The sequence below is a fragment of the Microcebus murinus genome, chromosome 17, assembly GCF_040939455.1.
Source record: "Microcebus murinus isolate Inina chromosome 17, M.murinus_Inina_mat1.0, whole genome shotgun sequence".
Taxonomy (NCBI): domain Eukaryota; kingdom Metazoa; phylum Chordata; class Mammalia; order Primates; family Cheirogaleidae; genus Microcebus; species Microcebus murinus.
In genome coordinates this window covers 37,513,917-37,658,095 of record NC_134120.1, presented here as the reverse complement: position 1 = coordinate 37,658,095, position 144,179 = coordinate 37,513,917, and the positions used below count along the sequence as shown (strand labels likewise).

General features: G+C 37.3%; 1 protein-coding gene and 1 pseudogene across 3 annotated transcripts; both read right to left on the bottom strand.

Annotated features, from left to right (window-relative positions):
- Window positions 1-33,537: 33,537 nt before the first annotated feature.
- TRAPPC8 (trafficking protein particle complex subunit 8) lies at window positions 33,538-123,501 on the bottom strand. Of its 3 annotated transcripts, none has more exons than XM_012782563.2 (30): window positions 122,918-123,501; window positions 115,473-115,667; window positions 106,277-106,366; window positions 105,293-105,467; window positions 102,517-102,670; window positions 98,929-99,022; window positions 97,855-98,114; window positions 97,367-97,482; window positions 96,515-96,665; window positions 93,581-93,681; window positions 88,504-88,609; window positions 82,530-82,550; window positions 81,544-81,675; window positions 72,637-72,861; window positions 71,478-71,586; window positions 69,873-70,067; window positions 69,319-69,449; window positions 67,108-67,182; window positions 66,249-66,375; window positions 64,061-64,215; window positions 52,604-53,046; window positions 50,840-50,987; window positions 48,078-48,174; window positions 45,784-45,852; window positions 45,635-45,693; window positions 43,367-43,540; window positions 41,871-41,972; window positions 39,097-39,242; window positions 35,383-35,472; window positions 33,538-34,570 (listed from the first exon to the last, which is right to left on the bottom strand). In XM_012782563.2, exons 1-30 carry the CDS (start codon window positions 123,072-123,074, stop codon window positions 34,336-34,338), a joined length of 4,332 nt encoding a protein of 1,443 aa, XP_012638017.1. In that variant the 5' UTR covers window positions 123,075-123,501; the 3' UTR covers window positions 33,538-34,335. The 3 variants fall into 3 exon arrangements, with proteins under 3 accessions (XP_012638017.1, XP_012638018.1, XP_012638019.1); XM_012782564.2 differs by having other exon boundaries at window positions 82,530-82,547; XM_012782565.2 differs by lacking the exon at window positions 82,530-82,550 and having other exon boundaries at window positions 122,918-123,500.
- A 12,291-nt stretch (window positions 123,502-135,792) lies between these two features.
- LOC105881096 (ADP-ribosylation factor-like protein 6-interacting protein 1 pseudogene) lies at window positions 135,793-137,959 on the bottom strand (annotated as a pseudogene).
- Between the last annotated feature and the right edge of the window lie 6,220 nt (window positions 137,960-144,179).

Below are 144,179 nucleotides of genomic sequence, written 5' to 3'. Positions count from 1 at the left end.
GGCTAGCCAGGGTCCAAGCCCCAGAGCACCAACGCAGTGGCCACTCGCAGGCAAGGACCCCGACCGGAACAACGGCATGCCTTTTATCCCCATGGTGCACAAGCTGCGCACAAGCCGACTACGCATGGATCATGCGTTGACCTTTAAAATGATTGGTTGCCCACTATTGCCTTTTGAAATAATTGGCGGGTTGGTTGCCCTCTATTGCCTGATGGGCCAGTTGCCCGTGCTTTAATGACCTCATCCCATAATTCCCCTTACAGCGGTACAGCAAGCAAGCAATGACCAGAAGCAAAGGTTTGCGGTTAGCTCATTGCCCCACCCAAGTAAATTCCCGACAATTGGAAGAATTCCTCTGCCCTTCCTCTGTCCTACAAATTCCTCTGCCCTACAACAAAGCCATCAGCAGAGAACCCAGTTACGCTGCGCCTGGACTTCTGACCCACAGAAACTGTGAGATAATAAAATGAGTGTTGTTTTAAGCCACTAAATGTGTGCGAATTTATTGCACAAGAATTCTATGCAGCAACAGAAACCTAAAATATTTCTTAACTTTTTTTCTACCAACTGTAATCTGCTATTAAGCCTAATGAGTGACTTTTTTCATTTCTGTTGTGCTTTTCCATTCTGTAATTTTTATTTGCTTCTTTATTGTTGTTTCCATTTCTCTGTTTATTGATTAAGGCCATATTTTCCTTAAGTTCTTGAAGATATTTATAACACCTTTTTTAAAGTGAGTATTTGTTAAATCCAATGTCTAAGCTGCCTTAGAGTCTTTTTCTATACCTACTTTTTCTATTTCTTTGTGTGTCTGGTAATTTTTATTGTATAGTAGACATTGTTGGTGATACATTTTATAGATTCTGAATTTCAATCTCTCACCCTCTAAGTAATGTTAAGTTGTGCTCTATTAGGATGTTAACTGTTGTTTTCACTAAAGTTGCATGGGCTTCATTAGGACAAATCTGTGGCAAGCCCAAGATATTGACCAAACCCATGGGATTCAAATTCCAACCTCCGTCTACCCCATAGGTTTTGACAAGGCTTTGTTTTAAGATTTTGTAGAATGGTCTGGAAGAGGCCTTGCCCTGTGACATGGATCCTCACTGCTAAGGCATGGCCTTCAGGAATGCACGGGATGTGAATGAGGCCACTCGACTCCGGCTGGAACTGAATTGCGGCGTCTTTCAAGCACTGTTCGATTTCTGGTATCTTTGTTCCAAACTCACTGTGTAGCAGCAGCTCACTGGTCGGACTCTCATACTCACAGTCTGCGTATGCACAGCCCAGTCCTCAGACAGAGATTCCCAAAGACCCCACAAGCACATCCCTGCCCCCCTTTTGCACGGCTTCCTCCTTCCCAGCTTCCTGCCCTGCCAATCCCAGCCGCACCGCAGCCCAAACTCTGATCTCTGTCTCTGAGCTCTGCAAGACCACAGGGCTCTGCTAAGCCTCCGCCTCCCTATGCCACAGACTGGAAATTGTCCCCACACAGAGATTTCAGATGAATAGGGAGCTCACTTCGTGAGTTTTTCTTATTGCAGATACCTCAATGACCCGTTACCCAATTTCTAATACTATTGCCTCATACAGTTTTACAGTTTTTTTCTCCAGCAGGAGGGCTAATCTGGTACCAGTTACTCAGATATGGCTAAAAGCAGAAAATCTTTTTTCATCCCCTTTTTTAAAAATTGTGGTAAGGACACTTAACATGAGATCTACCCTCTTGACAAACTTTTTAAGTGTATAATACAGTATTGTTAACTAGAGGCATAATATTGCATAGTAGCCCTCTAGAATGTATTCATTTTGCATAATGGAGACTTTATGCCAATTGATTGGCAACTCCCCATTCCCTTCCTCCCAGCCCCTGGCAACCACTATTCTACTTTCTGCTTCTATGAGTTTGACTCTTTTTGATACCTCATATATGTAGAATCATGCAGAATTTGTCCTTCTGCGACAGGCTTATTCCACTTATTAAAACATCTTTAAGGTTTATCCATATTGTGGCATATTACAGGATTTCCTTTCCTTCTTCAGGGCTGAATAATATTCCATTGTATGTATATATCATGTTTTCTTTATCCATTCATCTGCCAATGAACACTCAGTTTGTTTCCACATCTTGGCTATTATGAATAATGCTGCAGTGAGGATGGGAGTGCTGATATCTCTTCAAGATATGATTTTTTAAGTTAAATACTGAGAAGAGGGATTCCTGAATCATATAGTAGTTCTACTTTTAATTGTTTGAGAAAAATGACTTCATAGCTATGACACCAAAATCATAGGTAACAAAAGCAAAAATGGACCAGTGGAACAACATCAAACTAAAAAGCTTTTGCATAGCAAAGAACAGAATGAAAAGACAACACATGGAATGAGAGAAAATATGTGCAAACCATATATCAGATAAGGAGTTAATTTCCAAAATGGATAAGAAACTCTGATAACTCATTAGCAAAAAAAACTAAGAAACTGATTTTTTAAATGGGCTGAAGACTTGAATAGATATCTCTTTCACCGGTTTTTTTTTTTTTTTTTTTTTTTTTTTTTTTGAGAGAATCTCAGGCAGTCTCCAGGGATAGAGTGCAGTTAACATCATCATAGCTCACTGCAACTTCAAGTTCCTGGGCTCAAGTGGTCCTCCTGCCTCAGCCTCCCGAGTAGCTGGGACTAAAGGTACTAACCACCACGTCCAGCTAATTTTTTTCTGTTTTTAGTAGAGACGGGGTCTCGCTGTTGCTCAAGCTGGCCTCGAACTCTGACCTCAAGGGATCCTCCCACCTCAGCTTCCCAGAGTGCTAGGATTACAGGCATGAGGCACCACACCCAGACTTCATCCTTTTTTAATGACATTTTTTCTTTATTATTGATCTTAGTTTTGAGAAGGCTTTTGCTTATTTCCCAACTGTCCATAGTCCATGATTCAAAAGTTCGAGTGTTTTATATTTGGAATAGTTTTCTCTATAAAATCAGACTGTTATATATGCAATAAAAAAAACTAGAAACCCCTATTGCTGGTTTGTTGTTTCTTTAAAATATCATATGATATATGTCATCATTGTAAAGTATTTCTGGGACTAATACACATAGCACACAGACAACTTGTCTTTTGATATAGCCCAAGTGACCAGATCAAAGTCACTTTAGCTTATTCTTATTCCTTAATTCTCCAATGATCAATGAGCAGTAAGAAAGGAAGGGGAACAAGTTAGATAGTCAATGTGCTGGTCCTCGGATTGAAGGCCAAGGAATATAGAAGTGTGGGGTGAGGGGGGTCAGCTCAGTGGCTGCTAGCCTGCCAGCCATAGGCCAGTGACAGCCAAAGTGGACAAACAGAAGCTTAGGGCCTCTGATGCTCTGGGAGGGGAAGAGGAAAATAAATGGATTTTCTTCCCTGATGCCAGGCAAAATGTGACTCCCACGCCGAGGATATCCTTGCTAGTTCAGGAGTCTATGTAAATCAGGGATATTAAATCACGGACTGACTAATGATTATTACTGTTGCAGCAGCTCTTACAAAAGTCAAAATATGTATGTCTTCACTAACATGCGTCTTAACATTGTCTTCTAAAATACTCATTACATTAAAAATTGGCACCAACATAATTCAGTGATGGCACAACAATCCTAAAATCCAGATGTCAGCAAATGTCACTCTGTCTTTGAAGATTTAAACAAAACGAGCTGAAACCTCCTTGCCCACAACAGGTAGGAGGTCTAATGCTCTTTAAAGGTATCTGCAACTTTCTCAGGGTTTTCCTTCTCATGAGCAATTCTGGTTTATGGTTTCTGCTCCAGCAGGACTCATGAATCTCGGTGAGATGTCACCATTTGTGTACCAGCCTAGATGTCAAATCTAGCTCCCTGTCCTTGGTTTACACACACATACACATGCAAGGCATTAGTGTGTATAGCAAAGTTTATTGACATTTGGGGTTGACAGAGGCATTCATAAGGCAGCATTTCTGAAAATATAAAAATTAGATGAGGTCTGCTCTTAAATTTCCTTTGGCAACTCGACATGTTCAGCCGCCCTCATTCCTCCCACACCATTCTCTGGCCGGAGGGACCCTTCCTCCGACAATCCACCGGAAATTCAACTCCTTCTGGTTATTATGTAAAACAAACTCTCCCATGCTGGTTAGTGGTACCAAGGGAAGCAAACAGTCCTCAAGCTAAGAAATGGAGGAACTGTGTGCTCTGAGTCTTTGGAGCTTGAATAAAATAATCTCAGGCAATAGCCTGTTTAAAACTCCACTGCAGGCCAGGAGTGGTGGCTCACACCTGTAATCCTAGCTCTATGGGAGGCCGAGGCAGGCGGATCGCTCAAGGTCAGGAGTTCTAGACTAGCCTGAGCAACAGCAAGACCCCGTCTCTCCTAAAAATAGAAAGAAATTAATTAGCCAACTAAAAATATATAGAAAAAATCAGCTGGGCATGGTGTGCATGCCTGTAGTCCCAGCTACTTGGGAGGCTGAGGCAGGAGGATTGCTTGAGCCCAGGAGTTTGAGGTTGCTGTGAGCCAGGCTGACTATAGGCACTCTAGCCCGGGGAACAGAGTGAGACTCTGTCTCCAAAAAAAAAAAAAAACCAAAAACAAAACTCCACTGCATCCCTTGGTACTCGGCTTCTGCCCCCGGCTAGACCTCATTTCACCTTTTCATGCTGATTGGCCTAATCAGCACATAAGTTAGGGGAGAAACTTTGTTATTCCAATAACTAGCACTGCAAATGTATCTCCAGCATTTGCTTGTAGATGATCTTATCTTTCTTGACTGGTGAGCAGCATGCCCAGAATCTCAGACCACAGGATGTGGAAAAAAAAACTGTAAACTTTTCTTATTTAAAAAAAAACATTAGCTACATATGTAATTATTCTCATTCCTAACTATTTAATCTTTTTATTTCCATTGTCTCCCTCTCTTTCTCTCCCTCCCTCTTTCTCTCTCTCTCCTTTTCACTATACTGGTTCTCTTGCCTCTCACAAATTAATGAATTTTGACACAAACTCAATATCTAATTTGTCTAACAACAATGAACTCATCTAAGTAAATGACCAAAAAGCAAATGGAAAGATACTCAACATCATTATTCGTGTAGGAAATATAAATTAAATCCACTATAAATTACTACTCCATACCTATTGGAATAGCTAAAATTATGAAGACTAACCATACCAAGCATATGGAGTAACTAGAATTCTCATACACTGCTGGTGGCAATATAAAATGGTACAGCCACTTTGGAAAACACTTTGGCAACTTCTTAAAGGGTTAAATTTACACCTACTATATCCTGTAGCAACTCCACTCCCAGATATTTCTCCAAGAAAAATGAAAGCCTATGTCCTTACAAAGACATGTACACAAAAGTTCACAGCTACTAGCTATGTACATTGTGATAGCTAAAATCTGGAAATGACCTAAATGCCCACCTACAGGTGAATGGATAAAAAGATTGTAGTGTATCCAAAAAGTGGACTACCATACAATAAGTATGAACTATTGATACAGACAACAATATGGATGCATTGCAATAGAATTATCCTGAACGAAAGAAGCCAGACAAAGGGTACCTACTTACAATTCCATTTAGATAAAGTTATAGGAAATGCAAACTAATGCATAATGACAGAAAGCAGATCAGTGGTTTCCTTGGGGATGAGGGGTTGAGGAGGAAATGGGAAGGAGAAACTGGCACACAGAAATCTGGTGAAGGGGAGGGGTAAAGGATATTTTCATTATCTTGATTCTGATGGTAGCTTCACAGGTGTCAAAACTTATCAAACGGTATACTATAAATATGTGCAGTTTATTATATGCCAATTATACATAAATAAAGCTGTTAAAGATCTAAAAAGGCTATCTTCCGTAACACTTTATTTTTTAGAAACAGGGTCTCACTCTGCTGTGGCATGAGCATAACTCACAGCAACCTCAAACTCCTGGGCTCAAGCCATACTCCTGCCTCAACCCCTGGAGTAGCTGGAACTAGGGGTGCGAGCCACCAGGCCCAGCTAATTTTTCTATTTTTTGTAGAGACAGGGTCTTGCTATGTTGCTCAGGCTGGTCTCGAACTCCTGGCCTCAAGTGATCCTCCCACCTCGGCCTCCCAAAATGCTAGGATTACAGGCATGAGCCACCACGCCCAGCCATAACCATTCTTTAAATAATGTTCTATGAAAACAGAATGATCTATGTTTTAATCTTTATTTTATATTTTGAATGTTTGATCTTGTGATAAAATGCCAATTATGGGTGACTTTTATTGTTTTTAAATGAGTAAGCTTTAAAAATGATTTATGAAATGTTATAATCTATATGTATATTATTTGGTATGAGGAGGTATTGGGCTCTGTAAGACTTGTCAGGAAGTTTAGAAAATGACTTGTTATGGGTTGGGCTCATATGTCAAAATCCTAACCTCAGTACCTCCGAATGTGACCTTATTTGGAAACAGGGTCTTTATAGAGGTATATCAAGTTAAAATGAAGTCATTAGGTTGGGCCCTACTCTAATCTGACTGATGACCTTATAAAAAGGGAAAATTTGGAGACAGACACATATACAAAGAGAAGCCACGTGAACATGAAGTCTAGGTAAGAGGCAGGAAACAGATTCTTTGTTACAGTCCTCAGAATAAACCAACTTTGCCGATACCCTGATCTCCAGGTTCCAGCCTCCAGAACTGTGAGACAATATATTTTGGTTATTTAAGCCACCCAGTTTGTGACACTTTGTTACGGCAGCCCTAACAAACTAGTGCAAAGCTATTATGTAGTAGAGAGACAGCATTCTCACCTGGAGCTTAGGACCACTTCTGGCATTTCTGAAAGAATATGTGAGGAAAATATCACTTGGACCACTCAGGGTAAGAAGCTAATTGTGGCTAAAATGAATACATTTGGCTTAAAGATATTAATAATTCCTTAACTAAGTTATAAGGAAAAGAAATAATAGTGATCCTCTGGCTTCTGTTAGAAGTTTCTTAAGAGGTTATTGAGGCCGGGCGCGGTGGCTCATGCCTGTAATCCTAGCACTCTGGGAGGCTGAGGTGGGTGGATCACTCAAGGTCAGGAGTTCGAAACTAGCCTGAGCAAGAGGGAGACTCCGTCTCTACTGTAAATGGAAAGAAATTAATTGGCCAACTAATATATAGAGAAAAAAAAAATGAGCCGGGCATGGTGGCACATGCCTGTAGTCCCAGCTACTCGGGAGGCTGAGGCAGGAGGATCACTTGAGCCCAGGAGTTGGAGGTTGCTGTGAGCTAGGCTGATGCCATGGCACTCACTCTAGCTTGGGCAATGAAGCGAGACTCTGTCTCAAAAAAAAAAAAAAAGGGTTTATTGAGAAGAGTCACTGGAAAGAAAATGGGGGCTGCCAGGCACCTGCTAACAGAATTTTGACTTATGAAGGCTATTTTTAAGGAAGTCACTTTTTAACAATGGGAATATAAATAGTACATAACACATAATACTAGATAATAGTTTTAATATGATTTGTTCCCTAATGTATTTCAGATGCCATTATGTTGTGCGTTTATAAATAAATGGTTTAACTTACAGTGATCAAAAAAACCCTGTAATTGAAAACTACTGATTGTTAGGGTGGGGACTCACGAGGAGCTCACAGTGTGGGTTGGAAAAGATTTCTCACACAAAGATTAGGATAGAAAGCAGTAAAAAGTTTATTTTCTTTCCCTAGAAAGAGAGAGAGAGAAATAAAGAAAGGGAGGGAGGGAGAGTAAAAAGAGCAAAAGAGAGAGAAAAAGAGAAAAGAAGGGAAATGAGAGAAAATAGTGGGAAATGCTGGCAGCTGAGGAAAAGTGGCTTGGTGTTTTTAAAGAGTAAAAATGTTTTTTTCTTCTCCTTGCTGTAGACTGATAACAGAAGCAGCTGTGGATCAGCTGTGTTTGCTTTTTCCTTTTTTTTTTTTCTTGTGTCCCTGAGGCTGGCTTTATCAGAGCCCTTGGGACATGGTCTGGTGAGAGCTGGAGCAGGGAGTTCTCACACCTACTGCCTGCTTAGGGCTCTTCAAGGTTGTGAAAACAAACTCTTAGAGATAATGAGTTAGGCTTGAAGTCAATGAGTTGAGTCCCAGATGTTCAATCAAACAAAACAAAGGGCAGTTGTGCTGTGAGTTTTCTGTTCAAAGGGGCAGTTATGTGCTATGAGTTTATTCCTCTTACTTTCTGTTTAATAGTTTATTTTCCTTTGTTAGATAGGTTATCAGTAAGGCCACCTTTCACTGATTATCAAAAATCAGATCAGGGGCCAGGCTCGGTGGCTCATGCCTGTAATCCGAGCACTCTGTGAGGCCAAGGAGGGAGGATCGCTCAAGGTCAGGAGTTTGAAACCAGCCTGAACAATAGTGAAACCCGTCTCTACTATAAATAGAAAGAAATTAATTGGCCAACTAATATATATATAAAAAATTAGCCGGGCATGGTGGCGCACGCCTGTAGTCCCAGCTACTTGGGAGGCTGAGGCAGCAGGATTGCTTGAGCCCAGGAGTTTGAGGTTGCTGTGAGCTACGCTGACACCACGGCACTCACTCTAGCCTGGGCAACAGAGGGAGACTCTGTCTCAAAAAAAAAAAAAAAAAATCAGATCAAGATCAGGGTATATTTATAACAGGAGAAAAGTCAGAGAAATAACAAAAATAAAATCAGGAGTTATAAACATGGCATTTACACCCATGATTTTATTAATTTTGCTCATTAATGTTTAAAGTAATTAGTTAAAATAGTTAAATAAAACAGCCAAAAATGGTTAAAATAATAAAAACTAAACATGAGTGAGGCTAGTAATCACATCGTAAATGGAGAACTTCATAGCAACTGATATTTAAGACCAGTGTTCTCCTCTGTTTTTAATCTCACTTTCAGAAGTGCCTGGGAGCCATCTGAATGCTAATCATGACTCTCTTTGAAACAAGCAATTCAGCCTCATGGCAATTCTCTATATCAGAAAATCTATCAGGTAGTTCAAAACAATAGCCATTAAATGTATGAGACACTTAATATAACTTTTCTCCCATACCTTTCTATGAATCTCATTTTCTCTGTATCATAGTCAATGACTTTTGTTTGAAAAATGCAGCAGAACATTTCAAAGTACGTGCCATTTCTACCCAACCCCCAGCCAGCTTCTATCTGTTCTTAGAACACTGCTCTGAAAGCGAATATATGAAACTGGGAGACATCCAACCCTTCTCTTAATCAAGTGGCCACTTCAGTTACTCCCCACACTCGTAAGGATATTAAAAAAGAAGAGAGAAGCAAGCAAAAGCTTCTAATCTCTGGTCATCCCTAGAGGCCAATGTAGTTTTGGCCCAACCTGTGTTTTTCAAGTCTGAGTGCAATAAAATGTGATGCATCCCAGGAACGACCCATACCCAAATCTCCTCCTACGTGGACCTGCTACTGATTGAATTTTCCACCATTACAGAAAAATAGTTTTGGTTAAAATATTGTTCTTTTCTTTAAATGTAAAAAATCCTCAGAAGACTAAAACTCAGCAAAGATTCCTATTTAATGCCTTACTCGATTAATGATAGCTGACAGAAGATTATGATCGAATGGAAAGATAACAAATAATATTTTACATCTGGCTAGGGTTTCTCAATCTCACTACTATTGACATTCAGAGCTGGATAATTCTTTGTAATAAAGTGTGTTGGGGGGCTGTCCTGTGCATTGTAGAATGTTCAGCAGTAGCCTGGGCAGCATAGTGAGAGTCCATCTACAAAAAATAAAGTCCACCAGGCGTGATGGTGTGCTCCTGTAGTCCCAGCTACTCAGGAGGCTGAGGCAGGAGGATTGCTTGAGGTTGAGGTTAGGAGTTTGAGGTTACAGTGAGCTATGATTTTGCCAACTGCATTCTGGGCGTCGCAGGGGAGAGACCTACCTTCCCCCAAAAAAGAAAAAGAATGTTTAGAAGCATCCCTGGCCTCTAACCACTAGATGTCAGTAGCAACCCCTCAGCTGTGACAACCCAAAATGTCTCCAATGTTAAATGTGCCCTGGGGCAAAGTTGCCCTTGACCGAGAATCACTGGACTAGAGGTTTGTATGGCATAAAGCTACTAATACATGCAACAAATACGTGGAGGAATCTCAGAATCTCAGAACCATAATGATGAGTGAAAGAAGTCTTACCCAAAGCAAAGCAAAGCCTCCAGGAGAACCGGAACGCACACCGTCGCTACCGGTGCATTCTCTTCCCTGTTGGCAAATGTTTAGGAAGCTAAATTATTATTTAAAGTTCACTTGGTGAGCCTGGGTTTAGACAGGGGTCCTCAAACTTTTTAAACAGGGGGCCAGTTCACTGTCCCTCAGACCATTGAAGGGCCGGACTATAGTTTAAAAAAAAACTATGAACAAATTCCTATGCACACTGCACATACCTTATTTTGAAGTAAAAAAAAACAAACGGGCAAAAACACCCGCATGTGGCCCACGGGCCGTAGTTTGAGGACGCTTGGTTTAGAAGAAAAAGAAGTAGAGAGTATTGAAAGACATTGCTATAACTCAATGCTGCCAGTGACATGGGCCTGTGGCTACAAAATAGGCTTATATCCTCTTTGTTCACTCAACTCATCATGACTCTAACACCTACTGGCCTGCATCATTTGAAGTGCCAGGCAGTTATCTGTGGAAGTGTCCCCAGGTCCTGCCTTGAGGGACCTGTCCCACCAGCCCCTAGCTTCTTCTTAACCCACAACCCTGATGGTCTTTGTGAAATAGCCCCCTGGTGGGGACAGCTGTCCCTTGTGGTGACCACTCCGATGCTTCTACTTTGCCCTCAGTTTGGGGATTCTATTGCTAATAATTCCCCAGACGACAGTTGAGCCCAGGCAGTTTTTATTAATTTATAGTAAAGTAGGAACACAGCAAATGATGAGGGACTGTCTCATAGCTGCTGCTAAACCTAACCTTGAGAGTTCCCGGCCAGCTAGCAACGCACCTCCACGTGTCCAGGGCAGGCTTGACTCTCCCCGCATCTCTAGGTCTCTAGGCGTCCCCACGCATTGAGTCCAGGCCCCACTGTACCCCATAGCATGTCTCCCCACCCCATCCTGCCTCAGGATGACTGACAGTGGAAGCATGCACTCCCCTCAGGGGGGGACCCTCACTCTCACAATGTGTTGTGACTCTGCAGCTCAGGTGGGACAACAGCAAGAGTCAACAGAAACCTAAGTCTTTTTGTTGTTGTTGTTGTTGAGACAGAGTCTCGCTTTGTTGCCCAGGCTAGAGTGAGTGCTGTGGTGTCAGCCTAGGTCACAGCAACCTCAAACTCCTAGGCTCAAGTGAGCCACCGCGCCCGGCCATAACCTAAGTCGTAAAATCCCTCCCAGCTGGGCACGTTGACTCACTCCTGTAATCCCAGCACTCTGGAAGGCCAAGGCAGGAGAATCACTTGAGGCCTGGAGTTCGAGACCAGCCTGAGCAACAACGAGACCTCGGCACTACTAAAAATAGAAAGAAATTAACTGGACAACTAAAAATAGAAAAAAATTAGTCAGGCATGTGGTGGCACACCTCTGTAGTCCCAGCTACTCAGAAAGCTGAGGCAGGATGATCACTTGAGCCTAGGAGTTTGAGGTTGCTGTGAGCTAGACTGACGCCATGACACTCTAACCCCGGGCGACAGAGTGAGTCTCTGTCTCAAAAAAAAAAAAAAAAGAAAAGAAAAACTCAAAAAACACAACACCTTCCTTTCTTAATAGTTCTATCTTCTAAAGATGCCAGGTATATGGATGTGACCGTGAAATGTCCCCAAATAAATTTTAAGAAGGAGATGCAATATTGTCCCTTGTGTGTTAAACCAATAAATAGCAACACAACAGATGCAATTTGTGATTCACCGTATTCAAAGATTCCCTTAGAGGTTAGACTTTCTCCCAGGCCGTAAATGGGAAGAAAGCAGAAGATGCTTGATTGGATGCAAGAGCAAACTAACTTCATCATTGCTAGGAACGTGTCTGGAGGCGCAGCCGGTGAGCAGAGGATGTTGTCCACACGAAGGTGATATGTGGGTTTTGGATGATGAGAAGAGATTCACTGGGGCCCAGGAAGAAGAAGCATTGAATCTGAGAAAGTCGCCAGAGAGTACTTTTCTGCGAAGCCGCAGCTTATGGAAAAGCAGGGATGCAGACTAGAAAGCCGAGGAAAGCCGCTTCCTAATTCCACAGGGAGCTCCCGCCTCGGCGCTGAGACCTCGTATTTATTTGGCTTCCGCTTTTATAGTTTGTAAAGGGTTCCAGCTGCCTCTCATTTGCTCCAGCCACCTGTGAGGAAGCAAAGACGTTGTTGCACTCATGTTGCTGAGAGGAAACTGAGGCAAGATCCCAGTGCTAGCAAGTGGCAGGACTGAGGCCCGGCGTGGTGGCTCACGCCTGTAATCCTAGCACTCTGGGAGGCCGAGGCGGGAGGATGGCTCAAGGTCAGGAGTTCAAAACCAGCCTGAGACCCCATCTCTACTAAAAAATAGAAAGACATTAATTGGCCAACTAATATATATAGAAAAAATTAGCCGGGCACGGTGGCGCATGCCTGTAGTCCCAGCTACTCGGGAGGCTGAGGCAGAAGGATCGCCTGAGCCCAGGAGTTTGGAGTTGCTGTGAGCTAGGTTGATGCCACGGCACTCTAGCTGGGGCAACAGAGTGAGACTCTGTCTCAAAAAGAAAAAAAAAGTGGCAAGACTGATCCAGCACCCAGACAGATCTCCAGGTTATAAGTCAAAGATGTTTTCCTTCTAGGATTGTGGATCCAAACAAGATGTTTGTCTCACCCGATCTGCCCTTTCTCATCAAGCTTCATCTTGTCATTTCTCTTTCCAGCTTTCTTCGAAAGCCATCCCTCTGCATTCCTCCTCATCTGGGGCTGCTCTGCATGGCGTGTGCTTGGATTGTTATAGGAACATACATAGATGGCCGGGCGCTGTGGCTCACGCCTGTAATCCTAGCTCTTGGGAGGCCGAGGCGGGCGGATTGCTCAAGGTCAGGAGTTCAAAACCAGCCTGAGCAAGAGCGAGACCCTGTCTCTACTATAAATAGAAAGAAATTAATTGGCCAACTGATATATATATAAAAAAATTAGCCGGGCATAGCGGCGCATGCCTGTAGTCCCAGCTACTCGGGAGGCTGAGGCAGAAGGATCACTCGAGCCCAGGAGTTTGAGGTTGCTGTGAGCTAGGCTGACGCCACGGCACTCACTCTAGCCTGGACAACAAAGCGAGACTCTGTCTCAAAAAAAAAAAAAAAAAAAAAAGGAACATACATAGAAACTTCACAACAGCATTGTTCAGTCCTTTCGCCCTTTGTGATGTGAGCGCTCTATTTACCTTGGGATTTTTCATTTAGGTAACAACTAGACCAAAGCATTACATTACCTCCTTCTTCCCTCTTTCAGCAAGGAGACCTCAGGCAAGGTAACAACAACCTGGACGGGTTCTGGGAAGAGAAGATTGCGAGGAGAAGGAGGAATAACAGCCATTTATCACAATTTGTGTTGCTAGCTGGTGAAGCCAAATGAATACACTTTGTCTCTACAAACACACATTACGGCTAATGAGACGTAAAATAGGTGGGAAATGGACTACATTTTTCCAATGCTGTTTTTCTTGCTTATTTTCTTGAGTCTCCTGGACCCTGAAAACTTAGGAAAAAACCCTTTTGAGTTAAGAAGGGAGATGCTGAAAGGAAAGCAGACCAGAATAAATGGTCATCATTTACATCACAAATCATCTGCTGGTCTTGGTTGTTAAGAAAAATCCGTTAGCCTGGTTTAATGGGGACAGCTCAGTCAGAATAGATGAAATGTGTTGAAAGAAAATGTGTTGAAATGTGTTGAAAGACCCCTCCTTTCCTTGGGTCTAAAGCAGGTTCTGACATTCTCTACGCTAGGAAGACTGGCATTTAAGGGCCCTGTATTTGCATAATGACTTTCCTTTTGCAGCATTTGCTGTCTCAGCTAACCACTTCAGAATACTTCCCCTACATCTGTTGGGTTTTACCACTTTCTAATCAAATCAAAATCCTCACTCCCGGCCAAGCCCCACATCCCTTCTGTGAAATTTTGGAACGTGAGATTATAGGAACCAGAATTCGTATGATTCACCTGCTGAGATATGGGACGTGCTGTCAGCAAGAAGGAAATATCCAGAAAGAACACACAGTCATCAGCAACAATCCTGGTTCTGAGTCCTCTGTAGGTCACAGGGATGAACTCTGAACAAAGCTGTCCCTCTTGACTGCTAGAGGCAATGAGTGAGATGGTTCTCAATCCCCACATGTGCCCTGAGAGCTGTCCCAGACTGGTAGGAGGAGAGGGTCCTGGTACCCACTTGGGAAGGCCAAGGCAGGAGGATTGCTTGGGGTCAGGAGTTCGAGACCAGCCTGGGCAACATAGCAAGGTCCTGTCTCTACAAAAATTTTACAAATTAGCTGGGCACAGTGGCTCATGCCTGTAGTTCCAGCTACTGAGGCAGGAGGCTGAGGCAGGAAGATCGCTTGAGCCTAGGAGTTCAAGGTTGCTGTGAGTTATGATTGTGCCACTGCACTCCAGCCTGGTGTGAGACCCTGTCTCTAAAAAATAAAAGAAAGAAAGAATCATATAGATATATAGAATCTATAGAAACTACAAAGTGCAAGGGGTTTGGAGCTGTTGGTAGCCATGTTTCCAATTCCCTGATTAGACTAGATTTGGTTTTTCAGTTGCAACCAAAAGGATTGCAACAAATACACTCCTCATGCCAGCCCCTAAACACAGTGTCAATATATACCACCCAGATCATGTTTTCCTTGAAGGATTCATTTGCCAATAAATATAAAGCAGACTAAAATTTCCCACTTCCTGACACATGGCCATTTTCCTTTCAACAGGCCTGTGCTAACTAACATGTTTGGTCACTGAACACATGTTCCAAATAGAACCTTCTACATGGAGATAATAGATATTTCACTTCATTTCACTCTCTAATCTACATAAATCATACAGGATAGAAAATGCCACCTAAAAGTGAATATAATCATTGTGTCTTCCAAGAGAATATTACCAATTTGGTCACTATTTTATTTTCAAGATTTTTAAAACAACACGGTTAATTTTGTTAACCCCCATGCCTTCATTTCCCATGAGCATGCATTATAGGTCTTATTTCTATGACATACAATGGACCTTGCCCTGCACTTAAAAGTCATAGACGTGCAGGCTACCAGACAGAAGCTGCAACAAATAGGCGACGAGTTCCAGAGAATATGGCTCATTCATCAAAGCATCAGTAGACAATTAAAGTAAAATTTCATGCAACAAAAGTCAACTTGAAATTCAACTCCCGCAATGGGCCTTTACTCTGCTTCTGACGTACCACATACCTCTTTCTGACGTGGCGCTCAACAAGGCGAGGCCCCAACGGGCTGCCAGTCACGCTGCCTTCTTCTTGGAACAGCAGCTAAATAAGCTTCCCTTATTCTGTGGGGAGTTGTCCCTGCAGTCCTGAACATAACCAATTAAAGCCAAAATGTGTGCCTAACACAGAGACAGCCATCTAAAGCAGTATTTCAGGCCAGGCGCAGTGGCTCACGCCTGTAATCCTAGCACTCTGGGAGGCTGAGGCGGGTGGGTCGCTCAAGGTCAGGAGTTCAAAACCAGCCTGAGCAAGAGCGACACCCCTTCTCTACTAAAAATAGAAAGAAATTAATCAACCAACTAAAAATATATAGAAAAACACTAGCCAGGCATGGTGGCTCATGCCTGTAGTCCCAGCTACTCAGGAGGCTGAGGCAGGAGGATTGCTTGAGCCCAGGAGTTTGAGGTTGCTGTGAGCTAGGCTGACGCCACGGCACTCTAGCCCAGGCAACACAGTGAGACTCTGTCTCCAAAAATATTTTAAAAATAAGATAAAAAATAAAACAGTATTTCATAAGCATCTAGAGAATTTCTTATAAACAAGTCTGTGGGAACCGGCCCAGATCCACTAAATCAAATTCCCCGAGGAGAGGACATAGCGCCTGTGTTGTTAAATACCCACCAGGGGATTCTGATGATTGACAAAGTTTGGAAATTACTGACCCATAATCAGAAGATAAAGGAACCCACACAGGAGGCGGCCTCGACTGAAACTTCTTCCTAAGAAGGGCTGTGAGGAAGACGCCTAATGGAATTTTCCCCTTGGGGTGTTCGAAGGTGACACACACGGAGAGAACAGGGAGTCCTTGGCAGCAAAAGCTGAGACTCTCAGAGAGACAGATGTAAACTCATGGGTGGAGACCACAGGAGGGACAGAAAGGAGCTTAAGTGAAGGCAGAAGCAGCTAGAGCCTTTGGAAGTATTGGAAGCGGAGACTGAGCACTAAAATGGAAGCATCATCAGACCCGGAAGCAATGCTGGGGCTCCCAGGGGACGAGCTGCTGCGGCCACACCACGACACGAAGCCAGGCCAGGCCCAGGGTGCCGGGTGCTCAGGAGCTGAGAAGGTTTCTTCCCCCTCTCGACATTCCTGTGTTTCCTGCAATAAACTCCCATCACCTGAGATACCCTGACAGACCTACTTCACTCACTGGTTTGATTTCTTTGAAAAGAGGAAGAAAAAAGGATTCTTAGAGGTGTGTGTCCTTTCAAAGACGGTAGCTAAGGCTTCTGAACATGAGTTCCATCAACCCAAACTGAGGTGAATGTATAATGTACACCTGTTTATGAAGCACAAAAAGCAATGTCGCTAATAAATGTGTGTGTGCACGCGCACAACTCTCAGTCTATATGCGAGTAATAAATCTCTTCCTCATTTTCTGTCAAAGCCAGATTTCTGAGAATTCAGGCCTTTAGAACAATCCCCAAAGCAGTGAACCAGCCAAGGTAAATACCACTTTATGAAGACTCTTGGGATTGGTAGCCAGGTGTGGTCTGGCAACACTAGGCTGAAATCTTAACATTCCAAATGGCAACAGTATAAAACCATATACTTTTTTTTTTTTTTTTTTTTTTTTTTTTGAGACAGAGTCTCCCTCTGTTGCCCAGGCTAGAGTGAGTGCAGTGGCATCAGCCTGGCTCACAGCAACCTCAAACTCCTGGGCTCAACCAATCTTCCTGCCTCAGCCTCCTGAGTAGCTGTGACTATAGGCGTGCACCACCATGCCCGGCTAATTTTTTCTATATATTTTTAGTTGGCCAATTAATTTTTTTCTATTTTTTGTAGAGATGGGGTGTTGCTCTTGCTCAGCCTGGTTTTGAACTCTTGACCTTGAGTGATCCGCCCATCTCGGCCTTCCAGAGAGCTAGGATTACAGGCGAGAGCCACCGTGCCTGGCCCTAAAATCATGTACTTTAAGAAAATTTAACAGGTGAAAATTTGAATTTAAATCAACAAATTAGAGAGCTCTCTTTTGTACAAAACTTTATCACTAGTTCCATCCAAATAGATATATTGTTTTAATCATTGTGAATAATTTTAATTTTCAAAATAGCTATTTCTCTGAATCACTAAATATACACATACGTATATATATTTTTTTTTTTTGAGACAGAGTCTCACTTTGTTGTCCAGGCTAGAGTGAGTGCCGTGGCGTCAGCCTGGCTCACAGCAACCTCAAACTCCTGGGCTCGAGCAATCCTCCTGCCTCAGCCTCCCGAGTAGCTGGGACTACAGGCATGAGCCACCATGCCCGGCTAATTTTTTTTATATATATATCAGTTGGCCAATTAATTTCTTTCTATTTTTAATAGAGATGGGGTCTCGCTCTTGCTCAGGCTGGTTTTGAACTCCTGACCTTGAGCAATCCGCCCGCCTCGGCCTCCCAAGAGCTAGGATTACAGGCGTGAGCCACCACGCCCGGCCGCACATACGTATATTTTAATGCTACCAACTAGAAAGTATACATCACACACATTTTCTAATTCACAAATGGAGGAAATATAATTTTAATTCCTAATACTACTGAAGGAAATATAGAAATATTTTGCTCGGCCAGGAACAGGCTCATGCCTGTAATCCCAGCACTTTGGGAGGTTGACAGGAAGATCACTGGAGGCCAGGAGTTCAATACCAGCCTGGGCAACATAGTGAGACTCCCATCTCTCTCTATAAAAAGAATTCTGGGCCGGGCGCTGTGGCTCACGCCTGTAATCCTAGCTCTTGGGAGGCCGAGGCGGGCGGATTGCTCAAGGTCAGGAGTTCAAAACCAGCCTGAGCAAGAGTGAGACCCCGTCTCTACTATAAATACAAAGAAATTAATTGGCCAACTGATATATATATAAAAAATTAGCCGGGCATGGTGGCGCATGCCTGTAGTCCCAGCTACTTGGGAGGCTGAGGCAGCAGGATTGCTTGAGCCCAGGAGTTTGAGGTTGCTGTGAGCTAGGCTGATGCCACGGCACTCACTCTAGCCTGGGCAACAAAGTGAGACTCTGTCTCAAAAAAAAAAAAAAAAAAAAAAAAAAAGAATTCTGGCCGGGCGCAGTGGCTCTCGCCTGTAATCCTAGCTCTCTGGGAGGCCGAGGCGGGCGGATTGCTTGAGGTCAGGAGTTCAAAACCAGCCTGAGCAAGAGCGAGACCCCATCTCTACTATAAAATAGAAATTAATTAATTGGCCAAATAATATATATAGAAAAAATTAGCTGGGCATGGTGGCACATGCCTGTAGTCCCAGCTACTTGGGAGGCTGAGGTAGAAGGATCGCTTAAGCCCAGGAGTTTGAGGTTGCTGTGAGCTAGGCTGACGCCATGGCACTCACTCTAGCCTGGGCAACAAAGCGAGACTTTGTCTCAAAGAAAAAAAAAAAAAAAGAATTCTAAATATTACCTAAGGGTGGTGGCAAGCACTATAGTCCCAGCTACTGAGGAAGCTAAGGCAGGAGAATCCCCTAAGCCAGGAGTTCCAGACTGCAATGAGCTATGATGGCCCCACTGCACTCCAACCTGGGTGACAGAGCGAGACCCTATCTCAAAAAAGAAAAAAAAAAGTTCACATAAAATTCAGAGTTTAATGTTTTCAATTAAGGTAAACTTCTCTTTTTAAAATCATACCTTTCCTGTCTTATGTCGTTCTATCCCAGAAAAAAAGTGAAAGAATTAAAAATAATACAAAATATGAGAGTTGTGATATTTCTGTCATAAATAAGAGACCAAAAGTAAAGCTATCTTCTCTGGCAAGAGTTAAAAATCCTCTATAATATCTCACTAATGTATATGGGGAAAGAGTTACACTAAATTTAGAACATTTTGAATGCATGTAAACCCAAAATGGTGAATAAAAAAACGAAGTAACAAGCTGTGAACCAGGTGTCAGCTTCCCCAGACAGAAAAGTCTGTGCAACTATTGGAACCCTGGAATTGGTTTATCAGTCATCTGAGGACATACACAATGCAAAATAATCGTCTTTATCGCCAAAGAATTTCTGCTTAGCCTCAGACAATCGTGGCATAAAATCAAGAAAGAAATGTCTAGCATAGACTTTCTGTATATGATGTTACACTAGAGGGTGTAAATATGGTTTCTAAGGCTATTCATAGTCCTTGGTTCTTGGTTAGAATCCTAACAATTTCGTGATGTAACACTTCCTTTTCCTTTAAGATTACACTCTAAGGATAATTTTCCAAGTTACTTGCATTCTAAAAGTGTTTTGCTACTCTTGACATGACTCAAGAAAGCTTCTCAAATGTCCAAAGGTATCCTCAAGGGACATATGGTTGCTTTCTCCCAGAAGAAGATTCTCGAAGAGTCTCTTGCATTTCTGCATGTATTGTGAGCTGCAGCATTGACTTCCCTTTTGTTTTAAACTATGATTTTCTGGATGTTTGTATAGTAAACAGCCTTGGGAGATAGAGATCTATTTCCTTCTGAGCCAAGAGCTAGTTACTTCCCACCTAGTATAACAAAGCTAATGTTTCCCTCTGCAGTGAAGGTGGAGCAGGTTTGCTTGCAGCCCATTATAAAAGATATTTTATAAATATTTTATAAATCACAGTTTGAATCTGTGTCGCTGCACAATCAACCAGTGAAAGCCCATTGAGACAAATGGATCAATGAAAACTGAAATTTAAACTCCTATTAAATTTCTCTTTATTTTGAAAACAGACTCTCATTGGTGTTCTGGTTAAGGCCAAGCCTTCTCTTAACTGCTGTTCCACGCTGCAGCTGGTAGTGTCAGCTGTGTTTTGGGGCCTCAAGGAAGGGCCCCGGTTGGCCCACAGGTGGAGCAAAGCAACATGGGAGAAGCTGCGGCCACAGAGAAGCCTGTTCCCTGCCAATGGTGAGAGATAGCTCTGAAAGTCAAGAACAACCAGGGTGGACTTAAAGCATGGCAAGTATCCTGGGGGAAAGCCTGGTTAGAGACTAGACTTTTTAAAACATGACTCTGGGCTGGGCACAGTGACTCACACCTGTAATCCTAGCACTCTGGGAGGCTGAGGCGAGAGGATCGCTTGAGGTCAGGAGTTCAAGACCAGCCTGAGCAAGAGCAAAACCCATCTCTACAAAAAATAGAAAACGTAGCCAAGCATGGTGGCAGACGCCTGTAGTCCCAGCTACTAGGGAGACTGAGACAGGAGGATTGCTGCAATTCAGGAGTTTGAGATTGCTGTGAGCTATGATGATGCCAGTGCACTCCAGTCTAGGCGACAGAGAAAGTATCTGTCTCAAAAAAATTAAAATAAAATAAAATAAGCCTGAAAATGAAGAGCTTGGCTATCAGGAGTTTGGATTTTCTTTTAAGGAAAAAAGGGTCAAACAAGGGAATAACTTGACCATATTTGTACTGTAAAATAATGCTCTGGCTGTCATTTGGAAACTAAATTGGAGGTGGAGTAGCTTGAGGGTTAGACCCTTTAGGTAACTTTTGCAGTAAACCAAACTAATAACCCCAGACGCCTGAACTCTGGTAGTAGCAATGGAAAAGGAGAAAAGGAAACACATTCATGCGACAGGAGATAGTAGCGACAGAATATGTAGTTAGCTAGCTGTGGAGAATGAACAGGGAAAGGCATTAAGGACACGTCTCAGTGTCCTGGCTTTGGGGCTTGGCTGAATGATAGTGCCACGTCTTGAGATAAGAAAGTCAGTAGGAATATCAGAGTTGGGGAGGATGGGGCAGCAAAGAACACATCCAGGTCAAATGTCTGGAGAACATGTAGGTGATGTCTGGGGCTAAAGCTCAGAGAGAAATCGTGGTTGGAATTATCAATTTGTGATGGATCATCACGTTCAAAATGGTAGATCTGGCCGGGCGCGGTGGCTCACACCTGTAATCCTAGCACTCTGGGAGGCCGAGGCGGGCGGATTGCTCGAGGTCAGGAGTTCGAAACCAGCCTGAGCAAGAGCGAGACCCCATCTCTACTATAAATAGAAAGAAATTAATTGGCCAACTAATATATATAAAATTAGCCGGGCATGGTGGCGCATGCCTGTAGTCCCAGCTACTCAGGAGGCTGAGGCAGAAGGATTACTTGAGCCCAGGAGTTTGAGGTTGCTGTGAGCTAGGCTGACTCCACAGCACTCACTAAGCCTGGGCAAAAAGTGAGACTCTGTCTCAAAAAAAAAAAAAAAAAAAAAAAAATTGTAGATCTAAGCTTGCATTTAACATATTGACTGCTATGCCAGGGAAAAAAATTTTTTTCTTTGGGTCCATGGTGTTCTATTATGAAAATAGAATAAGAACTTCAAAAACAAAACGGTCCTTTCCAAATTTAATAAAAATTTGTTATTTTTTTCTTGCATTCTGTGCGTGAGTTATATGCAACTTGAAATAGTTTATGTAGCTCCAAAGGTGGAGAAACATGTGAGTTACATATGCTTCCCCTAGCTCAAAATTAGCATGAGTTAAATACAACTCACATGGCAATTCATGTGTTTAAAAGAATTATAATTGGTAAATGTGTGTTTGCGAAAAGTATCCAATTGCAAGTACCTATATGGTACATCTAAACTTAACTTTTAAAAATAATTATAATAGATGAGTGTTTGCATAAAGTACTCACTTCCAAGTTCCTGTGTACAAGAGCATAGCCATTATTACATTACATTATTGATTATAATGGTAATGATAGTAATTTATTTTACAAATTGTACCTGAGTTGTAGTTATCCATTTTATGGTTGCCTCAGTACATTAATATGAAATATGCAGCATAAAAATTTAACTGCCAGGCAGATAGTCCCAATTTTTAAAACATTATACTTAATGAAGAGTTTTGAATCTCTCCAAGCTTCAATTCATTTTAGACTAAGAGACATTTCTTAGATTTTAATTAACTTTCCTTGAGTCTGCAATTTTTTCATAATAGAAGAATAGCTTTCTAAAGAATAGCATTAGGCTTAGCTTGCATTTATTATACAAGAATATTTTAAAAATTCCTTTTATCTTGTTATGCCAGAATCTCTTTTCTATTATACTGCTATATTTTTGCTGTCTTCTATATTAATTTATCTAATCCTTGAGCACAGTTCATTTTTAAATGCTTAATTATACACCTCAAAAATTCAGAAGAAAAGGCACTTTATGATTTTCCATGCTTATTATCCCAAGATTCCATGAAATCAAAAAGGAATAGGAGTAGAAACTAGCACTCTTTTTAGTGGAAATCTCATGCTGTGCCAAAACCAGCCCACCCTTTAACAAACAACTATGCCTAACTGCTGAGGACTGAATAAAGAAAAGTGAGTTTAAAAGGAAATTGGAAAGAATGTCAGGGATGTTAGAAGAAAATCAGAAGTGTGTCATGACAGCCAAGATGAGAGTCTCCCCTGTTTGAGTTTGAATCTGAAGGAAAATCTTACAATGAGGCAGGGAGGCACCAACTTCTATACCTGTCAATCTTGGTTGGCTGAAAAATAGCAAAGGCTAAAACTGCTCCTATATATAACCCTTGATCATAAGAAAAATTACTGAAACACAGTATTACCAAATATACACAACAGCCCTCTTGTAAACGGTTGATCAAGGAACTCACTTCCTTTAAAAATCAGTTTAGAAATCAGATTAAGATATATATAGAAAACAACACAAGAAAAAAAGGAAAAATAAGAAAAATTGTCTGAATGATGTTGCTATGGAGCAGACAGAATATGTAATTAAAGGTATACCCATAAAAATTTGAAAACAGGCCGGACGCAGTGGCTCATACCTATAATTAGCACTTTGGAAGGCCAAGGTGGAAATATCACTTAAGGTCAGGAATTTGAGACCAGCCTGAGTAAGAGAAATACCCTGTCTCTACAAAAAATAGAAAAATTAGCTGGGCACGCCGGTGCTACACACCTGTAGTCCCAACTACTTGAGAAGCTGAGGCAGGAAGATTGGTGGAGCCCAGGAGTTTGAGGTTGCTGTGAGCTATAATGACATCAATGCATACTAGTCTGGGAGACAGAGCAAGATCCTGTCTCAAAAAAATCAATTAATTAATTTAAAAACAAATGCTTAAGGAAGCAATGCCCTCTATATAAAAAGAGCACAAAGCAGAGATATAAGATCATATAGACAAGATGATGAGAATGACATGAAAAAAGTGGAAAATAAAATATAACCAGCATACAAATGAAATATCTATTGGAAATAGCACAAACAAGATACTGCTGAAAAGGCAGGAATACTAAGAAAAAGATTGAGAAAAAAGAAAAAAATGAAATGGAAATGAGTAGAGTAGAATACCTCAAGAAAAGAACAACAAAAACCTTGATAAATCAGTTTGGATGTATTACCTTTTGGAAATGAGCAATATGCAATAATAATGATACAAAGAGACCTAAATTGTTCTGTATAATAAGCAAAATGAGTTGTTAAAATGGGACTCTTTCTATCCTGATTTTTTCTGATGTCCCAAAAGTCCAAGAATAAAACAAAAGGTGCAAAGTATGTCCATATTTTGAAGTGATGTAGTAAACAGCCAACGAAAGATTCACAAGGAAGATTGTCAATACCCAGATGGCATCCATCCCAAAGGCATAAAAAAAGTGATGTTCAGAGGCCTAGAGACGGCATCCATGGAACGTTGGTGACTGTTTGACCTTGGTCCCATAAAGACTGTAGGGAACCACAGTGAGTGCCAGGCCTGTGGCTGAAAAAGCCTAAAGTCAAGAAATTGTGGCCGGGCGTGGTGGCTCACGCCTGTAATCCTAGCACTTTGGGAGGCCGAGGCGGGCGGATTGCTCAAGGTCAGGAGTTCGAAACCAGCCTGAGCGAGACCCCGTCTCTACCAAAAATAGAAATAAATTAATTGACCAACTAAAAATATATATACAAAAAATTAGCCGAGCATGGTGGCACATGCCTGTAGTCTCAGCTACTCGGGAGGCTGAGGCAGTAGGATCGCTGAGCCCCGGAGATTGAGGTTGCTGTGAGCCAGGCTGACGCCACGGCACTCACTCTAGCCTGGGCAACAAAGTGAGACTCTGTCTCAAAAAAAAAATAAATAAAAAAAAAAAAAGAAATTGTGTATGAGCTGCGTGTGGTGGCTCATGCCTGTAATCCCAGAACTTTAAGAAGCTGAGGTGGGAAGATCACTTGAGGCCAGCAGTTCAAGGCCAGACTGGGCAACATAGTGAGACCCCATCTCTAAAAATAAAAAAATAAAAGAAAGAAACTGTGTATGGCTAGTTCCTCTGATGGAAGAGCAGGGAAATGTGGCTACACTGGAAACAGTCTGTGTTCACAGTTTGTTGGGACTAATACCAGATGTGGGCCATGCACAAGAGAAAGCCATCCTGCAGCTGGACTTAAAAGGTGTTCAACTAGAGGGAACTGGGAGACAGGGGGAGAGAGAGAACCATAAACAGCCACCCAAGGAGGCATTGCCCACATTTGGAGAACTTCAAATGAAAGATCCCCAGTGATGGGAGATCTCTCAAGAACCCACAAAACATTCCCTGGTAGAGTCAGCTTGAAATGACTGCCAAGACCAGAATGCCCAGAGACCATCAATGCAGGATTATCACAGAACAAGTGGGTAACACCTTCCTACACTCTTGCTTTTCCTACTTAGTACTCTTACCAAATTCTGGAAGATTCAGAGGCAGCCAGGCATATTGAGACAGGAAGAAAAAAAAAAAGCACATCATCGATTCTTCCAGTAAACAATTGAGCGCCAGTTTTTTGGCTTTTCTTGATTATTAAAATCAATTGCTATAAGGGAGAAAATGAGGTATGAGACTTAGTAACCCTTAATTTTAAGCATAATTTGTCTATGAAATCATTCAGTTTTTCCAAACTATGGGAATGAAATGAAATTTGTTTGCATAAATGCAATTCCACCAAAGGCTTCTAAACTGTGAACTAATTGCATGAAATCGAATTCTGTATCTAATTACATTAATAATAGAAAAAGGGAGAATTTGGCCACCTTCCTCCCCAATCGAAGGCTTCCTAGTAGAGAAGTAAACTTTATGAAATTTCAGAATGCTGGTTATTAAACTGCTTGAAAAATTTAGTTACTGAATTTGAGGCTGTTCTTGAGATTCAAAGTGATTGGAGGACATTAATCAACTTAAGAGTTAAAGTACCCAACATTTCATTGAATTGGGCCTATGGTGGTTTGGGGCGTGTGTATTGGAAAGGGGGAGGGGAAAATAGAATTTTTTCCCCCTGCATTATCCTATGGAAGCCCTACTTTTTCCAAATAACAGCTACATTAAGACACAAATTTTGCATTTCAGGAGGCAATCCAAAAGGGAGAGGGTGAGGTGCCGGAGTCAGATGATGAGACAGAGTCTAGAGAAAGCAGGTCAGTGGGAAATGATGTTCAATGATAGGGTAGAGGACTTGGAAACCTGATGTCTGGTATGCAGTCTCCAGTTACTGTCGTGCTGTGCTTCACTGTTGCAAACCCCCATCGCCACAAATCTTCAAGCTTCTGTTAAACGGTGTGGTTGGTACCAACTTAGTGTTTAAAAAAAAACAGAGTTTGGGTTTTGGGTGCCTCAGGAAGTGAAACCCTTGGGCACTATATGAAGCTATGTTTTGCCCATGAGTTTTTTTCGAGACAGAGTCTCACTCTGTTGCCCGGGCTAGAGTGCTGTGGTATCAGCCTAGCTCACAGCAACCTCAAACTCCTGGGCTCAAGCAATCCTCCTGCCTCAGTCTCCCAAGTAGCTGGGACTACAGGCATGCGCCACCATGCCTGGCTAATACATACACATATATATATATATATTTTTTTTTTTTAGTTGGCCAATTAATTTCTTTCTATTTTTAGTAGAGATGGGGTCTCTTGCTCAGGCTGGTTTTGAACTGACCTTGAGCGATCCTCCCACCTTGGCCTCCCAGAGTGCTAGGATTACAGGCGTGAGCCACTGTGCCCAGCTGCCCATGAGTTTTATGTGAGTAATAGAACTACAGAGAACTGTGAGACTATTCCAGCTCCTCGTTATTATGGGGCATTGATCTGAAAGTGTCTTTTAGAGGCAAAAACTAGATTATTGTTAATCTAGTTAATGTGAAAGTTACAGTAATTGCCAACAACAGATAAATATTGAATTATTTATTTTTACAAGAGAGAACTGATATGGGCTTATGTTACATACAGCCATTTGTTTTTTGAGACAGAGTCTCACTTTGTTGCTCAGGCTAGAGTGAGTGCCGTGGCATCAGCCTAACTCACAGCAACCTCAATCTCCTGGGCTCAAGCAATCCTCCTGCCTCAGCCTCCCGAGTAGCTGGGACTACAGGCATGCGCCACCATGCTCGGCTAATTTTTTTATATGTATATTTAGTTGGTCAATTAATTTCTTTCTATTTTTGGTAGAGACAGGGTCTCACTCAGGCTGGTTTCGAACTCCTGACCTCGAGCGATCTGCCCGCCTTGGCCTCCCATACATACAACCATTTGAAAACGAATTAGAGGGATTTACAAAGGGAATGCTCAAATGGACTTTAAGTAAATCATATATAATTCCAGCACTTTGGGAAGCCATGGTGGTGTCCCTGGAGGCCAGGTGTTCAAGACCAACCTGAGCAACATAGCAAGACCCCATCTCTACTAAAAGAAAAAATATATAGCAAAATTAGCTGGGCATGGTGGTGTTCTCCTGTATTCCCAGCTACTCCAGAGGCTGAGGCAAAGCTCACTTGTGCCCAGGAGTTTGACATTGTAGTGAGCTATGATGAATGTCACTGCACTCCAGCCTGCGCAACAGAGCAAGATCCTGGCTCAAAAAAAAAAAAAAAAAAAAAAAGTTAAAAAAATGATAGATTTATTGAGTACTTACTACATAGCACTGAGCAAAGGAATTTATGGAATTAAGTCATTTGATCCTTACAAAGACCCAGTGAGATGAGAACTATTGCTGCCACACTACAGATGAAAAAATTCAGGTGGCTGGTTAAGATGCTGTCCCAACGGCTTATATTTGGAAAGAAGTAAAGCCATGGATTCAAGCACAGATAATGTGATTTAGGAGCCATTCATACTCCATACTCTTCCAAGGCAGTCTTTGCAGAGATGATGGCCTATTATTTACAAGTAAACTCTTATATCCCAAAACATATACTCCCTTATTTTATTGCTTAGAAAATATTACAACCTGCCTTTAAATAAATAATTAAGCACTTAAATACACTTGATACATTAATCCTGGAATTGATTTTGAAATTTAAAGGTACCAGAATGTGCCACCCCAAAATAAAGGCAATTGAGAACTAGCAGATGCAAGAAAAGCTCTTTACCTTTCCCTAACTACCTAAAAGTATAAAATTTCCCTTTTGTAAAGGATATTTATATTTATTTTTTTTTTATTTTTTTTTTTACAAAGCTACTTTTAATACTTTGGGGTGAGCCCCACAGGAATAAAAAACACTGGGAAGGGGTAACCCTCTCACCCCCAGGAGTGGCCCAGGGGGAGAGAGGCTACCTGAGGGGAAGGAAGCACAAAAGGGACCCGCTGCAGACTCAGGGCAAAGGGAATGCCATCGGTGCTGGGACCTGTGAGCACTACAGGAGGAAACGCGAGCGTGGTGGGACTGGGTCCAGGCACAGGATATTTATATTTAATACAGGACATTTCTATTGTAAAGGTGTCTCCATACCAGGAAGAGAGCTTACTCCTGGAGACAACTCTTACCACCTTAGAGACTCTTACCTACATTAACAGGACAACCCTATTTGTCATTCATTTCCTCCACTCTTTCCCAGAACTACCCCCACTCCTAGTCCAAATCTCTTTTTATTTTGTTTAGCCTACGATGATATATAAGCCACCTTCCTGAGCCACACTTTTGTGAACTCCCCCCACCTCCACCAAATGTTACCTCACATGATGCTTATTTCAACATTTTAAAGGCCAATGGTACAGACAGCACTGATGCAAAAGTACACTCCCACTGCCCTCTAGTGGATATAGTTGGTTTCAGGACTTTCTTGCCAGGTTTTAGCAAAACTTTCCCTAGAAAGCAATGCTCTGTCACTATAGTCTGTCTTCTCTCCTTTCACCTATTTTATGGTCTTGTCCATGTTCCCAAGACACACTGACAATGTCACTCAGTGTTAATGCTAATACAACTCTATGTACAAAAACAGGTATTTATTGAGAAAAACAGCCACTCTATCATTTACATATTGTGGTTAAGTTTTGTGCTGCAACAAGAGTTGAATAGTTGCAACAGAGACTCTATGACCCACAAGGCCTAAACTATTTATTATGTGACATTTTACAGAAAATGTTTGCCAACCTCTAGTCTAGGAACATATTTTAGAATCCAAAGAAAATCTCAAAACAATCTTATTTGTTATATTCAAACTATTGTTATAGCCCAACCAGGTTCATTGCCCACTGCTCGAGAGGAAGCCAATATAGTGAGACAGCCGGTGTTACAGCAGAGAGTTTGATATCACAGGCACAATGTGAGATGGGACGAAAGTCTCAAATCATCTCCCTGAGAATTTGGTAGAAAGAATTTAGTATTTTTAAAGATAGTTTGGTGTATGAATGGCTAGGCAGTTGGATCGGCTAATTGGCTGGGAACAAACTCATAGGGTCAGGAAGTAGAAATTGTCTTCTTGTGCTGAGTTAGTTCCTGGGTGGTGACAGGCAAGCTGGGATTGAATGTCAACCCCAGCCTTAAGTGTTTACCTTAACTAACTGAGCAAACGAGCTACTAGAAACTGAATTTTTATTTCAAAATCCCTTAAGTAGAAAATCTTTTAATCTTTGAACAGACTGTGGCATCTTACGGGGTTGTGCTTAAGGCATTGGCCTAGCTACTCAGAACTTTTAAAGAGTAACATTTCCATGATGTGCCTGACAAGTCAATACAAAGAAACCTTACAAAAATCTGCAGCTAGCTAGACACAAGTGTTTCTCAGCTTTCTGGAACAATGTTTCTCAAAAGTGTGATGTGCAGCTCCTCCCTTTAGAAATGGGGCTTATTAAAATCCCAAGATTTAAAAACAACTCACAAAAACAAGAAATTAACAACAAAATCAAGATTTCACTCCCACACCACACTGACAAAATTGTGTTTTTTAAGGAGGTAGAACCTCTGGAATCACATTTTTAGTAACTACCCTAATGATTATGCTCATACCTTTTAAGAATCACTGTCCTACAAGGTTCTAAAAGATTCCATAAGACACCTTAGCTCTTGGCTAACTGCAATTTAGATGTCAGAACACTTTTTCATGTTCTATGCTCAGAGGTGTGCTGATGAATGTTAAATAATTCTCCAGGAAAAAAAAAAAAAAGCTTTAAACTGATAGTCTGTATAGCACAGAATTTATAAGTCTTCTTTATTATAAATTACATGTAACCAATTCTCAGAGTGCTTTCTTTGATTTTTTTGCTGAGCTCTTATATAGATGACCAACCTATGTTGCAACTGAAGTGAGAATAACTCCAGTATAAATGTTGGTTGACATTTTTGTTTACACTAAGGAGAAAAGTGAAAAGACACATGTCGGATCTTCACTAAGTTCACCAATGACATGGGCAGCTTTCTTGCTGACTTGGATAGCAGTTTTCAGCTACCAGAGGAATATTTTCTCAACTGTTTTGTGCAAATCACAATGTAACAGCTATTAATACAAACAACAAACATGCAACTTTTTTTTTTTTTTGGGAGACAGGGTCTTGTGCTGTTACCTGGGCTAGAGTGCAGTGGTGTCATCATAGCTCATTGCAACCTCAAACTCCTATAGGCATGTGCCCCCATGCCTGGCTAATTTTTCTATGTTTTGTAGTGACAGGGTCTTGCTATGTTGCTCAGGCTGGTTTTGAACTCCTGGCCTCAAGGGATCCTCCTGCCTTGGCCTCCCAAAGTGCTAGGATTACAGGCATGAGCCACCACCACACTGGCTTAATATGCATTATTAACATTTTCTCCATCACTTTCTTAGAAATATACAACAAAAAATCAATAAAGCCCTGGTGTATAGCATTTACTTATTTCCCTGAGGTAAATATTCCCTCTATAGTCAATTCAAGAGCTACCAGCAAGATGTCATTGAATGCAGAGTCAGGAAGAGATAAGCAATACCACACCATTATGTAGCATTTCCACCATACAGAAACAACAGACCTAAATAACCACAAGAGTACACATAGATAATAGTAAAATATTTATGAAGTGATGAATTTTGAGTATTTATTACCTTTGCTTATATGTTCAGTTGTAAATTTATACAGTTTAATTTTTTATTAGTGTATGTGTTTAGCAATTGGCTCAAAGAATTCCTGAAAATTTAATAATAAGCTGAGTGATGTAAATAAACATGCTCCAGGATACCACTGTGATTATAATTTCTCCTAATATCTCCAGACTTTTTTATAAACCCATGGTCGTAAACTTTCAAGAAGGAATACTTTGTCCCACACACCCTGAGATGCAGGGCAGAAGGAGTTGAGAAGCCCCAGATCCACGTAAGATCCAGACCCACAAGGAGCAGTTGCAGAGCAGCACAGACTGGCAACCCCTCTCTCAAGAATTGTTTTGTGTACAAGTTTGGAACCTTCAGTCTTCTTGAACCTGGAAAACAAGGCCTTTTGATCTCTCCTTACTTTGGTGCAGTCTCCCCTCATCCCAGGTTGGTGGAATTCAGACTGGAACCATGTGAGCAAATGGCACAGGGGCTGCACGTGCTCCAGACTCGGCCAGCCCCTGCCACCCACTATCCTCCAATTTCTAAGAGGCTTGCCTTTGAAACACCCTCATTCCCATTCCTCTATCTGCAGTAGGGCTGAGTTAAAATTCCATACAGTTCTTTCTCAAAGCCAAGTGGCCACTCTCTAGGTAAAAAGTAATTTTTTTGAAACCAGACTATCTAATCAATCAACAGATACTAACATTCTTCAAAGGATTTCAGATTTTTAAATATACTATATCCTGGTGGAATGTTTATTGAATTGACATACCACTGACACGCAAAAAAAAAAAAAAAAAACTCACTCATTTTTCACTCTGTCATGAATACCCAATTCTCAGATATGTCCCTTCCTGCTACCCAAGTATTAATTAATTGTATACTTATACTCTAGCATAATTAATTGAAGTAGTCAAGGAACTGAGGAAAACTGTTTAAGTTGGTAAAGCTGGTATCTATCACAACTTAAAAGACAAAACAGAAACATATGGGAGGGAGAGGGGCTGACATGCAAACCTTTCCCGAGGTGAAAATCTATAGCCCAGTAATCCTGGGAATAAGTGATAAAAATTATCAAATAGTGTTGCCCTTAAGTAAAACTATGATATGGGCCAAGTTTTTCTTTAGCATCCTGTCACTTCCTCCTGCAGATCCCTGTCCCACTCCTGCTCCTCCCACCAGCACTACTCACTGCCCTTGTAAACAATGTTTTTGTGTTGTACTCATTTAAAGACTTCTTACAAGCATCCTGGTAAATCTTACATTTAAAAGATTGATCAGGGTGCACTATTAGGATACTATAGGTATTTGCATTTTAATGGAGTCTTCTGAAAATCAGGCCCAAGGGTATGAATCTTAAATGGAAAAATTCCAGGTCCAGATGGAAAGTTCTTTGGGCTGCCAAGACTTCAAATATTCAATACTCCTCTACACAGCCGATTTACTAGGTAATTTCTGTTCAGAAATATTTTCTTAGCTGCAGGAGGAATGGACCCTGTTCATTGCTACTCCCACAAGGCCCCCTGCAAAGCCTCAAATGCCTTGCCTGCCACTAGTGCTCAGATCTACCAGATCCCTTAAGCACTTTTATATTTACAGTAGACATTCTCTTTCTCCAGAGGGTATTTCAGCTCACCCTTCAGCCTTCTGTTTTCGTATCTCTTTTCCACAGTCTTTTTGGATTTGTCTTTTCTGCTGCCACTCTCTACAAAGACTTGCAGTGGTGAAGGCTTGAGACAGCCTGTCATAATTGAGTGAATTTTCCATTTACAGAAAATTTGTAGTTAGTAGTGTTCTCTTTCTAGTTATGCTAAAAGTATGAGTTAGGTGTGGTTTCATTTGCTCTTTTTATTGATTTGTATACTTTTCTGGAGAATGAATGGAAAGATTTATATTTAGATAGCTGCCATTATCCTAGGAGGACCTAGAAGTGAACTCTCTAAGTTTTATTTGAAAATATCTTTGTTTTGCTTCCATTCCTGAAGGGTACTCTCATTGAATTTGAAACTCTGACTCAGCTGTTTTCTTACAAGCTTTTGAAGATATTCACTATCTTCTGGCTTCCATTATTTTTGTGCAGAAGTCAGCTATAAGTTACTTATTGCTACTGTAAAAGTTGTCTTCTGGATTCAAGATTGTTTCCCGCTTCACCTCAATTTTCAGCAGTTTCATTATGATGCATCTGGATATGTTTCTTTTTATTTAAATTCCTTGGAATTTACTGAACTTATTGAATCTGTAACTTGATGTCCATCTGCTCTTTTTCTAGGACTCAAACATAAGACTTTCTTATTGAATCCAGTAGTTCCCTTACCTTATGTCTATTTTCCACCATTTTTCTCTCTTTACTTCAGTTTAGATTGTTTCTCCTGACCTGTACTTCTTGTCTTGAAAGTATGTCAAATGTTAGGCTCTGCCACTCAGCTGCTTCTTCCTAAATGAGCAAATGAAACACTCCCCAGGCAAAGTAGTCCCAAACAATGCTGGCCTCACCTCTCTGGATTCTCTTCTCCTGCATTTTGGTCCACTAATAACTGACTATATTGGTAACCACTTGGTTTTTAGTAAAATATTTTCTTATATTTTGTTCAGACTTTTTACTTTTCTTCAGCAAACAGGCTAAATTGCCTAATCTGCCATAAGCAGCAACGGAATCTGCAACATGGTTACTTACAACAGATTCAATAAGCTTTCATCTTCCCTTCTACTAGGATATAAATGGATTATTCTGTTTTGTGGCCAGGCATCAAACATGACATATTTAAAGACAAAATTCATTTGCTCGTGTATAACAAGGCCAACAAAAAACTTCAAGAATAAAGACTGTACCTCACTTTTGGAAAGAATGACAATAAACCTTTCTCTGGCAATTGGGCTGGTATTCACTATAATAATATGTTGGCAATCACTTTAAAGAAAATATGAAGTCCTCACAAAACTAGGTTGTAAAAAAGGCATCTAATAAATCTATACAGTGAATAGCATGTCTTTATTCTATTTACAGTACATTTGTTATAAATATAATACATTTTTTAAAAGCTTATTTTTAATTAACTTGAGATTTATATTTTAAACAGGTCAACTCAATTGTTAAAGTTACATAATAAAGAATATGATAATTTTAATGACAAAAATCTTATTGTGAAATAGTGCACTCTATACTGAGATGAATGAGGAAAAAAAAGTCAAACTCCTTTCAAAACTATATTCAAAGCATCAGAAAAATTTTTTTCTTTTTACAAAGTTATGTATAAGCCATAGGGGCCACCAGATACTGAAATATGAAGCCTCTATAACCAAAGTTCAAAACTGATTTTAGAGAACTGTGTGAAACAGGACAGGAGAATTTGTATTTAACACTCTATAGAACTTCACAGTAAAGCTGGAATTTATAGACTAATGGCTTAACAGGAGTATCGCCAAAAAGGCCTTTCCTTCCTCAAAATCATCTCCTAATATTCATCATTGACAAATTGTAACAGCAGACTTAGACATTGTTTTTTAAGATAGGGCTTAATAAGGTGCATGGGTATGTTGAAATTCTGTATTATGAGCATGTAAATTATTACCAGGTTTTAAAGAAATAAAAAAAAAATGTAAGTATTCCCAGTCCAACGTGCTTTGCATCATCAACAAAACAACAAGTCAAAGTATTTTGCAGTGATCAGATACCAACCTCCATTAACAAGTTAGGTATTTCAAATACTGCTGTAAAACCCATTCAGCAAAATTAAACCGATTCTTATGATTTCAGTACAACTTGCAAGTTGTCAGACGTTATTGATGATGATCAGGGCAGGCATGGAGTTCTGCTGACTTGTTTCAAACACTGTAACTTGGTCTGATAACTTGGCAAATACCCTAGGAGTTCCAAGGTTATAAACACCTGTATGAACAAAGCATGCTTTCAATTGCAAACTCTGAATCTCCTGGCTTTTCAGCTGAAGTTTATATTGTGTTTGTCCAAGCCATGTGAATGATCCATGGATTTCCAATGCTTCTGGACTAAGGGAAGAGGAAAATGGTAAGTTGTAGAATATTTTTCTTTATAAATTTTTTTTACAAAGTCCCATTAACATTCCCTTTTCATCCAGCAATTCTATTTCTAAGAATTATTTTATGAAACCAACTGTTTAATACACAACATTATTACCATTCCTATAACAGCTAACATTTATTAACAGCTACTATTTCCCAGGCACAATGCTAAGAATGGATTATCTCATTTAATGCCCACTAACAATAGTTAGTAAATGATGGAACCTGATTTCAAACCTGAGCTTTTAACCCCTTGGTTATCCATATATAAAAATAAATGTGTGTACAAAAATGCTTATAATATTGAAACTGTTTATAATATTGAAAAATGGAAAACAACCTAATATATACCCTCTAATAAGGTATTAATTAGTTTATGATACACATAATGATATATATAATGTGTTTGAATTTCAGAGAGCTGTCCCCTATCCTGTTTGGGCTGTTATACAATAATACTCACTAGATGTTTTATACTGTTTTTCTAAAAATTTTGAAATTTCTGAATTCCAAAAAGCATCTGACTATTAGATGTGGGAGTACAAACCTGGATTTCTTCTTTTGTTAAGTATTATTCTATAATCTGGAAAAAAAACTTTTAATATTTAATACTTCTATTAAGATTTTTTAAACACCAAACAAAAAAAATCAGGGCATGCTTGAGTAAACTTTCTTACCCATGTTAGGTAATTATTTGCATAATTTAAAAACATTAAATTGCTCTCAAATCACTTTAAACCTTAAACTACAAAATTACCTTGCACTCAATAAATCTTTACCTTGTTGTTTTATGCCGAAGATCAACTATTACATCTACGTCAGCCTTAGAACAATTGGAAAGTAAAAGGGTGACTGGTACTAAACAAAGGCTATGGAAGAAAAATAAAAACAGTTAACTGTTATATTTTTCTCCTTAAAAACAATTTTCTTGAAAATAACACTTAAGACTAACGGAGGGCATAAGCTCCTTAAAAGCAATCAAATTCAAGAAGGAAAAAGAATTAAGCTCCAAAATCATGCAAGACAAATTATTTTGTAATAAAAAATAAAATATATTAATACAATAACTCAGTACTAAATAATTATACAATATACAAATCAATTTTATTTCCATTTATTATGATAAATCTTAAAAAAAAAACTAAAGTGTTGCTAGATACTTATTTCCCAAAATAAAAAACAAAATAATCTCAACTTAGGTCAATGAAGAAAAAGTAAATCATGAAAATGCTAATTTATCAGATTGTCTTTATGTTTATAAAAATTACTGAATTTTGAGAACTTGGCCAAGATTGGCATTTGTTTTTCTATTAAATTTGCATAAAGTCAGCCAGGCGGTGGCTCCAGCCTGTAATCCTAGCACTCTGGGAGGCCAAGGCTCGCAAATTGCTCAAGGTCAGGAGTTCGAAACCAGCCTGAGCAAGAGCAAGACCCGTCTCTAATATAAATAGAAAGAAGGCCGGGCGCGGTGGCTCACGCCTGTAATCCTAGCTCTCTGGGAGGCCGAGGCGGGCGGATCGCTCGAGGTCGGGAGTTCGAAACCAGCCTGAGCAAGAGCGAGACCCCGTCTCTACTATAAATAGAAAGAAACTAATTGGCCAACTAATATATATATAGAAAAAATTAGCCGGGCATGGTGGCTCATGCCTGTAGTCCCAGCTACTTGGGAGGCTGAGGCAAGAGGATTGCTTGAGCCCAGGAGTTTGAGGTTGCTGTGAGCTAGGCTGACGCCACGGCACTCACTCTAGCCTAGGCAACAAAGCAAGACTCTGTCTCAAAAAAAAAAAATAAATAAAAAAAATAATAAATAGAAAGAAATTAATTGGCCAACTAATATATACAGAAAAAATTAGCCGGGCATGGTGGCACATGCCTGTAGTCCCAGCTTCTCGGGAGGCTGAGGCAGCAGGATTGCTTGAGCCCAGGAGTTTGAGGTTGCTGTGAGCTAGGCTGACGCCATGGCACTCACTCTAGCCTGGGCAACAAAGCAAGACTGTCTCAAAAAAAGAAAAAAAAAAAAATTTGCATAAAGTCATGTTTGGGAGAACATGGGGATTATTTCTGTACACCAAGTTATGAGGAAACCCCTTTCAAATAGACACATGCTCGAGTACCCTAGATTCTGATATCACTTTATGTATAGGAAAAAGGACAGGCAATGAGAGAACATGTGAAAAAGGTGGCACAGATTTCAAATCAAGAATACAAGAAATGAACATAACCCATGTACAAATGAAGCCTGGTTACATGCTATTATTTATATTTTACTCTATAAACAAAAAGAAAAAAACATAGTAAAAACCAAAAACTATAATTTTATAAGCTCACACAAAATAAATTTTAAATTCTGCTCAAATAATATATTTTTATGCTTTCAGAAAGTTTATATTCTCTTACTGAGAAATACTTTCTAAACAATGCTGCCTATAACACAGATTTCACTAAACAAAAACCGAGTTGAATTCAAAAACATATTTTTAGGTTGTGGTACTGCTATGCCCTAACCTACTCCCACAAACTTCTCACATGGCAAGAAGGGCAAAAAAGACTACTGGGTAGGTTTCCTGTTTGAAGTATCTCATTAAGTTAAATTCCAATAGCATAACTTGTAGTTTAAAGTTAAAACTCTGGAACTTAAGCTATTCTGTTTCCATTTGATGCTGAAATGTCAAATTCCCCATGCCTATCTAAATGCTTCTAGTAGAGGAATAATTATGAATATCTCGGTGTCTCCTGGTCCAAAATGAATCTTCAGTCCAATGAAGAGCACTATGATCTTAAGTCTCTGTTAAGATTTTTTTTTTTTTTTTGAGACACAATTTCTGTTGCTGGGGCTAGAGTGCCATGGCTTCAGCCTAGCTCCCAGCAACCTCAAACTCTGGGCTCAAGTAATCCTCCTACCTCAGCCTCCCGAGTAGCTGGGACTACAGGCGTACACCACCACACCCAGCTATTTTTTTTTTTTAGTTGCCTGGCTAATTTCTTTCTATTTATAGTAGAGACAGGGTCTCACTCTTGCCAAGGCTGGTCTCCAACTCCTGACTTCAAGCGATCCTCTCGCCCCATCCTCCCAGAGTGCTAAGATTATAGGTGTGAGCCACCACGCCCAGCCTCTGTTAAGGTCTTAATTTTGTCCAGCACTCTTGTGCAACCTCAGACAGCATCTTCTCACTCTTCTCAGTAGTTATCTTAAAATTTAACTTTTTTCAAATTCTCTACCCTTCACTACCATACTTTCTAGATTAACTTTGAGTAGTTAACCTTGCTTCTATAAACACCTCCTAAAATAGAGGCACTTTAACAAGTATAAACTTGCTAAAATTTCTCCTTACTTTCTTCTTTCCCTGTTTCAATAGTAAGAAAGTACCTTCTTTAGCTCAAACCTAATAGTGTCATTCTTTAGTGTGTGTATCTTCCCATCTATTATGGATTCAGTTACTCTCCCATCATTTCCCTAAAGACCACAAACATAGCTAAGTAAAAAAACAATAATGAACAGATACTCCCTGATCCCTGTTCTTAGCCCAGCTTCTTGAAAGGGTGGTCAACACAGTATCTTTACCTCCTCATCTACCATTCTCCCCTCAACCTATGTCATGATTCTACCACCCACATTGGGACATTCTTCTAAAAATCATGAATGGCCTCCCTGTTGTCAGGTCTGATAAACTTTTGGTCCATTTACTATTTGAACTTTCTGCAGCATTTTAAACTGTTAACCACTTTTCTTTAACTGTTCTCACTCAACTTTTGAGATATTACTTTCTTCTCATTGGTCTTTTCACACTAATTCTTTAATTGCTCCTTTTCCATCAGTATTCTTCATGGGCTCCTTTTTCCTCTCAGAGATCACTGTTCTGCAAGTCACCATTCTCCTTTTGTTCTATTCCATCCCATCGTCACCCCTACCCAGGGTGATTGCACCAAAATGCATACCTTCTAGTATCATTTACAGAATGGTTCTAATAGGCTTTTCACTATCTTTTCTTATATGGAGACTGCAAACTGGCAACCTTTTGAAGTATCACCTGATTTAGAACTTATTTTTAGAACTTTTTATATTCAAGTTATTTACCAAACTTACAAATACATCATTTCCCATGAAGTTTAGCACATAGTAAAGCTCAAATAAATGATGCAGTCCAAACTTGAACTATTAAATGAATCTATATTGTAGTCATATCTTAAGTTTAATTTCTGTATCTAAAACAAAACCAAAATTATATGTTTTTTTCCTTGTTTTTGACTTAACAATAAATCTGCTCATCAAAAGGAAACTTTTAGCTTCTCAGAGGTGGCTTAAGGAAATATCCATTTTTAACAGCTGCAAAATATACAGTAATCATAATAAAGGTTCAGTTACTTAGAGTAATTTCTATAGACTCAATATAATCTAAATTTCTCCTTCAATATTTGGATTAACGCCACTGCCTACATAAATAGTAAATGTATGTATGTTATGTAAAAATTTTTTTTAAAAATGAAGCTCAAACCTTTTTTGATGAAATGGATGATTAAATGATTCTGGGTAGTGAAGACTCGTTTTAATGAGATTAGAAAGCTGCTCTACTGATGGTCTTGAGGAAACTGTAGTGTTTTCTGGCCTGAAAAATTTTAATAGTTCCATTTCTGGTGGCTCCTGAGAAAAGAAAAGGAAAAAATATGTGGCAATGAAATCATCACCTTATTTAAAAAGTATAGTGTACACAAACAAAAGTTAAAACCAGTAAAGATAATATAAGGCATGAACAGTACTTTTTCTGCTGTTATTTAAACTAATAGTTGCTATCATTTGCAATATAATATAGGATAAAGAAATCAGGATCTAGAATTATTTATTCATTCCCCACTTACTATGTGTTGCAGTTAGACTTGATTTCCAGCAACTTAACACATTAGCTCTGTGATCTCAAATAAGTCACTTAATACTTTAAGACTTCATTTCCTTTTACGTAAAAGGGGGTTTGTAACAGCAATAATTTCAAAGGCTGTTGTGATTCTCATCTGGTAATACTGCTTAGAACTGCAGACATTCAATTATATAGCATGTTTTAATAGTTAAACATCTAAAACTGCCTTAAGGTTTTATTTTAAAAATATAGGACTGGGTTTTATAGATTACAGTGCCTCGGCTATATTAGCTAAAGATTACTATGCATGTAAAAAGTCTTAATATATAGCTAGTATCGGGCATATTGTAAATATTCCAATAAACACTAATCTTATCCTCTCTAAATGAAAATGGAGAAACATCCCATTTCTACTATTATTTTCTTTCTTAGATATTTTTTCTCCATTTTCCTTCACTACCTAGAAGTCTGATTTTGATCTATACCAGGAATTGGCAAACTACAGCTCCTGGGCCAAATCCAGCCTGCCTCCTGTTTTTGTAAAGAAAGTTTCATTGGGCTCCAAATCTATTACTAACAGTATGATGAAACTGCCTTATTTCCCAAACTTAGCTAATCATATAAAGAGAATATATTTCAAAAGTGACATACAGTGAAATACAAGGAATGTGCCATATATAGTAAGTATATAAAATGGGAATATAACAAGAGTAAATTTGATAGAAAAATCCTCTGTTTCTTCTTCCTTCCTCCCCCGCCCCCGCTTTTTTTTTGAGACAGAGTCTCACTGTGTTGCTCTGAATAGACTGCAGTGGCGTCTTCATAGCTCACTCATTGCGATCTCATACTCCTGGGCTCAAGTGATCCTCTTGCCTCAGCCTCCCGAGTAGCTGGTACTATAGGTGCATGCCACCACACCAAGCCAATTTTTCTTTTTGTAGACATAGGGTCTTGCTCTTGCTCAGGCTGGTCTTGAATTCCCAACCTCAAGCAATCTTCCTGCCTTGGCCTCCCAGAGCACTAGGATTACAGGCATGAGCCACTGTGCCTAGCTGTTTCATTTTCTAAATGCTGTCTTGCCATTGTTTGAGACGTTCCAAATTATCAAAAGCTTATGGTATTTATGACTAAAACTCAGGATTTAGTCATGAGGATTTTTATATTAATTAAAAGAAGACAAATAATTTTCTTAAAATTAAGCACAGATTTTGGGTTAAGTTTGATATTTTCATTAAACCTAATGAAAAATGATCATTATGTAAGCATCAAATTAAAAACTGATTCAAGTTACAGAATTACCAATGGATGCTAAAACTATTATACTTAAGTTTGATAAGAAACCAGACATTCACATAGTATAAAATTATCTCCCCCCAAATTACTTATTATTATGAAAGGAAAAACTGTAACTTTACTGTGGAGAAACATGGTACCCCCTTAGTCAAATGATCCATCACGGACAATGGGACAAATTAATACCATGTGCCTTCTGATAACACAATGAGGATATAATACCATCTATGTAGTATCACTGCCAAAATGCATAACCTTAATCTAATCATGAGGAGATACGAGAAAAGCCCAGACTTATTATTCTACAAAATAACTGGCCCATGCTCTTCAAAGTGTCAATATCATAACTGATAAGAAAAGGCTTAAGAAATTGTTTCAGAGGAACAGAGACTAAAGAGACATGACAAATAATCAGAGGAACAGAGACTAAAGAGACATGACAAATAAATGCAGTACATGACTCTGAACTGGATTCTGGACAGAAAATAAAAAAGTTATAAGGATATAATTTAAACCTTTGATGGCATCTGAATATGGACTGTATATAAGAGTACTGCATCAATGTTAAACTTCCTGAAAGTGATAACTTTTATAAACACAATACAAGGTTACTGTTTAAATTATTGGACTATATTTTGCTTAAATTTTGTTCATATATGCTACTCTAATTTTTTGATAAGATTAAATAGTATTTTAGAAAAAATAAGAAAGCATATTACATGCTATTAGCAGCTGCTACATAACTTCAGAGGCCATCTTTTGCATTCTACAATATGCCTCCTGGAGTTCTGCAATGATGTCCTAATAAATAGGAAAGTACAGTGACATGGATTCCTTGCTCTCAATCAAATCAAGTCTTTTCACAACTATGAATTCTAAATTACAAAATATATCTTAGGAAACCCCAAGATCAAAAATGCATCTTAATACTCTTCTAAAGTGCTAATGAATTTTAAAATCAATTTATGTCTATTTCTAATTTTAGTCGGTCTTCTGTCACCAAACCCTGACACAAAACACCAACATAAAAAGCATGAACAAACCAGCCCCCTTCAAAAACAAATCAAACAAAAAACTGCTTTTTAAAGTTCACAGGAAAACTCCAAAGCAAACTATGTTATTACCTGTTTCTGAGGATATGAAAAGGCTTCTTTTCCTATAGTGCGAAGAATAACATGCTGCTGACCTTCCAAAATAAGCTGTTTACTGTCTTCTACAACATATGCCTAAAAAATACAAAACACAAAAATGTCACTCTCTTTGGCAGTAACCTCAAAAAGCAACCAGACTAATATTTGATGGAAGATAGAACTATTATGGCAAATATCTAATTAATTATCAACACTCCTGGCCATGTCAGCATTAATTAATTCTATTATTTATTTTTTATTAATTCACACAATCAATAATGTATTTGTCAAAAAAAAAAAGGGGGGGTTGCCCCATATAGTTGGCCTGTATATTTGAGACACACCTCGAAATCTTTTACAGTTTTCTCTAGAATTCTTAAGAAAACTACTTCAAAAGAACTGTGCCATAATAAATTGTGCCATAAACAAGCTTTTCTCTTTACTGAACTAGCCATACACAAACAAAATTTTTGCTTCTGAAATTCCCTAGGGTTTGTGACATAGCAGAGCAAAATCAATGAGTACAATCATAATCCTGTAAGTGGAAATGTTATGTCCTTGGAAACCTTAAATATAAATACATATGCTTTTAAAAAGGCTTTTTCTTCCAATATAGTAAGCTGATTTCATATATATTGAAACACTGGTTTCAGTTTACAATAACTCTTCTTTCTCTTGAATTGCTTCTGTTCCAGAGAAAATATAAATTATTAATGGCTCTGATTTACTGTTATTGTAACATTATGCAAATACAAGGACTTAATTTTTTTTGACATGCTCAATATTTTTATTATTAGATTCAAAAGACATAAAATTACTCAGTTAAATAAAATGCTATAAAAGTTTCTAAATGCTTACTTTCAATTTCTATACTTATCATGGACCAGTGACCATTTTGTCACCCATGGATCACACTTTGAGCAGTGTTGCAATAAGGCACACGACAGTTCAGGACCTACTCAGCATCCATATTTGCAGAACCCAGAAAGGGAGGATGAGTTAAACACCTGATGGGTTGATCTTTAATCAAGAGGGGATAAGAGGCCGGGCATGGTGGCTCACGCCTGTAATCCTAGCACTCTGAGAGGCCGAGGCAGGCGGATTGCTCGAGGTCAGGAGTTCGAAACCAGCCTGAGCAGGAGCAAGACCCTGTCTCTACTATAAATAGAAAGAAATTAATTGGCCAACTAATATATATAGAAAAAATTAGCCGGGCATGGTGGCGCATGCCTGTAGCCCCAGCTACTCGGGAGGCTGAGGCAGGAGGATCGCTTGAGCCCAGGAATTGGAGGTTGCTGTGAGCTAGGTTGACGCCACGGCACTCTAGCCCAGGCAACACAGTGAGTGAGGCTGTCTCAAAAAACAACAACAACAAAAAAAAAAAACTGGAAAAGTTAAGCAAAATAAACGTAAACAGTAATATACATTTGCTCTTCAATTTAAGAATCGAATATCTGTGACACTAACTGAAATAATTTAGTAATACATACCTTCCATAATATGATGACATTCAAATCTACCTCACTGCACTTTTGAATCAATCTCACAGCATCTTCTATTGACTGTTTTTCTGCATGTGTAGACAACTGAGCTTGTGGTTTTTTCAACTCAGAAGATAAACTTCGATAAAAGAAGTCTGCACATGGGCTTGCTGAACTTACTATCTGTTAAAAGAAAAATCACTTGTCTACATAAATGTTTTTAATTACATTCTGTTAAAACTTATTCTGTATCACTCATTTAGTTCCAATTAAATATATCCTGCCAAAATTTATGTTTCTGTAACTTATGTATACCCAAAAGGCTTATTCAATAATTTCTTGTAAATGCAGTTATATACAAGGAGGCCACTTGAACATCTGAAAGATTTCATATAAATTAGCCCAATTCTTAAAGCTGTCACCCCAAAATAATTAATCTTTACTCCTATGACATTACTCTTGACCTTCCAAGTACCTAGGGAGGATGAATACGTATCTCAAAGAAAACAAATAAAAAATAAAATGTTGAAATATTTTACTGTTAAAATAACAGAGGCATTTCTCAAATATTTAGAATACTAGGCAATATTCAATTAGACAATGCAAATTGAATTACTGGCATTATTAACTTGGCTTTTATACATGAGGGAGGGAGCATAACAAAAAAAATTGGACTAAGAACTATAAAATTTCCCTTAATGGAATATCATGCTTTATAGTAAAAGCTCTCTACATTTATGGTTTCCTGCTCTAAAGGCTATATACTATTATATAAATGGTAAGCTTCAAGTTAATTATTAATATTAAATATTAATAAATACATATATTTTCTCATTATGAGCAAACTTTTTCTAGTAAAACATTATCCCCATAGTTTTTTTCATTAATCTGTAGTGCTCGGTAAGTTCTATTTACTCAACCAGATTCACAAAAATGGAAAATGTCCTTGTTTCTCCCTTCTTCAGTGCTTTTATACAAAATTACTGAACAATAAAATACAATAAAAATTACAACATTAATGTAATTTAGGGGTCCTGCTGCTGTTTCAAAGATTTTAAATTTTTTAAAAGAAATGAAAAAAACCCTGAATCTTGAAAACTAAATTCATCCATTCAGGAAGCATAGTATCTCTAAAAGTAATACATGTTTTGGAATTATTGGGCTTTTGGAGCCCTGATATAGTCCTAAATAACTGCTTACTCGAATGGTAAAAAGATAGTCATAAAGAATGAGTCAGGTGAAAGCAAATGATAAGAGAAGTACGAAAATATAAGCATGTTTGGAATTATCAAGGAGAAGAGCATAAAGAAGAAATCATCCAGCCAGGCAAGTAGTGCACGCCTGTAACCTCAGCCACTCAGGAGGCTGAGGCAGGAGGATTGCTTAAGCCCAGGAGTTTGAATCCAGCCCAGGCAACACAGCGAGACTCAGTCTTAAAAAAAGAAAAAGAAAAGAAAAAAGAAATCATCTCACTAAAGCACACAATTATAAAAATTTTAACCCTATGTCCAGTGTTTTTCAAAGCAGGTCCCCAGATCACCTCTTCAGATTCAGATTATCTGCAGAACTAGTTTGAAGTGCATATTCCCAAACTCCACCCAGAGCTTTAGGAGTGGGGAGGTAAAGTCTGTATTTTTATAAAATCCTCTAGTTCCTTGATACTCAAAATCACGGTCTGCAGACTAACAATCTCAGCCTCACCTAGGAGCTTATAACAATTTAGCACCTCCCGTTCCACCCTAGTTCTATTCAATCAGAATTTGCATTTTAACAAGATCTACAGTGACATGTATGTACATTTTTTGAAAGTTTAGAAATCACTGTTCTAGATGATCCTTATTAAGACTAGGTTATCACTGCCCTAGACAATACCTTTAAAATTAAAATTATGTATCCAGCTTATTATTTGGGTCTCAGAACCACAATATGATATGCCAAAATCCAGGAGATCATCATAGGTATGTTCCACTGTGACGACTTTCCCTAACAGAAAGTTTCCCTCAGAGAATCATGCTTTTTTTTTATAATCCCTAGGACTATATTTCATATGATATTCTTAAAAGGAAGGTAACTTTAAATTACTAATTAAAATGGCACAGTCCATAAGCATTTTTGGTTTGTTTTTGGGATTGAAGACAGGTGGCAAAACTTAACAAACTTGAGATGTTCATCCTCCAAGGAGCTTGGGGATTACTGAAGTATGAGTTTTGCCTAAACAGCCACATATTCAAGAACTATGACTTTTAAAATCAAACACTACTGTATTTATTTGCATACCTGTTCGTTTCCAAAGATGATATCTGCAAAGGTATATTTTTCTGAGGACTGTGTAGCAGCTAAAAAACAGGGGAAAACAAACTAATCATATCACTGACATAAAATATAAAATGACCATTTAATCAAGTATGAAAGTAAAATGAAATTACCTTCTTTTTCTTTACATCTTATTGCTTTGAAGCAAAACTTTCCCTTCTCCCTACTAGCAAGTTTGGCATCTAGGAAGAAAAGGGGAAATTTCAAAAATGTTTCTCAGTCATTATTTAGATCTCCTTAGTCAAACTGGAAAACAATTCAGAATTATAAATAATGTTTAATTAAAAACATCTTTGCATTCATCTTAAAGAGTGACTCTTCAACTAAGCTCTTAAAAACAAAAAAATTTCAAATTTCTCAAAATATATATCCATATGGTGCATATGTATATATTCATATATATGACATTTCAGATAAACAGAAAAATCAGAACTTGAAGACTGGGGAGCCCACAATCCCAACACTCTATCATTTCTTCATTTCCTTCCAGGAATTTTTTCTTCTGTATGATTTATAACATTATTATTACATGTATTATTATATTACATTATTATTCTGCCATGGTACATTTTCCCAATATCGGAGGCACTTTTATTTATTTATTTATTTTTTGAGATAGAGTCTCACTTTGTTGCCCAGGCTAGAGTGAGTGCCATGGCGTCAGCCTGGCTCACAGCAACCTCAATCTCCGGGGCTCAGCGATCCTCCTGCCTCAGCCTCCCAAGTAGCTGGGACTACAGGCATGCGCCACCATGCTCGGCTAATTTTTTGTATATATATTTTTAGTTGGTCAATTAATTTATTTCTATTTTTGGTAGAGACGGGGTCAGGCTCAGGCTGGTTTCGAACTCCTGACCTTGAGCAATCCGCCCGCCTGGCCTCCCAGTGCTAGGATTACAGGCGTGAGCCACCACGCCCGGCCGGAGGCACTTTTAAAATGCTACTTTAAGTATATTTTCTGGACTAAAAAAAGTCTACCTGAGTTGTGGCATAATTTACATTAAAGCTACACTGAATTTTTCCTTACTAAACATAAGCTTATAAAAAGCTTCTCTGAATATGTGGATTTTCCCATATTTCAAATTATGAGAAAATCCCATAATTTGGGATAATTTAATTTTGCATAAATTCCCAAAATAAGGATTAATGTGAAGGTAAGAGTTTAAACTTTTTTTTTTTTTTTTGAGAAAAGGTCTCACTCTGTCACCCAGGATAGAGTACAGTGGTGTCATCATAGCTCACAGCAACCTCAAACTCCCGGGCTCGAGCTATCCTCTTGCCTCAGCCTCCCAAATCGCTATGACTACAGGCCTGTGCTAGCATGCCCAGCTAATTTTTCTACTTTTTGTAAACATGGGGTCTTGCTCTCGATCAGGCTATAAACATTTTTATGTCTTTTGAAATATACTGCACAATTATTTTCCAGAAAGAGTATCATTTTGCTGGCTTCATCCCAGTATTACAACCACTAGGCACTGTCACATTACTGGCAGCATAATAAATTTTTTTTTTTATCTTAAGCATCTCTTATTTTATTCAAATAATAGTTGCAGATGAGATAAATAATCCATTTCAGGTGTAATCAACTAACATTTTTCTCTAACTAGCAGTGTATCATTATCGCATTTACTTTTGTTCACATCAGGATTGAATATGGCCTAATTGCCATCTACTAAACTAAAGCATTCCCATAGAAAGCTGATTTCTACTATGCTAGTTAAGGATTCAAAAGCTCTGGATCCAGTTTTCTGTGAGTCTTTAAAGAAAGTGTAAGAGTCTCCAATGTAGAAATTACTGGCTGAATTGTCTTTATGGAGAACATATTAAATCCACAAAAATCCTTCCATATCATTCCAAGTAGAAGGTACCTGTGCCCATACCAGCAGTATAAAATTGATTTTGGCAGCATAATAAATTGATAGAAATATTCAGGAAAATAATTTCTCAATATGTATCACAAGTGCACATATTCTTTTATTTGAATGTTATATAAACATGAAAATTCACAAAAAAGCCAATTGGCATATAGGTACGGATATACATAGAAAATTCACCAACCAGTGGTGAAGAAAACAAACAGAAATTTCTATATTCTAGTCTGTATATTTCTGTACTGTTTGAATTTGACAGTAATCATGTAACTCAGGCACTGATTTTACAAAGGAAAAAGAAAAAAGAAAAAAAAATATAAGTAGAAAAGATGTGGAAGGAATAAAAAGATCCAAAAATCAATTGGATCATGACAGATAATTTGATATATAGTCATATAAACTAATGAAAGCACAATGTAATGCTTAAAAAGTTAATTCTAAGAAAGGAAATAATAATTTTATATTTTGGCACTATCCTTAAGAAAATCAAGCAATGAAGACATCAGAATTTATAATGAAGGGAAAAAGGCACGAACCTTTGTTTTCAGAGAGATTTACAGATTTCTGTAACTTCCAGTGTTTGCTACTACTTGATACTTGTACTATATGGAATTCCTTAACACCTGCTTCACTCTGTCAAAAAAAGATGACAGTCTTTCAGGAATTAGAAACAGTAAATTAGAATATTTCAATGAGAACAAAATTGAGATACTGCTATGAAAGTCAATATAAATTAACCTAAGACACATTTTTATTTTGATATAAAGTAACAATATACATTTCAATAAGTTTAAGTTACTTAAACCCCTTTCTAAACATTCTTAAAACAGAGAAGTCAACATTTTTCCCAAGAAGTATTTTTCACTAGAATGCCCAGCCAGCAGTAAATTTTAAAATACTAAAAGGCATTCAGTTATTAAATTCTATCATAATGAGTTACTGGTAGTATTTAATAGATCAAAAATTATTTATTATCAATTTTCAATCAAAACTATAGCATTTTTTTCACCTCTCACAAAAACCAACTCACGCTGGATAACAGACTTAAACCTAAGATATGAAACTATTAGAACTCTAGAGGAAAAAGTTGGAAACACTCTCCTAGACATCGGCCTGGGCAAAGAGTTTATGAAGAAGTCCCCAAAGGCAATCACAGCAGCAACAAAAATAAATAAATGGGACATGATCAAACTACAAAGCTTCTGCACAGCCAAAGAAATAGTCATGAAAGTAAACAGACAACCTACAGAATGGGAGAAAATTTTTGCATCCTATGCATCTGATAAGGGACTGATAACTAGAATATACTTAGAACTCACGAAAATTAGGAAGAAAAAATCAAATAACCCCATTAAAAAGTGGGCAAAGGACTTGAACAGAAATTTTTCTAAAGAAGACAGAAGAATGGCCAACAAACATATGAAGAAATGCTCAACATCTCTAATCATCAGGGAAATGCAAATCAAAACCACAATGAGATATCACTTAACCCCAGTGAGAATGGCCTTTATCAAAAAATCTCCAAACTATAAATGCTGGCGTGGTTGCGGAGAGAGAGGAACACTCCTACACTGCTGGTGGGACTGCAAACTAGTTCAACCTCTGTGGAAAGCAATATGGAGATACCTTAAAGCGATACAAGTGAATCTACCATTTGATCTAGCAATCCCATTGCTGGGCATCTATCCAAATGATCCAGTGACACTCTACAAAAAAGACACCTGCACTCGAATGTTTATAGCAGCACAATTCATAATTGCAAGGCTGTGGAAACAGCCCAAGTGCCCATCAATCCAAGAATGGATTAATAAAATGTGGTATATGTATACCATGGAGTACTATTCAGCTCTAAGAAACAATGGTGATATAGCACATCTTATATTTTCCTGGTTAGAGCTGGAACCCATACTACTAAGTGAAGTATCCCAAGAATGGAAAAACAAGCACCAGATATATTCTCCAGCAAACTGGTATTAACTGAGTAGCACCTAAGTGGACACATAGATGCTACAGTAATAGGGTATTGGGGAGGTGGGAGGGGGGCGGGTATATACATACATAATGAGTGAGATGTGCACCATCTGGGGGATGGTCATGATGGAGATTCAGACTTTTGGGGGGAGGGAGGTAAAATGGGCATTTATTGAAACCTTAAAATCTGTACCCCCATAATATGCCAAAATAAAAAAAAATTAAAAAATAAAATAAAAATAAAAGACAATGCATGTAAAAAAAAAAAAAAACTATAGCATTTTAATTTTATTTCTTCTCGTCTTTCTGAGATATCTCATTCCCATTGAGGCAAAATACAAGCAACAAAAAAAATCTCACAAACCAGAATCCCAATATATGGTCAATGCCCATGAAGTTATTTGAATAGCATATAACTTTTTTATTCTCCTGAATAAGTACCAATTTAAAATTTGAAATTATGGGAGCTAATCTATGAACATACACAGGCACAAGAGATGTAAATACAGGACACTGGAAATCAAGAAAAGGGAAGGAGGGAAGGAATGGAGGGATAAAAACCTACCTATCAGGCACAATGAACACTATTTGGGTGATGGGCACACGAAAAGCCTCAATTTAAGCATTATAAAAGGTATCCATGTAACAAAAACATTTGTACCCCCTTAATATTTTGAAATAAAAAAACTTAAAATCATTAAAATTTTCTTAGTCCTACTAATTATTGATTTTTTTTAAAGATCACCAAAGTATTTGCATATTAACCCTAAATATCCTACAAGTTAAAAGTGAATGAATAAGTAACATTTCAATTAAGTATCTGAGTCAATCTGAGACTAAGGTCCTATTTTAATCATGAGATCACATTACCTTCTTCAAGAACATTCATTTTTATTTTGGAGTAAAAAACAGAAAGGGCAATATTTTGGAAATTCCTTATATAAAGAAAATGATACTATAAGATATGTTTAAGTGAGGGGTTACCAAGTTAATATTGAATGTGAAATCCTAACAGAACCTCTTAACTTACATCAATAAATTATTCTCAATGGTAAGACTTCTAGAAAGCATTTTATGAGATCTATTTTAGATTGAGTTACTGCTATATGGGACTATATATCACACGAATGTTTAATATATTAGTATCAGCAGATCTTTTTATTTGGAGAGACTGAGGGATAAAATTACAAAGCTAAATGAGGATTAAGAACAGTCCTAAAATTCCTAGTTTATGCTGTTTTGTGGAGGGAAAAACAACCCATTACTACAAACAAAAGACACGCTTCAAATATAATTAAAAACAAAATTCAATTTTAAACCAACTTACAGTATTGGTATTTTCCACATCCACAAAGACTAGCATATTGCCTCCTCTGCCTTCTTCATCTTCAAGAGAATTACTTCTGCAAACAGTGGCTCGTACATTCAAAGACCGGCTGGTACAAATAACTGCAGTATGTCTTAATATTCTGTGACTGAAGAAGCAAGAAAAAAAAAAAAAGCAAATTTAATCTAAGAGCTTCTCCCTATGTTATGATTCTCTATTTCCAAATAAAGATTTTAAAAACTGATCACTCTCAGGACTAAAAACCAAAGAATATATTAAGCAAAATTAATGTAGTCAGCCTAAGTTCAATTCAATTCTTTCTCAATTTAGAAGGAAATTATTAGTCTCCCTGACTAAACTTTTTCTCTACTCATTAAATTCATCTGTATAACACATAAAAATAATTTTCATATAATAAAGTTCCGATTACACCTCTTTTCTGATAGCGGTTCTGAAGTTTCTGAATGACTACCAAATAAAATCCAAACTTTATCCCAAAACTGAGCCCCCCCCAATTGAAACTTTAACCTGGCATTCAAAGCTCTTCACCATATAGCTTTATATTTCAAAGATATCTTTGTCTTTACTTCCTTTTCTTCCTTTTTTTTTTTTTTTTTTTTTGAGACAGGGTCTTGCTCTGTCTCCTGTGCTAGAGTGGTACAGTGGCATCATCATAGCTCACTGCAACCTCAAATTCCTGGGCTCAAACGATCGTCCTGCTTCAGCCTTCCGAGTACCTGGGACTACAAGCAGGCATGTACCACCAAGCCTGGCAAATTTACCTATTTTTTATAGAGACAGGATCTTGCTCTTATTCAGGCTAGTCTGAAACTACTGGCCTCAAGCCTCAGCCTCCGAAAGTGGCAGGATTACAGGCGTGAGCCACTGTGCTTGGCCTCCCTTTAGAATTCTAATGAGCCATGAGCCCAAGAGGCAGACATTAGCTCCAAATCCTGAAATCTTTACTCTCTTGGAAATTCATTTTACCACTACTACACTCCACAAAACCTTCCCTGATTGCCTTGGATTCCCTATATCATCTTTTTAAGGAGAATTAGCATTTACTGAAGACCTAAAGGTACCCATACTAACAAAACATCTCATTTTGTCCTCATGGTTTTACAAGGTATTTTAAATATTCCATTAAGTAAAATAAATTTGGCACAATTATTCCTAGTTAATTTTGGAAAAATGACAATGGGGCTACTATAAATAAAATGTTCTGCTGTGCAATATATAGGTCACAGATCCTGGTATGAGCCAGACAGGTTTGATTTCTTCAGTGTTCACCTATTATAACACCAACCTAATCATCTATTCTGCAAATACATAAATTTTTTGCATACATTCTTGGGGGCAGGGAGAGATGCCAGGGAAAAGAGAAGGTAAAAAAGAGAAAAAATTTTCTTAAAAAAGGATGACTGGGATGACTGTAGGCAGGCTGACTTCATGTACAAATGATACTGTGTTTTAATAAGTGGTACCTGTTAATTTCAATTTGTTATAATTTTGGCCACAGTACTTAGTTGTATCAAAGAATCATGATGTTTATATATAGAAGCAACTAAAAAAATGTGTAGCTAAATTTTTTCCACTTTTGGCTACCTAGAACTTAAAGTTCTATTCAGGACAACCTGAGATATAAATATCATGTATAATCTGGAAGGGGGTAATTTCTTAATAATGATATATGCTAGCAGATGTCAAAATGTTTATCTGAATATGTACACATATATTAAACAGAGTTTAAATCAAAATACCCACCGTATTTTAGGCTGCTTTTTGACACTTTCATAGTAAAACAAAAAGTTAATTTCATGGACACCTTCTTCGTCTGGCCCACGTAACCACATTGGTAGCTGCACTGAAGCTCCAGGGAGAAGAACAGTGTCAGGAAGGGGAACAGGAATCACCTCTGGTTGACTTCCTATGCCAATGCCAAAGTCTACAGAAGAAGCTGATGATATGAGTGCTGTACACACAGAGGTAGAATCTGTCACAACAGTCTTGTAAGCACTACAGTTCTCAGAAGCTGAGGGACTTAGTGGTGTTAGAACAGCAGTATTACCACCAAAAGTAAAGAACTCTGGACGTTTAGAAACAACCTTCAATCCAGTAAGAGGACATTTGCTGACATTGACAAATTCTACATATGCTTTTCGGATTTCTCCACAGAGGAGCCCTGTAGGAAAATGTATAAAGAACACCTGCATTGGAGGGAAAAAATATTATTATATTATCTGTTAAAAATTCTGAACCTTTAATGAATAACAGTTTAAGATGCTGTATTTCTTGACTAAAGATTTATAAATATTTCATTAATTCTCTTTGCTAGCTCCTTGAATATATCACAATTAACAACTCCATTTTAGAAAATACGACAAGACAAAGTGACGAGTGTTACTCTGCCACTCAGTAGTAGATTCTGGAGTTAAAAATTAAAGGTACAAGGGTGGGGCTCTAAGACCAAAAAAAAAAAAAAATTAAAGGTAAACTATCAATAACAAGAGGAATAACATGTCAAAACTTTTATAACTTTGTAGATTGTGACCAAGAAAAGTTACATGTAACTTAACATGGCTACATGAATTAATTACCAGTCTTATAACCATTATCATTGTTAACTTACATAATTTTAAAATCTAAAAAGCTCCAAACAACCTCAGGATTTTAGAAACTCATGTGAGGGCAAAACCTTACATGAATAATGGAGGCATTTTATAGCCTTTCCCATGTAGCGTGCTATATTCATATAATTCATTCAAAAGATATCAACGTGTTTGATTACCAAGTGCTGACATAAACCAACAGGAGTTACATGATACTTTATACACATTCCTAAAAAAAATTTGTTTAAAACTGACTGCCAACACACATCTGGCCTCAGATTTCAGGTACCGGATATGGACCTGTCATCCTACACATAGTGGTTATCACTGGTCTTTTCATTTTTTTGTTTCTTTTTTTTTTTTTAGATAGGTTCTCCCTTTGTATCTTTAAAATACAGGTTTTATTAAATATACCATGTTGACTCTTTGAGAAGAACAAGTACACCTGGCCTTTATTTCAAATGCAGTTGCTGAGAGTAATTTTAAACAGCTGATATTTGTGACGGCTTCAAATTTAAATGTAAAACAAGACTAAGAACCTAGCAAACTCACTTCTAGTTTATCCTAAAGATATACATGTGTGAGTACAAAATGACATGCTATTCATTGTGGCATTATCTGTAACAGAAAATGAACACAAATCAAATGGTCTGGCTGAATAAATTATGGCACATATATACAACATAATGCCTGTGCAGGGGATATTGAAGGGATTTGCTCTTCTCTCTGCTTCTCTCTCTGTTAAAATTTTCCTAATGAAAAGTAACAAATGAAGAAAAAGTTTTAGGGTAACATCATTTTCTCCAATAGAACTTAAGAATAAAATATTTCTAATCCACAATTTCTAATAAATATGTACAGCTTATTAGCTTACTGTCTGCTTTCAGTATGCTGTATACACAGTAGTATTCATATGAATCATGTTATCTTCTCTCAATGAGTTTCAGTAACTTTCACCCTCACCTTTGTTTTGCTAACTACATATCATAAATTATTTCAGCAGACATTGTAGATGGGTAACTTCTTTCACTATTACTTTAAACATCTCAAATTCCATACAGTATTTATGACATAAGATATAAGGAATGAGAATATTTTATTAATACAAATTTTTAACCAATATTAATGTCTACCATTGTTTGTTCAAATATATTATAATACAAGGTCTTTTATCTGACTTCCATCATACCACCTTGTTGAACTAACCAACTTCTATTTATTCTCTTATTAGAAAATACTGGCCGGGCGCGGTGGCTCACGCCTGTAATCCTAGCACTTTGGGAGGCCGAGGCGGGTAGATTGCTCGAGGTCAGGAGTTGGAAACCAGCCTGAGCAAGAGCGAGACCCCGCCTCTACTATAAATAGAAAGAAATTAATTGGCTAACTAATATATATAGAAAAAATTAGCCAGGCATGGTGGTGCATGCCTGTAGTCCCAGCTACTTGGGAGGCTGAGGCAGAAGGATTGTTTGAGCCCAGGAGTTTGAGGTTGCTGTGAGCTAGGCTGATGCCATGGCACTCTAGCCTGGGCAACAAAGCAAGACTCTGTCTCAAAAAAAGAAAAGAAAAGAAAAGAAAAAACTGACTGATGTTTATGGAAATGAATATTAGTGGCTTTAGGTTTTCTAAAATGCCTACCATATTCTCCTTTTTAAGAGTCACTATTTGTTGCCAAACTTGTTTATACAAATTAAGTATTATCTAAACCACTTATAGCTATACCTGAAAGTATAGCTTTTATATATAGATAAAAATCTACACATATAATTATGTAGATATGGTTTAATGCATGAAAAAACGAAATGAAACTTATATTAAGAATCCTATATCAACACTCATAGAAAAGGTCTCTGCTCTAAATCTACCCCTGCCCCTCAATTGTGAATCAATGTATATCTGTAGGCATTTTTTTTTTTTGAGACAGAGTCTCACTTTGTTGCCCCGGGTAGAGTGCAGTGCATCATACCTCACTGTAACCTCGAACTCCTGGGCTCACAAGTGATCCCCCTGCCTGAGCCTCCTGAGTATTTGGGATACAAGGATGCACTACCATGCCTGGCCTTGAACTCCTGAGCTCAAGAGATGCTCCTGCTTCAGCTACCAAAAGTACTAAGATTAAAGGTGTGAGCTACCAGGCCCGGCGCCCTATAAGTTTTAAATTAAAGTAAAATATTTAGGGTGTGGACCTACTGATTTCTTTGTAACTTTAGAAGCTTTTTTTGTTTAATCAACCAAACACCAGTTGTTACTATTTAGAAAAGAGGTTCTCTGCTCGAAAATACCCTCTTGACACAGAACTGCATTTATAACAATAAAAGTTTTCTAAAAATATGATATGCAAGAAATAAAATTAAATAACAGAATTAGCAATATAAAAAACAAGATGAATGTAAATTTAACAGACTATTGAGTTCAGTACATTTAAAAATCAAAGATATCATCTGGTTCAACTTTCCTCATTTTATAAGTGAAAAAACATTCTAAGGCCAGATAATTAGGTATGAGGTTTAGATAGCCTAAAAGTAAAGCTCTGTCCTTAACAATGTTATCTGAGAGTAATACCTTTAAAAACCATTTGTACAATTACTTATCTTAATGATGAAGAATATTTAAATGACATAGTTTTTTTTTTTTTTTTTTTTTTTTTTTGAGACAGAGTCTCGCTTGTTGCCCAGGCTAGAGTGAGTGCCGTGGCGTCAGCCTAGCTCACAGCAACCTCAAGCTCCTGGGCTCAAGCAATCCTGCTGCCTCAGCCTCCCAAGTAGCTGGGACTACAGGCATGCACCACCATGCCCGGCTAATTTTATATATATATACATTAGTTGGCCAATTAATTTCTTTCTATTTATAGTAGAGACGGGGTCTCGCTCTTGCTCAGGCTGGTTTCGAACTCCTGACCTCGAGCAATCCGCCCGCCTCAGCCTCCCAGAGTGCTAGGATTACAGGCGTGAGCCACCGCGCCCGGCTTAAATGACATAGTTTAATAAAAATTATAAGCTGGCAGAATCATTAAAAACACCATATTTTGGTATCCTCCACTAATTTATTTTGACAACTTTAACCACATGGATCAGAATCTTCCCTTTTGAATGTAGGCGCTAGCAAATTCTTACATATATAATTCCAAACAAAATGTTCATTAGTTAGTAACTTCTAAAAGATAATGGTGAATTCAAAATAACATCTGAATCCTTACTCATTTAACTTCATCTTCAGCTTTTTAATCCCTAGCTACAGCAATGCAATTTTAATCATAATTATTATTGTGGGAATTTGACAAGCTTGGACAAAAATGGCACGAGTATAAGAAAAAAGAAAAACATTAAAGATTATGAAAGAAACTTGGCTTGACAGATTTAAAAAACGTGATAAAGCAATAGTATAAAATTGATAAAGAAAGAAATGAGGAAGTATTATCAAAGAGAGTAGGTAACATCCAAAAAAGCAGGCATGGATACTTTCAAGAAATTAGTATAACAGAAAGATGACATAGTGAGTTGCCCATATTCTATTAATGATATTGGGACTAGAAACAAAGTTTCTAGGTGCTGCTGGCATCGTGATCCCAGGAGAACGTGGCAGATCCTGAGGCCGAGAGACATAGACCCAGTTTGGGCTCCCCATGGGTGAATTGGGACTGGCACTCCTCTCCCTGGTGGGGATATAATTTGAACTCTGGGGCCCAGAGGTCAGACCTGCAGACCAGATCTGGTGTACCCAGGACTCACATTGCCCGGGGCACAGGAGGGATATACCCGAACAGCCTACTGAAATGTGTGTGCCTTCAGGGGCAGATCAGTGTCTTAGAGGGCAACCCTCCTCCCAAAGGGAGGCCATGCGCCCAGCCCAGGTGGCGTTCCTGTGCAAGGAACCTCCCGGCCAGCATCACAGCTAGGGGAGGCCGGACAGCGTGAGGTCTAGCCTGCTGGCAGAGGCCCAGGAGTAGCCGCGGAGTTGGGGAGGGTGGAAAGAAGCGAGGCCTGCTCCAGACTGCAGGTCTCAGACAGCCCCTCCCTGACAGCTTTCCTAGAAGCAGAGAACAGAACTTTGACCCCTGCTAACGGCATTGGCAGTGTCTGAGGTCAGGCTTACCCAACCCAGGTCCGCCCAGAGTCTCTCCTAGACCAGCCCTCAGTGAGGGGGAGAAACGGACACACCTGGAAGTCCCCGGGCCCCACCAACCACCTGAGGGACTAGAGTGCCTCTCCAGAGGAACAAGAGCTGGTTACAGGACACAAAAACAAGAGCGTAGCCTGTTCCTCCAAGCAAGCGCCACCTACTGACAGGGAGGACATTCTGCACACCCATTTCACGGCACCTACTGACTCACCATACAGGGAGTGGCCGAATCTCACCCACAGACACCACCTACCGGCTAAGAAACTAAACAAAGCGTGTGAACACCCAAATGAAAACCTAAAGGAAAGAAGCAACAACTGATCAACATGAGAAGAAATCAGCGAAGGAACTCTGGAAATATGAAGGACCAAACGGAAACCGCATCCCCAAAGAGGAGCATCAGCCCCTTAGAAACGGATGCCAACCAAAATCAGGAAACCAAAATGACAGAAGAGGAATTTCAAATGTGGATCATAAGAAAATTCAACGACCTGCAATAACAACTCGATAACCAACACAAAGAAACCACAACAAGCCTCCAGAACCTGGAACAAAAATTCACTAAAGAAATCGATATAATGAAGAAGAGTTTAACCGAACTCCTGGAAATGAAGAATCAATTCAGGGAACTACAAAATATAGTGGAAAGCCTCAAGAACAGGGTAGATCAAACAGAAGAAAGAATCTCAGAGATTGAAGATAACACCTTCCAATTAAATAAATCAGTCACAGAGATAGAGCAGAGAAACAAGAGAAAAGAGAAAAGCCTACAGGAGATGTGGGATTATGTGAAGAAACCTAATGTGAGGGTCATAGGGTTACCAGAAGGGGAAGAAGACAACACTCAAGGGTTGGACAAGCTATTTGAAGATATAATAGAGGAAAATTTCCCAGGCCTTGCTCAAAATCTCGATATATAAGTTCAAGAAGCTCAGAGGACCCCTGGGAGATTAAATGCAAACAGGAAGATGTCACGACATGCAGTCATTAGACTGACCAAAATATCAACTAAACAGGCCCTTCTAAGAGCTGTAAGACGAAAGAAGCAAGTAACATAAAAGGGAAAGCCAATTCGAATAACACCAGACTTCTCTAATAAGACTTTACAAGCAAGGAGAGACTGGGGCCCCATTCTCACTCTTCTGAAACAGAACAATCCCCAGCCTAGAATATTATTCCCTGCAAAACTAAGTTGTTTTTTTTTTTATTTTGGCATATTATGGGGGTACAGATTTTAAGGTTTCAATGAATGCCCATTTCCCCCCTCCCTCTCACAAGTCTGAGTCTCCAGCATGACCATCCCCCAGATGGTGCACATCTCACTCATTATATATGTATATACCCACCCACCTCCCCCCTCCCACCTGCCCAATACCCTATTACTATAGTACCTATGTGACCACTTAGGTGCTGTTCAGTTAATACCAATTTGCTGGTGAGTATATGTGGTGCTTGTTTTTCCATTCTTGGGAAACTTCACTTAATAGTATGGGTTCCAGCTCTAACCAGGAAAATATAAGTTTTGTATATGGAGGAGAAATCAAGACATTCTCAGATAAGCAAAGACTGAGGCAATTCATCAAGACAAGACCAGCCCTTCAAGAAGCACTCAAAACAGTGTTACCCACAGATCAGCACAATAAACACCCATGAATATAAATCTTCTCAATGCTAAAGATCAAAGCCCAGATACCACAATGGCTTAAGAGAGAAAACAAAGGAACAAAGTTCAACCCAACATAATGAACAGAAATCTGCCCCACCAATCAGTTATCTCAATAAATGTGAATGGCTTGAACTCCCCACTCAAGAGACATAGGCCAGCCGAATGAATAAAAAAACACAAGCCAAATATCTGCTGCCTTCAGGAAACACATCTAACCTGCAAGGATGCAATTAGACTAAAGGTAAAGGGATGGAGAACGATATTTCAAGCAAACAGAACCCAAAAGAAAGCTGGTGTGGCGGTGCTGATTACAGATAACTTAGTTTTTAAATCAACAAAAGTAATAAAAGACAAAGAAGGTCACTATATAATGGTGAAGGGTATAGTTCAACAAGAAGACATAACAATTCTAAATATATATGCACCCAACCTTGGTGCACCCAGATTCATAAATCAAACTCTACTGGATCTAAACAAATGGATAAACAACAACACCATAATAGTTGGAGACTTTAACACACCACTGACAGCACAGGACAGATCCTTCAAACAGAAAATCAACAAAGAAATAATGGACTTAAACAGAACCCTAGAACAAATGGGCCTGATTGACATTCTACCCGAAAACCACTGAATATATATACATTCTTCTCATCAGCTCATGGGTCATTCTTTAAGATTGACCATATCCTAGGACACAAAGCACATCTCAAACAATTAAAAAAATAGAAATTATACCATGTATCATTTCAGACCACAATGGAATAAATGTAGAAATCAATCCTAATAGGAGTCCTCATTTCTACACGAAGTCATGGAAACTAAACAACCTTCTGCTGAATGATCACTTCATAAACGAGGAAATCAAGATGGAAATCAAAAGATTCTTTGAACTAAATGACAAAGGTGACACAGGTAACCAAAACCTGTGGGATACAGCTAAAGCAGTCCTGAGAGAAAAGTTTATTTCCATAAATGCCTATATCCAAAAGATGAAAAGACACAAATAGACAACCTAATGAATCATCTCAAAGAGCTGGAAATAGACCAACCCCAAACCCAGCAGAAGAAGTGAAATCATTAAGATCAAATCAGAACTAAACAAAATTGACAACAGGGAAAGTATATGGAAGATTAATAAAACAAAAAGTTAGTTCTTTGAAAAAATAAACAAAATGGACACACTATTGGCTAGACTAACAAAAAGCAGAAAAGAAAAATCTCTAATAAACTCCATCAGGAACAATAAAGGAGAAATCACGACTGATGCCACAGAGATACAAGATATAATTTCTGAATACTACAAAAACATCTATGCACACAAACTAGAAAATGTGGAGGAAATGGACAATTTCTTAGAAACACACAGCCTCCCTAGGCTCAACCAGGAAGAAATAGAATTCCTGAACAGACCAATATCAAGTACTGAAATTGAAACTGCAATAAAAACCTTCCTAAAAAGAAAAGTCCTGGACCAGATGGTTTCACACTCAAATTTTACCACACCTATAAAGAAGAACTGGTGCCTATCTTGCAGAAATTATTCCACATCGAGAAGGATGGAATTCTTCCCAACACATTTTATGAAGTGAACATAACCCTGATACCAAAACCAGGAAAGGATGCAACAAAAAAAGAAAACTACAGACCAATATCCCTTATGAATATAGATGCAAAAATTCTCAACAAAATTCTAGCCAATCGAATCCAGGTGCTTATCAAGAAAATAATTCATCACAACCAAGTGGGCTGCATCCAGGGATGCAGGGATGGTTCAACATACGAAAATCTATAAATGTAATTCACCATATAAACAGAAGCAAAAACAAAGACCATATGATCTTCTCAATAGACACAGAGAAAGCATTTGACAAAACTCAACACCCTTTCATGATAAGAACGCTCAACAAAATAGGCATAGACAGGGCTTACCTAAAAATGATACAAGCCATATATGACAAACCCACAGCCAATATCATACTGAATGGGGAAATATTGAAAGCATTCCCACTTAGAACTGGAATAAGACAAGGATGCCCACTATCTCCACTTCTGTTCAACATAGTGCTGGAAGTCCTCACTATACCAATCAGACAAGAGAGCGGAATTAAGGGCGTCCAAATGGGAGCAGAAGAGATCAAACTCTCACTCTTTGCTGATGACATGATATTATACCTAGAAAACCCCAAGGATTCAACCAAGAGACTCCTTGATCTGATAAATGAATTTGGTAAAGTCTCAGGATACAAAATCAATACACAGAAATCAGAGGCATTCATAATCGTCAACAGTCAAAGTGAGAACCAAATCAAAGACTCAATTCCCTTCAAAATAGCAACAAAGAAAATAAAGTACCTTGGAATATATTTAACTAAGGAGGTAAAAGACCTCTACAGAGATAGCCATGAAACACTGAAGAAGGATATAGCAGAGGACATAAACAGATGGAAGAATATACCATGCTCATGGGTCGGCAGAATCAACACTGTTAAAATGTCTATACTACCCAAAGTGAGCTACAGAGTCAACGCAATCACTATCAAAATACCATCATCATTTTTCACAGATATAGAAAAAATAATCTTACGCTTTGTATGGAATCAGAGAAGACCCCGTAAAGCAAAATCAATCCTAGGCAATAAAAACAAAATAGGAGGTATCAATTTACCAGACTTCAAACTATACTACAAGGTTATAGTCATTAAAACAGCTTTTTACTGGCACAAGAACAGGGACATTGACCAGTGGAACAGAACAGAGAACCCTGATATAAAACCATCTTCATACAGCCAACTAATCTTTGACAAAGCAGACAAAACATACACTGGGGAAAAGAATCCTTATTCAATAAATAGTGCTGGGAAAACTGGATAGCCACATGTAGAAGACTGAAATAAAGACCCACAGCTTTCACCTCTCACAAAAATCAACTCACGCTGGGTAACAGACTTGAACCTTAAGAGTGAAACTCTTAGAATCCTAGAGGAAAATGTTGGAAATACTCTTCTAGACATTGGCCTACGCAAAGAATTTATGAAGAAGACCCCAAAGGCAATCACAACAGCAACAAAAATAAACAAATGGGACCTGATCAAATTAAAAAGCTTCTGCGCAGCCAAAGAAGCTGTCAAGAGAGCAAACAGACAACCCACAGAATGGGAGAAAATTTTTGCAAGCTACACATCTGATAAAGGACTGATAACTAGAATCTATTTAGAACTCAGGAAAATCAGCAAGGAAAAATCAAACAACCCTATCAAAAAATAGGCAAAGGACATGAACAGAAACTTCTCAAATGAAGACAGAATAATGGCCAACAGACATATGAAAAATGTTCAACATCTCTAATCAACAGGGAAAAGCAAATCAAAACCACAATGAGATATCACTTAACTCCAGTGAGAATGGCCTTTATCAAAAAGTCCCCAAACAATAAATGCTGGCGTGGATGCGGAGAGAGAGGAACACTCCTACGCTGCTGGTGGGACTGCAAACTAGTTCAACCTCTGTGGAAAGCAATATGGAGATACCTCAAAGCGATACAAGTAGATCTACCATTTAATCCAGCAATTCCACTACTGGGCATCTACCCAAAAGATCAAAAGTCACTTTATGAAAAAGACACCTGCACTAGAATGTTTATAGCAGCACAATTCACAATTGCAAAGCTGTGGAAACAACCCAAATGCCCATCATTTCATGAGTGGATTAATAAAATGTGGTATATGTATACCATGGAGTACTACTCAGCTTTAAGAAACAATGGTGATATAGCACCTCTTGTATATTCCTGGATACAGCTGGAACCCATTCTACTAAGTGAAGTATCTCAAGAATGGAAAAACCAGCACCACATGTACTGACCAGCAAAGTGGTATTAACGGATCAACACCTAAGTGGACATATAGGAGTAACATTTATCGGGTGTTGGGAGGGTGAGAGGGGGTAGGAGGGGATGGGTATATACAACCACAACGAGTAAGATGTGCAACATCTGGGGAATGGACACGCTTGAAGCTCTTACTTGAGGGGGGAGGGGGGCATGGGCAATATATATAACCTTAACACTTGTACCCCCATAATACGCTAAAAATAAATAAATAAACAAACAAACAATATCGCCCTGCCTCTGAGTAGAAACTTGATCCAATGTGAGCGAGATTTCTCTACTAGAAACTTGAAATTTGAAGTGGCACAAAGAATAGCAGTTGTTGGAGTACGGTCATTTCAAAAGCAATGCTTTCTAGAGGTTTAAAAACATTTTCTCATAAATTCCCTGGAGCTTCCTCTTCTTTGAGACATAATGTTCTGTAATACGTGAGTTTCTATGAGATAGTCCACCGTCCTTCAACTAAATAATACATTTTCTCTTTCTCTGGTTACGCTACATGGTATCAGTTTCTATCTTTTACAACTAAAAGACCTTTAACTTACATAGCATGAGATTAGAATAGGGTAAGAAGAGGGTGAAGGGACTATTGCTTTTTATTCATATACTTCTATATTGCTTAAATTTTTGCAAGCATTCATTTGCATATTATTTTTATAAATTACAAAAAAGAGCCATTGATTTTAATAATAACCGAAGTGTTCTTTGGAAGTATTTTCCCAATTTCCATTAGTGTTTCACAACCTGGCTGTGACTTAATGCCACTCTCATGATTGTCTTACTTTTGTAAATTAGATCTATTTAACCCTAGCTTAATAATAATTTAGAAGTATCATTCAATGTAGTAGCACAACTCGAAATCTAAAATTAATTTACTCTAAATATCATCTGGCCATGTAGATAAATTCAAGTCCATGAAATTTTAAAAAGTGAAATACCTCCAACAGTGGCATTTCTTCAGTGATTATGGGATCTAAACGTCGATCAGGACCATATTTAATAGATGTTTTCTCTTCTTTTGTGTTGTTTAGTCGAGGACCTTGAATTTCTAAATCCTGTTTCCCTCGGACTGACATACTCAAGGAATATTTTCCTGAAATAAAAAAAATAAAAAAAATCAGTGCCCTAAAATAAGGTATGTTAACTACATCAATTCAACATGAATATATGAATATTGTTATGTTTCAGATTATTTCTAGAAAAATTCTAGACAATTTTTTATTGACATGGTTAATTGAAGAATTAAATACACTTTAATTCCATGTTTATCAACACTTATGGTACACTGCTTAGTTTCCCATTTTGTTTTATATTTACTTACTCTGCAAAAAGGACTTCACTCAATAGGAAGTCCTTTGAAACCTGTATTTAGCCATATGCCTATTAACTAAAAATGCCAGACAGAATAGCTATCTTGGGCCCAATAATTTGATTTAGGCCATCAGAAGAGATATCTATTTTCAAAGGAAAAAATAACTGACAACAACAAATGTGTCAACTTTTCACTTTTACTCATATTCAAATATATACATTAATTGGAAATATTTATGGAATATAAATAACTACATCTTCTCAAGAGACTGCACAAAGAAAATAAAATACATTATAGGTAGTTTTCTTAAAATTTATTTAATAATCATGTGAGTATTTTCCCCAAAGCTTCCATGCAGTGCATGTATGTGTATAAGAAAGCTATAGTATACAACTATCTCTCCTGCACGACTACTCAGAGCCTTTAATGTGCTGAAAGTTGCTGTGATGGTTCCAGACTAGATATATAATGCAGCATTTCTCATACTTCATTTGACCCAAATCTCCATTAGCATTTTACACAATAATGAACTACATAAGAACATCATGAAAACTCTGCTTACAAGAGGGGATATATTTTAATAATTTAGAGCCTCCTACCACTAATGTCATACAGTAACATAAATTATGATATTAATGCATATATTTATTACATGAAGCTAGCTATATTTTATTGACAACCATAACTTAGTGGAACTACATAAAGACTCTAGTTATGTGTAAGTGGGAAAAGAAAGGAGCTTCAAAAAGCTCTTGACATCCAGTTTTCTTGCTTAAAAAAATGCGATAAATTAGCAGGCTTCTTTATACATAAACCTTGTCTTGTACTTGTCAACTAAGAAATACAAACATAGTACTAAAATGCAGAATACCATACTCAATTTCAGTGCAACTTTTTAAAATAATTCTTTTAATTCCTATGGATTCATTCCACTTCTGTTTATTTTTTAAATTTCATACTGAATTATCCTAGATACCCAGGCAAACAGAAATATTAAATTGAAGGTTAAAAGAACCAATAAATATTACAAGTGGTCCCAGATTTCCCAATAGTATTAATCAGCTTTTGTAAATGCTAAATTCATGTTTGTCAATTAGTATTCAGATTATCTGTCAGAAAATAAGACATATCCACTAAAATGAAGGATTTAAATTAGGAGGTTTTTTATAGCAAACTCCCTCCCTAACATCTTGTCAACTTAAACTCAAATAACTACACACAACAATTACAAGGAAATGTTAAATCTTGATGGTTCCCTGAGTTTTTTTAAAGTAAATTATGTTAAATATATATGTCTTATAGTTTTATTCTTCAACAAATTATAGAACACACTATATAGGGCATCAAGAATATCAGCTTAACACTAAAACACTACTTTTGTTTTACAGGCCAGAAGACAGAAATTAAGATGTTTAATATTCAATGATGTGAAAACACTGGTCTTTAATTTGTTCTATGTTTTATAAAAAAGAAATATTCAAAAAACAGAATATAATAAGATGGTTTTGCATTGGTAGTAGATATCTCAATCAATAGAATTTATTTCATTAGAATTTACTAAATTTGGAAAAATACATAAGGTAGAGCCTAAGAATTATCAAAAGAAAATACAATGGAAGGGAATAAAGTTGTTTATTTTTGATGCTTTGGCAGAGGTTAAAATAATCTAAATCTGTCATTCTTCCATATGACTAAATGCCTTTACCTAAAGGTACATTTAACCTATTTAGAAAAGACTTCATTTTCATTCATTTTATTCTATGGAAAGATTTAATAATTAGTTTTCTAATTATTTAGCAATGCTATAGCTTTACCTGTGTGACATCCAGGAAGAGCACCAATGCCATCTACTGTCATGGAGCCCTGAATAGTGCCAAGATTATAAACAACTCCCAGAATATGCAGCTCCCCTATGTGATGGGGAAAGAGCTTTAGTCTTGCCTGTGGAGATATTTAAGTTACTCTTATTATGTTTTCATAGTATCTTCAATAGTACAATATCTAAATTCTATAATCTTGTAGAAATGTAAACTCATGACCTAAACCAGCTACTTTTTCTTATTGAAAAGCATCTTCTTCAAAAGAAAATCTCTACATTCAACAATTATAAGCCTGGAACCTCAACAATACTTTGACATCATCATAGCTTAAACTCATAACCTCAAACTCCTGGGCTCAAGCAATCCTCCTGCCTCAGCCTCTTGAGTAGCTGGGACTACAGGTATGTGCCGCTATGCTCAGCTAAATTTTTAAAATTTTTCTGTAGTGACAGGGGTCTCAGCCCAGGCTGGTCTTAAAGTCTTGGCCGCACACAATACTCCCATCTCAGACTCCCAAAGTGCTAGGATTACAGGCATGAGCCACTGTACCTAGCCAACAATACTTTTAATAAAAATAAAAATATTTTGGTCAAATAAATGTCATGTGAAATTATCACACACTGACTTCAAAAACTTTTCACCAGTTTTCTTAGGAAGTTAACAAATCAAAGACCAATGCAAACCTACTTTTCCCACCAATTTCCTCCTGGGCAATTCGGGTTTCCTAACCTTTCAAATTTTAGTTCTTAAGAAAACCAGAATATAAAACAAACGATAAATTAAGATGATTTTTCAATTTGTTTTCAGCTTACTTTTAGAAAGGCATAAGACAGAAAAATGATAAAACAATTACCACTTTTGATTCTTCACTATTAATTAAGAATTCTGAAATAACTTCAGTTCCAATCATTTCAGGTTCACCTGTAACCTAAAAATAAATTATTTTATAAAATATACATTCTTATGAATAAAATATCAGATTGTTAATATTCTTCTATACCAATATTTAAAAACAATAACACTAATTAAAGCTAGCATTTACTAGGTTCTTACTATGCGCTAAACATTAAGTATTTTATTTCCACACCTGAAGTACAGCCAGGCTGTGGCAGACAGTGTATTTTCTCATTTCGTTCAGTCCAACTCAACTAAGAAGAATAAGTGATTTATTCAAAGATGCAGCTGCCAAGAGGATAAAATTCCAAAAGAAAAACTTCAGCTGCTCACAGTCAACAATGGCCAAAATGGTCGTTTAATTTAATCTTGCAATAAAAGCACATTTCTCCATTTTTGGCTCCAACTAGTCTCTTTCCAAACTAGCCAATTACACATAAAAAAGGTAACGGTGGCCTAGGTGTGATGCAGAAAAGACAGGTAGAAAATAAGAGTATGAGAAAGGAAAAATGGCCTGTTCCCTCCAAAGCATTTGTAACATTTGTAAGAGACTACTCTCTGGTCACGCAGCAATGAAGAGCTAACTGGCTCATTCTAGAGGTAAACCTATTCCTCATAAACACTATTTTACATTTACCCATGAAATTAATTATATTGACACAAGAAATAAAAATTACATCCCCTAAATTTTAGTTCGGCTTCTTAGTCCATCACCAGTAGAAGCTCACAGAGAATTCCAGAGTTTGAAATTTATAGAAAAAAGTACAACTATTCATTTAAAAAAAATTACCTCATTATATACAATGCAAAAAATTCACTTAACTTTAAACCTCCTTAAAAAATCTAGTATATTGAACACACTAATAATACACTTAAAAGGCTAATAAGTCTTTTAAAAAACCTTTTCCAAGTTTAACAGTTCATACTCTTCTAATCTGCATTCCAGGTATCCAAAAGATATTAGAAAAACTGCAGAGGTTGCCAAAATTTAAGTTAGAATAGAGCCTGGGAAATCTCAATCATGCAAACTATTAACAATAAATATAAATAATTACAGAATGTCTTCAATGAATGTAATAAGCAAGATTTTAAATAAGGCAATCTTTAAAAAAACCAAAGACGTCAGCACCAAAATGTTGGGGTATTTCTTTGCTCCAAAATAATTTCTTAGCACATTATTAAAGCTTTTAGCAAGATAGTATAAAAAAAGTAGAAGTTACATAATAGATACCGGTGAATAATAAATTAGAAGGTAAAAATGTGTTTATCGCAGTTTTTTCTCTTACAATCAACTGGGCAACAAAATTATTTATTCAGATTACTTCTGTTTCAAAAATAACTACCTTAAATATTATAAATAAAGGGCTTATTATAGATAAGGAAACAAGAAGATAAATATATATGAAGGTTGTGAATAGATAATTCTCAAAAGAGGAAACAACAGCTTCAACTTCACTAGCAACTAATGAAATGGAAAATAAAATAGTAAGATGGCATTTTTTACCTAGTAAATCAAAAATCTTTTTTGTAAATAATACTTCTTAATTTGCAAAGATAAGATATCCACTCTCATATGCTGCAGATAAAGAGTTGGATGGTACAGCCTTTTGTGAAACCAAGAGAACACCGAAATACTTATTCCCTAAAGTCATCTCACTTCATGCTAGGAATCTTTCCTACAGAAATAATCCGAAGGATAAAAAGCTTTGCCAAAAAATATTCACCACAAAATTAACATGATAGTAAATAATGGAAACCTCCAAAACAACTATCAATGATAGAATAGCTTATGAATCATCCACATGATGGAATATTATGTAAATACAAAATATTAAGATATTTTAACATAATAATATACGTATAAAACAACAAAGAATGGAAAAAACAACATACAGTATGAGGGAAAAACATAAAATAATTAGAAAGACACACAGAAAAATGTTTAAGTGGTTATTTCTAAATATTGAGAAAACAGACGGTTTTACTCTTATTCTTTATGTTTTTCTGTATTTTCAGTTCTTTAACAATAAGCACATACCATGATTTTTATCATAAATAAGAAAAAATAAGCCAAAAAAGAGTTAAGTATAGCTCACTGCACAAAAGTTTATATTTTATTAGTACATCTGTTATACTGAAACATGATTACAAATACCTTTTAATAACTTACTAGTTCTTTAACTTCTTCATTATCCTTTCCACTGAAATCTTTAGGTTGAAACTTCCAAAGCAATGACAAATCAGTCAACAAAAGTGGAACTTTCAGAGGGTTTCTAAAAGCCACTTCCACTGTAATTGGTTCTATAAAAAACAGGCCTAAATTAATAACTTTAATAAACCTCATACCTTATCCAAAGCTTCAATTTTCTAAACGGGACTTATATTCATAGCTCTACATTTCTGCTGAGACTACACTTTGTCACCCTATGAATGTCCACTTACTCAGAATTCTGTTTAAAAATTAGCTCATCTAGAGAACTTCCCCAATTTCTCTGTACTAGAGAATGTTATTTCCTCTTCTATATTCCAACATTACACTGCATATGTCTGTATCAGAGCCCCCATTGCTTGGTTTTATAAATGTAGCTCAATAAATAATGAGTTCTTAATTTATTTTTGTATCCCCAGCCTCCAGTAATGTGTGGCATACGGTAAATTACCTTGAATGTGCTGTAAGTAAAAGAAGTAAGCAAAAAAACATAGGTAAAAATTCAAGTATATCACCTTCTACAACTGCAAGTGGAAATCTTGAGTTATCTGAGTAACTGTTCAAACAGTATTGTGTGGGATGAAAATTAGATGGAATTATTCCTTTGTTAACCACAGCCACAACTTGTTCCTCAAGTTCTCGCCACTGTTGAGAGGATTCAGAATCATATTCTTGATCAAGACTAACATGAGTAGCTGCTTGCTTTTCACCTAAAGAAAAATTATCACAATTAAATACACGTTTATGAACACGTGCCCTCAAATAAACGTATTTTACATAAAGATCTAAGGTATCTAAATGTATACATATTCACTCCTGCCTACTTCCAATTCTCTGAGTGAAAAGTATCCTAGCTTAACTGTAATTTTGCTTGTAATATTGATGTTCTTTTCCTCCTGACTCTGAAAGAATGCATTTTCCCTAGCTTCCACATCTTTATTTTATTTTTTTAGCCCAAGATTGAAGACATTATACAATTTTTATGTAAGACATTTCAAACATATAGAAAAGGCAGGGAGACTAAAAAATATTTGTATACTAAAATTTAACAAATGTCAAATTTTATCCTATGACCCCAAATATTTTTTATAAAATGAAAATTATAGAGAGAGCTTATGTCCACTCTGCAACCCTCCCTATTCTTATTATTCTCCTTCATGCGCACTGGCAACACTTCTTCTCAGAGCTATTCCCAAAGTTGAAGTGTAACATTTTCACCCATATTTTTTATTTTACCACGAGTATATACATAAACAATGAATAGAATGGTTTGTAGTGTGTTTGAAATTTATACTGTAACTGACTTTCCTCACTCAACATCATGTTGTGGAACATGTACAATCAATTCACTCATGTCCTGCAGCATGAATCCATTATGTGGATATGCCAATTATGTGAATATATTTATTCATTCTGTATTAGGAATTTTAGCTGTTTTACTTTTTTGCTATTAAAAAGAATGTTGCTATAAACATGGTAAATATTTTTTAACACTAAAGAGAAACATACTGATTAAGCTCAAATATAAGAATGTTTACAATTACACAGTTTACTTTTAACATGCATCAAGAACCTTAATATATTTATACTTTTGGTCCAGTTCCTGCCATTCTAGGGCTCAAACCTAAGAAAAGAATCCTAGATTTTTAAAAAGTCTTACAACAAGAATAGCAGAACACTGGTAACCATTCTCCACTTCTATGTTTGAAAATTTCCATAATAAAAAGTTTTATTCACAAAGATGCCCATCACAATATTATTTTATATAAACAAAAAGATGGAAACAATCTACCTATATAATAAGTAAATGTTAAAGTATTTTATATGCATTGCCTGGAATGTCTTACAAACATTAAAAATGTTTGTCAAGATTATGTAATACCATGAGCATTTTTTATGTGAGAGCAGCTGCTGTAATTACAACTGTTTTGTTTTTACTGTTTTAAGTTTTTAAGGCTAAAAGGAACAACACTAAAGTATTGGTGGCAGGACAATAGGTGAAGTGGTATACACTTATTTTCAAATATTAAACTATACATCATTTTTTAAATGGACGGAAAAAAACTAAAAAAAAAAAAAAAAAAATTAGGTAACTAGGACAAATAAAACTTTTTACTAACCATCTGCTGGTCGTCTGTCATGGCCAAAGAAAACCCGTGTTGCTGAACTGTTAATATATGGTAAAGGAAGCTGTGGTAAAGGACCATCTGGTGAGAGCTGACTTACATTCTGGGAGAAATGTAAAAGAAAAAAATAATAATAATTTTTGAGAAAACCATATTTTCTTCATATATGCTTCCTCATTTTTAAAAACACAAGGTATTAAAAACGTGTTAAGCAAGAATATTAAGATACATAATTACTAGTTTTAATACATATAAATAAAATCATAAAATTTTATAACTGAGAAAAACTTTAGATATCACTTATTCTGTACCTCAAGAGAATCTTCCTAAGGTACTCAGCTAACTAGTTCTCTACATGTTAAACTTCTAAATGTTATTGTGGTATATACTTTACTTCCTGTGACTCACTACAGCATACTATCTGCCAAAATTCTAACTCATATAATTTTAAATTAATAAAGTCTAGAAGGACAATTATATTCTACATGATATAATATTCAATATTCACAGGCCTTGGGAAAAAAATTACAACTTCCCATATTTTCCATAAAACAATGCTTTATATTTTCTATCCTCCTACCTCAGTGAAATATTCTTTCATCTCTTATAAGGAAAAGAATGTAGGTCTCCAAAGGATGTTAAGAGGACCCACTTAAAACAAATTATAAAATTGGCTGTGATCCTGTAAAAATATGATAAAGAAACAGTCCAGAAAACTTGCAGCATTTTTTTTTTTAAGATTCCAAGAATAGCCACAAATCAAATGTTTATTGAAATATTAAAGAGACAGAGTCTCACTCTTTCGCCCAGGCTGAAGTGCAGTGGCGTCATCATAGCTCAATGCAACCTCAAACTCCAGGGCTCAAGTAATTGTCCCACCTCAGCCTCCTGAGTAGCGCTGTACTACAGGCACATGCCACCATGCCCGGCTAATTTTTGTATTTTTTGTAGCAATAGTATCTCACTATGTTGCTCAGGCTGCTCTCAAACGCATGGCCTCAAGTGATCCTACTGCCTTGGCCTGCCACAATGCTATTATGATAGATAGTTACATATATTCGAATAAACCCATTTTATTAGACTGCTAGAAGATGATAATATGCTTTTTGCTGAAATACAATTTTAATTTTTACCCCTGAAAATAAGTGTTCACCTTGTAAACATAAAGATATTCTCTGAGGAAGGCCCCTTGTTGAGCAGCAGATTGTTTACTTTCATTGATTAAAATATGCCTAAAAGCAGAAACAGCGTTGTCCAGTTGCCTGAGAGTATAGGACTGGCGCCCAATAGTGAAGTTAATGTGATCTTCTGCAAGAGACCAGCCTTTTCCTTTGTAAACCTGCATGGCTTGACAATAGCAACGTAACGCATGCTTTTTCTGTAAGAAAAGAAATAAAACAAAGTATTATAATCCAAATTTTACCTGGACTAGAAAAAACAAATATACACATATACAAATCAAGTAGCTGGTTCCTCCTCTGACAGAGACTTGGATGATGAGGAAAGTGAAACTAACCTTTATGAATTATAAATGGAATATTTTACAGATTAAGTTTCCTGAGCTATCCAAAGTGTGTGTGTGTGTGTGTGTGTGTGTGTGTGTGTGTGTGTATTTACAGTGGAGAAGAGTAGAGAATGTGAAGGAAGGGAAAGAGAGCCCAGACTGGACATCTCCCCCTATTTCTCTAAGTAGCATCTTAAAAACATCAACCTCATACTGATGGAAAATGGCTGAAAAAAAAAAAAAAAAAAAAAAAAACATCAACCTCAGAGGCTCACCTCTCAATGTGGCTTTATATACCTCAAATTCTTTCTGGAAAAAGGCAGGGTAAATATAAACAAAGAATTTTCAACATCTAAAATAAGCAGATTTTGCTAATGAAAAAAATATTCTCACACTTTAACTAGAAGAATGCTATGTTTTCAAATAATTTTTTCCAATCAAGTAAAACAATAAACACTTCTGTCAACTTTTTTCTCTCAAATACATTCAAAGACTTATGTTGAATTTATGTGGTCACATGTTATATGTAACAAAGTACAGTACATGATAAATTATATAAGTTAACTCTATTTTTCTATATTAAAATTCACATATTGGCCCAGCCATGCTGACTCCAAGCTGCTTGCCCACTAAATATCACTGGCCAGTGTCGTGACCACCAAGTGGTTATGTCTCACATAGTTCAGATAAATCAGTGGGCTAGGACAGCACCACAGTGAGCACCCCAGGTCATGACATGGCAGAGTTCCCTACTGGCATCAGGTGTCACCATGCTTCCTCTTTAAGGTGCTGTCTGCAAGTGTCAAGATGCATTTCCTGTTGTTCAGTGCATTTACTGCAGGACTGAGAACAGTGAGAGATTAAAACCAATATGAAATATAAGAAATAAATTCAAAATGGAAAATCACAAGTAATGCCAAAACCTCATAAGGACTGCAATAAAACTGCAACATTTATGGCGATGTCACCAGTATACAAGAGGGGTAAATAAAAAGACAAACATTACATGTTCTTACTTATATGTGGGAGCTAAAAAAGTGAATCTCATAAAGATAGGGAGTAGACTGGTGGTTACCATAGGCTGCGGGTGGGGAAGCAACGAAAAGAAGCTAATAGGTACAAATACACAGTTTGATAGAAGTAAGACCTAGTGTTAGATAGATCAGTAGGATGACTACACTTTACAACAATAAACTGTACATTTCAAAATAGGTAGAAGAGTAGAATTCAAATGGTTCTAGCATAAAGACAAATATTTAAGGTGATGGATATCCCAAGTACTCTGACTTGACCTTTACAAACTATACGAATGTATTAAATTATGTCATATATCCTGAAAATAGGTACATCTATTATACATTAATTATAAAAACAGAGAGATACAGACCACCACATTCTTGTAGTAGTGCAAGCAGTAGTATGACAGAAAAGATGACCAAAAAGAAGTAAACAGGAAAGTCATGTTGACCATATACACTAAAAAAGTACATCCTATAGAAAACCAAAAAAGCAGAAAAAACACGAAAGCAGTTATCAAATGTCAGTCACCAAGAAAATAGACAATAGAGTGGGTAGCAGCCATTTTAATAGCCAGAAAAGACTGTTCCCATATCTTTAAATTAAAATAAAATCCCAGGAAGTACGCTCTCAGCTTCTGCCCAAAGCTATTGCTTCCCAGCCTGCAGGCTGCAACCCTTTCTGTGTATGTATGTATATGTGTGTGTGTATACACACACACATATATAAATATATAAATAAATAAATCCATCCCAGAGAAAAAGGTCCACATTTCAGTCAATCACAATTAAGAGACAGCTTTTCTCCATATCTGGCTCTGGACTCACTAGGTACTAACCACTCAACCATCACTACTCCAACTAATGGAAGACATGGACATTCTGAAGAAGATGTTCCATCAAAAGGATCAAATGATTTCAGAAAAAGGAAATAGAATTACAAAGTTGAAAGCTGGTTTTCAATACCAGAAATCTCAAATGAGAACCAGAATTAACCAGATAGGAAAAAACCAAAAGAAGTGAACAGCAATTGCAGCCGAAAAACCAAGAGGTCCTGAAACAAGCCAGAACTTGCTTTGTCCAAAGGCAAGAAGTACAAGAAATCAGAAATAATGCCTGTGGAAAAACCATTTGGGAGTTTCCAGAGCAGCAACATACAGAGTCATGGATTGTAGTTGACGCTTGGTTATTAACTTTTAATTGAGATTTATCGTAAGAAATCTAATTTGGTTATGGTCATCCCTCTTTATAACCACTGCATTGGGCTGAATGGAAATACCCAGTGTGTGCTAAAACTGTGTATGTGAGTATATGGTCTATATATATTTATATATATTTTTATTTATTAATACACACACACATTTTTAAACAACTGTTTATTTATTTATTTATTTTTGAGACAGAGTCTCACTTTGTTGCCCAGGCTAGAGTGAATGCTGTGGCGTCAGCCTAGCTTACAGCAACCTCAAACTCCTGGACTCAAGCAATCCTTCTGCCTCAGCCTCCCGAGTAGCTGGGACTAGAGGCATGCACCACCATGCCCTATATTATATATATAGAAAAAATTATAATATATATATATATTAGTTGGCCAATTAATTTATTTCTATTTATAGTAGAGACGGGATCTCGCTCTTGGTCATGCTGATTTCGAACTCCTGATCTCCAGCAATCCGCCCGCCTCGGCCTCCCAGAGTGCTAGGATTACAGGCATGAGCCACCGCCCCCGGCCTAAACAACTGTTTAGATAGACTTTGGCATTCTTTTCTTTTGTCCACTGCTTCATCCTATCACAAGCATGAGTAGATATTCAGCATTAATTATGTATCATTACCACCCTCTGAACTCAGACAACTTCCATCTTTTAAAAATGGGAATTGGTACCAAAAATGTTTTTCTCCACTAAAATGATGCTTCAAAGTATACTCTTGTACTCCCCTCCTCCAAAGAAGAGGTTACAAACTTTGTACTAGGTATAGTCAGAATTATCTTTGTGGGTTGTTTTATAAAGAAATGTTTTCTTGATTAAGTGATAATGAAATCAAATCAAAATAATTTCTGCCACTTGATAACATACAATGAGTATACACTGTCTCTTCTGTGATATTCCTACAAAGATACCCAATTTGAATTTCAACATGAGGAAAATTTCAGAGAAATTTAATTTGAGGGACACTCTACAAAAATAATTGGCCTGTAATCTTCAAAAGTGCAGAAGTCACGAAGTCAAAGGATTCTTTGACTGAAAAGAGACAAAGGATCCTATGTCCTTCGATAAAGGACATTTATGGGACAACTGTCAAAACCTGAATGGGGTACGAGGATTACACAGTAGCACTGTATCAATGCCAATTTCTTGATTGTGATGGCTGTATTACGGTTATATAAGAAAAAGCTCTTGTTTCTAGGAAATAGGAAACATATCCTAAAGTATTTGGATGTAAGAGGGCACCAAGTAAAACAACTTAAATCTCAAATGTCTTGGGTAAACAAACATTTCTGCACTGGTCCGATGGTAGTGGGTTATCAGAACTTATTAACATTACTGTCACTAAAGTTAGTCTCCAATCCCCCGCCCCCACTGCTAAATTTGACTGGCTAGGGAAAAAAAATAAAAACAGAAACAAAAAATTTCTGAACTGTACTTGTAACTTTTCTAGAAGTCTGAGATAGTTTCAAAATAATTTTTAAATGATATTTGTTGGGGGAAAAAACCCCTAATCTCTATTTAGCATTTAGTAAAAGAATATAGTCTTAAAAACTGACAGATATATAGAAACAATTGAATGTGTCTAAGTGTTGAGTTCAATGCATTTTTAAAGACATTTTTTGGAGAAATATCTAGAGATTAAAAGAGGTAACAATGTTTTAAAGTCTGCCTTTTTGACACGTAAAATCAATCGTTGCATGATATAAAAAAATAAAGAACAGAAAGAAAAGTTGTCCAATCACATTACCCTTCCCCAGAACTTGCCTAATTTTTTTTTCAAACTGACTTTAAACTTTCATGCCAGTTCTCTTTTTAAATGTTCTTTACTTGCTGATATTCGTTTCGTTTCTTTTCTTTTTTTGAGACAGAGTCTTACTCTGTTGCCCGGACTAGAGTGCCGTGGCATCAGCCTAGCTCACAGCACCATTAAACTCCTGGGCTCAAGCAATCCTGCTGCCTCAGCCTCCCGAGTAGCTGGGACTACAGGCATGCACCACCATGCCCGGCTAACTTTTTCTATATATTTTTTAGTTGTCCAGCTAATTTTCTTTCTATTTTTAGTAGAGACGGGGCCTCGCTCTTGCTCAGGCTGGTCTCAAACTCCTGAGCTCAAACAATCCACCCCCCTCGGCTCCCAGAGTGCTAGGATTACAGGTGTGAGCCACCACGCCTGGCCACTTGCTGATATTCTTAATGGGAAAAAATTGAACTATAAAAAATTTCTGGGGCAAGAGAAGTAATTCAGCATGAATTGTCAATGAGAGAGAAAACTAGGAGAAATGGCATTACTATATAATCTCCTTTCTCATCCCTACCAACACACCCCTGATTTTAATGGAAATGTCATGAAAAGTTGATGCTTCTTCAGAAACAACTTAGCCTTAGTCAGAATTGTATGTGTTCTATCTTCCAAGGAAGATATTGTTCTTGACCAATTTCAATAGGACATATACTATATTGACTTTCTGACAGATCTGCATTTCTAGTCATATTCTCAGGTTTCCACATACTGTACTGTTTTTGAAAGAGCTTTCCTGCGTTTGGAATGTACAGTGGTGATGAAATAGCAAACCCAGCTACCTTGAATCATTAATTCCAAGGGGTAACTACAGTTAGAGATGATTATGAGGCCAGATAGCAAATGTATCTCACTCTACCACAAATGTAGCATTTTTAACTTGTTAGGCATTTCCTAGAAGCAGTATGTCCTACAAGTTGGGAAGCTAAATATAAGCAGCTATTTCCAGATTCAATGACATTACCATTCTTACAAATAAAACCATGCACAAAAGTGGACAAAGATGTGAAAAAATGATGACTTATTTTCAGTAAGAGACAATGGACCATTCTGCTTTCTTTCAAGCTGAAGAAACCTCATGCTTATTACATTTTGCCATTTTTTGAATAGAAAACTTTTAAGCAGAGATAAGCAGTAGGCTAGCATGTTTCAGATGCACTTGCACTTACTATGGAAAAAAAGCTGTGAAAAAAATAGCAAAATCAATCCTAGTCAATAAAAACAAAATAGGAGGTATCAATTTACCAGACTTCAAACTATACTACAAGGCTATAGTCATTAAAACAGCTTTTTACTGGCACAAGAACAGGGACATTGACCAGTGGAACAGAACAGAGAATCCTGATATAAAACCATCTTCATACAGCCAACTAATCTTTGACAAAGCAGACAAAACATACACTGGGGAAAAGAATCCTTATTCAATAAATAGTGCTGGGAAAACTGGATAGCCACATGTAGAAGACTGAAATAAAGACCCATAGCTTTCACCTCTCACAAAAATCAACTCACGCTGGGTAACAGACTTGAACCTTAAGAGTGAAACTCTTAGAATCCTAGAGGAAAATGTTGGAAATACTCTTCTAGACATTGGCCTACGCAAAGAATTTATGAAGAAGACCCCAAAGGCAATCACAACAGCAACAAAAATAAACAAATGGGACCTGATCAAATTAAAAAGCTTCTGCGCAGCCAAAGAAGCTGTCAAGAGAGCAAACAGACAACCCACAGAATGGGAGAAAATTTTTGCAAGCTACACATCTGATAAAGGGCTGATAACTAGAATCTATTTAGAACTCAGGAAAATCAGCAAGGAAAAATCAAACAACCCTATCAAAAAATAGGCAAAGGGCCGGGCGCTGTGGCTCACACCTGTAATCCTAGCTCTTGGGAGGCCGAGGCGGGCGGATTGCTCAAGGTCAGGAGTTCAAAACCAGCCTGAGCAAGAGCGAGACCCCGTCTCTACTATAAATAGAAAGAAATTAATTGGCCAACTGATATATATATATAAAAATTAGCCGGGCATGGTGGCGCATGCCTGTAGTCCCAGCTACTCGGGAGGCTGAGGCAGAAGGATCACTCAAGCCCAGGAGTTTGAGGTTGCTGTGAGCTAGGCTGACGCCACGGCACTCACTCTAGCCTGGACAACAAAGCGAGACTCTGTCTCAAAAAAAAAAAAAAAAAAAATAGGCAAAGGACATGAACAGAAACTTCTCAAAAGAAGACAGAATAATGGCCAACAGACATATGAAAAAATGTTCAACATCTCTAATCATCAGGGAAAAGCAAATCAAAACCACAATGAGATATCACTTAACTCTAGTGAGAATGGCCTTTATCAAAAAGTCCCCATTCCACAGATGTAGCCAATCTAAAAAAGAAAAAAAGTAAAAAAAAAAAAAGAAAAAAAAAAAAAAAGTCCCCAAACAATAAATGCTGGCGTGGATGCGGAGAGAGAGGAACACTCCTACACTGCTGGTGGGACTGCAAACTAGTTCAACCTCTGTGGAAAGCAATATGGAGATACCTCAAAGCGATACAAGTAGATCTACCATTTAATCCAGCAATTCCACTACTGGGCATCTACCCAAAAGATCAAAAGTCACTTTATGAAAAAGACACCTGCACTAGAATGTTTATAGCAGCACAATTCACAATTGCAAAGCTGTGGAAACAACTCAAGTGCCCATCATTTCATAAGTGGATTAATAAAATGTGGTATATGTATACCATGGAATACTACTCAGCTTTAAGAAACAATGGTGATATAGCACCTCTTGTATATTCCTGGATACAGCTGGAACCCATTCTACTAAGTGAAGTATCTCAAGAACGGAAAAACACATGTACTGACCAGCAAATTGGTATTAACGGATCAACACCTAAGTGGACATATAGGAGTAACATTTATCGGGTGTTGGGAGGGTGGGAGGGGGGAGGAGGGGATGGGTATATTCAACCACAACGAGTAAGATGTGCAACATTTGGGGGATGGACACGCTTGAAGCTCTTACTCGAGGGGGGAGGGGGGCATGGGCAATATATGTAACCTTAACACTTGTACCCCCATAATACGCTAAAATAAAATTAAAATTAAAAAATAAGGGGCCGGGCGTGGTGGCTCACGCCTGTAATCCTAGCACTTTGGGAGGCCGAGGCGGGTGGATTGCTCAAGGTCAGGAGTTCGAAACCAGCCTGAGCGAGACCCCATCTCTACCAAAAAATAGAAATAAATTAATTGATCAACTAAAAATATATATACAAAAAATTAGCCGGGCATGGTGGCGCATGCCTGTAGTCCCAGCTACTCGGGAGGCTGAGGCAGCAGGATCGCTGAGCCCCGGAGATTGAGGTTGCTGTGAGCCAGGCTGACGCCACTGCACTCACTCTAGCCTGGGCAACAAAGTGAGACTCTGTCTCAAAAAAAAAAAAAATAGTTTTGGTTTTTAACATTTTTTTAACTTTAGAGCCTGAGAAATTCTAATTCATGGAGTATATCAATTATTATAAGAGACATTTAACTTTATAAAAGTATTTTAAAGGTTTTCTTTAATGTAAAGCAATTCCACTTATGTTCTAACTTTCCACAAGTTCCAATAATAGAGGGAGGAACCCAATTTTGTAATGTTGGTTTTTAAAAAAATTATGGTATTTTTACATGAAATTGAGGCTAATTCTTGAACATCTTTACTTCTTTGTACCTATTTCAAAGGTGAAATAGGTACCTTTGAAATAGTTACAAAGAAGGTACAAAACAATGGCATGTTTTGGTTAGCAAAGACTTATAAAAATGTATGTATATTCATATAAATTCATATTAACTACATTTAAAAAAAATCCTCATAATCCCCTACTACATAAAAAACTCCCTGAGACCGTAATAATTTTATGAGTGTATGTTCAGCTCCTAGGATAGTCTCTGAAATGCAGAGATGATTATTGAATCCACATTTCTATTTAAATGCCTAGTAAATCACCTCCCTGCTGCTATTTGCAGCCTCCAGCAAGGAAAGCTCTCTCCAACTACTGTTTATAAGGAAAACTAGGGCTGAAGAAATCTCTCTAAATCAATAAAGATCCCAGAAACCCAACTGCTTCCAGAGATAAGAAACACAAGATTTCTATACATTAAATATTTAGGCAATACCATTATAAAGGATTCTGAGATACAGAAGATCAGAGCTAAAGTAGAGAAGAGTTCATCCCTACTTGAATGCATATAGTGTATCTGGCCCTTCCACATATGATTTGGTTGAATCTCACAAAAATTTGGATAAAATTACAAATTTTATAAATAAAAAAACTGTGACTCAAAGAAGTAACTTGACCAAGCCCAAGTTGAGTAGAAGATCCAGATTTAAACCCAGATTTATCTGAATCCAAACTTCATGCCTTTACCAATATAACACTATCTCAGAACAAAATTTATTTTAGTTTTTAAGATTAATTTTAAATCATAAAAAATAAATGATATGCATTTATAAAACAAATTAATAAATAACAACTTTTCATTGTAAAGAAAATGCACTCACCTGACCTGCTTTACTAAACCGATGGCCTGCCAGTATCATATGAAATGCATATTTTCTAACCATAGGACTCTTCATGTTTATAAAGCAATGTGCTGCCTGTTCCAAAAGAAGTGCACTTCGAAGATCAGAATCCTAATCAATGTTTAAAAGAAAAAAAAGTTAGTTTTATACAATTAAAAGTAAAAAAACAGTGAAAAAATATTTACTTTCTTAATATATAGCATATCCAAAGTTTAACTTAGAATATATGAGGGCAGAGATCAGGAGCAAACCAATCTTGATTCTTTCTTCCAATAAACAATAATTTTTTTTAAAAAGCCTTAAAAATCCTCTACCATGAAATATTTTGCTTTCAAAAAAAACCAAGTATCTGGTTATGGTATGTACCATGTAACAAATTTCTGAAGAACTGCAATCCCTTCTCAAATAGCAAAAAGGTACATAAACTGTTAATACAGGTATACTGATTAAAGATAAACCAGAAAACACAGGGCATAGAGAAAAACAGATTTACACCAATTTAATTTCTTCTGGAAATTGATCCATGTTTCCATCCATCAAAAAAAAAAGAAAAACAGAATGTGCATAGATTATGATATAATCTAATCTACTATTATATTCTCTGTAAAATTTAACTATATTTAAAGGAATCCTCAATTTTTGCTGTAATTCAAGACGACCAAATCAACCACTTTTCATTAAAAATTTCAGAAGCCTCACCTTCAAAAATAATCTTTTCACCTGTTATTATTACTTTAGCAATAGTACAGTGCAAATTAGTTTTCACTTCAACTGACCCTCAGAACACAGCATCTACAAAAACCATATACTACATTTACATCAGCATCCATAAGGATAACTTTACAACTGAAAGAGGCATCACTTTTCAAATAACTGAGAAAGTACTGAAGGTTGCTGATTAAGTATCAACAACATTTTCACCAAAACTTTCTCTAGGTTTTCAACTATTCTCAAGCTGAACTTACCATGCCCTTCCATGTGTTCTGCTGCCATTATTTTCCCCAGGGAAAGTTGAAAACAGAAAACATTGACTTTAAATGCAATAATTTCAACAAATCATAGTTACATCAAAAAGTGTTCATAGACCACTGATTATTATAAGCTATCTCTGTAGCAATCACAAAATTATACTGGAGCTCAAACATATCAGAGGAAACCATCTAGAAAGCATTCAGTAAATGGCAGCTATATTAACTATTTCAAAGCCCTCATGACAAAAACTAAATGATCAGTGATGAGTGGTTCTTAACCAAGAGTTTTCCATTAGAATCATTTGGGAGAGCTTGGAGCTTACTTTTTTATTTTTTATTATTATTATTTTTTTTATTCTTTTTGCTCAAGAAACTGAAATCTAAATTTTTTAGAAAAATGTTTCTTTTTAAAAATTATTTAAATAATACAGACTCTTTAAAAAACAAACAAACACTGTGGCTCACGCCTGTAATCCTAGCTCTTGGGAGGCCGAGGCGGGCGGATTGCTCAAGGTCAGGAGTTCAAAACCAGCCTGAGCAAGAGCAAGACCCCGTCTCTACTATAAATAGAAAGAAATTAATTGGCCAACTGATATATATATATAAAAATTAGCCGGGCATGGTGGTGCATGCCTGTAGTCCCAGCTACCCGGGAGGCTGAGGCAGAAGGATCACTGGAGCCCAGGAGTTTGAGGTTGCTGTGAGCTAGGCTGACGCCACGGCACTCACTCTAGCCTGGGCAACAAAGCGAGACTCTGTCTCAAAAAAAACAAACAAACAAACAAACAAACAAACAAACAAACAGAGCCCCACACTGTGGCTCACGCCTATAATACTGGCACTTTGGGAGGCCAAAATGGGTGAATTGCTTGAGGCCAGATGTTTCAGACCAGCTTGAGCAAAAAAAAAAACGGGCATGATGGTACACGCCTGTAGTCCCAGCTAGTCCAGAGACCAAGGCAGGAGGATCGCTTCAGCCCTGGAGTTTGAGGTTGCAGTGAGCTATGATGATGCCACTGCACAAAAGCCCAGACAACAGAGCAAGACTCTGTCTCAAAAAAAAAAAAAAAAAAAAGTGAAAGAAAATTAATTTGAAGAAAAAAATGAATAATGTCTTTCTTTCCCATCTCATGCTTGATTTCATTTCCCAAACATAACAACTGTTTCCAGCTTGGTATGTTGGTTACTCTTCTCTCTACCTCTGCCCCTGCCCCCCCCATACACATACACACACATACACGCACATATACACACATATATTAATATGTACACATGTATGTATGTGCTTACATGCCTAATACACATGAATTTTTAAAAATACACATTTTTTATACATAAGTTGGTATACTATCTTGCTTTGTTCACTTAACATCATAGACACCTAAGACATCTATATCTCATTTCTTTTAAAGCTATATTATACCCTGTTAATATAATGTTACTATAACTTATTCATAGTCTCCAATTGATTAAATATTGTTTCATATTTTTGTTACTACATAAAATGTTTTGATAGTATCTTTCTAAAAACATTTTAGAATAATTATTCAAACATTTTTATTAGACAAATTTCTGGAAGTAGAACTGTTGAGTTAATGAAAGCTATGTATATACTATTTCAAATTTTAATCAATATAACCAAACTGTTACAAAAAAGTAGTACCTATACTCTCATCAACAGAGAATGAGAGTGCACATGTGTTCTACTCTACTCAGCCAAAAAATCTTTTCTTCAATTTTTACCTAGTAAAATAAAATGATAACTTATCCCTTAACATACACTTCTTTAATAGTAAGGCTGTTAATCTTTCATAGGTTTAGGGGGCTTCTATACTTTCCCTGTAAATTGCCTGTTTATCCTGTTTTGTGAATGGTTTTCTGTGATTTTCTGGTTTGTAAGAGCCCTTTGTATACATAATATTAGTCCTTTGTCATACATTTTGCAAATAGTGCTTCCAAGTTTTGAAATGAAAGAGTTTATTCTCTTGCAGTCAAGCATACTATCTTTGACTTTACGGCTTCAAGATTTCACATTAAACTAAGAAAGGATATTATTCCTAGATTTTTAAAAATGCTCTCTTAGAATTTTCTTCTAGACATACATAAGTATGTATATGTATATATACATATCTGCATTGTACTGGTTTTCTTATTATTAATCAAGGTATAATATATTACCATGTAATGAAGAAGGTAGGAATTCAATCCAACAGCTGGTTAGATGTCACAATACCATTTAGTGAATAACCTAGCTCTCTCCACTGATTTTAAATACCTTAATCATATGTAATATTTACATTCCCATTATAGTCCATTAATCCATCTATTCTCATCACTGTAAATAGTTTTAATGTCTGTAGTCCTATATTTTAATATCTAGAACTAGTAATTCCCCCTAACAATTTCTTCTATTTCAGAATTTCATTTAGGCTTCTCAAAAGAGTCTCAGTTTTTTAAGCCCTATAAATGTTTTATCTTTATTCTTAGCATGCATGTGTGTACACACACATAGCATAAATATATATATTCCTAAATTGCCTAAGAAGTTCCATTAAACTGCAAAATTTGGGTGGGCAGCAATCCTGGACATTCTTTCTAATTAAGAATATACCCTGGATATCTTTGATGGTTTGTAAATGATTCTAATGTACAATCTAGTTGAGAACCAGCACGATAAACCCTTAGCATTTTTAAAAGTAACACTCAAGCACTGACCAATTCTGGACAGATCTGGAAATCCACGGCATGTATTAATTTAGCTGAAACAAAATTTTGACTCTTGCATGCAACAAACTGTTGACTAAGTATCAGTTTCTAGAGGTAAATATCCTGTATTCCTATCTCACTGCAGCTTTATTCATTAGACCCTGTCTTTTGTTGTGACACCCAAAGTGGAAAACATTTCTTTGAGGGAAAAAAATAGCCCTGAAAAGAATGATAACTGTTATCAGTGTTGATGGAGGAGAAAGAAAAGGATTTTAAAAAGTGATGGTTTTATCCAGAAAGGAGAGGCTTTAAATGAACTAGAGAATAAAATTTTAATTTATTAGTAGTTCATATCTATCATATAACAAGTCTGTTAAATATGTTCTATGAGGAACTAAGAAAAAAAATGTGTGATACCACTTGAGCAACAATTCCAGCCTATAAAAATTTTGCTTACAACCAAGAGATAATTTTAACAAAAGCTGAAAAGGCAACAATAACTTAAAAATGTGAGGACATATATAGGAAAAAAAATAACCTGAGGTTGAGACCTCAATGAATACTTCAATAAAAACATAGTTGAGAAAGGCACTAGTTGCAGCTACTTAACCGAATCAAATTTCAAACAAACAAACAAACAAAAAATCACTCTAAGATTTTAACATTTCTTCCTTGCATAATTGTGAAGTTAATATGAAAGGTGCTATCAGCTGATAAATTCCCCACAGGAATAGTTGCTCCCAAGCTGAAGAAATTTATAAAAAAAAACAAAAAACACCATTATTAGTATCCCTAGAAACTTATTTAACATACTTAAATTCAGTAACAGACAAAATAGGCTATAAGACCAAAATAAGTGTTCAACACAGAAAAAGACACAAGTGGAGATGTTTTAAGCACCAAATTCAGTTATATCCTATGTAGTAATAAATAGGACGTTTTATCATTAAGTGTTTGCTCTGCCATTCTGAGAATCCCAGGGCATAAAACAAGAGCCACCTGACCATAAACGTGCAGTCCCCAAAATAAATAAAATCAAAGCACAACTCTTTTCCCTTGGTCCTCATAACTGTTTTTGACTATAATGGTATAAACAAAAATCTGGGAAACACAATTCATGAATGTCAAGAGTATGTAACTCAGTTCTTTGTCTTCAAGACCAGTGTGCTTTTTCATTGTATCATAATGCCTTTCCATTTAACAAAATACATGCAATAAATGCAAATCAAGTTTTAACATAATTTTATACACATTATGCTTAGCAATCATTACTTTCGAGTTATCGTGAAGAAATTGATGAAAAAGATAGCAGAAAAGGCAATTGAGAATCACAATTTCTGGGTAGATGCACCACCATATGCTCCTACCTCCCACCCCCAAGGCAGTAAATGCCAATGATACACTGTCTCAACTTTCATGACAAAATAAATCATTCAGATTTGAGAAAGAAAAGTAAAAACAAAGGTTTGAAAAGGATGGAAGAATGATTAAAAAAAAAAAAAAAACAAGTTAAAATGTAGACAGAAGAATTTGCTCTAAAGAAATTTTATGCACGTATGGGAACAGAATGGCAAGTATAAGCATTTAAGCAAGGGGAAAAAAAAAAAGGAAATTTTATTCAAGCTCCTGAACCACAAATATTTTTAAACTCACTGATAATCCTTAGGTTGAAAAACACAGCAACACATTCAAACCCAAGTTAAGATTATTTATAATAATAGATAACAGCAACACTCAAGAACCTATACTCAGCTCTACCAAATAGTTTATATCTGGCACTTCTTCATATTAATTGGTCAGCGTCCATGCAATAACAATTTTAAACATTTAAATATCACACCTGTACTTAACTAGTTAGATCTTACAGAAACCACTGTAGAAGAATTAATGGTTCACAGCTCACCAAACATTATTGTAGAGCATCTACCATGTGCCATGTACAGTGTTAGGTAGGCACTAGGGATAAAAATGCAGAAAGCTACAGTTTTCTGCCCTCAAGTAGCTAACGGCTTAAACATATTTTCCAATGCAAATAATATGACAAGTCAGGTTTTACAGCATTATATGGAGAGAACAGAGATAAGGGGTATTGAGAAAAACTATCTGAAGTACACAACTGATATCAGGACTAATAAATAAAGTGAAACAAGAGGAAAAGGGCCAAAAATATTAAGGATGTGAACTAGAAGAGTAGAAGGAGGAGTTAAAAAAATTTTAAACAACAAACTAAAGAGAGATAAGTAAACTAGTTGGAGACAAAAAGAGAAAATATATTTAAGAAGTTGAAAAAAAAATCACACCCCCACCCCCACAGTTGTGTTACTGATAGGAGAATATAAGAGTATCTCAAGCAGTTTCTGCCTTGAGCCAATGAAGAGCCAGCTGGTAAAAACATAATTTAAGATCAAAATGTATCAGGTAAGAAATGTTCTGAGTTTATCAATGTTAACTTAAGATGGCTTGGAAACATTCAAGTAGATAAATATAAAAGACCCAGGAAAGTTCAGGGTTAGAAATAAATTTGAGAGAATCATGACAGTGAACAAGATCACTCCAAAGGTGGCTACAGGAAAAACTGCTGTGATCCAAAGATTTAAACCCTAGGGTAATTTAACACTTAAGGGGCAAACAAAAGAGCTGTTTGATTTTGTTCTTTTGTTATCGTTGAGTACTTGAGTCTTCATCTAAAAAAACATGTTATTAACCACACCTATAAAGGAATTACTACCTTTTTTTTGGAATTACTACCATTCTTCATAAGACTGTAGTCAATGCAACTCAATAATGTCCGTTGTGAAACCTTCAACAGAAACTATTAATGGATTACTTTTGCTCCCTCTTGAAATATTCATAATATAGTTTTTTTAAATGCTTAAGATTTTCTTTAAAAGTTCATACTAGCTGAAAATAGATTAAAATTTCCTCCGTGATTATTCTGTGTTCTATATTGGGAACAACAAACAAGTATTTTTTAAAAATAATGTTATAAACAAGACAGAACGTAAGTCATAAAAGATGCACGATACATGTTTGTGGTTAATAAAAATGAAATACAGACTTAAATATGTAAATAAAATCAATTTAATTTGTAAATAATTACAGTTAAAATTAGTTCAACAAAAAACTAAAATAGCCATGCTGTAAATACCCAAAGACACTTCCCCCTAGTTTTATGTTTTGTATACCCTCTCAAGAAAAAAGAAACATCTTTTTAAAAAAATGAATAATGCTAATTATAGTAAATACTATACAGTTTCAGTACCTCACTGGTCAACCGTATTAGAAGAGCTGCCGCCTCTGAATATTTGCTTTGGCTTTTTAAAATTTCAGCACTAAGCAATACACATCTTTCAGCCAACACCATATTCCTAAAGAAAAAAAGACAAGAAAATATAATGAGCACTACAATAATCTTAGCACTGTGGTACCCAACACTCAGGCTGTGGACTGGTACCAGTCTGTGGCCTCTTAGGAACTGTGCCACACAGCGGGAGGTAAGCAGTGAGTGAACCACCAAAACTTCATGAAGCTTCATCTCTATTTACAGCCGATCACCATAGCTTGTGTCACGGCCTGAGCTCCGCCTTCTGTCAGACCAGCAACAGTATTAGATTCTCATAGGAGTGTAAACCCTACTATAAACTGCACATGTGAGGGATCTAGGTTATGTGCTTCTTATGAGAATCTAATGCCTGATGATCTGCAGTGGAGCTGAGGCGGTGGTGCTAGCACTAGGGAGCGGCTGCTAATACAGATTACCATTAGTAGAGGTTTGAATGCTGACTGCACAATAAATCAATAAAGGTAAGATGCTTAAATCTTCCTGAAACCATCCCTCCCAACCACCACCCATCTGCAGAAAAACTGTCTTCCATGAAACCGGTCCCTGGTGCCATAAAAGGTTGGGGACCACTACCGTAGCACGTCAAAGTTAACATGTATTCAGCAAAAGATTCCAGTTATAGTTTTCAAGTACAGTTTTCCTTTGGTATTATGGAGGCCTGGTTCCAGAACCTCCTGGATACTAAAATCCAAGGATGCTCAAGTCCCTTATATAAAATGGCAAGGTATCTGCATACATACTATGCAATTCTCCTATATATTTTAAATCACCTCTAGATTACTTAAAATACCTAATATGATGTAAAAACCATGTAAATAGCTTTATTTTATTCCTTTGTATTTTTTGTTGTATTATTATTATTATTATTTTTGAGACAGAGTCTCACTTTGTTGCCCAGGCTAGAGTGCCATGGCATCAGCCTAGCTCACAGCAACCTCAAACTCCTGGGCTCAAGTGATCCTTCTGCCTCAGCCTCCCAAGTAGCTGAGACTACAGGCATGCACCAGCACGCCCGGCTAATTTTTTCTGTATATTTTTTTTTAGCTGTCCAATTAACTTCTTTCTATTTTTGGTAGATACGGGGTCTCGCTCTTGCTCAGGCTGGTCTCGAACTCCAGAGCTCAAACAATCCACTCACCTCGGCCTCCCAGAGTGCTAGGATTACAGATGTGAGCCACCCCGCCCAACCTGTATTGTTATTATTGATTGTTGTGTTTTCTTCCCTTAATATTTTTTATGCGCAGTTAAATCCACGGATGCAGAACTCATCAGAGCATACAGAACTCATCTCTGGATACGGAGAACCAACTATATAAAGAAGTATGGCCGGGCGCGGTGGCTCCCGCCTGTAATCCTAGCACTCTGGGAGGCCGAGGATTGGCTTCCTCAGGCGGATCGCTCCAGGTCAGAAGTTCGAAACCAGCCACACCAAGACGTTGTTTCTACTATAAATAGAAAGAAATTAATTAGCCAACTACCATATATAGAAAAACAAAATTAGCTGGGCATGGTGGCGCATGCCCGTAGTCCCAGCTACTCGATTGCTTGAGCCCAGAAGTTTGAGGTTGCTGTGAGCTAGGCTGACGCCATGGTACTCACTCTAGCCTGGGCAACAAAGCGAGAGTCTGACTCAAAAAAAAAGCAAAAAAGTCTATTTCCTTGTTTTCTACCTACCAAAATGTTTTAAAAAGAAATCTTCAAAGAATTCTTATAACCCATCAAGGCTTTTTATCATATAATTTCATAGTAATAACACAATGCAAAGTCATATTTCCTGTACACAGGAAAGCTAGACCTCAATTGGTTCCAGCAGTTAAGTAACAAAAATTCCTTTGAACATAAAGAAATATAAATATTTTACCCATACTTCTTTCTCTTACTCTACTGCAAACTCTGGTTATATGTATTTCATTTTACTGGCTACTATTAGGAATATTTAAGCATTTTCCCTCTGGCAGTACCATTAAGATATTTTCAGTGGAAGTGGCATAGAACCAGTGCTGCCTGACTTATTCCTTATACAAATTTCCTTTGTAAAAAACACACTATCAGTTGATTTTTCTTTGTGGACTTCTATATCGGTAATCTAGAATTAGATTATGATTCTTGAAAATAATGAAAGTACATGAAAACATTCTTACTATGAAATTACAAGATGGAATCCTTTTACCGAGAAATAGCAGCACAAGTTTTTCTTTTTACTTTCTAATCCTTATAGTATCAAAACATCACTTGGCTTTCAAATTACAACCTAAGCTTACTAACTTCAACTCACTATGGAAGTCCATTCTGAAACAATGATATTTTAAAAATACAATTTACTACTTTCAAAAATTACTGTAGTGATGTTATAAACTTTCTATAAATCATAGTTTTCCTTAGTATTTGTGAATATCTATGGTTGTTTTAATGAACAGAAAAGACTCCTATTTACCAGCACCTACTCATATATAATAGGTTCAATTCTTAAACATTTTTCTTAAGCAAATTTTATAAATTTCCCTTAAATCTTAACACTATCATTTTGCTTATTTGTGTTTGATTCCTAACCCATTTTCCCATATGGTCAATTACTAAGTCACAGGCTACAAGTCCAGGATTTATTAATCTGTTTATTCAAGCAATATTTTTAAAAAATCATTTATGTCAGGCACAGAAGAAATTCCGATTGAGGCATTCCTAGGACACAATCCGTATCTTAAAAGCAGAAACAGATGCAAGAGACAATGAACCTGAACAAACGATTTTTATTATGATTTGGGGAGAGAAAGGAGGAAAGGATGATGTCATAAAGGAAAAAATGTGTAAGAAAGTCAGTCCTTTTAGATAAACAGGATCTCACTGATTAAAAAGTAGAGCATGGCATTCTAAAAAAAGGGAATTACAAAAGGAAAATACTGTGTTTCTGTATTTTAAGAAAATTTATTTACATTTGAGGAGAGTTTTTTTAAACTGACATTTATAACTGATGCAGTGTTTCTGATTTTCTAAAATTACCTATTAAGTTCTTGATAATCTTACCAATTATGGTAACTTAGAGTGAATATTATATGATAAATAATGTGTTAACAGTAATTATGTATTTAGAAAAAAGGAAACGAGGTATGCTGTTGTGGACAGGATGACAAAACTGGATTGCCAAAATTGATTTGGCTATCTGGGTCATTAGGTATTACCCCTTTTCTTTTGCAGCATTCTGGGTGCCTCTCTCCAAAAGTTCTGAGCTTCAAGAAGATAAGGGAGATCTTTTCAGAGAAAGAATATTCAAACCTTTTGAAACATTTACTATTCTAGCTTCCTTGGCACTTCACTCTCCTAGTTCTTCTATATTTTGAACCTCTCATTGTTTTTTGTTTGTTTTTGACATGGAGTCTTGTTCTATAGCCCTGTAGAGCGCAGTGGTGTCATCATAGCTCACAGCAACCTCAAACTCCTGGGCTCAAAAGATCCTCCTGCTTCAGCTTCCTGAGTAGCTTGGTATGTGCCACCAGGCCTAGTGAGACAGGGTCTCACTCTTGCTAAGGCTGGTCTCAAACTCCTGGCCTCAAGCAATCCTCCTGCCTAGGCCTCCCAAAGTGCTAGGATTACAGGCATGAGCCACCGTGCCTGGCCTGAATATCCTTTTCAGCCTCCTTCAGTGGTTCCTCTTTCACAGGAGGCTATAGCTCCTAAAAAGAATCTCTATAAATACATTTTTGAATAGATGATAAAAATATAAGTAGTAGAATCTTATACTGGCTCTACTGTTTATTAGCTATACACCTTTGAGAAAGTTAAAACTTTTAAAGTTCAGTTTCCTCAACTGTAAAACCATTTTCACAGGTTTGTTGTAAAGATTAAATGAAGTGTGTGAATTACTTAAGGTATAGTGGCAAGTGCTGAACACTCAATAAATGTTGTTAATAATTAGCCTTTTATTAAAAATGTTGTTGTAAACATTGCTATTATGACTACAACTTCTAATTCAACATTATAGGGGTCAAAATTGCCTCTACCTTTGTCTTCCAATGTACCTATTCTACAATAGAAAAGTCAGATTAACCTTTCAGAAAAATAACTTTTATTATGTCAAGGCACCACCTTAAATGCTGAGTAATTTCCCATTTACTACTACTTAAAAATTTTAACTATAGCTTCTTTGTTTTATTTTTTAGAGAGACATAACCAGTCTGTATTGAAACTCCTGGGCTCAAGGGATCCTCCTGCCTCATCCTGGGATGACAAGCACATACCACCTAACCAGCTTATCTTAAGTACAGCTTAACAATAATAATAAAATATGACAGTTATGGTTCTTCACATGAATGTATCTCAAACCCTTTTTTCAAATATATGTCCCAGTACTTTCCATAGACACAAACCCTCCAACCTAGCCAGGGCTCTATTCCCTGTGACGAGTAATGCTACATCTGAAACATTATTCCTGCCAATCACTATTTCTGAAACACCTCCATGGATATCAAATCTCAAACACCTTTCTTTAAAGGTCTATTCATCAAACATACCATGTACTCTCCCCTGACCACTTTGAGACCTGTTCACAGTCTCCTTATAGGTGGTGAGTTCTAACTCCTATGCTATACAGTTCCAATAGAACTCACTATAAATACTAAACAATTCCCATTTTCCCTCTGGACTATTATTTAACTCTTTGTGTTTGGCTATTTAAACAAGGAAAATTGAAAATGGCTAATTCCTGGCTTGACAGTAGTTATGGTCAAAAATGTCCCCATAATACAAATAACCCTCAATGTAACATGTAACTTCAGCATTACATATAACAAATTTCTAACCACTAATCCAAACAAAACGGAAAAGAAAAAGAGGATGTAATATAAAACACTATTTAAAAAAAAAAAATCACCTCAACTTGTCTCTTACTATGTTTACTTGATTTGGGAATTTAGGCATGAAAAATAAAGATTTATATCTATTAACAATATAAATGCCAAATTACCCTCTAAATGGTTAGAATATAAATATTATAGTCACCTACTTGCAGATATCCCTGTATGTCTGAATTGCCGTATCCATGTAATGAGCAGGGTATGGCCTAGGTGCTCCTGGTTGAAGAAAAGCTGATACTGCTGCCATTTCCTAAAGGAAAAGACATAATTTATACTATTTCAAAAGGAGGAATATTTTTATAACTTAGCATTCAGGAAGCCTAAAAATTGGAATAACATTTGTTGTTGTTGTTTTTTTTTTTACTTGATACTTATGTATAAATTTCATAGCCAAGGCAGACTTAAAAAATATATTTATATGCTTTTCATCTTAAAATTCTCTAGTCGAATCCCAAAGTTTTCCCATTCAGTATTTCAATGAGATTTCAAAAAAAATCTAGTAAACACTTTGGGTTGTGGTATATATGCATTATACTACCAAGTGAGCCTGGCTTAAGATTTCTTTCTCCCTTGTTCCCAACAGTTATTGGAAAAAATAAAAAATTTAAAAAAAAAGATTTCTTTCTCTTTTTTTTTTTTAGACAAGAGTCTCACTCTGTTGCCCGGGCTAGAGTGCCGTGGCATCAGCCTAGCAACCTCAAACTCCTAGGCTCAAGGGATCCTCCTGCCAAAGCAGCCTCCCAAGTAGCTGGTACTACAGGCAAGTGGCACCATGCCTGGCTAATTTTTATATATATATATATTTTTAGTTGTCCAGCTAATTTCTATTTTTTTTGGTAGGGACGGGGTCTTGCTCTTGCTCGGGCTGGTCTTGAACTCCTGAGCTCAAATGATCCTCCTGCCTAGGCCTCCCAGAGTGCCAAGATTTCTTTTACTACCTCCTCCTGGTCTTTCCTAACCTTCAATAAGTATAGAATAAACCAAAGACAAGATCATAGAGAGAGAACAGAATAAGGTACATCTGTTTCCAACTTACTGGTATCAACAATATGAAAACAGAACTCACAGAGCCTGCACTATCAATATATTCTGCTCATTACCTAGTTTATGCCCTATATCATATAGAAGGTAAAAGACCATTTCTTAGACCTCTTATTACTATTAATTTTCTATGTCAAATTTCATTACAAAAATGCATTCTACTGTCAATGCCCAGGACCTTAGTTAATAATTCAAATAATACACAATAATGTTAAAGCATGTAGAAATGAAGATTAAAATGCAGTTTTTGGTTCTCTTAGCAAAATATCCTACTATATTCACACTTGTTTTCTCATATAAACCAAGATTTAATAAAAATTTAGCTAGAAATAAACTGGAAACCATCATAAAATGGGTGGAAGGAAAGGACAGAAACCATTAATGTCACAATATCTATTTCTAGGACAAATAAATGTATTTCTTTGCAATATTTTTCAAAACAGGGAAAAAAGTAATTTAATTATCCAAAAACTGAAATATGATTAAAGCTTTTAACCTGACAGACTATAAGTTTCATGACAATATGAACCATATCTGTTTTGGAATATGTCTGTATCCTTAGCACCTAGGACAGTGTCTGCTCCAAAATTTATTGAATGAGCAGAATAAAAATATATAATATACATGTGACAAAATACTGTATAGCTCTGCAACATCATGTTTTAACTAGCTTATATTTTAACTAGTATACATACTGAATATACATACAGTTCTATATTATACAAAAATATACTGAATATATGGTAAAATTATTGTACAAAAATACATATTTATTATCCATGTACTATAAATACTACATATACAAACATTAATAAAAAATGTACTAAGCAAAAATCCTGTTAGAAAACTATGCCCCAAATTTTAAGTTAATCTTCAATTTAGCAGTAATATTAAATTAATATTAAACATTAATCTTACAGTGAATATTAAATATATATTCAAACGAAACAATTTCTATAGACACAGCGAGAACATTCAGAATGATCACCCCAAGTAACTGCACAATCTTCAATAATCAACCATTCAATTTTTTCTTATATTCTATAATAATGGATTAATACATTTTATAAAGATTATCATAAAGAACTAATCTATTTAACCTTCAGTTAATGACAGATTAAATATAAAAAAATTTAAATAATTCCTACTATTGGTTTTGCTATCATATACATTTTACCTTTTTAGTTAATATAACTAAATATCTTCTATAATTTTCACCTAAAAAGGTACAGTCTGTTCTATTACAAAAACATTTTTACCTCTTACAAGTGAGAAAATTGAGGCTTAGAGATATTCAATAACTTGCCCGAGAGACTGTCTCACACCAAAGTACATGTTCTTTATCAATATAAAATCTTATATCAAGCAACTTAAAAATATATTTTCAAGTTCTAAAAGCATCTTCTAAAAAACACATTATACTTACACTATAATAAAAAATGAAATTTTGAAAACTTGTGAAAAATTAGAAGGCACTAATCAAAATTAAGAAATCAACCCACAGGACCATCCTTTTTTTTTGAGACGGAGTCTCGCTTTGTTGCCCAGGCTAGAGTGAGCGCCGTGCGTCAGCCTTACTCACAGCAACCTCAAACTCCTCGGCTCAAACAATCCTGCTGCCTCAGCCTCCCGAGTGACTGGGACTACAGACATGCGCCACTATGCCAGGCTAATTTTTTTAAAACTATATATATATTTTTTTAGTTGGCCAATTAATTTCTTTCTATTTTTAGTAGAGATGGGGTCTTGCTCTTGCTCAGGCTGGTTTCGAACTCCTGACCTCGAGCAATCCATTGGCCTAGGCCTCCCAGAGTGCTAGGATTACAGGCGGTGAGCCACCACACCCAGCCTCAGGACCATCTTTTAATGAACCAGTTTGAGAGAAATCCATTAATTCAGCATAAATGAATTCAAAATCTATAAAGCACTGTATGCTCTTTGAGTACAACTTTATCCCTAGAGATTTTGTTTGCCATTAAGAGAAATTTCTAAACTATTTACAGTAATAGAAACAAGGAATTATAATACTACACAATACCAACCAAGGCACCAGCTGCATAAAGCATTGCTTGATCATTAAGAAAATCTTTCTTTGCAGTATGATAGCAACTGTAAGCCAAATCATAATGTTGCACCAAAAAACATAAGTCAGCCATTTTCCTGATTTGAAGCTCTGGTGCTTCTGGTGGATACCTGCAAATAGAAAATAAAGAAAACAATTTATAATTTATGATCCCCCAAATCATTAAAATTATGAAATCTATAACAAGCTGACACATTTTCCAGAGTATGAGGAAAACTGATCCTGTTTTATACGAATTCTACCTCTAACAAGAGTGTCTATTTCTCAAAAATATTTGGAAATAGAAAGTGATTTTATTTATTTATAGCCCTGAGAATTTCTCAACAGTAGGCAAGCATTTTCTCCATGACCAAATTATGAAGTTAACAGTTAATTCCAGCTGACTCACTTTTATACACAAGGAAAAAAATTTAAAATCCAAAATGGATGAATTTTATTTTCCCTTAACATAGGATTTTGTATAAAACATAATTTGTTAGATACATGCCATGTCTTAGAATGACTAAACCATTACATTTTAGATATAGAAGAGTTATTAATGAATTCCTAATCTAACTCAATCTTTTTATAAATAAGAACACAGACCCAAAGTGACTTTTCCATTTATCTTGTTTATTTTTAGATATCCAATTACTCAGTTTTGTAAAACATTAATATAATTTACTTATAGTCATTGTTCTTATCTCCCTGAGTTTTGACCAATATGAAACTGAGAAACTAAAGAGATAATTATTTTTGGCAGGATATCATACAGTCAAGCACCAGACAGAGTTAAACACAGAAAAAAATATACATATAATATTTTACTCACAGCAACCCAGATGTATTTTTCAGCTCATTAATGCTCTTTTCTGGAACTTTACTGCCACTAAACCATTTTTTAGTTGCAGAAAACAGAGATCGACTCAAACCTTTTCTTGATATTAGCTAAGAAAAATATTAAATATGTTGATAAATATAAAAACTTTAACATTTTTCTTTTTCATAAAAAAGAAAAAATTTTCAAATAACTAATTTTTAAGTAACTAAAAAGCTTTAATAGTGAGCAAATGTTCATTTTAATAACACTAACCGAAAGAAAACTATTTCTATAATGCAAGCAAAATCCTAGGGAAAACAAATAAGCCTCTTCCAGAGTTGAATAGACTTTCATTAATGATAGTAATTTTAGGAAGCCCTAAATATTGGCCTACCTTAAAATAAAAATTAAAAAAAACTTCATATACTTTAAATAACTATCACAGTCTTAAATTTACTATTTACTTAAATTTTTAAAATACCAATCCAAACAAGTCTTACCTGATCATTTAATTGTCGAATCGTTTTCTCTATATGTGGCAAAAGGCCCCGAAATGTGAACTCCTGTATAAACTGTCGAATTCTATCATGATCAGTAAGTGTTAAACATGCACCATGAATTACTCCAGTATTTCCTTTCTTTGTTTCGTGTAATGATGAAGCACATTTTACATGATCTGGGCCATCAATGCTGTTGGAAGGATCACTTGATTGGTCCAATTGAAGTGGGTGAGCTCTAAAGTTATTTGGTAAGCCATCTCCTGAGAAACAGATCTTTCTTTTACTCTCAGAATGCAATAGAAAATTGTGATAATACTACCACACCGCTAAGGAAAAAAGAATGCTAGAACACTTTATCTTTCTGTATATTTTAGAATATCCTAGAAATCTAAGGAAAAATAACATTCTCTACCACAAATTAAACAGCTTGAGTACTTATTTTGTTGCATGTAACAGAAATTTAAAAATTCATGTAAATAAGTAAATGAAGTACAGTTTTTAAATGACATAATTACTTTTAAATAGCCTAACTAAGCCCTAAGAAAAATTGTAACAAAAAAATTTTAGAGCTATCATTACCAAAACTATAATTTACCTAGCATTCTGGGAGGCCGAGGTGGGCGGATCGCTCAAGGCCAAGAGTTCGAAACCAGCCTGAGCAAGAGCAAGACCCCGTCTCTACTAAAAATAGAAAGAAATTAATTGGCCAACTAAAAAAAATTAAGAAAAAATAAACCATATATATATATGTAAAATTATCCTGGCATGGTGGCTCATGCCTGTAGTCCCAGCTACTCAGGAGGCTGAGGCAGAAAGATTGCTTGAGCCAGGAGTTTGAGGCTGCTGTGAGCTAGGCTGATACCATGGCACTCTAGCCCAGACAACACAGTGAGACTCTATCTCAAAAAAAAAGTTAAACTCAAATAGCTCAGTAAAATCTTAAGATAAACTAACCTGCCCATTATCTGTTTGTATTATGAAATTTTCCCCCATCTTTTATCTACAAAGGTTAGCATGCTTTGACAACAGAGCATATTTTCAATCAAAAGAGAAATTTAGAGAAAATATCAAGACCTTTGACTTCGTTATCTAATCCATCCAATGAAAGCAAGTTACTATCAGAATTCTTATTTGAAGTTATAGCACAAGGGCCATCTTCATATGAGTCCTATCAAAATAAAACAAAAAAGCATTATTAGTTATTTAATCATATTTAAGAAACCACCAAATCCATCAACAACTATGAATGCTCTGCTAACTATTAGCCTCATTTATTTGCTATAGTGAGACTCTTCTAGCCCCCAAATGCTTAATTTCTTCTATGGCTCTTATTTTATCACTCTATCTACTACAGTCTTTCTTTTTTTTTAAGATTTCCAATCTAAACTCTTTAGCTTTTTTTCTCTTTTTTATTATTGCGGGTTCATTGTTTCTTTGTTTTAGGAACATTCCAATTCCACCGTTTCAGTTAGGATATAGGACCTACTATATTCTTAAATTTCTTTTCACACTCATCTATTCTCTAATTCTTTTGAATTCAAAATATCTGCTTAGATATTTATATGTGATATGTATATCTATATCTATATATACATATACACAGGTATTCATGTGAGCATATGCATATGCCTATGTATCTTAAGAATAACAAAAAAAAGAGATGGCTCAGGTGGAAAAAAAAAGAGGGATAGGTATGAAATCTCCTGGGTCATAGACATTATTAGCAGGTTGGAGTGAATTCTGAATATGCTGAATGAAGTGTTTGAAAAAATACCAAAGGCAACATTTATTTGTGCAAAGGCACTGTTTTCTCAGTTAAGAAGGAAAACAAACTAAAAATACCAAGACTACTCCACAAGACCAGTAAATATGAGGTATTATTCTGAGTATCATGATTTGATCAAAATATATAAACTAGAACTGAAGAATAAAGTGACCAGTACAGGGAAGTGTGAAACCACCCCTTGAGAAAAAGTTGCAGAAACCAGGTATATTTAGAACAGGTACAGTGGCTCATGCCTGTAATCCCAGTACTTTGGGAAGCTGGGGTGGGAGCACTGCTTGAAGCCAGGAGTTGGAAACCAGCCTAGGCAATAGTGAGACCCCTTCTCTACAAATACTAATAGAAATTAGCTGGACATGGTGGCATGTGCCTGTAGTCCTAGGTAATTGGGAAGCTGAGGCAGGAGGATCACTTCAGCTCAGAAGTTTGAGGTTTCAATGAGCTAGGATCACACTACTGCATTCCAGCCTGCATGACAGAGTAACATCCTGTTTCAAAAAAAAAAAAGGGAAAAAAACCAAAACTAGTATTTTTAGCCTATCCTGTTTCAAAAAAAACCCCCAAAACTAGGTATTTTTAGCCTGGAAAAATATAAAAGGGGACACGAAAACTAATCTTGTATATTTTATAAGCTGTTATAATGGAAAACTTACATGGTCCCCCCTTAAAGGATCACTGAGTACAAGCAAAGAAAACTTTTGGTTGATCTTCAAACTGATCAGACATGGAATGGGTCACTTAAGGAGATAGCAAGTACTGTAACCAGATGAGGTCATTTGTAGATTCAAAACACAGGGGTTAGACTGGATAACCTTTAAACTATCCTCCAACCTTGGGCTTCTAGGATTCTAACTTACAGAATTTCTGATATCTCTCTCTTCAGTTAAAAGTTCTCAAACTGTACAATCTATGTTCCCCTCCACAATCATAGATGGCTGGACTCTAAATTGAACTTTTCAGTACTGTTTCTATTTTTAGTATGGCTCTGAAAGACCATTTGAAAATTAAAACTCCTTCATAGCCAGCTGTTTTTTTTTGCTCAGAGACTAGTCTTCAGCATTCCTCCTGATTAGTCGGCAGGAGGATCGCTCAAGGTCAGGAGTTCCAAACCAGCCTAAGCAAGAGCGAGACCCCGTCTTTACTAACAATAGAAAGAAATTAATTGGCCAACTAAAAACATATAGAAAAAAATTTAGCTGGGCATGGTGAAGCATGCCTGTAGTCCCAGCTACTCGGGAGGCTGAGGCTGGAGGATCGCTTAAGCCAGGAGTTCGAGGTTGCTGTGAGCTAGGCTGACGCCACAGCACTCTAGCCCAGGCAACAAAGCAAGACTCTGTCTCAAAAAAAGGAAGGAAAAAAAAAGAAAGAAAAAGAAGGCAAATAAACATATTAAATAATATTTATATCAGATCAAAAATTATAACTGGATTATAATTGGTTTTTAAAAATATCATATAAAAGCCGGGCGCGGTGGCTCACGCCTGTAATCCTAGCACTTTGGGAGGCTGAGGCGGGCGGATCGCTCAAGGTCAGGAGTTCGAAACCAGCCTGAGCGAGACCCCGTCTCTACCAAAAATAGAAAGAAATTAATTGACCAACTAAAATATATATATACACAAAACATTAGCCGGGCATGGTGGCGCATGCCTGTAGTCCCAGCTACTCGGGAGGCTGAGGCAGTAGGATCGCTGAGCCCAGGAGATTGAGGTTGCTGTGAGCCAGGCTGACGCCATGGCACTCACTCTAGCCTGGGCAACAAAGTGAGACTCTGTCTCAAAAAAAAAAAAAAAAAAAAAAAAAAAATATCATATAAAGAGTATATAATATAGCTTAACAGTACAAAATATAAGTATGTTTTCCATATAAAAACTCCTACTTCTAAACAAAAAGTAGTTAACTCTTAATGATCTCAACTAGGCATAGGAATTGGCATTTCATTACTACTAAGTGGCACAATATTATACTTTAATTAACATCCATCTAGAACTCTAGGTTAAGAAAGGAATAAGGGAGAAATAACACTTCCTGAAAGTTCAAAAGGAAGATAAATCAAAGGAAAGTTACAGAAAAAAAGCCTGCCCATCTAAAAATTATGAGCTCCAAAAGGCAAGTATAAGAATATGTTGAAAATGTAGGAAGGCAACCCCAGAGCACAGGGCAATCAAGAGTTGACTATAGGCCGGGCACGGTGGCTCATGCCTATAATCCTAGCACTCTGGGAAGCCAAGGCAGGAGAATCACTCAAGTTCAAGAGTTCAAAACCATCCTGAGCAAGAATGAGACCCTGTCTCTACTAAAAATAGAAAGAAATTAACTGACCAACTAAAAATATGTATGCAAAAAATTAGTCGGGCATGGTGGCGCATGCCTGTAGTCCCAGCTACTCGGGAGGCTGAGGCAGGAGAATCACTTGAGCCCAGGAGACTGAGGTTGCTGTGAGCTAAGCTGACGCCATGGCACTCACTCTAGCCTGGGCAACAAAGCGAGACTCTGTCTCAAAACAAAAAAAGGAGTTGACTATAAGCATTCATAATAAATTAAATGGACCAGTCAGATATTCTATTCTCTACATGGCTAGCCAATCTAATTCAATTCCTAATGTGTAACTCACTTTATGTTTTAAGAAAAAGATCAATTAACATTGACCTTATATAACTGAAAGGAATATACATAAGAGATTATTTTAGTCGGATAAAAACAGCTTTTGAACCACCAATTAAAGAACTTACGTTGGATCAAAATTAGCCAGACTCCACAAAATTAATAATTATACTAGTTAAGTTAAGACATAAAAAATTCTACAGTGATACTATTATATCATAAAACTGAAATACAGCTGCTGTGGTTTGTTTGTTTTTTTTTTTTTTTTTTACATATACCTGGTTTTGAATACTATTTTTCTGGAGATACTGACTCCAAGGATCAGGTATCTGTTCATCTGATGCTCGATTAGATGCTCGAGAATTAATTTTAAGTAAATAGCAACCCTGAGTTCCATATTTCTGTTTCATTTCTTCATAAATTGATTCAGCTCTAAAATAAAAAATGGAAAAAAGTTTGTAGTAAATGGGAGCAGAACTTAAGCAATAATGGATAATACGTAACAATAAATTAGAGGATAAAATAATTTTAAAAATTAGAACAAAAATCATGATCTCAATTGAAATTTAGCTAGCTTGGATATCAACTGAAAGCAGAGCTAACCAAAATGTTTCCAGTGGAATAAAATTCTGCAAAATACTCCTATACGTCATTCAAAGAGAGAGGTGTGGTGGTCAAAATAGTTTGGGGAATCACAGTAAATAAAACCAGTTTCTTGACTGGAAGCAGTGGCTCATGCCTGTAATCCTAGCACTCTGGGAGGTCTAGAGGGGAGGATCACTTGAGCTCAGGAAGTGGAGACCAGCCTGAGCAAGACCGAGACCCCATCTCTACTAAAAATAGAAAAATTAGCCAGGTATCATGGCACTCGCCTCTACTGGGAAGGTTGAAACGAGAGGATTGCTTGAGCCCAGGAGTTTGAGATTGCAGTGAGCTATGAGACACCACTGCACTCTACCCTGGGCAACAGAGTGAGACTCTGCCCGCCCGCCCCCCAACAAAAAAAAGTTATCTTTACATCAGACTATCTCCATTTGCTAATGTGCATTGTGAATTTCCAAGGAGCAGCTTCTAACTTAAAGATAACAGACTCTTCCTCTCAAAGATGAGAACTACCTGTTAGTTCCCAAACAGAACTCTGAGGAATTATGTCTTAGAGAATATTTATCAATAAATGTAAGAGATAAAACAGAAAAGTACAGCAACAAAAAACTTACAAAACAGAACACAGTTCAAAGGGAAAAAAAGAGAAAACTGAACAAAAGTAGCCAAGGTACTTATTTCATACAATCCACCATTTTTTATTGCAAAATTTATAGTAACTGGATCCATGAGCTCAGATACAACAGATCTCAGAAGCAACAAAAACATTCTAAGCTCTGTACTGTAAGATAAATAAACTTTGGCTAGACATGGTGGCTTAGGCCTGTCATCCTAGCACTCTGGGAGGCAGAGGCTAGAAGACAGCTTGAGGTCAAGGAGTTCAGACCAATCTGAGCAAGAGTGAAACCCTGTCTCTACTAAAAATTGAAAAAATTAGTTGGGCGTGGTGGCATGCATCAACAGTCCCAGTTACTCAGGAGGCTGAGGCAGGAGGATCACTTGAGCCCAGAGTTTGAGATTGCTGTGAGCTAGGCTGACACCTCTACTCAGGGAAATGGAGTGAGACTGTGTCTCAAAAAAAAAGATAAACTTGTTAGTTGGTGGGAGATAATTTAAATAAGATAGCCTATGAAGTAAACAGTACAAGCTATGGAAAATGAAATTTTGGTTCACAGAGCTAACCAAGTTTAAATGTTTTTTTTTCAAGCCAATCAGCCACCTGGTACAAACAAAAAACAAAAAACTACCTAGAAAGTCTTAAAAGCACATTCAAATGAAAATGCTAATACAGTGCAAATAAGCCTATCAAATAGCTAATTTGTATTACACATAAGGCCAGATACGTAAAGGTTATATAGTTATATAAAATTTGTATAAATATATATAGAAATCGTGTGTGCATGTGTGTGTATATGTACACATACCGAAGGACAATAAACCAAACTCATGGATCATTTTACCAATGATAATACTACACATAAGAACCATTAATCTAATACTCGAATTATCACTTAAATACCCTAGTTATAAGTGTTCAATATGGAAGACATATTCCACATTCAATTGACAGAAATTAATTTTAGTAGTCAGTTCAAATTACTCCTATTCATATAATATACTTTATCCAACTGGCTAAAGACATTTCAAAAAATCCTAATGTTTAGTAATCCTCAGAATAATTCTTTGGTTCTACACAGGAAAATTTATTAAAAAGATGGTTTGTGCTCAGCACAAGAGTAGGAAATAATTATTAAATTACATATCCTAAATGGCATTGAGATATCAGAGTAACCATCTGAAACAAAAGATTAATTTGATCCACACCTTAAACCAAAAGCCAAAATAAACTCCAAAAAATAGAATTCCTTTTTAATGTTTATCTTATTTTTCAAGAATTTATTTTTAAAGGCAAGCTATTCTTGTACCACAAAGAAAAAAGTGCTGCAAACCACTAATAACAAATATTAAAGGTAACATATATGTCTGTATGCTTTAAGACTGTGAAAAATATCAAGACCCAAAATATAATGTGATGAGAGTGGACAGTGAAAAGAGAAGCGCCTGTAAGCAACAGTCAGGCAGTGAAAGTTAGAGGAAAACTGGGAAGGAGAAAAGAAAAAAAGAGAGAAATAACCTTATATAAAATAAGAAACAACTGCTAAGATCTACAGGAGTAAAATGACAAGTGCTTATTATATAATAACAATAAATACAAGAAATATATATTGAAAATAAAGTTGAGGTAAACATAAAATCCAACATAAAATGACTTAGCTGTTGAATATAAATCAAGAATAAAAGGTAAAGTTAAATGCTCTATTAATAAATTCACATATAAAACTGTTTACTTTCTAGTACAAAAAATAAATCCAAAATTCAAACAACCTAAATCCAAATTAATGTTAAATCATTTAACAGGAAAAAATTTTAAATTAACAAAGTAAAACTTACCTCTGTTCATCTCCTGCACTTACGTCATGTAAAAGTACATAATACTTAAGAGTATTTGGTATAAACCACTTAGGGTAGGAATAATCATTGTTGTGCTGAATTCGATGCTGCTCTTGTGACAACTTTGAAAACTGTTCCACAGGTTCAGCTTCACTAGACGATGCTACCAACATACCTTGTAAACCATATTATTAAGGTAATTATCACTTATCGCTCGATGATAAATATTATCCTATTAAGATAAACTTTACAGAGATATTTTCTGAGCTAAAAAAAATCTAAATTCATGTTTTCACTGCAAGCACAAAATAATTTCTCTAACACTCGAAAGTAATTCAAGGTTCTAAATCTTACAGAATTTTTGTTGAGTTTACTTATTTGACCAAATTTACTTATTTGACAAAAAATCCATGAAAATAAAAATGGATAATATCAAAGTTGTACAACTATCAACATAATGAAGAATTCTCCTGAATCTTGCTCTTCTCTTAGTGCAGTTTCACAATCTATCCTACTTCTTAACTTATCTCTGTAACCTCATTAAGGAAATTAAAAAGCCACAATCATCAAAGGATGATTAATATCCACAAAATGATTACTAAAAATGTGGAAAATTGTTTTTAAATATGAGCTTTAGGATAAACAATTAACTTTGAGGTAATCAGTGAAAATAGTTAACATTGACCATTCACATTATCTCTTTAAAAAGGTTTAAAACTTATTAAGCAGAAATATTTAAGCTAGGGGGCTAAGGAAAATAATAATCAAGCCCTGAGTTGTCTTATTGTATAACTGAAAATTAATTTATTACAGCAGTCCTGTATCTAGAATGCCATTTAACAAAACAACAAAAACTTGATGCATCCTCAATAAAAATTTCTCCTTTCTCTATATCCTCAACAATTTTGCTCTCATTTAACTATTTCTGAGATTAATAACTTCCATAATATTTCATTTTAAGAGAACATCAAGGTCAAAGGATACAGGCTAAATAGTGGTTCAGAAATTCATGATCTGATGCTGGCATCGACTGAAGAAAGGTCTCTCTATAAGACTCAAACCATGGAGTAGTAGCTAAAATTAACAATATATAAAACAATACATTAAAATGTCTCAATAGAATCAGTTTACAAAGACAAAATTTCAAATCCATTTTCCTAAAACATAAAGATAATTTTTAATAGTAAACAAGCATTTTTACTTGTACTTTCAGATGTGTGTACATACCTGTATATATAGTGTATACAGTATATACACACACACACGTTTTAAGCCATTCACAAGAATATACTCAATACATGGAAGTACATATATTTGCAAAAATAAAACTGAGTTATTCCCGAACTTGCACAGTATTCCCACAACCTACGTACCTATTAATGCTCTAAATATCACCTAATACAAAGATTACTTCTTTAGAACTAAAGTGTTATGCACCTGCCACTAGTCATACTGTCACAGTAGATCCTTTTCAGAAATAACACTTCAAAACAGTGGTTCTCAACAGAGTATGATTTTGACTCCCAGGAAACACCTGGCATTGTCTGGAGATATTCTTGGTTACCAGAACTGGGGGAGGGGAGCATGGGCTACTAGCATCTAGGGAAAGAAGTCAGGAATAATGCAAAACATCCCACAATACACAGAAGATAACCCCCCAACTGTCTGGCTCAAAATGTAAATAGTGGTATGGTTGACAAATCTTACTTTGTAATTTGATTACTTGAGTATGACCTAACAAAGCCTCTTTAAATGGCATTTCAAAACATACTTAACCTTATAATCAAATTCAAAGAAGTATATTTTTATTTTTTGTATAAATGTATATAACATGATTCTTAAAATGTCAATTCTCTCTTGCTCCATACCAAGCATTTTATATCACAACTATTATTTTTCATTTGAATAGTCATTTACTAGGTTTGAAGCAGATTATCTAAATCAGTTTTACTAAAAGGACACTCTATTTGTAGCTGTTTGTGATTTCCAAATCTTACATCCTTTTTGCTTTCATTTTAATCATTAAAAACACAGCAAATATATTCTTTCTGCTAACGTTATAATACCACATTAAACAATTAGAAAGTTTGTAGAAAAAAAGCCATTCATCTTGACCAAATAGCGTATCTATCTAGCAAAATATACAAAAAATTTTAATTCCAACAAATGCCTCATGAGAATGACCCATTTATTACTGAGCTTTTACTGAAACAATTTCATGTTTTGTTGCTATAAAAGAAGAAAAGCATTCCCAGAAAATATTAAAATCTATATGAAAAGTAGCAAAAATTGAAGAATAAATGACACAGACTAATATCTACTATAACAGGAAACCAATTTTTTCACCAACCAGTAATATAATCCTCCTCCTCAAGTCAGTCAAAATTAGTTTCTGTCTGGAAAGTTCATGTATATTTTCACTTAGTAACAATGATAAGAAAAGAAATACATTATGAAAAAAAGGTTTGTTTCATGGTTGGGGTTAGGAGTTCTGAATAAATAAAGTAGATCTTCAAAATATCTATTCTTTGCAAAACTACCTATAATAATACAGAAAGACTTGAAAATGCACAAGTCAATTAGGAGGGAAGTGGTTAAATAACTTATGGCCCATCCATTAAATGGATATACTATGCAACTGCAAGAGAAAGGGGAAAATCTCTATATACTACTATGAAGTGCTCTCTCAGATACACTGTTAAGTGTAAAAAAGCAACAGCAGAAAAGTAGAAAAAAACAGAAAAATGAACTTTTGTGTAAGAAAGAAAATGTGAAGAGCCATACACATATTTGCTTACATTTTCAAAGATAAATAACAGAGGGATAAATCTAATACATTTAATTATCTATAAGGGAAAGAAGAAAAAGAAGAGAGGGGATGAGGAGGGGACACAAATGCAGGCTAAATCTCAATGTACCTTGCTTTATAGTTCTACTTTTGGAACTGTATAAATTAAAAATCAAATCAAATTTTAAAAAAGCAAAATATACACACATCAAGACATATACAAGTTCTTTTTTTTCCTTTTCCTTTTTTTTTTTTTTGAGACAGGGTCTCACTGGAGTGCAGGGTTATAATCATAGCTCACTATAACCTCCAACTCCTGGGTTCAGGCGATCTTCCCACGTCAGCCTCCCAAGTCTAGATACAAGCATGTGGCAACCACACCTAGCTAATTTTTGTAAAACAAAAAAATTCTGTAGAGACAGAGTCTTGCTATGTTGTCTAAACTGCTCTAGTTTTATATTTGTCTTGAGGTAAACAGCTCCCACAGTACTGGGATTATAGATATAAGCCACTTTACCCAGCCCCTAAGTTATTAAATTGAAACAATAACTTTCTAAATACAGGTGATGCAAACACACTGGATATTCAGCTAAGGATATGAAGAAAAAAGGAAAAATTTAAAGATATATACCAGAAATGGGTTTTATCCTTCTCATAAGTCACACTCAAGTTGATAAGTTTTCCCTTCAGCCATATATTTCCTTGAAAGGCTAAATTGGAAGCCCTCCTTCAATTTTGTTAAATGCTAATAAATCAAGAACATCCTACTATTTTTTTTCTTTTTCAAATACTTTTTCCAGAAAAGAGGGAAAATGATACCTTTTAAAATTTTTATGGTAATAGAAGACTTTAAAACTCTTTCCTTAAAAATTCTCTTATATACATCATTAAATATGAAATGTCCAATTTTGACATTATAATAGTTTAGTTTATTATCTCTCAAACAAGAAGTAGCACAATTAATCAAAGTACGCGCCTGAACTAGTGACACAGTTTTGCCATCTTAATGGTAGCTTATTTATGCCAGCAGCAAAGAAGCCTGGAGAGTGAGCAGCAATGAAATTGAAAAAGGTATTTTTCACAACTTGTTGTAAATTGAATATTTTCCTTGCAAGAAGTGGTCCAAAGCCTGGAAGAAGTGGTGGCTTGTTGGTGCAAGGTCTAGTGAATACTGAGGATGACAGAGTTTCCAAGTCCAGGCTCTGTAGTCTGAGCAGTGTATGGGCAACATGTGGTCTAGCATTGCCTTGCAAGAGGATTGGCCTGTCTCTATTGGCCAATCTTGGCTGTTTAATCACAAGCATCCTCATCATTTCGTCCAATTAGTTGCAGTAGACATCCACTGTAATTGACTGATCAGGTTTCATGAAGCTACAGTAGATGATACCAGTACTAGACCTCCAAGAAGACACCATTAACTTTTTCTGATGAATATTTGGTTTTGGACTGTGTTTCGGCACTTCATCTTTATCCAACCATTGTGCCAAATGCTTGCGATTGTCAAAAAGAATCCATTTTCATCACGTGTAACAATATAGTGTAGAAATGGTTCACCTTTATTCATGACAGCAAAGAAAGGCAAGCTTCAAATTTCTCTTCTGATGCTTGTTTAATTCATGCAGAGCCCACCTGTCCAGCTTCTCTACCTTGCTGATTTGTTTCAAGTGGTCCAATATTGTTAGAATAGCAATGGCAAACCTTACTGCTAATTTACATGTAGGTTGAGATAGATTCGCTTCCACTACACTACAGCCTTCGGCTCATCATTAACCACGTTGGTCTCAGGTCACCCCTGTGGCTCATTTTCAAGATTAAAATCACAAGAATGGAACTTTTCAAACCATCAATGTATCATGTTCATTAGCTACATCCTTCCGAAACACTTCGTTGATATTTTAAGCTGCATTTGTTCCACAACAAAACTCATATTCTAAAATAACATGAATTTTTGACTTATCCATGATTTCACAAAAATTACTGTAAAAAAATTTTTGAAAGACAATCACAAGCCAAACCATGCATCTGAAAGAATAAGTATGTACCTTCACAATAAAAATAAAACAAGAGCATCAAAGTGAAATGTCAGAGATATCAACTGTCAAACTTAGCATTTAAGGAAATTGGACATTTCATACTTAATAACCTAATACTTATTTGGGGATAAAAATCACTATTTTGCTCATACCCCTTTCCATCTCTACATGTTCTTTGTTTGGAACTGAAACAGCAACCATGCTTCTAAAGCATACTACTAAAAGTTTCCAAGCAGAATGTACTTTGTCTTGGTAAGGATAGATAGTATGTTCTTCCTTCTTATTAAAATAAGATGCAGCCCAAACTATACTATTCAAAGACCACACCTAGATTCAGCAAATGTTGTAAATCAAGAGTAAACAGAATAGATAATAGATAACAAAAGTTGAAAAAGCATCAAAAGACCTCCCTCATTTTAGAAAAATTAGACAGACATATTAATTGGGATGAATGCAAAATAGTAGCTGATTGGGGAAAAAAGATAACAGGCAAAGAGGAAGAACAATCTGGAAAACTGATACCACCAAGAAATATCTGTGTATGATGAAGATTCTTTCAACTCCATCAGTGTGTCTTTCCAATTACTGTATCAAGGAATATTAGCTTTAACTGACTGATCTGATGAAGAAAATATGGCACTGTTAAGCTAGGGGCTTATGAGGTAGATATATCTAACATCTATTTCTTAACAGAATGGATGAGAGTATGCTGACTTACATTAATGGTAAAAGTGAGAAGCATACTTCTGGACCTCTAGAGACTTAATACCTTATTAAAATGGATAAAATCACTTTTTTATAGTCTCCAAAGAGTATTGTTCTGTTATAATAGAATTTTACTAAAATGAATTCAGTACTCCGTATCTCATTCCCAGTCTTCAAAGCCAACATCAAAATAAAGTTTAAAGGAGGTGCCTTATTGTAATAGGTGAAGAAACTGAAAAAATTGTTTTCTTCTGGTCTGTACTTTATCCTAACCACTTGGGATTCTTTGAAAAATCTGCCTACAGAGTTCAGCTACATTAATGCCTCCACCTGCTTTTCAAGACAAATAACATTGCATCCTCTCTTATGTGGACATGTTGACAGGGACCTCAGAACACAGTAATATAATTAGATAAAGTAATTTCTCACAACCAAATCATCACTATATTGTTCCTACAGACTATATACCAAACCATTTTAATAGACTGTTTAAAAATATAAATTAAATAAGGCACCCTAGGATAAAGATAGCTAGACAGTATAAGTTAGAATCCTTCTCTGGAGAAATTACATGGACCCTAAGAAAAAAAGTATAAGTACCGTGTTTCCCCCAAAAGAAGACAGGGTCTTATATTTATTTTTCCTCAAGAAGACACCCTAGGGCTTATTTTCAGGGGATGTGTTATTTTTTTTAAGTACAGTACAACAATCTACATTTATTCAAATAGAGTTAAGTCGTCGTCTTCTGGAACATGATAACTCTCCAAACCCCGAATTCCAGCCTGAATTTCTTGCGGCTCTATTTCCTTTAGAAACATTGGCCCCAATCTCTCATGTCGAGCAATAGAGCTCTCATGGGGCAGATGAGAAGGGCTGCTCATCATCTTTACCGCTCCACAATGAAATGCATGGGTTGTGCAGATACACTGCGCAGCCACGCCCATCACTAGGTCTTATTTTCAGGGTAGGGCTTATATTGCATAAATGCTTAGAAATCCTGCTAGGGCTTATTTTATGGGTAGGTCTTATTTTCGGAGAAACACAGTATTAATAATAAAAACTGTGCAACCCTCAAGCCTAGTCATAGTCTTACCAACCAATAAAGAAGGCTTTTCTTATACTCATTCAGTGTTTTATACTGATAGGCTTTTCTTATACTCATTCAGTGTTTTAACACCTCCATTTGAAATAGAAAATAATGCCATAGGCTCACCAACCATTTGAGGAAAGTTTTCCAACATGAAAAAAAGACCAAAACAAACAAAATATAAAATAACATAATGGAAGAAAAGGCACAGAATAGAGACTTAAAAACAAAAAGAAGCCAACAACAATTTAATATCCTTAGAGTTAAGATACTACAGCATAAAACAAGATCTGCATGGCAAAAGAAGGAAAATCCAAGTAACAAGAAAATGTCTCAAGAGAAAAAAAGGAGGAGGAGGCCAGGCATAGTGGCTCATGTCTGTAATCCCAGCACTTTGGGAGGCCAAGGTGGGAAGATCACTTGAGGTAGTTCAAGAAAAGCCTCAGCAACAAAGCGAGACCTCGTTTCTACAAAAAACAGAAAAATCAGCCAGGTATGATGGCACATATCTATGGTCCCACCTACTCAGGAGGATCACTGGAGCCCAGAAGCTGGAGGTTGCAGTGAGCTATGATGACACCACTGCTCTCTAGCCGGGGCAACAGAGCGAGACCCTGTCTCAAAAAAACATAAAAAAGAGATCAAACATTAAAATTTCAATAGAAGCGTCAGAAGATGAAATCAAGGACAGTCATACCCAGAAAGTAAAACAAAAAGACAGAAATGGACAACATTAGAAAAAAAGAAAGAATATTAGAGGATCGTGGCTGGACGTGGTGGCTCACGCCTATAATCCTAGCACTCTGGGAGGCCAAGGCGGGTGGACGGGTCAAGGTCAGGAGTTCGAAACCAGCCTGAGCAAGAGCGAGACCCCGTCTCTACTATAAATAGAAAGAAATTAATTGACCAACTAAAAATATATATATAAAAAATTAGCCCGGCATGGTGCCACATGCCTGTAGTCCCAGCTACTCGGGAGGCTGAGGCAGAAGGATTGCTTGAGCCCGGGAGTTTGAGGTTGCTGTGAACTAGGCTGACACCATGGCATTCACTCTAGCCTGGGCAACAAAGTGAGACTGTCTCAACAATAACAAAAAAGAACATTAGAGGATCAACTCAGGAAGTTCTACATCAAACTAATAATAGTTTCTGAAAGAACAGGGAAAATAATGGAAAAGAAATTAAAAGAAAGAAGAAAATTAACTTCTCAGGACTAAAGAGTATATATGCCAGACTGTCAAAAGAAGCTACTCAGTAATCTGAGTGAAAATGGAGTTATAACAGGTCCAACACGAAATTTCAAAGTAGCAGGGATAAAGAGCTTCTAAAAGATGGAGGGACAGGGGTGGTATGTATCATAATAGCTTTCAGCTTTTTAAGAGCAATACTTGAAGCTCAAAGAAAGTGGATCAATTCAGAGGGAAATGGTTTCTAACTAATAACATATATGGTCAAGCTATCAATCAAGTATATAAAATAACGTATTAAGACATTTTCTCAAAAATTTTATTTTTCATGCAGCCTCTCTCAGGAAGCTACTGTAGATGTCCTTCAGGAAATCAAGGTAATACAAAAAAGATGTGAATGAAAGATTACAGGGAAGAGAAAGGAAGGAAATCCCCAGGATGGCAGCTGTGGAGCAGGCCCTAGAAGAGAATAACCAGTTCATCATGGAATAAAATAGTGTTTCTCAACTTTTATTTCATAATTTTCCCCCAATGAGTGTTTTTAGACTTTTTTCCTAATCACTTTCTTCCACCACCAAAAAAGCTTTTTAAGTAATACCACAGATATATTGTATATCTATTTATGTACCATGACCCTTTGGAGAGCCACAAACCATTATATATTATATCTTAAGATATTTTGCCCTTTTGAGCCAATTTTCACTGAGTTGGGAGATGATATCATCCCCACTGAGAATGCATGGAGCAGAAAGAGAGAAGACTTCTGGAAAGAAATCTTGATAAGTGAGTTATTTGATAAGTTAATCTGTTAAGTAGAAAATACTACTGAAGTTTAAAAGACTAGCAAGAGATACAAGAACCATCCGAGCAAAATGTTTTTAAAAAGACAACTACTAACTTCTATAAAAACAAATACTATACCAGAAAGCCCAATAAATGGCTCAGCAGTGAAGAAGTGAACAATATTTAGTCATGATATTGTAACAGTGAATATTAACCAAAAATTATGAGATGGGGAAAGGAAGGGGAATAATTAAGCTAAATCCTTATCAAACATCATGAGACATCAATAAATAAAATGAATAACTTATTAAGTCATAGAGAGGCATATAAAAATATTACTTAGAAACACATAACAAATACCAGAAGAAAACACTAAAAGAATTTGTGCTAAAACATAGTAATTAGATGATGTGCTTTTCTTTTTTTTGAGATAGGGTCTAACTCTGTTGCCCAGGCTAGAGTGCTGTGGCATCAGCCTAGCTCACAGAAATCTCACTCCTCAGCTCAAGCGATCCTCCTGCCTCAGCCTCCCAAGTAGCTGGGACTACGGGCATATGTCACCATGCCCAGCTGATTTTTTGTTACTTAGTTGCCCGGCTAATTTTCTCTATTATTAGTAGAGACAGGGTCATGCTCTTGCTCAGGCTGGTCCCGAACTCCAGATCTCAAGAGATCCTTCTGCCTCAGCCTCCCAGAGTGCTGGGATTACAAGCATGAGCTACCACACCTGGCCTAGACGATGTACTTTTAATCTTTTCCCTCTAAAAAACCTAATCCATATCCTTCAATTAGTTAAGACTTTTTAATATTATAAAAGAGTTACACCAAATATTTCTAACTAAATTTTTTTTTTTAAGAGACAGAGTCTCCCTCTATCACCTAGGCTGGAATACAGTGGCCCAACCATAGCTGACTGCAACCTTCAACCTCCAAGCAACCCTCCCGCTTTAGCCTCCCAAATAGCTGGGACTATAGGCGTGCAACACCATGCCCGGCTAATTTTTTTTTTTTTTTTTTTTGTAGCGACAATGTCTCACCATGTTGTCCAGGCTGGTCTCAAACTCCTGACCTCAAGCAATCTTCTCTTCAGCCTCCCAAAGTACTGGGATTGCAGTCATGGGCCACCATGCCCTGCCTGCTAACTCACTTTACATATTAATATATAATTTCACCTACTAGTCTTGTTCCGAAAACATATGCCATTCAAACCAGATTAAGAAGCACTCATAAAAGATTATATATTTATACATATTTTATAAACATTTCCTCCACTGAACACCAAGCAAGACAAAAATACTATAAACTTAATGCTTTTTAATTAATTATATTACTTATATCACAAAACAATGTCATTTTTTATGTGCTGTTAGTTCTTTCATTCAATAAATATTACATGTATGTTCTATATATTACTTTAGGTACCAGAATAAAATAAAGAGCCAAAGTTCCTGGGACTATTTTTCAACATTGTATTCCCATACTCTAGCATTCAGTAAACATTTAAATATTTGTTGCATGATCTTCCAAGTCAAAGAATTACTTTATCAAACAACAACAAAAAAATTCATTAAAAAAATAAATAAACCTTGTTACATACCACTGATGTTAAGGTCATAATCTCCTGCCGTAATCACATTAGCTACTAATCCTTCTGCAGGCTGACTGCCAGAAACAACATCATTCAACAGCTTCCGAATGGCTCCAGGCTGAGGTGGCTGGGTGATAATGTTGCTTACTGCTATCTTCAAATTTTTAATTACGTGAAGTTGATTATTAGGATCTCTCATATGAACTGTAAAAAAAAAAAAAAAAAAAGAAAAAGAAAAGAAAAAACTTGAAGTTAATTCTATAAAATGCATCATAACCCAAAATTGGGTTAATGGTTTATAAACAAAAAGGATGCTCACATCAGAAACCAGAAATTCCAAATGGAACATTCTTCCAGAAATATAACTGGTTTACAACATTCCCTCATATTCCAAAGGGCTAGCTAGACAATGTATAAACTGTAAGATTCCTTTCTCTCACCCAATGCTACTGCTCAGAATTTCCCTACTGAAGTCCTTTCTCCTATGTTTGGAGTTTCCAGAATCAATCACCATCCATACCTAATATCTAATTCTCACCTCACACTAAGGCTGGTCCACAACAGCATAAGGTCTGTGGTGTCAAGACTAAAAACAGTAAAGGGAAAGAAAGGGGAATTAAATGCTGCAGGTGGGCTTCCACCCGCTTGCACTCCAAGCCTCTATTTCACTATCATAAAAATCAATGCCCATTCTGGTATGGGATGTTGACAGAGGGGGATGCTGTGCATCTGTTAGGGGTATAAGGTATGTGGGAACTCTCTGTACTTTCTATTCAGTTTTGCTATGAGGCTAAAACTGGTCTTAAAAATAATGTACTTAAAAAAAAATCAATTCAATCAGAAAAAAAAAATCAACACCCAGATCTCTTCTCGTACCCCAGTATCTCCTTCTTCTACCCTGCTATAGTCCTTGCTTCAATCTGAGATTTATAACCAGTACTTCAGAGCTTCAGGACAGGGAATAGGTTCTGAGGTGATGATAGCAAGAAGACAATGCCTATAGTCTGCTATAGGAAATGTGAGCATACATTTTTTCATTTAATATAATCAGACAAGATGATTAATTTCCACAGTAGTATTAAAAGCAGGCCATTATAATGAAGGGCTCAGATTCTGGAGTCAAACCTTAATTTAAATCCCAACCCATCGTTTTTCAATTGGGTTATCCTGAACAACTTTTTAACTTTTCTGTTTCAAATTCCTCATCTGTAAAATGTGATTAATATCTACTTCACAGGGTTATTTTAAGGACTTAGGTGAGATACTGTAAGTGTAAAGCACTGAGCACCACATTTGACAGTAAATGATGGAAGGGTATTAGCAGCAGCAGGTACAACTACTCCAACTGCATCATGGGTCATAATATATAATAAATAAAAGGCAACTTTGGATAATTGGTTTTGGGTATCTACCCACAAAAAAATTATATTTTGTTTTCAATGGAAAACGCCTGATATCAAAATTCAGACCTACCTATATTTTAAGTAAAGTCATATCCAAAAAGACTTTCCAATTTCTTATGTGTACTCTGACTTCTAAAATTTTTAATTAAAAAACCTAAGTCTCAGACATATTTTAAAAATACTGTATTTTTAAAAGTATTTGTAGGCCGGGCGCTGTGGCTCACGCCTGTAATCCTAGCTCTTGGGAGGCCGAGGCGGGCGGATTGCTCAAGGTCAGGAGTTCAAAACCAGCCTGAGCAAGAGCGAGACCCCATCTCTACTATAAATAGAAAGAAATTAATTGGCCAACTGATATATATATAAAAAAATTAGCCGGGCATGGTGGCGCATGCCTGTAGTCCCAGCTACCCGGGAGGCTGAGGCAGAAGGATCACTCGAGCCCAGGAGTTTGAGGTTGCTGTGAGCTAGGCTGACGCCACGGCACTCACTCTAGCCTGGGCAACAAAGCGAGACTCTGTCTCAAAAAAAAAAAAAAAAAAAGTATTTGTAGCATAAATATGTACACTTGTCAATATAAATTATGTACAGAAAGTAGACATGTAAATTTCATCACAGTGGCTGCCCACATGAAGGAAGGAAGGAAATTGAACTAAGGAAAGGTAGAAAGGAAACTTCAACCATATCTATGTTTGATTTCTTTTAAATCAAACTTTTAAAAGAAAATGATAGAAAGCAAATGAGACAGAGGGTTATTATTTGTTAGTTCTGGGTAGTGGAGAGCTAGATGTTTCTTGTATTCTCTGCATTCTTCTGTAATTGTTATGTTTTCTAATTTAAATAAACACACATGCCTCTCTCTATAGTTAAACTTCCCAGCTGGTCTAATTATGTAACAGAGAAACCAAAAAAAAAAAAAAAAGACAATATTATGGTACATTTCTGTTATCTTTAGGAACATATTGCACAAGTATTTTCCTTAAAGCTGGTAATAACTGTCAAATAATGTAAGCAGATGTGTATGTATTAAACCTCCCTTTGGCTAATAACCTTTGAGTGTTATTAAGTGTTAATACAAAAGGATATTCTAGTTTTGCCCAATATTCAGGGTGAGTTTATTAGTTATTAGGTAATCCTACTTATAAATTCAGAAATGAGTTATTAGGTGTGGTACCCAGCCTCTGAAATGGTCCCCAACAATTCCTATTTCCTGGTATTCACATTCTTAAGTGTGAATATTCACTCAGAGTGTGAATATTTTTCAGGAAGTATCTAATACATCTAGTGCTCTATGAAATGTATTTTGAAAATAATGATTATCTTTTATGCTTTTCATTAGCATACAAAACTTTACTATATAAAAAAACCCTCAACTGCTGTAAAAATCATAACTTGCATAAAAATAACACAAACATGTATGTCTAAATTTTGAAAAATTGACTTGAATTTTATTCAAAGTTTAGTACTTGAAAACCCTGGAGATTAATCATATACTTACACCAACATGGAATTAAGATTGATGAAATATTTCTACCAAAAGAAATTAAGAAAACTAAAGGCATTAAGTGTCCTTCAAAGGATATTTCCTAATCTAATTTGCCAGTGTTTCCAGTTCAATAGAAACTATGCAAGAGTTACATAAAAATCCCATTCTCTTCTTATCCTTTTAATTTCTTAAATAAACTTAATCAGTTTCAAAATAACAATAATATATATGCCACATACTCTTAACAATTAGTATGCAAGTGAAATTTTCTTTTTTTAGACAGTCTCGCTCTATAACCCTGGGAAGAATGCAGTGGCATAATTATAGCTCACTACAACCTCAAACTCCTAGGCTCAAGCGATCCTCCTGCCTCAGCCACCCAAGTAGCTGGGATTACAGGCGTGCGCCACTACACTTGGCTATTTTCCTATTTGTAGTAGAGACAGAGTCTTGCTCTTGCTCAGGCTGGTCTGGAACTCCTGAGCTCAATCCTCCAGCCTTGGCCTCCCAAAGTGCCTGGATTATAGGCGTGAGCCGCCTCGCCTGGTGAAATTTTCTTGAAACTTATAAAACGTCTAATCGATATGTTGAAACACGGTTTAGAATTATCAAATAACTATCACTAAGCAAAAAAAAAATACAGCTTGATACATTAATAACACCACCACTACTCTTTGAAATAAACAGCCAATGGAAATTCTTCAAGAAGTATTAGAGGCCAGCACGGTGGCTCATACCTGTAATCCTAGCACTCTGGGAGGCCGAATCGGGAGGATCGTTTGAACTCAGGAGTTCGAGACCAGCCTGAGCAAGAGTGAGACCCCATCTCTACTAAAAATAGAAATAAATTAGCTGGACAACTAAAAATATAGAAAAAATTAGCTGGGCATGGTGGTGCATGCCTGTAGTCCCAGCTACTTGGGAGGCTGAGGCAGGATGATGACTTAAGCCTAGGAGTTTGAGGTTGCTGTGAGCTAGGCTGATGCCACGGCACGCTAGCCTGGGCAAGAGAGTGAGACTCTGTCTCAAAAAAAAAAAAAAAAAAAAAGAAGCATTAGGATCACAAAATTTGTATCAAATAATGAATATGATAAGTCTCCAACATATATCAAGTATAACAATCAAAATATATATAATAACCATTTTAAACATAATGTAATAAATACTTTTCAGGTTTTAAAAATGTTTCTAAGGAACCTAAAATTGCCTAATACATCAAACTCTATTGCCTAAACTCTATTTTCAAGGCCCTACACATGAATAGTACTTAAATTTGTTCTTCCACCCCTCCCCCTCTTCAGTATAGGTTTAAATCATGCATTTTTCTACTGAAACCTACTAATAAGTCTTCTGAAAATACTTGGTACTATACTTGACACTAGATATCGCAATAGTAAGGTAAATTTTTATCCAAAACTAACAGCATACCTGCAAGTCAGAAATGGAGTCCAGTCATTTTTTAACATTCCTTTCTCCTTCTAAGGAAATTTTTAGTTTGTTTTAGTTAATCATATTCTTAAATTACATTGCCTGAAGTGATATGCTCATGCCTCACTGTGTGAAGAAAAGCTATCTCTGTAAAGAACCCCAAAATGTATTTACTAGCAAAAACTAAATTGAGTGAGCTATGATGACACCACTGCACTCCACTCTGAGCAACAGAGCAAGACCCTGCCCCCTCAAAAAAGAATAATAATGCTAACACCCAATACTACTACCTGCTTTACATCTTATGCACTCATTCATCTATTTTTGGAGACAAGGTCTCACTCTGTGGCCCAGACTGGAGTGCAGTGGCCTAATCACAGCTCACTGCAGCCTGGAACTCCTGGGCAATCCTCCCACCTATTCTTAGAGCTGGGACTACAGAAGCGCATTACCATGCTGGGCTAATTTTTTCTATTTTTTGTAGAGACAGAGTTTTGCTATGCTGTCCAGGCTGGTCTTAACTCCTGGACTCAAGTGATCCTCCCACCCTGGCCTCCCAAAGTGCTGGGATTACAGGCATAGCCCAACCTAGCTTTTCTCTTTCAGTGTTTATTAAATCCTATATTAGGGTCATTTTAAATTTGAGGACATTGAGGCATATAAATGTTAACTTGTCTACAGTCTTTTATCTGGGGAAAATTTAAAAACAGGCAATGTGACTTAAGACATTGTGTTCTTAATCACTAAGTCATCTTATCTCCTGACAGTATTTAGAATTACTTATTTACACTAGAGAGCAGTGATACCCAAAAGAAACAGAATGTAAATCACATGTATAATTAAGAATTTTTAGTAGCCACATTAAAAATGTAAAAAGAAACAAGTGAAATGTTGTTTTTTTTTTTTTGGAGACAGAGTCTATATGTTGCCCAAGCTGGAGTGCCATGGCATCAGCCTAGCTCACAGCAACCTCAAACTCCTGGGTTCAAGCAATCCTTCTGCCTCTCCCTCCCAAGTAGCTGGGACTACAGACATGCACCACCATGCCCGGCTAATTTACAAACGAAATGTTTAATGTTATTTAAGCCAGTATTTCCAAAATTTTACCATTTCAATATGTAATCAATATAAAAATATTAATGATATACTTTTCATTCTTTTTTATTGCTAAGTCTTTGAAATTTGTGTGCATTTTACACTTATATTTCAATTTGGACTAGAAATATTTCAATTGCTCAATAGCTACAAGTAATTGATGTCTACTGTACTGGACAGTATAGGCTCATTACCAGTACATTTCTAATTTTCCTCTGCATAGTGGATAACATTTAGGGAAGGAGTATAATGAGCTGGCCATTACTGGAAAGGTAGACAGCTGGTAGAAAGAGGGTGATCATTCCCTATTGAAGAGAGGGATACAGTTAGAATTGTATACGCAAAAGGTATAAATTATGATTTGAGTGGTTGGGGGGTCAGGAAAACTCTCCCTAATGGGGCATGGAATAGTAACGCCTGGATAATGAAGGACCCTGAATTCTAGGAAGGGGATTTTGGATTTCATACTTAATGGTAAATGTGAGGTAGTCAGATTTCTGAGCAGTATGAAATTTGGGGAAATTAATGAGTTTTGTGGTTTGTAAGCATAAATAGGAGTTGATGTAAATTTTAAAGTTTAAGATGATTAAGACATGAACTAGGGTGGTAGCATCAGAAATTTGGCCACTGCACCTGACCTATTATTCTTTATTAACAAAGCAGGAATGAGCACACACATCAAAGTCAACTGGCTCTTCAGTGTTTGGTTGTTTCGGTTTTTTAAAAAAGAATTTAAGAATGGAGGCCTGATACGTGGCTCACACCTGTAATTCCAGCACTCAGTAGACCAAGGCCAGATCTCTTGAGGCCAGGTGTTCCAGACTAGCCTGAACAACATACTGAGACTCTACAAAAAATTTAAAAGTTAGCCAGGCATGGTGGTACATGCCTATAGTACCAGCTACTCAGAAGGCTTTTCAAGGTTACAGTGAGCTATCATCAGGCCACTGCACTCCACCCTGGGTGACAGAGTAAGACCCTGTCTCTAAAAAAGAACAAGAATATAGGGAACTTTTTGTTCTTGTTGATACAGCACTGGACTGATCGCTAAGGTACAGGCTGAGACTGAAGAAAACCAAGAGTTTCCAAATTTTGGGTTTTTTGGACAGCTCCCTCTCTTTAAATAAAAAAGCAAATCTGTAATGGAGCTAGTCTCCCAAAGAACACCTGTGGCATGTAAATACATGAATTTATGGTACAGCACTGATATTTTTGTGAAGAAGTCATCATAACCAAATAAACATCACAGTCGTTTTGCTTAACACAGGTTTATAAGAGAATCCCTCACTTTATACAGACCTTAACAAAAAACTTTACTTGTACTTTGCTATGTTTACAAGACATTGACTAAACCATACTTCAAGTTCTATTACGTTTATTTTTCCTTAATAAAAAATTAAAAGCTGGAGGAAACATGTAGTTCCTCAATAAAAGACACATTTCTCTGATTAAATTCCCGAGAAACCAAATTTTAAAACTTTTCCATCCCTATAAATCTAGATAATTCCAAATACCTAGGTTTTGCAAAATACTGCGCACCTAAAATAGCTGAAACAGAAATTTAGACAGAGATGAGCCTCAACGTTAGAATTATGTAATATTTAAGAGAACTTTGAAAGTTCAGTTTAACACCTAGGGGAAGATGACAGGTCTTCCTTATTCTTAGACCTCGTCGACTAGGAAGAGGCAGCATCTTCCTACCAACCAGCCTTGCAACTGCCTAATTCCTTCCCTGTGGCTGTTGAGAACAGTCTCAACTCCCTTTTTCGGGACTCGCCTTTTTCTTTATACGAATTACTTAACGACCTGGCTTGTCCGAGGAAAAACGTGAATGCCTAGAGAAACCAGAGGTTTAGACCGCTCCGTCTTGACAACCTCAGTCAGGGCCCCTCCTCCAGCCGCCACCGGAGTGGCCACAGTCCCAGACGCCACTCTACCGGCTCCGGGACGTAAACACCGCCCTTCTCGCCCCTGCCCGCCCGCAACTTCCTTCTCCCGGCCACGGCTTTGAGGGAGCCCAGTGAAAAAGACAGGACATCACATACCCTCGGAAGTGAGACGAGAGAAGGGCTTAAGCAGCTCCGCGAAGCTGAGGTGATTGAGACGAGTGAGCCGCTCGGCTTCGTCGCTGCACAGCGCGGCGACACAGGGGACGAAGGAGTCTGGGATTAGCTCCTGCACTGATTGTACACACTGGGCCATCGCCGCGGCAGAGGCAGCGGCGGTGCCCGCCCTCCGACCCACTCTCAGAGTTGACCGTGCGGCTGCAGCAGCTACCGCCGCCGCCCGCCGGCCTAGACCGGCCGGGCGGGGCCCCGCACTGGAGCCTAGAGACGAGTAGAAGGAACAGACGCCGCCGCCTCAGCTCCCAGGGCACACAGCACAGACCCCCTCCCTGTCACCGCCGCTCCTCAGCGCTCGCCCCCGCGTCCTCGCATTCCACCCTGATAGGTGGAGACGGCGACACTCGCCACTTAGCCCTTCGGACGGCAAATCCTTGGTCACTGCCTGACCGGAACCGCCATGTTGAGGCCGAACTCTGACCGACCGGCAGTACTACTCCCGGCAGCCCCCGCGCGCGCCCCTCACGTGACTGTGTTAAAGGAGGAGGTAGGGCCGGGGGAAGAGAGCTGAGGAAAGGGAAGTCGGGAGCGACGGAAGCCGGTTTGGAGGCTGGAACCGGAAGTGGTGTGCGAGTGCCCTCCAACTGGGCGGGGTTGGGGAGGGGCTACGAGCGCTGTGGGCGGAGCCAGGCGAGGGAGGTTAGCGACTGCGGGCTGTGCCCGGTTCTCACGCTCTTACTTGGCAAAGCAGAGCCAGGTGCTACCCGCAAGCGGGCAGACGGGCACTGGAGATAGGTGCTGTCACAGTGACAGAGGTGCCCGCTCGCTTTCCACGTAGGCCAGGCCTATTACGCGCCCCAAAGACGCTCCGTGGCTGCCGTGGACAACTGATGTGGCTGTTGGCACTGCTTCCTGCCCATTCGTTCCGCTTTTCCCACGCTGCTGATGGAGCGGCAAAGGACACCTGCCCACGGAAGAAAGTGCTGCCTGCCAGGTGCTTGGGGGTTTCGCTCAGATTGACCTGAACAGTCCATGTATCTTTTGAACACAGCTGTGCTTTTAGAAACGCAGTGCCACTTATGCGGACTCAACCAGTGAACAGAACGTATGCTGTTGTGGGGGTTGCAACTAACACGAATGTAGGGGGAACTCCTGCGCTGCTGCATTTTTGTTAATAGCAAGGAACGGGGGTGCCTGCAGGCGTCCGCGTTGTTCGTCCGCAGCCTCTTCCTTTGTCCACTCTGCTAGGGTGTTTACTTCATAGGGGTGGAGATACGGGAAGGCAGTATTTATGTACTGTGTGGAGTCCTGAACTGGTTTCCATTCCCAGTTTTTATTTTTATAAATTGTTCCTATAAAGTAGAAGTGAATAGAAAGAATTTTACTAGTATGACACTCAGTTGTTTGCGTTCCTTCTGAATTATATGCCAGAAATTTAAAATATAGGCAAAGAAAAATGCTCTATAAGTTTCTTTATCTGCTTATTTACTTTTCCTTATTTTGTTTTTTCTTTTGAAAGAGAGTCTCACTCTGTTGCTCTGTGCAGAGTGCATTAGCGTCATGGTAGCTCACTGCAACCTCCAACTCCTGGGCTCAAGTGATCCGCCTACCTCAGCCTCCCGAGTAACTGGGAATACAGGCATGCACCACCACACTGACTAATTTTTTATATTTTTGGTAAAGACAGGGTCTTGCTCTTGCTCAGGCTGGTCTTGAACTCCTGAGCTCAAGTGATCCTCTCCCCTCGGCCTCCCACAGTGCTGGGATTACAGGGTTTTCTTTTTCTTTTTCTTTTAGAGACAGGAGCTCCCTATGTTGCCCAAACTGGTCTTGAACTCCTAGCCTCAAGCAATCCTCCCAAATCGCCTACCAAAGTGTTGAGATTACAAAAATGAGCCACTGTGCCTGGTGAAAAATGCACTACTCTTATCATGGTTTTATGGTGTGTTAATTAAAGGAGGTTTCCCTAGCATTAGTGTCTCAAATTGTACGATTTTTTGGCACACTGAGGTTTTTATCATGGTAAGAATTTATGACAGCTGAGACGTATGCCTCTCTAATGTAAATGAAGAAATAGGAAGTAGGAAATGACAATAGGACATAATGATACAATGCCTTGGCCACAGAGTAAGTTAGAAAAGATAGCACGTACAAGTTAAGGATCTGGAAATTCATTTCCTTAAAGCTGTCTGTGCTTGAACACCTCTTGGAAATTATTCTTGTATCCCCAGGGGTATACATAATCCCCTTTTGAATGTTTCTGATCTTAGTCCCTTACCCTTTATAATGTGAGAATATGTTATAATTGAGTGTGACTCAAGTTACAAGATTTATTTCTTTTTGTTACAGGATTCCTAAATGCACATATACTACTGTATCTGATACTCAACTAAAAAGTAAATTTATTTTATTTATTTATTTGAGACAGAGTCTCACTTTGTTGCCCAGACTAGAGTGAATGCTGTGGCGTCAGCCTAGCTCACAGCAACCTCAAACTCCTGGGCTCAAGCGATCCTCCTGCCTCAGCCTCCCGAGTAGCTGGGACTACAGGCAGGTGCCACCATGCCCGGCTAATTTTTTCTATACATATTAGTTAGCCAATTAATTTCTTTCTATTTATAGTAGAGACGGGGTCTAGCTCTTGCTAAGGCTGGTTTGGAACTCCTGACCTTGAGCAATCCGCCCACCTCGGCCTCCCAGAGTGCTAGGATTTCAGGCATGAGCCTCTGCGCCTGGCGCCTGGCAGGCAATTTATTTTTGTTGAAAGTAAAACTAGCTGTTTAGACTCTTTGAGAAGGGCTTTCAAGGGTAATTTAGCCTAAATGGATTTTTTGGGATATAATTCACATACCATAAAATTCACCCTTTAAATAAGTGTACAATTCAGTGGGTTTTAGTATATTCAGAAACTCGTGCAACCATTACTGTTATCTAATTCCAGAACATCTTCATCACCCTAAAAAGAATCCTGGTACCTATTTGCAGTTACTTGACACCTCTCAACCCCTGCAAATCACTAACCTACTTTCTATCTATACAAACTTACCAATTCTGGACATTTTATATAAGTGGAATATACAATATATGGCCTGTGTGTCTGGCTTCTTTAACTTAGCAAAATGTTTTCAAGATTCACCCATATTGTAATATGAATCAGTACTTCATTCCTTTTTATGGCAGAATCTAAATAGGTTTTGTTTTATGCATTGACACTGCAATCTAACACCACATCCATATACAGTGTTTCTAGTGAGTAACTTCACTGTAAAAATCTATTTCTTTCCCAGTGTATCATGATCTCTTCTTTCTTTTGACTAGATACTATTTGAACTGTGGAAACCCCTTAAAGGAGATGATGTTAACTGTGGCCATAGTAGAAGACTTTTTAGTCAGGATCCTTTCAATGTCAAAACAAAACAGAAATTAAACTTATACTAACTTCAGTAAAGAAGGTAATTTAATGATTCATCTAGCTGCAGGTAAAGGTGGGATAAAACTCACAGGAAAAAGGGAAGAGCTGCAAGAATAAGGGATTCAGGGACCAAAACCCAGGACTCATCACTAGCAGGACTTTTTCCCTTTGTCTCTCATCTCTAATTCTCTGTTTGGCTTCATTCTTCAAGAAGCTTCTCTCCACGTGGTCAGTTCTGCACACATTCCCAATTATCCCCTCATATTAACAAATCAAGCAGAAATGGAAGGATCAATATATCAATCCCAGGGAATACCTCTGATTTACCCTGCTTGTATCACATGCCTTTTTCTGAGCCAATTAATTTCCAAAGGGGTAAGAAATATTACTGGCCAGACATGGGTCATGTATTTCCACTCCTGTAGGCAGGGAGATAGGACCTATGACTAGAAAAATGGAGATAGAAATGTTTATTGACCAAATAAAAACAATACCCATCATATACCACAAACTACCCATTAGCTTCTCAGCATCCATACATACCCTTCTTCCCAGATTCCAACAATGCCACTACCAGTAATTATCCCCTTTAAAATTTAAATAGGCTCATCTTGTACCCAAAGAAAAACAAAAGTCACATCTAGTCACCAAACCCAAGGATCTCTGGATGATGTGTGCTCTGCTTGGTCAGGTCTTCATGGTCCTATTACCAATGGCTAAAGTGTAAATGAAAACAACCCCAGTCAACAGTGGAGGAAAATCTCCATCCCATTTTTAAAAAGGAAGACCATTTACAATGGTTACTGGACAAGGACAGCAAAAATTCATACTCCAGTTAGTGGAATGGATCTCATGTTCAGTCAAACTGATCTGCCTGCTAAGAGAATGTCTCCTAATTAATATCCTCCAAGGCCATTCCTAAGAGAGATGAGAAAGGTAGAGGAAGAATAGTCTTCTTCCTGCACCCACTTTTTGTTCACAAAATTATAAGGACTTGGGAATTATCTCAGAGGATTTTCTAGATGGGTGGGCACAAGATCAAAAAGGGACCACATGTTCTTTCTAGTTTGTTGGTCTACCATCTTCTAAAATGTCCTCATCTGCAGGATTTAAACTGAGTCACTGCCACAACTGCTTTCTAGCCTGCAGAAATAGGGAAAAGAAAATGGTAAAGCACATGTCTAATGGTTTAAAGTCAAATCATAGAAATGCCATTCAACAATTTCACTCACATCCCACTGGCCCCAAAGAGTCTCATGGTTATATTATATTTATCTGTAAAATAGGCTGTTGGCCGGGCGAGGTGGCTCACACCTGTAATCCTAGCACTCTGGGAGGCCAAGGCGGGCGGATCGATCAAGGTCTGGAGTTCGAGACCAGCCTGAGCAAGAGTGAGACCCATCTCTACTAAAAATAGAAAGAAATTAATTGGCCAACTAAAAATATATAGAAAAAATTAGCCAGGCCTGGGTGGCTCATGCCTGTAGTCTCAGCTACTTGGGAGGCTGAGGCAGAAGGATCGCTTGAGCCCAGGAGTCTGAGGTTGCTGTGACGTAGGCTGATGCCACGGCACTCTAGCCCAGGCAACAGAGCAAGATTCTGTCTCAAAATAATAATAATAATAATAATAATAATAATAATAATAATAATAATAAAATAGGCTGTAAAACATAGGTTCAAGGGTTCTGTTGCTAAATGAAGAGGAGGAGAATGAATATGGGATAACAGATAGAGGTCTCCACCACATTTTATTAAGAAAGAGGTACCCAGAAAGAGGTAATTGTATGTGGTCTAGGCTATCACACCACTGTGTGTCTCCAACTCGCATCACATGCTCTTTGTACAATTCACCCTGTCCAGTAAAAGTGAGGTGCTATGATTGCCCAGGCTGGGTCATCTGCCAGCCCTCAAGGCCAAGAAGACAGGGTCTTTCACTAAGAGAGAGGAAGCTTGCTAGACAAAATAATAACAGCAGCACAAGCAATTAAGAACCTCTTTGCCCAGTAGTGAAGATGAGATCCAGCTGGTTTCTCTACCCAAATGGAAGAATCCCATAAAGTTTATGCTATGCAATGGTCTTATACTTTGATACCCTGTCATCAAATGTTTGTGGGTTGTTTTATTTTGTATGTATGATATTGTCAGTCTCACTGATGGCTGATGCTGTCAAGTTTAAAGAATACAGACACTGAAGTCAGAGAAGTTTGGATTCAAAAGCAGCTCTTCCACTTGTGAATAAAAATCTTATCACCATTACTGATCACTATGTATCCAATAGAGTGCTTTACCTACATTGTCTACTACTACTTCTCACATGAACCATAAAAAGTGTATATGTTGCCAATTCTCAAATGTAGAAATACAGATGCACAGAGCAAAGGTAACACTGAAGCCAGAAACAGAGCCAACTTAGTTTAACCCTTAGAGGCAGGATCACTAAAATAAATTGCTTTTCGGTGTAAGTGTCCTTGTTTTAAAAGGACCTACAAAATTTTAGTTTGCAATAGTATATAAGATTTTAGCAGGAAATCTGTTACTTTAGGCAAGTTATTTATATTTTCTGAGACTTGCATTCTTTAAGCTTAGAAAGTTAGGAATATAATAGATTTATTGTATTCATTTAAATGTGAAGATCTGAATCCATCATTCTTTCCACTATTATTAATTTCACTTATTTCAACAGCAGATGGTGCTATTGAGTATTGGCTTTAAAAATAAAACAATTCTAATTCTGGAGTACATAGTTCTCATAGATGATACCTACTTGTATGTCAGAGCATTGGAAGTTAGGGGTTGTCCTGAAAATATTTGTAGACTAAAAGTATATTAATGTGTAACTAACATATATATCAATAAAAATTGTTTAAAAACTTTACTAAACTCAAAGATGTTATGTTATGCTACTTTAAAATACTAAGAAAAAAGGTTTAAATATATAACCCATATATTGGCCTACACTTTTTATTTTATTTATTGTGCTAAGAAGCTTTAACATTAAAATTCCAACTAAAACAGATGGATTCATAAGGATGAATCATAACCACAGTTCTGTTAAGGCTCTTAATTCTATTTTAGACTTATAGATATTTATGCTTTTTATGTCCTCTAATTTAATCTACAGCAAGGAAAGATCTTTTATAAATAATTTTCTCCTTTATTCTTCTTAGATAGGGGATGATATTAGTGCTTGGTTTTCTTTTCTCCTTCTTTATTTATTTTTTTAGAGATGGGGTCTTGCTCTGTTGCCCAGGCTGGAGTACAGTGATATGATCAAAGCTGAAGGAAATTAGAAATATTTTTAACCCCAAAATATTACATTTTGACATTATGGACTAACCAAAAAGGCCTCAAGTTCTCTCTGACCTCCTCCCCACCACCACTAGCATGGAATGTCTCCAAATCATTGAAGTTTCTTTATCTGCCTGAGATCCAGACCCACCTAGGGGAACAATTGTCCTTTTCTTCCCCTCTCTGAAAGACCAGGGATGTGACCACTTCTGAACAGACTCTGAGAAAAAAATGTCCACTCTCAGACTCATTTAAATCCTAAAAGGGAACTATTTACCAGTTAATCATTCCTCATCCATTCATCCTTCCTGGTTGGTTCTTTATTGTTCCTCAACAGAATTCCCTTTTTCCCCCTCCCATAACCCATTTTACCAGAAGGCTTCCTGAACCCCATTGGGAAGTTGAATTCTCATTTAATATCATGTGCTTTTTAATCTTTAAGCTTTTGTCTTTAAAAAAAAAAAAAAAAAAAAAAGGCTGTGTAAGCACTGTGACTCATGCCTGTAATCTTAGCACTCTGAGAGGCCAAAGTTGGAGGATCACTTGAGGCTATGAGTTTAAGACCAGCCTGAGCAACACAGCAAGACCCCAACTCTACAAAAAATAGAAAAATTAACCAAGCACGGTGGCTCATTCCTGTAGCCCCAGCTACGCAGGAGACAGAGGCATCACTGAAGCCCAGGAGTTTGACGTTGCAGTGAGCTATGATGACGGCACTGCACTCTAGCATAGGTGACAGAGTGAGACTCTGCCTCAAAAAAAAAAAAAAAACACACTAAAAAAAAAAAAGGCTAAAAAATACAGTTATATTGATACAGAAAATGTCGGGCACTGGGATGCAGCTGCTTGCCTCCTCCCCATCACTGTGCATCTCTGCGGGCCAGTGCTGTGCGTGGCCAGTTGGAGGGCACGCTGCTGGGGCCGGCCCTTCAGCAAAGAGCCCCCAAGGACCCACATGCTGGCCGCCTAGATTACAGCCACGCTGCTTGCTTGATCCTGATTGGGTAATTTTTGAATCCCACTGTTTTTGATTGGATGTTAAAGCTTGTTGTTGATTGGATGTTAAAGCTTGTAGTTGATTGGACGCTTTTTGAGCCCTACCAAGGGTATAAAAGCAGGAAGAGAACAAGGGCAGAAGAGTCAGAAGACTGGAAGAGAGCTGTAACACTAGGCGTGCTGAGCCTGCTGGGGAGGAATAAAAGCTGTTTTCCAACTCTTCGTGTGCCACTTGGTTCTTTCCCCAGTCAAGAGCTGTAACACTAGCTGTACACATTGCTGAAACAATATGACATATTGTAGATTGGTAGTGTAGACCTGTTTTCTTTTCTTTTTATTTTTTGTTGACTTATTTTCTATCTTTTCTTAGTTGCCAAAGAAAAAGTATATGTGTTTATGGTGTACAACATGGTAGTTTGAAGTACATATACATTGTGGAATGGCCCAAATGAGCTAATTAACATATACATTACCTCACATACTTGTCAGAGTATGTGGTGAGAACATTTAAAATCTGTTGTAAGCTCACCCCGAGGGCCATTCCGACTATTGTGCTGAGCTAGCTAAAGGGGAGCCATCTTGCTTCCAGTGTGCTTTCGGTTTGTTCTGTCGTAAAAGTTTAGAATTAACCTCCTTGCTTACACTGCTGTTGGACATGAGGTTAGAAAATGACCTTGAGGCTGGGCACGGTGGCTCACACCTGTGATCCTACCACTCTGGGAGGCTGAGGCAGATGGATCCCTCAAGGCCAGGAGTTCGAAACCAGCCTGAGCAAGAACTAGACCCCATCTCTACTAAAAATAGAAAGAAATTAATTGGCCAACTAAAAATATACAGAAAAAATTAGCCGGACATGGTGGCACATGCCTGTAGTCCAGCTACTCAGGAGGCTGAGGCAGAAGGATTGCTTGAGCCCAGGAGTTTGAGGTTGCTGTGAGCTAGGCTGGAGCCATGGCACTCTAGCCAGGCAACAGAGTGAGACTCTGTCTCAAAAAGAAAAAAAAAAAAGAAAATGACCTTGAGGGAAAAACAGATAAGAGTCCAGTAGGCCAACCACAGACTGCTGATGACAAGATCTACCAGATGACCTACTCTTTGCTGATAACCATTGAGCGAGTCATGCTGACTTGTACAAAGCTTGCTTTCTGCCACCAACCTCCTTTACCCCTTCCTTTTATAAGTTGTTCAGTAAGCAGAGATGAGATGGTCTTTGAGACAACAGACCCCCATCTCCTCAGGATGCTGGCACGTGAATAAACCCCCTTTCCTTCACCAACCCTCGCCTTTCATATCTAGCTTTTGGGAAGCAGGCAGTCGAACCTGTGTCGGGCAACACCTTCAGCAATTTTCAAGTATACAATACATTGTTATTAACTGTAATCGCCATGTTGTACAATAGTTCGCTTGACTGATGAGTTTCTATTTAGGAAAAATTACAATTTCATTTTATATGTGAAGAAATAGTCCTAGAGAGATTAAACCACTTTCCCAAGGTTCTATGCCTAGTTAGGCACACAGAAAAACCTTCTCAGTTTCCTGACTTCCAGTCTCACGTAATTTTCATTACACTTTTTCAGTTTATACATTAATTATCAATAGAATTTGTTGTGATCTTTTTGCCTCTATTTAAAAAAAACTTTAAGGCAACTGATATTTGTAAGGCTGATGGCCGGCTCCCTCCCATCTGTAGATTAAAAAAGGAAAGGCTCACCCACCAAGGACAAACTACCGGACCCCGATGAGAACAACCACACCTAGATATCCACCTGGATAAGAACGTTTTGGCTCCTAGATTTCGTCAATACCGCCAGCCCCTCCTATTTCTCAATGACCACCAAAGGTCACCTCAGCTCTTCCCGCCCAAAATTCCTACCCCAGCCCAAACCATATAAAAGGCCTCATCCCCTTCAAACGGAGGCAACTTCTGGGGCCCCCTTCTCTTGAGGCCCCAGAACCTTGTTTGGGAGCGCTAAATAAAGCCATGGTGTTTGGCCCTACTTTCTGTCTTTTCTTTTCACCACTACCAAAAAACTTTACAATATTGTTTTAACGAGTCCTGTTTTATAAATGCCATTGATTTCTAACACATTAAAAATGACTTTACCTACATAAAAATAAAAAGAATAGTTACAACTGCTAAGCAGTCTCCAAAAGCTGTACACTTTTTCGCTAACTTGCTAGACAAGTTAAAAATATTTGTAGTTTGAAAGAAATTAAAGAGACAAACACATGGAAGGATATCTCATGTTTATGGATTGAAAGACTTAAATATTTAAATGACAATATTCCCCAAATTGATCTACAGATGCCCTGAAATTTCTATCAAAATCCCAGATGATCTATTTATAGAAGTTGACAAGCTAACCCTAAAATATATATGAAAATTCAAGGAACTCAAAATATCTGAAGCAGCCTTTTTATTTTCTTTTTGAGACAGTGTCTCACTCTGTTGCAGGGCTAGAGTGCCATGGCATTAGCCTAGCTCACAACAACCTTAATCTCCCAGACTCAGAATATCCTCCTGCCTCAGCCTCCCAAGTAGCTGGGACTACAGGCATGCACCACCATGCCTGGCTAATTTTCTCTACATATATTTTTAATTGTTCAGCTAATTTCTTTCTATTTTTTTAGTAGAGACGGGATCTTGCTCTTGCTCAGGCTGGTCTTGAACTCCTGAGCTCAAACGATCCACCCGCCTCAGCCTCCTAGATTGCTAGGATTACAGGCGTGAGCCACCACACCCAGCCTAATTAAATCATTTAAAATCCATTGCGATTTAGTTTAAGTCTCAGAATATGTTCTATCTTGGTAAAGGTTATATGCACATTTGTAAAAATGATGTATTTTGCTATTGTTGCATGAATGTTCTTCAAATGTCAATTAGGTCATGTTGATTGATGGTGTTGCCCAAGTCTTCTTTATACTTACCTTGTATCTTTATATCTATCTGTATTAGTTTCCTGGACCCGCTAGAAAAATTGTCACAAACCGAGTGACTTAAAACAACAAAAATCTGTTAGTTCACAGTTCTGGAGTATAGAAGTCTGGAATCAAGGTATGAGCAAGGCCTTGCTCCCTGGAAAGGCTCTAGGAATGAATCTTCTTTCCTCTTCCAGTTTGTGGTAGTTGCCAGTAATTCTTAGCATTCTTTGGCTTGTGCCAGCATAACTACAATTTCTGCCTCCATTATCATGTGGCCTTCCTCCCTATGTCTCTGTCTTCTCATCTTTCTGTCCTTATATGGACATCTGTCATTGGATTTAGGGCCCAGCCTAATCCAATTTGACATCATCTCAACTTGATTACATCTGCAAAGACCCTATTTCCAAATAAGATCACATTGACAGCTACAGTGATTAGGAATTCAACATATCTCTATTCAACTCTCAACACTATTTTTATCTCTATTCTTATAGCCTTATGTCTATTCTTTGTAGCAGCCAAGGGGTTCCCTTGGCCCTCTGAAAGTTCACTGAAAAATCAACTCACACAAGGCAGATGAATTGGGTAAGGGGCAAACAAATTTACTTAATGTGTATACAAAGAAGTCTTCAGAATGAAGACCCAATTCCTTAAAGGGGTACAGAAGCTTATATACCATCTGGGTACATCTTAATGAGTGCTTAGAGGGACTCTGACCATTAACGATGAAAGAATGGGGGCTTGGATCCTGGCAAGACAGATTATGAGAGCAGGGAGAAGAGGAATTTTGTTGAGGGGCGATAAATGATTATGGGGAGAATTCAATGTGCCTGAAGAACATGCAGTGGTCTAGGACAATGTCTATTGCGCCCGCAGAGTAGACAATGGTTCATGACAAAGGTCTGTCCATGTCTCTGGACAGATTTAAGTATTGCTTCCTACAATATGAGTTTAGTTAACGAAAACTCAGGGAAGGAACTGGTGGTAATTGTTTTCTACTTTAGTAGACTTCTATACTTTAGGCAGATAAGAAACCAGAGAATCCTATGCTTTGGAGAGACAGTTGGGTAGTGGGGACAGGTGGTGGGGGAGGGGGGATGTCAGAAAGACCTTTCAGTTAGGTATGTACAAAGCACCACATTTTAGGGTATTGGTTTCTAAGCCCCAACACCATATAGCCTTATGAATAATGTGTCCTTTTTTTTCTTTTGAGACAGGGTCCCACTCTGTTTCCTGGACTAGAGTAACCTTATCATAGCTCACTGTAACCTCAAACTCTTGTACTCAGGCAATCCTCCTGCCTCAGTCTCCCAAATAGTGGGAACTACAGGTGCATGCTTGCGCACCTGGCTAATTTTTTCTATTTTTTATAGAATCAGCATCTCTCTATGTTGTTGAAGCTAGTCTCAAACTCCTAGACTCAAGCAATCCTCCTCCTGTCTCGACCTCCCAAAGTGCTAGGATCATTGGCATGAGCCACTGCGCCTGGCCTGGAATGATATGTCCTCCTACACTGTTAGATTAAAAGTGAATTTTTAGTGTACTTGTTCTATTAATTATTGAGAGAGGAGTATAGAAATATCTGACTATAATTGCAGATTTGTCTAGTTCTCATGTCACTTCTATCAATTTTGCTGCAAGTAATTTGAAGCTCTTTTTTTCCCTGCTTTTAACATTTTCCCCTTTTATACAAAACAAAGTAGAAGAAATAATACAGTACTAAAACTGCAAAAGCAGGCTGGGCGCGGTGGCTCACGCCTGTAATCCTAGCTCTCTGGGAGGCCAAGGCGGGCGGATTGCTCGAGGTCAGGAGTTCAAAACCAGCCTGAGCAAGAGTGAGACCCCGTCTCTACTATAAATAGAAATAAATTAATTGGCCAAATAATATATATAGAAAAAATTAGCCGGGCATGGTGACGCATGCCTGTAGTCCCAGCCACTTGGGAGGCTGAGGCAGAAGGATCGCTTGAGCCCAGGAGTTTGAGGTTGCTGTGAGCTAGGCTGATGCCATGGCACTCATTCTAGCCTGGGCAACAAAGCGAGACTCTGTCTCAAAAAAAAAAAAAAAAAAAACAAAAAAAACTGCAAAAGCAGTAGAATTCAGTAGAACAGGTATACACACAAAAAATCTAGGTAGGAAGATGGGTTTATTTACAATGAAGAAACAAATGTAAAATTAAGGCAGTTTTCACATGAAGCATTAAAAAAATCAAACATATGCTACAATGGGTACCATCATTTATAGCAATATTAAAATTGGGGGCATTTAACACTTAATAGGGACAGATATACCACAAGGTACAGTTTTTACAGTATCAGTGCAATAAATTCAGAAACTATATTATAGTTAATCAGTTTAAAAATTGTTCCCAAATATGTCACATTTTTGGCCCTCAGAGGTTCATTCCTACAGATTTCAACTACTCTAAATTTCTCGCTACTGAGAAGAAAAGAATGATTATAAGAAACTTTCCAAGGAGTTACAAAATCTAAGTAGACCAGAGCCCAACTATCATCACCTCAAGTCTGCTCTCACCAATAGTCCTTGCATTTTTCAGAGAAGTTATTTAGGAAAAAAGTCAGACACCAGTATAATCACTATCTCCCATGCCAAACCCATGGGGACTGAAATGAACAGGTAATTAGCATAAAATGAGAATTTTGAGGATTACCTTTAAAGCCTTATTCTGGTCAAAAATTAATCAGGTAAGATTATTTCCTGCTGAAATGAATCTTGACTAAACAGAGAAGACTTTTGGCCTTTACTGGCTGGTTTTTTTTGAGTAAAGGTCATAGACAAAAGTCTTAACCTACTGTATATTATAGCTAAAGACAGCTGAAAAGGTGAAATTAAAAGTATGCAAGAGAATCCTAAATATAATCTTTTGGAAGTCTGCTATTAAAAAGCCTTTGCCAATTTACTAACTTGAAGTCTCAGTGCAAGGGGCCAAGAGCTCTAAGCCTCTCAGATTTTTCTCATTTGGGAGAATGGACCAATGTTTCCTACAAATTGCTAAGTTTTGTGCAAGGAAGAAACCTACACACACTAGGGCATGGAATTAGTTTCCACTTATTCCATGGGGATTCTTCTCCCATGACAAAGAAACAGAATGAGGAATAAATCTTAATTGGTCTCTTCATCAGAAGTGGTAAACTTGGTTTCTATATTTTTGAAATCAGACAGTTTTTTAAGCAGACTATGAAAGCAGACAGTAGAATCAACTTTCTGTAGCCACAGACCACAACCTTGTAACTAACTAAAGCAAAGATCCACTTCAACAATTATCCAAAGTCACTTTAACTGTACTAAAGGATAAAGTCCACTGCTATATTATTTTAAAGGAAGGTGCCTAAAAGTAAGAATTCCATTAATGCTGGGTAAGAAAAATCAAAAGAAGTCATACTCACTAATGAGTTTTCCATATAAGGCCAACTGATGAGAATGCACCCAACTACACTTGACATGAAGACACTATGCACAAAGGCATATTTGGTGTGTCTGAATTTCTATTAACTGTGCACAGAGTGAGGGAGAACAAAGAGCTATTTTTTTAAAACATTTTAGTATCCAGACAGTATAGTAGAAACTGTTCCCAGGGACAATGTACACTCCATTAATCACACTGAAGAAAGCAGATGAATTATTCATTTTTCTTTCCTTTTTGTTTGAGAGGCTCATTTATGTCCTTTTTGGCCATTCCAATGTATTTCAAAATGATTCCATGTTGGGTAAGTCCAGGAAGCAACACTAAAAAAGTCACTATCAGGTAGGTGAGAAGCAGGTTGTGGACTTGTTGGTCCACCTAAGCAACCGCAGCAAGATCGTGGTCATGAAGTACATTTTAGATTTTTCTTCTTTTTGTGTAAACAGGTGTTTCCACAAGCCCACAGCTCTGCGTCGAATTTTTACTAGATTGCTGCAGATTTCACGGAATCTTTGCTATTGTTTGGTGGTCCATTTATTGAAGCCAAAAATTCTAGATGCTAGAATGGGAACAATGTAGTCAGCCAAGCACAAAAACAGGAAACAGCGGATAGTAGACCATCAGAAACACCAAATAAACCACACCCATGATGGGAGGTGGAAACCAGGCTCTTTCCCATCTGAGGACTTTTTCTGTCATCAGCATCACTTCCTCCCCATCCTTGAGCTGCTCTTCCAGATTGCAGTCTCTGCAGCCAGCAGGTTGGTGCTCCGATCACCTCCCTCTGCCATGGTCCCTGAGATGCTGTCTCAGCGAACGTGAGCCACCCTCCAACTCAACCTGCCCCCTGAGAACCACGCAGCAGTCCCAGCGCCTGAAGTTCTTTATTAGCTACATTAATATTTAGTATTGGTAAGTCTTCTTGGTTAATTGACTACTTTACATAAGTATGCGCACTGTCACTGCTCCTATTCAGCATAATACTGGAGGTCCTATGTAGCATAATTAAGGCAAGAAAAAGTAATAAACGGTATAAGATCATAAAGAAAAATCGATATGTCATGGCAGATATTATGTTCTACATCGAAAAATTATTTTTTATCATAGAAAAAATATTTACAACAATAGAAAAAGAGTTCCACAAGTTTACTAGATAAAAGACCAATATACAAAAAAAAAATCAATTGTGTAACAAATAATTAGAAAATAGACATTTTAAGACATACATCTTTCAATAGCAATAACATATATGAGATTATTGGAATATATATAGCATAAAGTACATTATATACATAATTTTTTAATATGGAAGTCCTCTGGGGAGAAAAATTACAAAACGCCACTGAAATTTGAAAAAACAAATAAATGGAGAAATATACCTTGTTTATGGACTCAGCACTGTAACTATGGCAGTTCTTTCCAAATTAACCTATAAATTCAATGTTAAGTTTTTTTTCTTTTTTTTTTGAGACAGAGTCTCACTTTGTTGCCCAGGCTAGAGTGAGTGCCATGGCGTCAGCCTAGCTCACAGCAACCTCAAACTCCTGGGCTCAAGCAATCCTCCTGCCTCAGCCTCCCAAGTAGCTGGGACTACAGGCATGCACCACCATGCCCAGCTAATTTTTTATATATATTTTAGTTGGCCAACTAATTTCTTTCTATTTTTTTATAGTAGAGACGGGTTCTCGCTCTTGCTCAGGCTGGTTCCGAACTCTGACCTTGAGCAATCCGCCCGCCTCGGCCTCCCAGAGTGCTGGGATTACAGGCGTGAGCCACCACGCCGGGCCTATGTTAAGTTTAAGACTATAAGCCTGGTGTGGTGTCTTATGTCTGTAATCCTAGTGAATCAGTGAGGCTGAGATGAGAGGATCATTTAAGTCCAAGAGCTCAAGGTTGCAGTGACCTATGACTGCGCCTGGGTGTACTCCAGCCTGGGTGACAGAACAAGACTCTGTCTGTGGGGGAAACAAAAAGCTTAAGGTTAAGAATATGAAGAATCACAAAAGAAAAAAAGGGCAGATTTAACTACTTCAAAATATATTTATTTTATTTTATTTTACCTTTTGAAACGAAGTCTTCAGGTTAGAGAGCAGTGGCATCAGCCTAACTCACAGCAACCTCAAATTCCTGGGCTCAAATGATCCTCCTGCCTCAGCCTCCTGAGTAGCTGGTACTATAGGCATGTACCACCACACCCAGCTAATTTTTCCTATTTTTAATATAGATGGAATCTCACCCTTTTTTATTTTATTTTATTCTATTTTATTTTATTTTATTTTATTTTATTTTATTTTATTTTATTTTTGAGACAGAGTCTCACTCTGTTGGCCAGGCTACAGTGCCATGGCATCAGCCTAGCTCACAGCAACCTCAAACTCCTGGGCTCAAGCGATTCTCCTGCCTTAGCCTCCCAGGTAGCTGGGACTACAGGCATGCATCACCATGCCCTGCTAATTTTTTCTATATATATTTTTAGTTGGCCAATTAATTTCTTTCTATTTACAGTAGAGACGGGGTCTCACTCTTGCACAGGCTGGTTTTGAACTACTGACTTTGAGTGATCCTCCCATCTCAGCCTCCCAGAGTGCTAGGATTACAGGCCTGAGCCACCATGCCTGGCCTACTTCAAAATTTAAATCAATTATTCGCCCAAAAAAAGTAATAAAAATTTTAAAACAAAAACAGGAAAAAAGATGTATCATAAATGTAACAAAAAGTCAACATGTTCCTTAGAGAGTTCTTATAAAGCCTTTTACTTCTTACATACCTCTCAAATCATTCCCATTTCTTCTTTCCATCCGCACAACTTTTTTTTTTAATTCTTCAGCTGAAACAGCAGAAGGTGATTATTGTATACTTGTGACACTCAGCCACAACTGAGAACAGAACTAGTTCAGAATGTCAGGTCTAGGGCAAAGGACCAATAGGAGCTGTTTTGGTATGAGCAAGATGGGTCTCTTAGAGGTGGCATTGGGGATCGGATGGTGATGAAGTTCTAGTTCCACTGAGAGGCAATTTCCAGACAGTAGCCTGCAGTCCAGCAACTTGTACCAGTGTCCCCAGTCTCTGGAATTACATGTTTCTGATCTTATGGCCTTCACATGTGCAGAAGTAAGTGGTTTACTTGGACCTCTGCCTCATCTTTCTTCTTTTGGGCTTCAGCCTACACATTCGCTTCTTCCTCCACTTGGCTCTCATGGCACGGAGGTTTCTAGAAAGATCCCTCACCTCAATTTTTCAGTGGCCAATTAACTACTCTTCTAACCTCTACTCTCACCCAGCTCCAATTCCATTCTCCAAAATGAACACTTCCAAATGCATATCTAGATATGTGACTTCCTTCCATAAAAATTTTCACTGACTCTCCATAGCCCAAATTCCTGGCATGACATATTAGGGTATGTTTTGACTTTGCCTTTGTTTTCCTGGACAGTCTTTCCCCCCTGTAAATGCAAAGGTTTAACCATATTTGAAACATTTGGATTCTCTTGAATCTCTTTCTCTCTTTTTTTATCAGCTCCCTTTAATTAGAATGCATTTTCCTTGAGGGTTTAGTTATAGAAAAATTGAGACTAGCTCTAAATTACTCAAGTATAATGCAGGGGAAAGTAAATTCTCACAATATAGACATTTCATAGACTCCAAGAACAGGAATTGAAACATACGAACAAAAATAGAAATGCTGGAGCCAAAGCTACTTCCTCAATCAGGGTTCTTGTTGTCGTATTGTCCATTTTATCTCAGCCTCTTTGCTCTTATGCAGTCAGTGCTTTTATCTGTCTGTCTGTCTCTGTCTCTCCCTTTCCACCATGTCTTTTCTTCTTTCCTTCCCTTCCCTCCTCCTCCTTTTATATACACACATGTACACACACACACACACACACACACACACACAACCCTGACATTCTCTCTTTACTCATTTTGCACCATATTGACTGTTTCTGTCCAAACCCTAACTCTATATGATATAATAAAATATTCTCTCTGTTTCTCTGGTTTAATTTATTAAGACAAATAAAAAGATTGCTGTTTGCAAAAAAGTATAAATAAATGAAATTGATTATTATAATATTTTATAAAAGAAAAAAAAAGATTGCTGTTTTTCAGTATCCATTCTTGCTTCAGTTAGCCTTGGTTAGTGATAAATAAGTCAGGTACTATTGCACGTATTATGGGAGGGGCAAGTAATGAGCGGGATATAAAATTTTCCTTTAATTTCACCATCACTTCTTCATCATACTCGTCTCACCTGTAATTCTTATTCTTTCAATGTTCAGCTCAGTGTCACCATCTCATGAGATAGACTTCACTGGCCTTCATGTCTAGAGGTAAGGTGTCCCTCTACATGTCATAGAATATGCTAATATAGAATCATTTTCACTGTAATGTAATTATTTGGTTTTTTTTTTTTGAGACAGAGTCTCACTTTGTTGCCTAGGCTAGAGTGAGTGCCGTGGCATCACCCTAGCTCACAGCAACCTTAATCTCCTGGGCTCAAGCAATCCTCCTGCCTCAGCCTCCCAAGTAGCTGGGACTACAGGCATGCGCCACCATGCCCAGCTAATTTTTTCTATATATATTAGTTGGCCAATTAATTTCTTTCTATTTATAGTAGAGACGGGGTCTTGCTCTTGTTCAGGCTAGTTTTGAACTCCTGATCTTGAGCAATCTGCCCGCCTCGGCCTCCCAGAGAGCTAGGATTACAGGCGTGAGCCACCGCGCCCGGCCTATTATTTGTTTTCTTATCTGTTCCCTCATCTGAACTTTGAGTCTTTTGAGGGCAAGTACAGAGTAGACACTCATTTCATCACCCTCATAAGTCAAATGAGTAAAGGAAATAAAGAAAAAAATTACAGGAGTTTTAGATGGTGGATCTTTAAATGAATGCCCTACTTTTGAAAAGCAATTTGGTAGCATGTATCAAGAGCTATGAAAGTGTTCACAATCCTGCTTGAATTGATTCCAATATGAAAAGTTCATTTCATTTAACAAGTATTTACTGAATACTTGTTATATGCCAGGCACTGCTCTAAACCCTAGGGTTTAGGACAAGGTCGACCGAGAACCGCCGTAATCGTATCATGACTATCATTAGGTTGAATTATATGGGCTGCTCTCCATGGTTCTGAACCACACATGCCATTAAGACTCAGCCTAGTTCACTGTATTCTGTGTAATCTTTCACCAGAGTTGTGAAGTTGAGTAGGGAAGAAAGGGTGATAGGAGAGAAATGGAGAAAACAGAAGAAGAGAGATCATTACAAAGGCATAGGCATATAAAGACTCAAGTAGAAAAATGAGATTTATTTTGAGATTATTTTCATATAGTTCCAGCTAATAGCAAAGATATGACAACCAGCCCATACATAAACACAAAAGAAACAACTGAAGAAAAATTACAGAGCAAGCAATGCAAAGCTGTGCCAGACTTAAAATGAATAAATAAGTTCAGGCATATGAATACCAGAAGATTTAGAAATGTGTTAACTGAAGTGCCACCATCTGTTGGGTGATACTAAATTACTGATGGTAAAATTTTGTGGACAATTAACATGATGATTCAATTCAAATGAAATGAAATGTTTTATGAGTTATCTCTTTAAAATCCCCACCCTTTGGGGGAATTAAAACCTGCATTCCTTCCTGAGGACAGTAATCAAAGGGCTGAAAACTCATCTTTACTGTTTGTTTTCTAGTATCTTAAACCACAGGAGATGGCAGGACGGAATTGTCTGGAAAGGGGTCACAGATTGTTGTCAATGGAGATAACATCCATCAAAACCACAAATTATAGGGGAGGTTGTGGGGCAATAATTTTAAAAAAGAAAGAAAACCACCAATTATAGTAAAACAACAATAGCCCAAAGCCAGGACATGTGACACTGGTCTCCTAGATCCAAGCCCAACCTCTGAAAACCCTCTTTTTATTTTATTTTATAATTCTTCTTTTTTTCTTAGACAGAGTCTCGCTTTGTTGCCCAGGCTATAGTGAGTGCCATGGCATCAGCCTAGCTCACAGCAACCTCAAACTCCTGGGCTCAAGCGATCCTCCTGCTTCAGCCTCCCGAGTAGCTGGGACTACAGGCATGCGCCACCATGCCCGGCTAATTTTTTCTATATATATTAGTTGGCCAATTAATTTCTTTCTATTTTTTTTATAGTAGAGACGGGGTCTCGCTCAGGCAGGTTTTGAACTCCTGATCTTGAGCAATCCACCCGCCTCAGCCTTATAATTATTCTTTTGAGACAGAGTCTCACTCTGTCACCTGGGCTAGAGTGCCATGGTGTCAGCCTAGCTCACAGCAACCTCAAACTCCTGGGCTCAAACAATGCTTCTGCCTCAGCCACCAGAGTCACTGGGATTACAGGCCCTCACTACCACGCTGGCTAATTTTTCTATTTTTAGCAGAGACAGGGTGTCACTCTTGCTCAGACTGGTCTCGAACTCCTGACCTCAAGCAATCCTCCACCTTGGCCTCCCAGAGTGCTAGGATTATAGGCATGAGCCATCTCTCCCAGCCAAAAACCCCTCTTTTAAAAGCCCTTTATTTCTGCTTAAAGACAGGATGGTAGACTTTTGAGATGCTAGTCTACTGTCCTCCTCATTTATCAGCAAATTAACAAACTTCTCTTTCTTTGTCCTCAAACCACTTGTCCTTTCATTCATTTTCACTGATTCAGCCTCAGGGTCAAGTACCAAACTTTTGATAACACTAGTGTGTAGGAGTAGTGTCATTCTTAAGAGATGTAGAACACGACAAGGACATTTCAGAATGATGATATCATCAGTTCAACAGGAATCTATAATGATTCTAAAGTTATTTTCCCTAATATATAGTCTCAAAATATATAAAGCTAAAATCAGAACAATTCAAAGAAAAAATAGACAGATCCTCTTAATAATTGATAAAACAAACAAAAAATACTTAATAAGAATATTTAATATTTGAATAATATAATTAATAAAATTGACCTATTTGGCATTGTCAGGGCTCAGAAACCAATACCCCACAATATTGTAATGACTCTATGAGCAAATATCAATGGCTGCAATATTTGTTTTTTTAGTAATCCTCTCTCTCTCTCATGTTTTAGATTCTCAGGCCAGTAGAGCTCAATGATTAGAACCCTGTAACTATTAACTAAATACTTAAACTTTGTACTTTGTGAGTTGTTTCCCAGAAATGGCAGAATTTCTGCAA

Excerpts from the sequence above, each read along its gene's own strand:
- TRAPPC8 (XM_012782563.2), bottom strand. The coding sequence starts at position 123,074 with ATGGCCCAGTGTGTACAATCAGTGCAGGAGCTAATCCCAGACTCCTTC. Across the intron at positions 82,551-88,503 it reads TAATACGGTTGACCAGTGAG|CAGAACACATGGAAGGGCAT; the intron begins GTACTGAAACTG and ends AAATAATGGCAG. Across the intron at positions 35,473-39,096 it reads CATCCATTTCATCAAAAAAG|CCTTTGTTTAGTACCAGTCA; the intron begins GTTTGAGCTTCA and ends TTTCTTCCATAG.